This window comes from Mesocricetus auratus, unplaced genomic scaffold (genome assembly GCF_017639785.1).
Source record: "Mesocricetus auratus isolate SY011 unplaced genomic scaffold, BCM_Maur_2.0 Super-Scaffold_100022, whole genome shotgun sequence".
NCBI lineage: Eukaryota > Metazoa > Chordata > Mammalia > Rodentia > Cricetidae > Mesocricetus > Mesocricetus auratus.
Genome location: NW_024429203.1, coordinates 12539679 through 12683857, shown reverse-complemented (window position 1 = coordinate 12683857; position 144179 = coordinate 12539679). Strand labels below are relative to the sequence as shown.

At 40.5% G+C, this 144179-nt stretch overlaps 1 long non-coding RNA gene across 1 annotated transcript; it reads right to left on the bottom strand.

Annotated features, from left to right (window-relative positions):
* Positions 1-80997: 80997 nt before the first annotated feature.
* Positions 80998-142760, bottom strand: LOC121133555. Its single transcript, XR_005870438.1, has 6 exons — positions 131947-142760; positions 131174-131282; positions 130561-130696; positions 88508-88799; positions 83737-83826; positions 80998-82316 (listed from the first exon to the last, which is right to left on the bottom strand). It is a non-coding gene; the product is annotated as an uncharacterized LOC121133555 (long non-coding RNA).
* Positions 142761-144179: the final 1419 nt, after the last annotated feature.

Genomic DNA, 144179 nt, shown 5'->3' with positions numbered 1-144179 from the left:
TTTTGTCCTGGCTTATAGTAACAAGCATGGATTCTCTTCTGTCAATCAGATTCCAGGTCCACTTAGAAAGCTGTTAGTTGTATCAACAATACTTGTACTGCTAACGTACCAACAGGCACTGTTTACATGTCATTTGGGTATTGGGTCACAGCTGAAAGGTACTGTTGGTGACAGTTCTTTACCAGAAGTTCACACAGCACATTTTGGCACTATAAAAGCCAGCTAGCAAGGGGTTGGGACCTTCCATCTCAGTCCCAGTTGTATTTCCCCACATCCTTCAACTGAAGCACATCGTGTCTTCAGCAGCAATGTCTGATCATCTGCTTCTGACCTACAACCAACAGAATTATCAATAGCTTCTATTGGAGAGGGAGCTTCTAGGATTTCTCTGCCCAGTGACTAGAGGAAGTAGCCCATCCTTGGTACTGGAATTTTTATTTGGCTACCACACAGCTTCCAGGAGTAACTTTCCCCATCCGTTCAGGGTCCCTTCTGAATTGAAGTTGTTTAATTGTTGTTTAAGTGACCCATTTTTCCTGTCTCATTTAAACCAACATTAGTAGGGTTTTTTGACCAAATAGAAGTACCACTGGACTTGGCTATTCTCTGCCTACATCAGTGTTTGTGAAAGGAGTGCTGGCACTGACAGATAACACTGAGTGAAGTGCTACCCTTGGTGATAATTTCATATGTTTTTATTTGCAAGAGGCCTGTGGTAGTGTCCACACAGATGAAGGCATATTTGCACACCTCACTGACAGGATTGGGCCATAGATGTCTATTTGCTAGCCCTGCACAGGAAAAGTTAATTTCTGTATGTATTCCATCATAGTAGCTGTCCACCAAGGTCACAATCAGAAACATACTTTGTCTGACATGAATGGAGACTACTAGGATATACAAATATTTTATGGAATGCCAGTGCTTTAGCTGTTTCCCATTGTTGGCATCCCTGTGGAAACAATGCTACCCGATCTTGTAAAATGAGTATCCTACAGTTCCTCTCTCATAACCAATTCTCTCAGTAATGCTTGTCCTTCCTCCCTCATTGATCATCCAGTTCTTATATTTATGGAGACTTCAGACATCTATAACCAAGTTTACATCATAGCCCATATAAGGTGCTTCATCAAAGATTGATTTCCCTATTATTGCCTCAGGTGACTCAGCCTTTGTCATAGGGAGAGATAAGTCATGACACTACCTAGTTCCTTTCATAGATCTCAGAAAGACCCCATTCGCTCCCAATGTCCCACAGCCTCAGAAGTCAGGCTGACTTGTTCATTCACTGTTTGCTTAAAAGTCTTTCATGATTCACTCAGTTCAGGTGCTGAGTATTCCTGAGTTAACACAGTTCCTTGCACTGAGCTATTCTTAAGGCACTAACTTATGCTTTAGTCATAGATTTCCCTTCTCCATTCGAGGTTGGACCCAGGGGTATCTTTTATTGACTTCACCTTGCTCTCCTCTTCCTCATTATCTAACTCTTACTGTGGGTTCCAGGTTCTAGAAGGGCTCTCCAGCAGGGATCTAACTTGTCCCTTTTTATTCTTTCAGCCCTGAAGCAATAATAAGTAATGATCTGAAACTTCTCATCCTCTCTTTTATGGAATTCATCTGACACTTCAGAGGTTAACATGGAACATGCTAAGGGCAGATCCCAGTCTTGTTGCAATCCTTTAAGCAAGCAAGTTCTCTCCAGGCAGTCATGCTACTCTCAGCTGTGCTTTAATATTCATTGCAGTGACTACCCAATAACCATGATGGCTTGCCAACAGTCTCTTCTGAATTGTTCCACTCTCAAGGGTTGCAATGCTCTCTCTAATCCTTTGTTTTCAGGATATTCTCTCAGACATTTTCTGTGACCAGGTTTGAAACCCCATATCGAGTAAAGGATGATGGACACCCTGGAATTCCCCCATACAGATCTCCACTTATAGACAGATTGTCTTTAGTAGCATGGCCTGTCACCCACCATAGAGAGCATGTCTTACCACTGCAGTAAGAAGGTACATCATTCATCCCATGCCACATGGAAAAAACTGATCAGCCTTGATTGCATATCTCATCACCTATTACTGCCATCTCTCCCCAACTTATCTTTGGCTCTATCTGCCCCGTCCCCTGTTCAGAAACCAATAGTGTTGTATGGAGTCTTAGGAATATGGGGACAAACATCCACTCACCTAAGTTGGAGAGCTAACAACCAACAAAAGTAACAATTCTATCAGTTTTGTCTTGGAAGTATAGTGAAGGTTACTCACAGTATGGGTGAAGGATTACCTACCAAGGTATGATGTCTCAAAGACAGTTACATCACTGAAAAGGCCAGCCCTAACCTTAGTGATAAATAGAAAGTTGCTTCTTGGGAGCTCTCTACTTTGGGCAGCAGAAAGCAATTGGGGTGGGGAGGATAGGGGTGGCAAGTGTCTTGGGAATCTTGTAAGTTTCAGCCTTCCCAAACTTGTAGGTTGGGTTTACTTCCGGAGTTTCATGAGCCTCCCTCCTCCCTTCAGGAAGGAATGTTTCAATGTAGAGAAAACTGTTACACAATATAAGTGTCCTAGTTTCAATCTGCTGCAGTGACAAACACTGTGACCAAAGGCAATTTATGAAAAGCAAAGGTCCATTTCAGCTTTCAGGTTACGGTCCACTGTTGAGGGAAGTCAGGACAGAGTATCAGCAGGAACTTGAGGCAGAAACCACAGGGAAATGTTGCTTTCTGAATTGCCCAGGCTAATGTTTAACTATCTGCTTAGGGAATGATGCTACCCAGGGTTATCCGCTACAGGCATGTTCACAGGCCAACCAAACATGAACAGTTCTGCTGAAACTTCCTTCCCAAGGGACTCTAGACTGTGTCAGGCAGACAGTTACAGCTCACTAAGACAACATAGGAGTTATAAAACAAGTGTCTTAAACAAGATTTAGAACCATTTCTAAGATGTACTTCCTATTGATACTTCATACCTGCCCATTTGTGACACAAACTAAATAATGATGTCCTTCATACAATTCCCAAGTATTCATAAGTTAATGGTAATAGCTCTAATTCACAAAAGCAAGTGCTAAAGACAGGCAAGTCATGAAAGAATCAGGAAATGGTCTTTGCATAGTATAATATATCTGTAAAAGGAATGAAAGAATAAATGAATAGCAAAATTTGTGTTTACAATATCTTCAAAGGAAATCAAATGAAGAATGGTTTGATTTCTACAATGCTTGTATTTCAACATTATCCTTGACCTTAGACATTTTCATTGTGGTTTCTTGGGCGCTGTATCTCTTATCAAACCAGGCTGATGATGAAAAATATTTTGATGAAAATAAGTGAAAGGTATTGTATGTTTTATTATAATGAAGACAATGTAAATAATGGATAGGAATTAGAATTCTTACACTGTAACTGTTGACTGTATAGAGAATCCATTGAAACTTAGCCATTCATTTTTTATCATTATTTCTTTTTTGTTTTGCTTTGTTTTTCAGGATGGGGTTTCTCTATGTAACAGCCCTGGCTGTCCTCGAACTCACTCTGTAGACTTGGATGGCCTTGAACTCACAGAGATCTGCTTGCTTCTGCCTCCCAAGTGCTGTGATTAAAGGCGTGCACCACCACCACTAGGCTCCATTTTCTTTTTCTTTATAGAAAAATTTTAACCAATAAAATCGCAAAAAAATCTCTCAAATACGAATTCATGGTATTATGACATAACACATATATTGATATTCCTGTCTTATTAATATCAGACCAAAAAGCTAAAAACGATATTATAGTAAGACCAATATGTAAAACTCACCTCAATATGAGTGGCACAATCTCTAATTATAAAGATTCCCCAAACCATGATTTTAAATATTGCTCTTCATCAATCAGTCTACCACAGAGCAAGGACAAGCACAGTGCTGCCTGCCTGTTAATTACAGCACTTTTGAGGCAAAGGCAGGAGAAACATGAGCTTAAGTCCAGCCTGGGCTACACAGCAATATCCTATTTCAAAAAAAATTATCACGTAACTGATTTGCTACATACCCATTTCTATAATTTTTTTCTGTTCGTTGACTTTGTTTCTCAGTAAAATGAAATCCAACACTGGAAAATAAATCCAGTAAAGCAAATATGTGTTTTGGCTGACAAAACATTTTTATCATTTAAAACTGAAGCACAAAGAAAATAATCATAGTAGTTTAGCAATGGTGTTTTGGTATTACAGTGTTTTGGTGTCAGCGGAGGCTGGATAGACTTGAGGATATTATGTTACATTCATTATAGTTCTTAAGACTAAAAATAAAATAACTAGTGACACCATTTTTTCTTGTATCAACATTCAAAGCTCATGTGTAAGAAATGGCATGAGCTGATTTATGGAGCATTTACAAGGTGCCAGTCAAACTATATTTTTCTCATGTAATCATTTAACATTCCTGTAGAATAGGTAAATTGTTTATATTTTCATTTATATATGAGAAAATGACGTTTGAATAAGTGAAGTACAAATACTCAAGTTAAAAGTGTTGGGAGGGAGATAGGGAATTAGAGGCATGGGGGGCTTGGGGAGGTGTGGGGATTGGGGTGTGGAGATGCATTGGGGATGTGAGGGTGAGTTGAGTATTTATGTGGGTTGGGGTGTATATGGCTGGAGTGGGTGCATGGTTTGAGGTACGAGCATATTGGGGTGTTGGGAGTGTGGTGTTTTGTGCATGCTAAGCAGAGATGCTGGAAATTAAGCTTATGTGTGTATATGCGCTTAGAGTACAGTGACTTCTCCATTTTTCTCAATTGTACAAACTACATTTTTTAAGTAGGGAAGGTAGAACAAAAGGAAACCAAAGAGCTGGCATTATATATGGCAGGCACATGAGCATCTGCACTTAGGAAACAAACATGCATCATGGGGACGATGAGTTTCTTCATCTTTTGCTAGAAAAGCGAAAGGAAGTACATCTCTTGGAGGGCACAAGGCACCACCATCTGTACCATTTTCTGCCCCTTTCCCATCTCCACAGGTCCCTGTGTTTTCTAAAGGCAGAGTTGTGTTTCTTTATTTTTAAGATTTTATTTTGTGTGAGAGTATGTATACATGAGTGCAGGTGACTGTGAATGCCAGAAAGGGAAGTTGGAGTTGGATCCCCAGGAGCTGAGTGAATAGCTATGCATAGCCTGGCATGGGTGTTGGAACTTGAACTCTAACCCTTTCATTTGTTAGTTTGTTCTTTTTCCCACTTCCCCCCACTAGGTAATTAGACAATTCACAAGTCCATATACCGAGACTGTTGCCCCGCAAAGATAACAGCTTTTAAAAAGCATCAAGTGCTTATTATTTGTTGCTTCTGTGGGTCAGGGAGTGAGAACAGCTCTGCTGAAGGTATCTCCATCAGACTATATGGGTTGCAGTGACCTCGAGGTTTGCTCAGGGCTAGAGATCCCACTCTAAGATTTATTCACATTTTGTTCAGCTGTCTCTAGACCCTCTCCCTGTGGGTTTCTCCATTGGTTGTCTGTGTTTCTTCATAACAGGATAGCTGGCTTTCCCAAGGGGAAGGGAAAGGGAAGTAAGGGTCTGGGACAGAAGACATAGTCTCCTTAACTTAGTCTCAGAAGGTGACACGCCATTATTTCTGATCTGTGCTACTGATCATGCAACCTATCACTGGTAAATGTGGGAGTAAAACTACTGGGAGGTGGGGCATTATTGGCTTCCACCTTGGAGGACGGGTCCCATAAGGATGGACTGTAAAGAAAACAGGTTTATCATATTCACCACTCTAGCATCAGCTGTGCTCTGGTAAGGACACATCAATAACTGGTAGGAGTGTGGGTGAGAGGGTGAGATCACATTACCAGATGGAGAGCCAAGGGGCTAAGGTCCCACAGTATCTTCCTTCCAAGAGCAGCACCAGCAACTAGCCTAAGAAGATTCTAATGGTGTGTGTGTGTGTGTGTGTGTGCGTTGTGTGTGTGTGTGTCCTCTCCCATTTATTTGTATTATTTTATTTGTTTGTCTGTTTTTTACATCCCAACCACAGTTTCCCAACCTCCCTCTTCTACTCCCAGCTCCTCCCCCCTACCTACCTCTCCCACCATCAACTCTCCTGCATCAACTCTTCCTCCTTCTCTTTAGAAAAGGTCAGACCTCCTATGGATATTAACCAGCCATGGTATATCAAGTTGCAGTAAGACTAGGCCCCTTCTCTCTTATTAAGACCGGAAGAGGCAACCTGCAGCCTGGTAGGAGGAAAGTGTACCAAAAGCAGGCAATAGAATCAGAGACAACACCCTGCTCCCACTATTAGGAGTCCCACAAGAAAACCAATCCATACAACTGTAATATACTGCGGAATAATCCCTTTGCATTTGTATTTGCGTTTTGTGATTTGTCATTCACATTGGTTGAATAAAAAGCAAACTGACTGGTAGCTAGACAGGTGGGAAATCTAGATACAGAGGAGGCTGGGAAGGAGACCAGAGTCTGAGTAGTCACCAGCAGACACAGAGAAGAAAGTTGGGCATGCCATACTTGGAAAAGGTACCAATCCATGTGACAAAAGCATAGATAAGAAATATGGGTTAGTTTAAATGTAAGAGTTAGCTAGTAACAAGCCTGTGCTACTGACTGAGCCTTTATAATGAATATTAAGCCTCTATGTGGTTACTTTGGAATGACTTGTGAGACAGAAACTTCCCACTACAGTAACATATATGCATATCAGTCCCATGCAGGCACCCTGGTTGTAGGTACAGTCTCTGTGAGACTTTATGAGCCCATGTTGATTGATTCTGTGGGTTTTCTTGTGGTGTCCTTGACCCCTCTGGCTCCTACAATCTTTCCTCCTCTTCTGAAGGACTCCTGAGCTCTGCTTAATGCTTGGCTGTGGGTCTGCATCTGTTTCCATCAGTTGCTAGATGAAGCCTCTCTAATGACAATTGGGCTAGAATTAATCTATGAATATAGCAGAATATCATTAGGAATCACTTCATTGACAGTTAGTTCTTTTTACCAGTCCTGTTTGTTTCTATCCTAGATCTCTGGGTCCTGGCCAACACTTGGACTTAGACACAGAACCATCTCTCTAGCCTGTAGAGGCAGAATTCCTAAGGAGGCAGTGGTCAGTAAACTTACCATGTACATGTAATGGAATAGCTATAAATATAATTAATTGAGTTGCACACACATAGATTAAGGTCATAATTGTTCAGGAATATCTTTTTGTGTCCATAGTCACTAATCAAACAAACAACAATGAAAAAACAACAAAAAACAAATAAAAATGTATTCCTAGAGTTTTAGAAGAATTGAAAGCCAAAGTTAAGCAATTTCCTAACTGTTTGCATCCAGATAAGACAGGCAATGTAGGAAAAGCATCCAAATGCCCAAACATATGTACTAATGAAGAATTTCTTCACCCCAAATTCCTAACCCTCATTATTTCATAGGTAAGTAAGTCATTATACTTATTTGAACAAACCATTTCTAAGTTAGACTTGTGGATTCTGAGCTGCTCTAAAAGTCTGCCCAACATGCTGCAAAATAGAAAATAAAATTCAGCTTTCCAAAGAGGCAGCTTTTGCTGGATGTGTCCCAAATATAATATTTTAGTGTGTGAAAGATAGCCAACTGAAAATATGATGGAAAGCAACCAAGCAGAAAGGAAGCAAAGGAGACCTTCTGCTAACTGCATGGGCCACAGACATCATGTAGCTCCATTCCAATGATGCTACAGTTCCATCTACAAGACCCTAGTAGCATCATCCACTCAGGAGATCAGCTTTTACAGATATAGTGAAGACTGGTTTAAGATAACAGGTGTAGAATTCCAAGTACCTGGATTGCAGCCATCAATCAAAAAAATGTAGGATAATTCAAGATACAGATTGGAGACCTGCCCAGAGTCCAGGGCTCCGGTGACAGTTTGGCACATACATGCATTTTATGTGGTGGTCACATATGTCACTGACTCTCTACTCAGTCTGTAGTGTTTGTTTCCTAGAAATTGTCTGGTCACAAATAGAGAAACTCATCTTAAAATCTAGCTTGTTTTTATCCCATTGGATCTGAAGATGGAAATACTCATTCTCATAGTTGGGTAGAAGTCCTATATTGGTAAAATTCAAACCATGGCTCGGTCATTAAAAGCCAGGTAAATGAGTTACAAGATCTATTTCAGAATGAAAAATGACAGTTCCTTGTCCAGTTGTCATGGTAAAAGTTCCATAAGAGATACACACGCACACACACACATGCGCACGCGCGTGCACACACACACTATAATATAGATACACATTTATATATTTTTCTGTTTTCCTTGGTCTCTCTTGTCAGGGTGTTTTAGTTGCTATATAATGCCATTCTAACTTAAAACTATAAATTACTCACACAAACTTTCCCATTCATCTTTATAATACACAATACTGATTTTAATGAAATTTAAGAGCATTTAATGTGTATGCAGAAGCACCATTTTAGAATGTTTTATATTAACTTAATAGAATACCAGTCTTTAATTTTTAATGAGTGTTTATTTGGTTCATGATGCTGGAGGCTAGAAGTTCAAGCACATAGTGCCAGTATCTGGCCAGAGCTTTTGGGCTAAATATTATCTCACGGTAAAAATGCTGAAGGGCAAAGCTAGTGTGTCTGGAAGAGCTGACTTTAGAAACAAAGCCACTCCCATGGGAGAGTGCCCATACCATCAAGAATGGCTTTACTATCAAGGAAACCCACTGGTGAGTCAGCCAAGAGCCCTCATGATCAAAGCATCTCCCACTAAACCCTGCCTCCAAATACTGAACACTGGGAACTAATACTCAAGTAAATGAACATACAGGAGACACATACAAACCATGGTGATCAATGAGATAGATGATGAAAGTCTTATTCCTTAACGCACCATGCATACGAATTTTCATCTTCAGAATGGTGGTACAGAAGTAGCTAAGCTGTCTTGACTTCATTTCTCAGTAGTAAACAACTTCTCCACACTCTCTGTTTTTCCTTTACTAATGAGTGACTAAGCAGGGAAGAGGACAATGGCTTACTCAATTCTCTTACTTCTCATTAGTACAAACATGGGTAGCTGATGAGCCTGGTAAGTGAGTTGAGTAGATCCATTAGAGGATCTGGGCATTCTCTTTTCTTGGAATTCACTGCCATCCTTTGGATTGGGCACAAGTTCAGCTTTCACAGAATGTGAAGCCTCAGATGCCCACACTTAATCATAAATGTAGCGCAGTCACCCTGAACTTGTAGCCTTTACTGAACTCCTATTCATTGTGGATCTCTGGAGTTTTGTGTTTATGGGATGTCATTGATATTAAATATGAACTGAGCTGCAAATAACAGATATCTACATTGCCCTGTGTTGTGCAGCTCTACTCAGATGCCTCTGTATTTTCACTGGGCTTCAACTGCAAAGCAAAAATTCAAGGATAGAATGACTAAGAATTTTAAGATGACAAGACAGGACCATTGAACCAAATAAGCTGGTCATGCAAGAAAAAGGCCTTGTGCAATTTCACCAATGAAAACTAGCCCTAGACTTCCTGTCTCTGTGGATTCATATACTTTGCTAAACCTGTCTGTATTGCAGGTCTGTCTTCTTAAAATTAGGGAAAAAATCTTATCTATCTTTTAAGTTTTGGGTAAAAACAATGTTGTTAATGTGAAAAGTACTAGAAATTGTATGTGGTACACAGGAAAATAAAACTATAACTTTTATCATTATTTTATCATCAGTGTTAAGTTTTCTTGGTGGAGAAGTTCAATTTTTAAAACATGGTCCTAAAATAATAGTCAAGAATGATCTTTGAGTAACTTTTACCTATGTGCTTATGAAAATGTATATGCATGTGCATGAACCCACATAAATATATGTGTACAGATACGCATAACAATAATTATAGAAAAAAGAAGTTATGAATTTGAAAGAAAACAAGTAAAAATACTTAGAAGAATTTGGAGGAAAGAAAGGATGTAGGAAGTTATGCAATTACAACCTCAAAAAAATAAAAGAAGCCAGGAGTGGTGGTGCACACTTTTAATCCCAGCACTAGGGAAACAGAGACAGTCAGATCTCTGAGCCTGAGGCCAGCCTGCTCTACATAGCAAGTTCCAGGACAGTCAAAATTACAAAGAGAAACCTAGTCTCAGAAAACAAACAAAAAACAAAACACCCAATATAAACACACACACACACACACACACACACACACACACACACACACACACACACGTATATAATATATATACTCCCCAAGCATGTAATGCAAGCTCAGTGTTCTCACATCCCACCACAGGAATCCTGAAAAGCACTGTCCACCTTAGAACTCTAGTAATCTACTACTCTGTGTCTGCCTCCTCTTACTGACCAAGGAGGGAAACTCGAGCTGTTCAAAGGGGGAAAGAAGGGAAGGAAAGACTTGAAGAAGAAGAAGAAGAAAAAGAAGGGAAGGAGGGAGGGAGCGAGGCAGGATGGAGGAGCAGGAAGAGAGAAAGAAACAGAGAGAAAGAGAGAGAGAGAGAGAGAGAGAGAGAGAGAGAGAGAGAGAGAGAGAGAGAGAGAGAGAGAGAGAGAGAGAGAGAGAGAGAGAGGAATTTGTTCAGCTCTGGAAACCGTCAGTCCCCGATAAGCAGGTTGAAGAGGCAGAGTGAATTAGTGCTTGTTCCCAGGCTAGATGGGCTGAGGACATGTTATTGTCCAGACTGTGTTCTGGATCAGCTCCTCTCTCCCGACTGCAGAAGCTCCTTGGCATGTCTCAGCTCAGACAAAACCCTTATGGAAAGTAACATGAGGACTGTGCTGATTCCAGTGAGTTTGATTTATCAGGACTACTGGCATTTGCCAAAGCAAGTGGTCTGTTTCGATGAGATGTTTCCCAGGCAGAAGGAAAGAAAGAAAGAAATCATCTGGCTTGATCCTCCTGGCTCTTGGAAACTCTGAATATCATTGGTTCCCCCACAGCAGAGGGGCGGGGATGGAATTCCATCCACAGCAGGCTGCAAGTGTCTTACCTAAATCTCACCCCCAGCTCCCATCAGCTCTCAAGGACTTCTGTTTCTTTACACCAGTAATGTTAATAAACTCATATTCTACACTAACTTAAAAACGCTGGCTCCCTATCTCTCCTTGCCAAACTCTCCTCATCCTGTCCCCCTTTCCTCCCCATCGTCCAGTTCCAGGCCCACCCCAGCCCCCATCTGTTTTCTGTTAGGAATTCATTTTCAGAGTGCAGGCTGGTGGAATTTGGAGTTCAGACCCCCTCAAGTGATGAGAGTCCTGGGGCTGCTGAAGGTCCCTTCACTTGGTCCCTGCCACCTCCCCCTCCTTCCCCTCCCTATGCCCCATTCGCCCTTGTGCAATAACATGTTAGAGCCCACATCTGTTTCCAATTCCATGTTCATTTGAACTGCTCTGGGAAAATGGAAGTTCTCACTAAAGGCTGGGGTCTTAAAGCAACAGCATGAACTCAAATGACTTTATTTGACCAACAGGAGTATGTGTGTATATATATTTTTCTGATCTGGAGTCAATGAAGATCTCACCATTTATACAGGTTCATTTAATTGTGGACTTTTAATTCCTTGATTATTGGCCCTAATGGTCCTTTCTGGGAATTTTACCTGAATTCTAAGATCCTAATCACCAGAATGGGGGTTCCCAAGCTACTGCTTTAGTTGTCAGTTTACTGTCTGATTACAACTGTAGGTGTTTTCTTAATTAACACTGTAGGCTATCAGAAGGGATACCTCTGTTTATTGCCAAAATAAAGAATGTCTGCTAGCCTGTGCATGTCATCTTTCAGGAAAAGCAGTGGTCCTCAGTAGGAAGGAGACAGCTTATACTCAGCCAAAGAAAATGTGATGGACATAACTGCAAAGCTATTGCCTCAGGCTTCTAGGTTATGGTTAAAGGAATCCAAAAAGATTCACGATTCATAAGATCATAAAAAGAAACTCTAATGTCAGGCAGTTGCCATGACGTGATGGCTATTCTTCACTGATGCCTTGCCTGGATTTAGAAACACCATAGGCACATATCTGGGTATGTCTATTTGGCCCTCTCTCAAAAGGATTAACTTGGGGGATATGATCTACCCTGACTGTATGGGGCACTATTTCATGAGCTTGGGTCTAAGACTGAACACAAAGTGAAAGCCCTTGCACGGCTGGTGTTTATCACCGTGTGCCCTCTTCTAAACATCAAATGTAACAACCAAAAGACAGCTAACGCCTCTGTCATTTGCATACTTGCCCTGTCATGATGGATGGTACCCTCAAACTGTGAGTCAAAATGAACCCTGCCTTCCTTAATTGGCTTTTATCAAGAATTTTGTCACAGCAGTGAGAAAAGTGCCTTAAAAAGAACATTAATCCCAAGGAGTGGGGCTTTTGCACTGATAAACCTGGCCATATGGCTCATAATCTTTTGAAATTGGTTTTTGGAGGAATGTGAAAGAGTTGGGAGCTCTGGGATGCCCTACAGTTCTTTAAGTACAACTCAATAGGTCATTTGGGCAACATTGGAAGACCAGAATGTCACAAGACATATGAACTGTGTAGTTTCAGCTCTTGCAGTTTCAGAAAGGCTTGAGTAGTCCATCAAACTCTAGTCTAGAGTCTATACATATTATATTTCACCAAAGAGTCCAGCTTCCTTCTATTTATATCTTAGAACTTGATTGAGGCCACATTCAAAACAAATGGATTCCTTTGTGTGGCAGAAGGAATTCTTAGACAGGGCATTCAGACTGGGGCAGTGTTCTTATCTAGGTTTACAGTGAGAGTGAGCAACAATGAAAGTTAGCCGAAAACAACAGAAAAATGGAGAAACGAGCCATTTGGATAAGAAAGAAGCAGGAGCACATCAAAATGAGAGCTGTGAAAGCAGCGGTAACGTTCAAGAGATTAACACATTGAACAGAGCCTACACATGTCCTGGGCAGTGGGAAAGATTTTGACGGCAACACTCTAGCCATTAAAGCCTCCAAATTGTAAACAGACATTCATTCTAGAAGAGAGAACCTAAACTGAGAATGTCAGCACAGGTGTCCCCTAGTCTTGTGATAAAGAATTTTTACTAAGGATCAACCTTAAAGTTACACAGAGGCTACTGCAAATGTGGCTCAAGAGGACATCTCAATCTATAGGAACTTCACAGTGACACCCACATGGCATTTATTTTACAGGTATGAAAGATGAAAGGGGAAGTGAGTTGTGGTATCTTGCACCAAGGTTCTAAAAAGTCAAGGCAGCCAGGGTCACTTTTCTCTAAAGGACACCAAATGGGTATTACAGGAAGTTGGAAAGATGAAGACTACTTTGCAATGGACAATCTGTGATTTGGAAACACCAGGACCATGTGGCATCTGCTGAGAAAAGCCACATGGATTGGAGATAGTCAGAGAGGTCACATGTTCTATATGGGGGAGAGATGGATGGGTGAGGCTGCCTACAGCATATGATTCCATGGAAAGCCTCAAATGCCCAGAGGATAGACAGGAGAATACAAGATTTGGTGCTTGCCCTGTTAGATTTTAGTCTAGCTTTGACTCAACCTTTCCTTGATATGTTCCCATTCCTCCATTTTGTAATGAAAATATTCACTCTGCCATTACACATTGGAAGCATAGAACTGTATTTTGTATTTTCCAGGCACTCAGTTAAGAGATGATCTGGATCTCAAAAGGCTCTGCATTTACACATTTGAACAAGCTTAGAACTCTTCTATGGGGACTTTTATACTAAATTCACTTTTTATTATGAAATGAATACAAGAAATTTAGGAAACAATGTTATGCTTTAAAAATGACAACTTTGGGTATCAAGTTAGAGGTTGTAATTGTTATCTATTTGACTGGATTTAAAATCACCCTAGAAACACGAATTTTTGTGTGTCTTTTCACACCAGGAAGACTTAACTGAAGTAGAAAGATGTAGCTTGAATGAAAGCAGGCAGCACCATTCCATAGAACAGAGCCCAAAATAAATTTTTAAAAAGAAGAAGTGAGGAAGCTAATGAAATATCAGCATTTATTTTCCTCTGCTGCGTGGCTACGAGTGAAATGGATGACATAGTGTGTCATTACTAGGGCTCAAACTGTGCACCAATCTCTCTTGTTTGCTTGTGTTGCTTTTCCAGGAATTTTAGCAGAGCAATGTAAATACATGAAATACCTGAAGAGGCCACCAGAAGGCATCAGGTCTCTTGAAACTGGAGTTAAAGACATTCCTTAGATGCCCTGCCTGCTGGGAATCAAGCCTAGGTTTTCTGGAAGAGCAGCAAATGCTCTTAGCTGCTGAGCAATCTCATCTCCAGGCTCCAGCTACCTTTTTGATTCATCTTACTGTGGTTGACAGTTGATCAAGGAGGTAAAGGTTACAAAGGGTTTCAGATAACAAACAGAACACTGACTGTTCTATTATAGGGCCTGTTGGAGCTTGGGATATCTTATCCCAAAACTCATGCCTATAATAGAGCCAACAAAGATGTCGATTTTTTCTTCAGTAGTTTTTTATTGTTGTTTATTTTTATGTGTTTACCCTAGTGTATGTGTTTTGCAACACGTGCATGCAGTGCCCAGAGAGGCCGGAAGAGGACACCAGATCCTTTTGGACTGGAATTTCAGACAGTTGTTAACCACACTGGGAACTGAACCCCAGTCCTCTGCAAGAGTAGCCAGTGCTCTTAACCACTGGACTGTCTCTCCAACATACAGAAGTATCTCTTAACCAGGAAAACATGACCTTGAAGGAGGAATAGCTCTTTATCGAGCTTTTCTAAGGAAACCATTTCCATTTAATATATAATCTTTCTTTCTAGTGAGGGGGGAAAAAGGCTAAAAAGACAGATGAAAAGCAAAAAATATTTTGAAACAAGATTCATTAACTTTTCCACGCAAGGTAAGAAAAATAATTTCCTTAAGGAAAAAACACAAGGCGCCCACTACTGACTGTGAAAGGATTAGAGAAGTTGAAATGGATAGGGAAGACAGATTTTTGACATAATAAAGCACCAACATAATGCATGCGCTTTGAAAGAGAGTGGACCAAATGTTGAAATTATCACTTGGGTGATTTGCTTAATACAGTGAACTTGTGTTTCCCTATTTTATCCATGGAATATAGTATAGTATAGTTCCTTATCAAAACTGGCCATTATCCTCATGAATCTCTTTGTGTCATGGCCAGAACACGAGAATTGAAAAAAAAAAGTGCTACCTATCCTCATAGGATATCCTCAAGGCTCAGGAAAAAAGAGTGTGACCCTAGAATGAGGCCATGAAATTTTAGAGTCATGCTGTGTGTTGAACTGCAGCATTGGACCCCGATATCTTATTGTAAAGAGGTGTTAATGTCCACCCTATATAAGCTAGCATAAATTTCACAACATTCATGTAGCAATTCATTAGGGGTGAAGAATATAGGAGAAGTTTGAGCATTAGGTGCACTAGGCTGTCTTCAGCTACCCCCTAGACAAACACAGAGTGCTCAAATCTCCTGGAGTCAGCAACCCTGGACAGGTACATAGATAGGTATGAAGCTTTCATGGAAAGAGAATTGGAAGGCAGAGTGTTTTGCCAGTGGGTGGCTAATATAAAGATATGCCTCTGCTTTCCCAAAAAGCTCTAGTCCTTGAGGCCTCAGGGAAAGCAGGCTAACATCCCACTTTAACAGCTTGTGTCAGACGATGGCTGTCACAGACAAAGGAGCAAGAGAAATGTGTTTGCCTCCCTAGAAATACAAAATAATTGGTGAAGGGTTCTTCTAGGGTTACTTTGAATGTATAAACTGTTTATTTTTGTGGGACTGATTGGGAAGGCATGGAGAGGGCTAATGCACTTGGGTTCTGTGTTTATCCTTCTAAGAGTTCATGACTGATCAGGCATCCTCTTTCTGGATCAGACTTTATTCCCAAGTCTATTGCCAATGGCACAATATCATATCTTCTCACCCTGTTTCCCCCTTGTGAATCCAACGGGCACAAGTAGAAAACATCATTCTTGAATCCCAAGCCTGGAAAGAATGTCGAAGAGTACTCACAGACATGTCCCCAAAGACTCTCTTGTATTCACTCCTACTAATTGGTTAGGAGAGGCAGTGACTGTTTCCAATCAACGTTGCACTAAATTGAACCCATCCCCAAATTAGAACTTAACAAAGAGGTTTTTCTTTAAAAATGCATCTTGACAAATTAATATACCTATGGCCATAGATTCCTGTTCATTTTTTAAACAAAATTGTTCTGTAACATGCCGAATAATGCTGATAACAGTTAATATTGTATGCCATTGAAGCACCAGACATCACCTCTCAGTGATTTATTGGGATTTTTTTTTGCTAATTCTTGCAAGAAGTATCCACTGTGACTAGATATTCTCATCATCTCTAACAGAAGTAGGGGAAAGTTAAATATATTACCCAAGAGAAGTAACTGAGGCAGCTGAAATCCATAATGCAGAGCCTGAGACTGAATCATGTTCTGACTCTATGTGGAGTAGACATCACCCTTTCAGTTTGGCCACAGATGTCACCAATAGAGAAGTCTAAAAGATGAGAATACTGCAAACTTACGAGACCCAACTCATTTCCTGGGCTAAGGTCCCTCTTCTTTGGATTTGTTGACTCCCCAGAGGCAGGAGCTGTGCCCCAGATATGATATACCTATTATTTAGAGGGGTTTTGTTGTTGTTTTGGTTGTTGTTGTTGTTGTTGGTTTTTATTTCTTACTCATCAATACACTGCTGCTCCAATATTCTATTACTTGAATATTTATTATTATTATTCCCTGTGTGTGCATGTATGCATTATATGTATGAACATGTATGTGGGTATCTGTGTGAGTGTCTGCATGTGTGTGGGCACATATGTATATTTGTGTGCCCTTATGAAGAGGCCAGGTTAGTAGTTATAGGTTAATAATTAAGAGAGAGCTAGCCAGTAATAAGCCTAAGCCATTGGCCAGTTTATAATTAATATAAGTCAATGTGTTTATTTGGGGCCAAAGGGTTGCAGGACCAAGTTGGATGGAAACTCCATCTACACTCAGTCACTCTACACCTTGTATATTGAGACAGGGTTGCTCACTTGAACACAAACCTCAACAATTTGCTTATCTTGTGAACCAGCTTGTTCTGGAACTCCCCAGTTTCAGTCTCCCTGGCATGGGGATCACAAGAGGGCAACCAAACCTACCCAGCATTCATGTGGATGCTCAGGATCTGAACTCCAATCCTTCCAGCAGGCTCTTCACCTACTGAATTTTCTCCTTGGCCTCAAATACTTCTTTCTTCAGTATTTATTCCAGTCATGTGCCTTGAAATGAATTATTGATATCATACAAAAAGTCACTCAGCAAAAAGTACTAGGAATACTCGAGTCTTTAAATGGCATATTATACCAACTGTGACTTATCCCCTTTGAACCTTTTAAGGGATTATTCGCAAAAGTTCAAAAATGCATTCATAATTTTGTTTCACTGTTTCAGAAGCATGTATGAATTAAAATATCAATGCATCTCTTTCCTCATCAGAGCATATTATGGATTTTTTTGTTTTATTATCTAGAGTGGTACCTCTTACATCTGGAGTTGTCAGAATCCAAACCACATTGCCACTTGCATTCAGAGGTGTTTCTTAGACATCTTTCCCAAGATGGGACACCTTCATTCTGCCCTTACAGCTTCACATCATAGCATGTGTGACACAAATATGCTTTGTGACCCAGTAGCTCAAAGTCACATAAACGATTGTCACAGCATTTTAGAACCTTAAGAAAATAAAATTCTTTCCAGGTGTATATAGGCAATGTCCCTCTAAACAAGCATGTTCTATAGGCTTCATCCCTTGCCCTTGACAATACTAGACAGCCAATGGAACGTTTAATGGTTAGGCCTGGTGGGAGGCCCTCTGGTCAGTGGCTGGGACATACCCTCTAAAGGGATTAGTAGGAATATGGCCATTTCTCCTTCCTCACTACTGCTTTTATTCCTTAACTATAAGGTGAAATGGTTTTTGAGTTACTATCTCTCTGTAATTCAGTGTTGATACAGAACAACCAATGGGGTAAGAGAGACTGGGAGGAGTGGAAATCAATGCTGCACCCAAACTAACAAAACTGTAAGAAAAAATAACCTTTTAAATAAGTTTTGGTGTGTGTGTGTGTGTGAGAGAGAGGGGGGGGGACAGAGACAGAGACAGAGACAGAGAGACAGAGACAGAGACAGGGAGAGTCAAAGGACAACTCATGGGAGTTTGTTTTCTCTTTATACCATGTGGCCTCCAGGGTCATCAGACTTGACAGCAAGTACCTTATTCTGCATAGCCACTTCTCCAGCCTGCCTGTTTTCTCTCTGAGTTTATCATCTGATGTAGTTGTGAAAAGCAGCAGAATTCTGGCTATCACAGCTCTGGTGTTCAGTCTGTTGTGGCATAAACTATCTTATTTCTCCCAAGAGTACCTTATAAAATCTATTCCCCTCTCTCCCAAAACTATTCAGATTGGTGTCCACACAGACTGAAATGATTCTCAGAAAATACACAGAAGTAAATATTTATATCCTAAGATGTTTTGCAAGAGTAGTTGGTACTTTAGTAGAAGGAACACATTTACTGCTATAAAAAGACTTTAGATTATGGGAAATTGTTTCTGGTGTTTATGACCCAAAAATATGACAAAGTGGCCTGGAGGATATAGTGTTCTATATCTTTAAACATAAGAACATTATCATTCTTTGGACTCCAAGATAAGAGTGTCTCCAAACTCCAGAGAGTTCTGCTGTGATTCCTATAGATTCCAGCATGAACGATCACATTCCAGTCTCAGCTGGAGAGGAGTTGGGAAATGTAAGTGGATAGAGGAGCAATCAAAGGCATCTCCTGATTAAAGTGAATGCTGATTAGAGAGATCTAGAAAGTCAGATACTAACCGAGGAAGACTCCTCGGAGCTCTCTTGTTGATGTAGTTCTTTTTCCCCCCTCAGAGGCTACTTGGCCCTGGTGGGCATGCCAGAGCATGGCGACTCCTCTATTCCATTTGCTGGTGACAATTCCTTTATTCCATTTGCTGTGAGCACAACTCTCCATCTTTGACTGTCATTAATCGCAGACTGATTAAGTTTGTCACTTTTCCAAATTCATGTGACTTCCCACTGTGTTTTCAGTGAGAAGCTGGGCAATAGGAAGATGGCAGGTTCTGTGGGGCCAACTTCAGGATAGCACATCCTAGTGCAATTTCTGGGGAGTCTAGAAAACATGCTATGTCATCAAACAGCAGCTACCCTGTCAACCCTTTATATAAGAGACAGACACAGAGAGAGGAAAGGTCTTGACTTTTAAATAAATGGAGTCTCCATACCTCGAGAATGGATTAAACTCTAAGTGAATTCTCAGAAGCACACTTTATAACCACTTGTCTTGTCATGCTGACTCTAGATAAATGTCCCTCATCACATTCATGCATCCCAGCTTCTGTTAAAGGCAAGAACATGGAACCTAGAGGCACCATAGTTTAGACACTTTGACCACACACACACATACACACAAGTTTGTGTTTCAAGTTAAGAAAATCTTACCTAATGTGAAATGTAGTTATGAGGCTCAGCATTAAGTAAATAAAATGAAGTCTGAAAGATACTATAAAGCATAAATAAACCATAAAAGCAAACCCTGCAGGATGATAAGGAACCAAGCAGAAATTCCAGAAAATAAGATGATTGTGTCTGCAAAAGCCAATTAGCCAAAGGGATATAAAGTATTAAAAAAAATTAGGTAGTAAATATTAAGAAGCCCTTCATAATAGACTAGTGCAAGACAAAGAGAGTAAAAATAATACGTTGAGGAAGAACATAGGAAATGGGGAAGCTAGGGTGGGAGGCACTGGGTTGTCATCAGTGGGAAACTCACGGAGAAGATAAGACATGGGAGATGAAGAGCTCACAGTGTGAGAGAAATGTTCACAGTCAGTATGTCTGAATACCACCGCCCCGAGCCTCAAAAGCTTGAATCCTAATCAAGAGTAAAAATTAGTGTTCTTAAAGATATGTAAAAATCTCTACAAATATCCTAAGAAAAAAGGCAAGACTAGGATTCCAATGTGAATGTAACACAATAACTAGCCTCAGATTTACATGCACAGTTACTATCCAAGTTTGCTCTCTATCGCTATTCTAAACACCAGAAACAAACACAACTAGGAGAGGAAAGGGTTTCTGTTAGCTCATAGATTACAGCCATCATGAAGGGAAGTCAGGGCAGAAACATGGAGGCAGCAATTGAGAGCTTGGAGAAATGCTGCTCACTGGCTTGCTATTCATGGCTCATTCAGCTTGTGTTTGGTTGGTTGGTTGGTTGGTTGGTTGGTTGGTTTTTGTTTTTTTTATACAACCCAAGCAGGTCTACCAGATATGATGACATCATCCACATTGATAGATCCTATCACATCAATCATTAATCAAGAAAATGCCCCATACACTTGCTCATAGGCCAATCTTGTAGAGGCAATTTTGTCAGTTCCCTCTTTCCAGGCGAATCTAGCTTGTGTCTACTTGACAAAAACTAAATAGCATATATACTATTACTCAACTGTGAGAAGATCATGAACATTAATTTAAAAATAAATACCTTCCATTTCTGACTCTGTTGTGTAGTTTGGAACCCTTCCCTCTAGCAGGGTGCTTCATCCAGGCATAATGGGAGAGAAGGTGCCTAGTCTTACTGCAACTGGATATACCATGGCTGGCTAATATACATGAGAGGCCTGTCCTTTTCTGAAGAGAAAAGAGGAGGACTATATGTGTGGAGAGAGGAACTGGGAGGAGAGGAGAGGAGGGAGGGAGGGAGGGAGGGAAGGAGGGAGGGAGGGAGGGAGGGAGGGAGGGAGGAAAGGAGGGAGAGAGGGAGGAAGGAAGGGGGAGAGGGAGGGAGGGAGGGAGAGAAGGAGGGAGGGAGGAGAAACTGTGATCTAGTTGGAAAAACTTAATTTTTTAGTTAGAGAGGTACAGTTAATAATGAATTTAAAGGTTTTAAATGTACTGTGCATGGTAAAAATTTAAATACAGAAACTTAATAAAAAGAAAAAGAGTATGTTGCCAGGTGTGGTGGTCTGTGCCTGAAGAGGTCATAAGTCCAACTCCAGCCTGGGATACATAATAAGACCCTGACCCCAGCCCAAAAGAAACAGAAATAGAAATCAACGGGGAGGGGGAGAAGATAAAAGGGAGAGGGAGGAAAAAAGTGAATCTTGTCAATTTCAAAATTGTAGAGAATTTTAAAAATAAACAATAAAGGGCAAATGAAAGGATAAGGAGAATACTATAACTGTGATAAATCTAACCATGGCATTCACGAAAATTAATTCCACAAATCAATAACTTGATGGCACTGTAACACTCAGGAAACTTTTACAAAATTATAATATGCTAAAAGACTTCCTGTGTATTATTGTCAAACAGAACCATCATCTTGCCAATGATAAGTTGGTCCAAAACAGTGACCAACTGGGGTTGGGATGGGGAAAACACCAGAAGGCAGAAACTAAAAGGATGTCCAAATTCAGCCTTTGGAGTAGGTGTCTTCCCACTATTTCTTCTTAAATTTGAGGAAAGCTTCAGTCCACAAGCCAAGTCAGGAAGCTTTGCCATGCATCTACACAAAGAAACCTCTGCCGGGTTTCTGACTCAGTCAAAAACAAGAGCAAGTTATGAACAGGCAGAGGCACAGAAAAGCAAGGGAGAGTAGGCAAGAAAGATTCAGGTACAAATAACCCCAAATTCTGGACTATCACCCTGCCAAGACTCTGCTTGCCCCTGTGTGCATGTCTGAGACAGGCAGTAGAAAATGCAGCTGACCAGGCAAGAGCTCGAGTGACACACCCGCTCCTCCCCTGACGTGCATTTGACAGTCTAGTGAGTTAGTGGTTTGCTATGTAAAACACTTAAAATCTTCAAGGAAAAGAGGTTCTCATTATCTAGAGACTCTAAATATGAGGTGCGGAGTTCCTTTAGAATTAAGAAACACAGTCTGCAGCTGGAGAGATGACTCAACCTTTAAGAGCACTGACTGTTCTTCCAGAGGACCCGAGATCAACTACCAACACTCACATATCAGCTCACAACTGTTTGTAACTCCAGTTCCAGGGGACCCAACAGCCATGACAAACCACCAGTACACATTAAAAAATACAATATTCAAAATAAAAGGTTAATGGATGGTATGAAGCAAATAATGAAGACTGTCTGAAGAACAGAGAGGCTAGAAACCTGTAAGGCTATATTGAATATTCAAAATACAAATAATTGAAATCTAAAAGTGTGGAGGAAGGCAATGCTGCGGACACAAAATACAGGAACTAGTAGTTATGAAATTCATAGGTATGAAATTCTGAGATTCAAAGGATTAAGAAGTTCAGCCAACCCCAGCAAGACTCATCTGAAGATACTCATAATACAACACATCACACCCTAAAGCTACAATCCAAAGACAATGAAGATGCTTTGAAATTAGCCAAAGAAAAAATGTTATATTATATACAAAGGGAAAAATCCTGTTTGAATCCTAATCAGAAACAATGTTGGTAAGAAGTTTATATTTAAATAAATGTACTACATATTTTGCCCAACACTTTGGAGAGTCTAGGCTGTTACCCACATTTCCCCTCCTTTCTCCCTCTCCCCCTTCTCCCTTTCTCTCCCTGTCCCTCCCTCCTTCTCTCTATCTCATGGAAATCTAAACATCGTGATTTCCCATATTTTCAGTTCCGTCTTTTTAGCCCAATGAAAATACCTTTTAACAATGAGCCACTGAAGTTAAAATGATGTGCCACCAGGAGGCCACAGCTACATGATACAATAAAGAAACCTTGAAAGCCAATGAAAATCAACACAATGTGGATGTGTCAGTAGCGCATGTTCAAAGCCATGGACACTGCTCATCTGAACTACTTGGGTAAACATGTTAATTAACTGCTGAAGACTAGAAATGTTACATGAGGTTTCTAATGGGTGTCTCAGTAAAACGCAAGGCATTGTAAGGGAAAGCAGATCATTGGTTCTCTGGGATGCAGGTTGGGATGGCTATAAAATGAACAATTTTGATATTAAATATTCTGTCATTGCCATGCTCATTGTCTCATGGGTGTACATATGTATTTCAAAATTATTAAATGTCACGACTAAACCTTAAATATTTCAGGTTGTCTTCATTTTGTATGTGACTTAATGAATTCAAGAGTTGGCAAACACTCCCAAAATCATTTGACAAGACTAATTTTATGTTAAAAACAAAACAGATTAGGAATGGTATGAGGAGATCCAGGGCCATGGCTGGAATCCTTTGCTGGGGACAAATCTGGAGGACAGTCGACAGGACCTCCCTGCAAACAGATTTACAACCCTCTGCTGGCTCCAGGAGCAGGACAGACCCAGGTCCCCCACCTTACATGTGCTCCAGCTGGTCTGCTCTTGAAGTTTACTGAACAAGCAACTGTTTAGAGACAATTTAATTGCAATGAGCCCTCATAGCTAAGTGGTCTTTTATTAGCCCAAATGCCATTCCATAATCAGGAGGGGCCACCTTCCCCCGGCTGTCTTCCAGTACTTCTCTGTTACAATGAAATATGGCTTTAATAGAGTCACACCTGGAGAAATGTTCTCCCAGGCAGCAACATGGATACCCACCCTCCCCCCACTGGATGACTGGCTTTTGTTTCTTTATTCCTCCGGGCTGCACTTGGCAGCTTTTTGAATGATCAGATTGGTTTTAAAGTCAATAGAAACATAACATATAAAAAGCAAAATCATGCTTTGGAGCTGACTTCAGACATAATTTAAATAAAATATGGTGGTGGGTGTGGTGGGGGAATAGAACAAATAGACCATGAACACTAGTCTTAGAATTTCTTTCTTCAGTGTGTCCAGGGAAAATGCAGGATAAGCAGCTCCATCAAGTGCAGGTTTAATGTCTCTTGGGCTCCCTGAAGCATGGGAAAAGTCACAATGGGCCAAAGCATGCTGGTCTCAAATCTGTGGGAACTGCTTGGATAGCAAGTTACAAAAACTGCTAATAAAGTAAAAGAACCAACTGGACTTTGATTCCTAATACAAAGTCACTTCCGGGAGTGGAATACAAAACTCACTCGTTGCTCATAGCACAGATAAAATGACATACCATCCTCGGACAGCTGCCTCAGACACTCCAAAGTCTGCTGCCTTGGCACCAAGTCCAAACTACTTCAATCTCTCCTCTCTACCATGTTAACCACATCTGGTGCTATTAATAACTTTGGGAATCACATAGCTCTCATCTCTTCGGCTGCAAAGCCTGTGATCTTCATGTTCACCCTATGGCAGTGAATGGGTAGAAATACATTCCTCCTCCATTAGACTATCTTGACCAGAAGTCAGGAGCTATCTCCTATATCTCCAGCATCCCCTGTATGAAACAAGTCCACAGTATACCCTGAATTAACCCCTTTTTCTACCCTCCCCAGCTCCAAAGGATCAAACATCCTTTCACATTCTTGTATTCCTTGGGAGGCTGTGTCCATGTTCTCAGTCAAACATGGCATGTGGTTGCAAGATCTAAATCTCTCCCACACCCATTAAAGCACCAGATCTTCCTGGAGATCATTCCAATGTCCACAGGAAACCGGAATGTATCTTTAGGTTGTGTCTTCGGGCATTTAGCCTGTTGGCTTCTACTTTAAGCAGCTGGTGTTTCTAGAGCAGCAAAAAGCATGAAGGAACAAATGATGACTCATGAAATACAAATCCCTAATTGTGAAGAGGAAGAGAGTGGCGGGAGATGGGTGTTGAATATTTTTTAACACTCTTGCTTTGCGCATGAGTCTTTTCTCCCTTTCCCTCTCAGTCCTCCCCTGCCTTTGACTAATGCTGCCATTGGTTACCATAAGGTCTTTGGTAGCTAAAGTCTCCATTTCATTTGCAAGAGGCACTCACTTGCTCATGTACACTATTGCCAGTGCTTCATAATCAAGGCCTGGTCTTATTTAAGAGTATGAGAGTGAAAGGAGGCAGGGTTTATGGTTTTCCTAATGATATTCACGTGAGTTGCTGTGTTCCCATTAAAACAGGGCCTGGGCATGCTTAGATTTTTATAAGAAAGCATAATGGCCAGGCACTATGACTACATTAGGGTTCCTCATATGGCTCCCTGGAATTGAGCCAGTGTGGCAGGCACACAGTGGATAGTTTAGGTTTAACATGTGGACGTTCTCCTACTGTTTCTCCAATAAATAGGAAAGAGAAGTCAGTCTAAAATAAAACCAAAACTCAGATGCTCTGAGCTTATCTCAAATGTACAGAACATAGGGTGTGGATGGAAGAATTTTATAGTAAAAATTCCTGTAGGGTTGTGAAACTGTCTTTCCCAAAGATGGGAAAAATACATGGCCTCTATCGGGGCATGAAACTTCCAGAGGAATCAGTCCATAGCAGGGAATGCTCTGGAAACTGATCAATAACAAATGTGTTTATCACCGTCCATGCAGGCCCTGAACCTGGAGTCAGCTCATCCTCCTTTGAACAATGTGAAGAGGAAAACACCCACAGCCAAAGGAGCTCAGCAGAAAGCTGGCAAGACTTCTTCCAACTTGGTAATGTGGAGCCTTCCTGCTTGCCCCTCACTTCCCCTCTTTGGAAATGAAGACTCTAGTGATTGGTGTTGTCTGGCTTAGGAAAAGTTGAGGAAAATCCTGACTCCTCTTTTATCTGTCCCTTTTGTTTTCTAATTAGCTTACGAGTACCCACTCTCAGGAGTCATGTACAGACATTATAAAGGCAACACATGTAACAAGAAACAAAGGCTGAGCCTGGCAGTGGTGGCACACGCCTTTAATCCCAGCACTGGGGAGGCAGAGGTAGGCGGATCTCTGTGAGTTCGAGGCCAGGCTGGACCGACCACCTCCAAAACAATACAGAGAAACCCTGTCTCATAAAACTCATAAAACCAAAAAAAAAAAAAAAAAAACAAAGGCTGATGGGAAAGAACAAGGACTCCAAATAGCTGCAAAGGAGTCAGGAAGGTGTTCAAAGTTCTTTTCAAACAACTGCTACAACTTGGCTTTGTTGATTTTGTGCCCCCCAAAATCAAGCCCCCATCTAAATGATGCATTATATTTGAAAATTATCACTTTTCATTCTGTGAGATGTCCAGTCAGACCTGGAAGGCATCCATCTAAAGAGTGCTGCCAACACATACAAATAACAATCTACTACTAATTAAATCATAAATAGGTGTATAAAATATATAAATATGCAGGTTTGTGGATAGGTAGATGAACACAAGGAAAAATATTTTTGATGAGATAATAAAATAGTATCTTGTATTTTTCTTTATATCAGTAGATTTTCCACCTAAATTTTAAGTCATCTAAAAATATGTTATATGTAGCATTATATATAAGAACTTCATTACATATTCTAAATGTATAACCAATATTTCCAACATTATTTATTATAAACATATCAGTAATTTTAAGAGGCATAATTTATCACATGACTATTCTGAGTAGTTATAGATGTATTTTTAGGCTCTAATCTATTACATTAATTTATTTGCCTTTTGTAATGCCAAAATGTTTGTTTTAGACATTATTCTGGCTTGATCACTTGCTAGCTATAAAATAAGAAAGACCTTTCTCACTAGACTTTTAAAAATGCTTTTGGCAACTCTCCCATGTTCATTCTCCCATTTGACCTTTGAAATGCATTCATATGATTAGCCTCAATATCCACTCCCCAGAGGGAAAAATAATTGCCTTCCTGTTGGAATTGCATCCTATTTCCATATACACTCAGAAGGGCAGACAGAAAAACAGCTATGGAAGGATCAACATACACAGGAGTATTTAATCTCAGGCTTGCACATCAAAGGTCACCAGAATGCCAATGCATTTCAACCTGTAGGACAATCCAGTCATGTCACTTGGCAGGCAAAGATAGATTTGATGTCTCCATATGCAATATGGAAGACAGTTACCTGTGGGTTTTTCAGTAGGAAAGCATGTTGTGTGTCTAACAGAGTATGTGCTCAGCCGTATTTTTCCTCCTTCTAATAGTCAATTCTAAGTCATTTGCCCAACTCTCTTTATTCAGTCATGTCATTTAACAGCATTATAGGCATATTAGTGTAAATTTCTAGTGCTAGAACTGGTATAATGGGCAGAGGGTCACCAGAAAGTTTCAACCTCATCTCAAGGAGTTAAGAGTTAGTAGATAAATAAATATTTCTAATGATTACTTAACAAAATAATTAAGGAAGGTTTTTATGGTTTCACATATAGTGTTTTCAGGACTAAACTTTAAAGGTCGGGTATGCTAGTCTACACCTATTACGACACAACTTCGGAGACTGAGGCAGGAGTTTGAAGCAGACTGATCTACATAGTGAGTTCAAGACCAGCCTAGGCTATGTAGCAAATCCTTTTCAATACAAAACAAAGAGAATTGTGAATTAGTAAAGCCTTTTCTTCTTTGAAAGATACACCATGAAGGGGTTGTGTGTGTGTAGGCATGCACACATCTTTATGTGTGGTATGCACACACCTGTGTGAAGGAGTCCAGAGTCAGTGTTGAATGTCTCTCTCAGTCATTCTCCACCTTGTGCTTTGAGTTAGTATCTCTCTGAACCTGGAGCTCATCAATGCAGCTAGGCTGACTTTTCAGCCAGCTCCAGGGGTCTAAGACCCCCAGCTCTTTATATTGGTGTTAGGGATCTGAACCCAGATCCGCTAACTAAGAGGATCTAGTACAACAGGTGCTTCAGCAATGGAGCTGTCTCCTCAGTCTCTAAGAAGCATTTCCTTAAAAATGGCCTTTATATAAGACTCAGAATTCACAATCAAGAGAAAATACGTGAGCAGTTTTGTGGTTTCCTGTACTTAAAATTTAAGTTCCTGATCAACTCCTAGAGATAATGGAAATAAAATTGTTTTGCCCTGCTACCATGTATTTCCACAATACACCACTGCACAACCCTCTTCAGACATGGCTTCTGTTGAGGTTCATAAACCAGAACCCAAAGTCTCATGTAAGCACATAGTCGTGAGTTTCAAAACAATCATGAACATTCCTATATTGCACCAAGTGCCTCCTTATTTCCTCTCCAGCTCTATTCACTATTACAGGACATCACTTTTGTCCCCCAGGTTGTATCTGTGATACGTCTTCAGAATGAGTGGAATAATACTGCCAGGAGGTGTTGATAAAGGTTTGAAGACTCAAACTACTCAACATTCTCTACTTTAAATTGACTTTCCTACATAAATTGGGGCATGAAGTTTAGGTTTGTCTAAACTGAAGCTTTCCAGGCTACTGTGTTCTTAAGGAGCTTATATTAAAGGCCAGGAGCAGAAAGACACTGTCTTAGAAGGCCATATTTTTTTATCCTTTATGCTTTCATATATTCTGACCAAAAATGGGTCAGATGTCTGTAACATAGTACTTCTTTTATGGTAAATCTTTCAATGCTATAGAGTTGGAGAGCATCGCTTAAGTACAGAGTTAAGGAAAAAAGGTTTCAGTTTACTTATCTGCTTTGATGTCAGATAATAATGTAATAATAAATGTAAACCCAACAGCTTATCACACAAGGTTTATTATAGTTTCCAGTACTCATCCATTGTCACTTCTGGGTTTATTAATTGGTACCCCCTACTTATGTAACCGTTACTATTACTCTGCTGCAGGTATAATCATGCACTGCACAAAGACATTTCCATAGCAACAGATGCCATTTACTACTGTGATCCTGTGAAAGATAGAGGATCTACCTCTTCTGTGACACAGGACAAGTGTTAAGAAATTTTAAAGCACTATTAAAGTAATTATCAGTATCAATGATAAGCTTTATGTTCTTATTACAAGTACCTGTTCTGTTATTCATTTTCTTATAAATAAGCAAAGTCATGGCTGTGGTGATCCTTATATAAGCAAACCTACTATATAGTCTGTTATGTAAAAATTTGGATTATCCAATTATGTGTAGTAATATACTTGAAAATGATAATAAGTAACCATATGAGACTATACAATTTTCTTAGTATTTTTCATAACCATGCCTTTTTTCTAAACCAGTACTTACAGCCCCATCATTTCAGAGCCCACTACTTTGACCTTAGCCTATGTAGGTAAGTTTGTGGTTTTGTTGTGTATTTCAAACACCAGTTTCAGTGTTACTGATTTTTTTCTCTGGTTTTTATGTTTCCTTTCTCTATTTTTTTTGTCCTGATATGCAGGTTTCATTCTTTCTTTTATTATTTCCTTTCCTTCACTATTTTTGCTCTCTAATTAGATTACTCTTTTGTTAAATTTATAAGATGTAAAGTTAGACAATTGATTACAGATCTCTCCTCTTTTCTAAAATAGGCACTTATAGACTTAACTTTTCCTGTATATATTGCTTTAACACCCTGTAAATTGTGGTGTTCTGCTAATTCAGGCAATTATGTCATAATATATGAAGTAGGTATTTAAGCAGTAGACATTAATTTCTCATAATTTCAAAGGTTGAGCAATCCATACTCAGTTACAACCCATCAGTCCTATCCAGACAGTAGTGTGCTTATTATCCCTAACAAAATACTTGACCCATTATAACCAGTTAAGGATAGGGATGTTGAGTTGTTTATTTGTCTCTGAATGACCCCCCCTAACTATAAGAGCTAAAGCACTCGGCTTACAAAGAGGCAGTGGCTTAAGTTATTGACTTGCCTCTCCTAATGTAGATCCACTGGCTCATAAGCCACAGAAGGACATTCATGTCTTTAATATCCTCAGTGTACATGTCAGATGTGATTTTTCATTTCATGAACTGGCAGAGAAGAAAAGGTGAAATGCCTCCTACTTTCAACCATGTTCCCTAAGATTCAGCAATCGGAAGCTAGCACCACAGTTCAGAGTTGAATTTCTACTCTACCTGTCCACACGTTCTCTGACTAGGAAGCAGTTTAAGAGAACTTTACTTGGATGCAAATTAGCTAAGAGGGGTCTCTGCTGGAAAGGAAGAATCAGAAAGGAGGAGAGGGTGAGTAATCTTCATTCAAATATGACAGCCCTTTGCCTTTCTCAATATTTTTACATTTTTAGTACTTTTTTTCTGTTTATTTATCTTGCCCCCAAATCCAGTAACAGAGGCCTTCAATGTGTCTTATTGAAAATTTTCACTTTTCTTTGTAGTATGTGCCAGTGGATCTATTTATGTTGTCATGACAGAAGTCTTTCTCCTAATTTATCACTGAAGATAACTCATTGTTTTCATAGCTCTCATCATTGAATAACTTATTTGATGCTTATTATTATATGCAATAAAACTTCAAATTAAAAGAATCTCGGAAAATTTTACTCAGAGTCATGGGAAAATGATTATATCTATGAAATAAGAAAAGATAATTATAAAACAAGAACTATCCAAAACATTCAATTTACATAGTACAAATAATAATACTGTCCTGGAAATTGTCAAATAAAACTTTGGTGTCTGATTATTATATGATGCAAATGAAAAACAAGCTATTAATCCACAATACCTGATCTTCAAGCCATAAAATTTTTGAAGGAAAATTAAAATAGCATTGATTAATTATTAACCAATAAGTCTCTTTTGCTATAATTAAAGAAGACTCATTAAGTGATTAAAAGGTGAATCAGCTATCTTGCAACCATATTTTTAAATACTTAAACCAATTTACATGATTTAAAACTTTTCACTATACCATCAGTAAGAAGTTCTGAAGTCTAACAGAAAGATGAATTATCAATGAGAGTCATAAAATACAATCTTACATGATTACTCAGAAGCAGTGTAGAAAGCTGAGCTGCATGAGTACCATCTTCAAAATTCTGAGGAAACCAAAAATTATTCTGAAGTCCTATAACTATTGACTTAACATATTTAAAAGCAGAATAAGCAATATTTATATTGCCACTTAGGTATGTATACGATTATGAATATATAGCTTTTAACTTAAAAGCCTAGCTTTTAGTTCTATTTTTCTGCAAGAGTTATTGCAAATGAATCTAAAATGAGAGCCTGTAAATATTTTCACCTGCACAGATGTATAGTAAAATGAATTATTAGCATGAGGAAAATCCTATCAAAGAAAGGTACAAGGATGTAAAGGTGAAGTGGATCTCTCTCTCTCTCTCTCTCTCTCTCTCTCTCTCTCTCTGTCTGTCTGTCTGTCTGTCTTTCTCTGCAAGGTCAGTCTCACTATGTAGCCCAGGATGCTACTGGTGAGTCATTATATTCAGCCATCTTGACACTTAACCAGTGTTTGTTTCAGTTCTCAAATATGCCGAACATCTCGTCTCCATTGATTTAGATTTTGCATATATCTTGTAGCACTTTCTCCACTCTTCCATAAGCTTCAAGACTTTTTATTTAGTGACGCCTACTCATGCATATCTCTTAGCCTACTCTGTTCCTTTTCCTGAGATGTCTTTTACAATCTTCTGTAGCACCTTGCTGTTAAAACATGTCCATAGTTAACTATTGAGTGTAACTTGGTTGTTTGCATTTCCATTTTTATTATGTTATATATTATGAATATCATGCCATATATAACTATCATAATCATGACTCACTGTCTTCTTCAGTAAGTTCATATGTTCAAGAACATCTCTTTACACACTACACAGCACAGTATAGGAAATAATAAATCTCTAACACCCAAGTTTGCTGCCAACTGAAATAGTTTTAAAGAACAGTATTTGAAAGCGTTTACATAATATTTTAGTCACTTTTCTGTTGCTCTGATAAATAACATGACAAGAGTCATCTTAAAGAAGAGTTTATTCTGACTTACAGTTCCAGAAGTATATGTAATGGGTGGGGAAGGTACGACATGCTAGGAGCCGTGAGCTAGCTGGTCATGCTAGTTCCAGATAGGAGAAGAAAGAGAAAGCAGGAAGTAGGATGAGTCAATAAGCCATCACGTTCTCCCAGTGTCCCCCTCCCAATGTTCTTCTTCCTCCAACAAGGCTCTACCTCCCCAGACAGCATCACCAACTCAAGACCAAGTGATCAAATACAAGACCCTATCAGGACATCTGTCATTCAAGCCCTAACACTTAAAATGAGAGTGACCTCTACGCATTCCACTGAAAGGTTCAAAATTTATAAAAAAAAACCCACTATATTTTAAAGGGATCACAGACTAACAGAAATATTTGCATTCCAACAGGCCCTGGGTTGTTAGGAGTTAATGAGAAAGACCTGTACAATCACAGAGTTGACCTTTATATTAAGGTCCCCTGAAGAGATAAGCACATACAGGTAAACACCTCCTGGTGTCTGTTTTGTGAAAAGACACTTTCTTCCTAGACAGACAGCATCTTACTGAACGCTGGGCCACTCTGGGGCAGATTCATAAAGGCTGTCAACATAAACAACTGTTTGACTTGCTGTGGAAAGCCAAGCCACTCCAAAACAACCCCAAATGTTTGATTATAGAGAATGTTGTTTCCCGTCGTATTTCCTGTGTCATTCTTGTGCCCTGTCTCTTTTTGTTTTGTTACTACTGATATTTGCATGGAAACAGGATCTCAGTTGCTTGGAGATTCGATTCGTTACTTCTTCTTTTTCTTTGCTGAAAGAGACTTATTTCTTAAATGGGGAAGAAAGCTGCCTGATCTCTCTCCCATCTACAAGTTGATTTCACTTAAAATCTGAACATGAAGTCAGTTTCTGAAACAAATGACTCAACCACCTTATTGAGTTTCATCAGTAATCCGGGTCTCAGTGGGAAAAAGATGAAAAAGATCAGTGATTTTCGTCTCTGTCACTTTGTGATTATTCTAAACCTACTTAAGTTGGTGAATACCCCTGAAAATATACTTATCAAAGTATTTTTCAATTTTTATTTAGTATTATTACTGTGCGGGGGGGGCATATGTGCCATGGCACCTATGTAGACATCAGAGGACAATTCTGTGGAATTGGTTCTCTTCTTTCACCTTTATATAGATTCTGGGAATTGAACTCATGTCACCAGGCTTGTGCGGCAAGCATCTTTACTGCTGGCCCATTTTGCTATTCAGTGTTTTTAATAATTATAAATAACAATAATAATTGAGAAAAAATAAAAGAAAATGGATTCTATCAACAGGGACGGCTGAATATATCTCTGAATCGATGATACAGTTGCACAGTGGCATTACTATAGAGCTATAACTAGGACACGTGTCTATGTGTACTATAGTGAAAAAAAGATGCTCAAAATGCCTTCAAAATGGAAATACCAGAAATGTAGTTATATATGCATCTATATGGTGCAGCTTCGTGTGTGTGTGTGTGTGTGTGTGTGCGTGCGTGCGTTCGTGTGCATGCATTTAAAAGTGAATGATAGGAGGGACTGTGGAGAGGTCCATAGCCTTGACTTGTGTTTTTCTGTCCCATGGTTGGTATTTCCTTCCTCTAGTGAATATATAAGAGAAGCACAGACACCCATTGCAACCACATATGGGTTGCTCTTCCCTTTCTGTAGTAGCTGCATGACAGCAATTAGAATGTCAAATTAATGTCAGGATGTTGACAGCCTACAACAAGGGTCTCCAGAAGATTCCCACAGACTCTTCATTTTTTCTATCTGAGACATCTTCCAGAAATGAAAAACCAATATTAAATTTGTAACCTTTCCCTTATGGAGAAAATACTAAAAAGTCAATGAGTATTAGCCAGCACACAAAAGATGAAACCAGACTCTTGTCAGAGTCTTCACATACCCATAATCCCAATTGCACATACCTGTAATTCCAAAACTCTGCAGGCCAAGAGGATCCCAAACCTGCAGGCAGCCTGGGCTACATAGGAGATGCTCGTTCCAGAAAACAAAACCAAAAGAATAAGATAATTTAAATGTCTACATATGGCTATCATTTTCCTTTGTCATTTAAAAGAAATGATATTTTCAAACATCTTAGATGTATGTGAAAATCAACTCTTTACCACAGAAGGGCCATCCTCACAGAAAGAAAAAGAACCCAAACACCATGTTTTCTTGTCCTCCCTATATACACATTGAAGCCTACTCCTCAAGGTGCAAATATTAGGACATAGGTTTGGAGAGATATTAAGTCAGAATGGCGCCATCCTCATCATTGGAATTAGTAGCTTTATGAAACAGACCCAAGGAAGTTTTTTCATCCCCCTGACATATAATATAGATAGCATCATCTATGAGAACCAGTTCTCACCAAAATCTTCTCATACTTGATCTTTAACTCCCTAACCTCATAAAACTATGAATGCGTGCTGTTTCTCAAGAAATTTTTGTTACAACAGACCAGACTCATATTTAAGCAAACGCTTTCTAGTAAATGCCTCTGAATTCACTCAGCCTGGTATCTGTATTTACCAAGGTTGCTTTGCAGTTTGTCTTCCAAGGCCCCATACCCTACATGGGCTTCTTCAAGGTTCTAAGAAGGAACTACTTCTACTGACTACTGGAAAACTCTCTGGCTGTCTTTGTTTTTCCACGAAACAGGGAAGTGAAAACAATAGTCATTGTTCACAATTAATAGTTGCTTTGAGCTGTAAAGAATAAGGGTTACAACATTGAGCATTAGCCAAAGAGAAAGAAAACTTGGATGAAGAAACGTGGTGGCCATGAATAAAGGACTTTAGGCTGAGAATAAAGAGGAAGGATTACATTCTCAGCCAGCTCACCAACCTGACTGATCATGAACTAGCGGGTACTGTTGGGCATGCCTCACAGTTTTAGTGGAATTTAATTCCTGCAGATGTTTCATGATTTTCCTTAACTATCATATATCCCACATAGGCAATCTACACTCAGGGTACCCTCCTTAGTTAGGGTGTTGGTAGGGTTTAGCACATGACACCCCTCAAATACAAAAGGCCACCCTGATATTTGTGAAAACAGCAGACGATCCCTTTCACCTTTCCCTTGCCGTTCTACACAGAAGCAGCTAGTGATGTACTCATTCAATGGTTCCCTCCCTCTATCAAGAGGAAATGAGCATCCTTATCTCTGCAGACAGAAGGACACAGAGAAGAATCTGAACTAACAGGCTTTGCTAGTTCCCCTGTTCATTACCACTAGTCATATCCATTTGCACTCAGTTTCATAGCTCCACATCTCCACATACCTCATCAGACAGTACAAACTGCATAGGCTTCCCAGTTGCTTCATCTCCTCATTCCTGAAGCCCCCAGTGTCTAGAAAACTATAAAATGGTTTTGTCTGTTCCTATTATTGATCTTCCTTGTTACAGAGACATAAGTCCTAAACTTAACAATGAGAAAGAAAATTGCTTAACAGTTACAACTTCTAAAGTCACACCTCACATACACACACCCACACACTCATGGGTCTACATCCCCTATCAACCTCCTTGCCTTTTCTCTTCTTCAGATATATTCAGTCAATGATCTTCCAAGCCAACTCTACTAAACCAGGTCATGAGAAGATGTCTCCTAGCTTGGAGCAGAGTGACTTTTCTCTAAGGTTTATTTTTTGATTATATTAGTAACCTTTATGTATCTCAAACAAAAACCATGAACACAAATTTAGCAGTGGACTTGTGGTGGGGCAACACGTCAGTCGTGAGCAATTCTGCATCATATAACTAATATTTACCCTACTTTGGAGATTTGGACTATTAACGGAATTAAGAAATAGTATTTAAAGAAATCATCTAGAGTCAACAATGGAAATCACCAGGTGAGTCATCCTGGTGATTAATAAGGGACCTGTTGCTTCCACTGCAGCTATAAATAAGCCATTCAACAGGCAGTGAAGACTCTTTGGTGTGTATTAGACTACATAAATGAAAAGGTTACTCTTCTTCACTGCCTTGCCTTTCCTTTTTATTTCAGAAGCCCCCATCAGCATATTCATATGAGAACGCATCCGAGCTGACATGTGTTCAGCTTGCTCCCAGCTTCCTTTTTCTATGTCTGGTTTTCTTGGTCTATGTAACAAATTATACCCCCGCCCCCCCACACACACATCATTTTCTTCTCTCCTTGAAGAAATCCAAGAAAGAGGGGGGGTTACTGAAGGATTTTTCTTGGCAATTAGGTCTAAAATCTGGGTAGCAATTTGTAAGAGAACCAACTGTTTTTTACTCTGCTTTCCTCCTTGGGCCACCTTGAACAGAAACACCATTGATGTTTACAGGCATCTCACACATTTAAAGAGTTTTACTCCTTACTTCTAAGTTGCTGTGGTAGGCATGAGAGGAATTATGTGAGCACCAGGATTTAAATATATTAGTAGGTTCTGCTACGTAACTGTTCAGAGGTGTGTGTGTGTGTGTGTGTGTGTGTGTGTGTGTGTTCAACCCATGAGTTTTTGTTTGTCCTTGAGTTTCTGTTGAATGTAGTTTTCACACAGAACACCTCCATGATAACTCTGTTTGCAGCACAGAATAACTAACATATCCACTTCTTTTACTTTGAGCTTAACAGGAAAGGAAAGAAGGGAAGATTTTAGTTGTCTGATCACCAGGGAAGCTGAATTTAGGCTAGGAGTCTGTAAAGCAACAGGAATTGTCTCAAGCATGACTGACTACATTTTCATCAGAAAACATAGCAGTACACCACTAAGTTCTATTTAAGGTTTTACTGTCAACTCATGTTACATTTAAATTTTGAATGTTATGATACACTAAATGGCCTATGGGGTGATCAAACTCACCATGAAATCTCTCCAATAAGAAATGTTTCATATTCAGAAACGTGCATTATTATGTAAGTGCTACATTCAGGAAGTGGGTATCAGGAGATGGTGGAAATTATTCCTTCAGGGTGAGCTTTCTTAACCTCAAAATTGGAGTGAATTTGTGGCACTCTTACAAGTCTATTGTTTTGAACTGAGAATTTATTGAGGAAGCATGAAGATGTTGGGAACAGACCAAAATAAAAATAAATAAAAACTAGCCTGATTCATTGTTCTTTGAGTGAGCAAAGACAATAAACAACCCCAAACATAAATGTTTAAAAGCATTTTAAGATTTTCTAGACTTACGTTGATGTCATTTTTATGTGTTTTGCTTGCATGTGAATATATGAGCATCATATGTGCCCCTGGTACCAATCCAGGAGATAGTGTCAGATCTCCTGGAACTGCAGAAGTTCTGAGTTACCTGCCATGAGTTCTCGGAACCAAAACCCAGACCTTCTGTAAGAGTAGCAAGTGACTTGAACTGTTGAGCCATTTCTCCAGCCCATATTTCTAAATGTTTTTAAGTCTCTGTACTATTGTTTGTCTGAAACTATTCAGTCTGAGTATACTAAAGGAGCTGCAAGCATCCTCAGTGATTTTTGTTATAATGCAGTTAAGGGCATGACCTGGGGAAAGGTCATAGAGTTCAGTAGTGTTTGCTCTCCCTTCATACTCTTATCATCATGTGAGGTGTACAGAGCTGTACTTCAGAGTCATAAAGGCCAGTTAATAAGAAAAATCTTTGTTCTTTCAAATACTGTTGTAATACAAATAGAATCATATGCTAATATTCACTGGCATGAAAATGGCCATTTTCTTCACTCCCTTCTTTCTCTTCTAAGTCCCTGTCAAAAAATTTTTTAAAATAAATTTAGTGTCAAAGTCTGAATTTATTTATTTAATTTAAGAGAAAAATCTCAGAGTAATTGAAGGGAGGAGGGAGTCCTCAATTCATCTGTGCAAATCGCTCTGGAACACTGAAATTAAAAAAAAACGCACACCAGTTACTGAGGTGCAAAATTTTGGATGATGGCACACGAGGAACTACTAACAGAACACAGGTTACTGTCAGAGAAAACACAAGGGACTTAGGGCGCTTTATCTGAACAGAAATAGGAATGTGGACAATGGTGAGGGGAGAAATTCTGCACAGGATGTCTTCCTCCTCTTTCACATCTGGAAAATGGGTATCTCAACTGAAAAAGATGCTTCAACACTCAGTGGTACGGTTGAGGGATCTAAAGGGCAGCTAAGAAGGTGAAGAGCTTGTAGCCACTCAGTAAACTTCAGTGGCATTCAGTCTGGCCCAGAGGTAAGGGGCAAGGGGGCAAGGTGACATGTACTACATCACTTTGTTAAAAGCAGAGGGGGCATTAGGTTAGGACAAATATATATTCTATTTTTAGAAGAGGATGGGAAAAGAATGCCAAAAGCCATAAGTGGAACATGGATCACACAACACAAAAATCACAATCAGAAATGAATTTTGACCCCACTATTAGGGCTGTAAAAATCCAAGCTATTAAATAAACTTGAAGAGAAAAGGCTACCAGAAATCATTCTAACATTCTAATAAAACAAGCCCTGGCATGTTTGTTCACTTTACTCCTTACTATCCCAATGTGCACATTTGTCTCATTTGTCAAGGTAGACCAACATTTTCAAATACTGTTCTTTACTTGATCAGTTAATTAGTGTTGTGGGGGAAGCATTTAGATTGCATGAGCATAGTTTAAACTACTCCTCATACTCAGTCTTGTAGATATGTGCTCAACCATTTGACATAAAATTTTAAGTGTTCTTAAATTTTTAAATTACAAAAAAGATGGGAAATAGAAGTATTGAGAAAATGTTACTTGAACACTCAGAAGTACTTTAAAAGGTTTTGACTTAAGACATTGCCAGAGATGAAAAGGTTTTTCATAATGATAAAAGAATTCTCAAGCAAATTAGAATCACTGCACCTTTGAAATGAGATTCAAATAGCTAAGGAAACTTACCAACATTGCCAGGGGTTATTGGTTTGATCCATGTAACCACCAAACAACTCCAAAGACAAGTGACTAAGATGACTGGAAAAAATTCATAGGCAGGGGAAATAGAATAAGAACTTCAGAATAGACTCACATGTACATGATAAAGTACACATGACTAAGAGAACAGTCTAGATCAGAAAGAAAACCTTGTATAGTCCCATGGGTGGGGTCATAATAATGTTATTTTCTTCATATTTCTCATTACTTAACAGACTTTATTTGAGAATATTACCATAAAATATTTTTAGAAAAGTATCATAGATTATCTTTCTTATCACAGGGTAAGAGAGGATTTAAGACACATTTCATACAAATCTCAAAGGCAATATTAATAAATTTGAATACATTCAGAATTGAGAAAAATAAACAAAGCTATAAACACAGTGAAAAACAACGTGTGTATGTGAGTGTGTGCCTGTGTGTGAGGGTGCATGTGTGTGTGTATGTGTGCATGTGTGTGTGTTTGTGTGTGTACATATATGTATATACACATATGGACAAATTTTCTTTACTATCTTATTTGTATGTTCACTTGAAAGCATCGTTTTTTGCCTTTTGTCACATTGTTGTATTTGCTGTGAAGTTTTTAGAGCAGCATTTTTCTTTAGCTCTTTAAAGATATGTCTTTTGGCTTCTGTTGTTTCTGACAAGACCTTCACAACTTAGCAGTCATTTTGATATATTCCTGGAGGCAGTGAGTCTTTTTCTCTTTGATTCTTTTTTTTTTTTTTTTTGAGATTCTAGGGATCAAACCCAGGCTCTCCTCCCACCTAACAAGTATGTACGCTATCACCAACCAGCATTCCAAGCCGTTTCTCTGACTACTTTAAACTTGTATTGGCGTTCGGAGAAGCCAATCACAGAAGCGGGAGAGCTTGAGTTCAGATCCGCAGCAGCCAGGAGTGGAGGGGCACACCCTGTAATCCAGTGCCTGGGTAGATGTAGAGACAGGCGCGCGCCTGACACTTCCAGGCCAGTGAACCTCAAGTTCAATGAGAAATGCTGTGTGAACAGCAGTACAAGGCGAGGAGCAACAGAGGAAGACCTACAATGTCAGTCTCTGGCCTTCACATGCACACCTTCATGCACACACGCGTGAACACATTCGTCACACACAGTATTTTTCCTTGTCTCACATTCATTGATACACTTTTTTTCACCTAGACAATGTGCTCATTTTATTCTTGAAGTGACTACTATTTTAACTGTTAGCTAACAACATTGGAGTAGGTGAGAGGAATCTCAAATGTAAGCCTTCCTTGTGTGATGTTCTCTGCACTCTTCTGCTTTCACGAGTCCATTCCATCTTAATTGTTGCTTACTTACATGTATTTGGTTATTCGTCAGTGTTAGTAAATTTCCACTGTTTCTTCTGAAGAAGTTCTCCAGCATCACATCAAATCTTTTAAAACACATTATTTTTAACATTTAAAGCATTTGGCTGAATATCTTTAAATCAGTGCTACATTTACAAATGGATGTGTAGAGATTTGGTATATTTGAAATATTAAATCATCCCTTCTAGAAACAAGGCATACTACTTGATTGATTCGAGAGTGATATGTAGACTATCTGACAGAATTCTTGTGTGAATCCAGATCTCAATTCCATTTATCTATGAAGAGACATTAGATTTCAAGACACATGCATATGATGTAAAATGATGCCAAGAATTTCTTCCCATATTTTTCTTCTCTTCAGGAATTTTTTTCCTGTCTATAAGGTAGGCTAGTGCCATGGTAGCACAAAGCTTGTTGGAGTAATCAACCACTGTCTGATTTGATTTAAGGCCAACTCAGTGAGATGAAATATATACCGAATGCTACTTGTGAGATCAATAACATGGTACTAGATAGCCTAGGGACCTAGGAGAACACCGAATACAACTGTTCTAAAAGTATGTAGCAATAAAATGATTCCTAATGACATTCTGCTGTACTCATAGATCAGTGCCTTGCTCAGCCACCATCAGAGGAGCTTCCTCCTGAAGCAGACAGGAACAAACGCAGAGACCCACAGGCAGACATTAGGCAGAGACTGAGAGACATTGGAACATTCAGCCTTTAATGAGATGCTTCCATCAAATCCCTCCCCAGGGGAACCCCCAGGAAGAGGAGGCATAAGCAGTGTTAGAGTCAGAGCAAAGGGAAGCACCAAAGAAAAAAGGCCTTTTAAACACAACGGAATTGTCACACATATGAACTCAGGTAGCATGCACAGGGCCAGCAGAGATTTGTATCAGACGGCGTCTTAGACTGATAGAAGTGAACAAATGCCCCCATCGCTAACCCAGAAGTTATCTTCAGTTTATAACTACTTGTAAATGATAATTTGGTTTTCTGCAAGGGAGTCTCACCATGGAGACAAACTACTCTTGTCTTGGGGGTAGGTTGCATTCCCAAAAGAAAAGAACTCGGGGTGGGGCGGGCAGGGGGTATCTTTGGAGGTTTCTTGCCCCAGGGTTCTTTGTTTTATAAATTTTATCTTTTTATTTTTAATTTTTATTTTTATTCTTTTACCCTGCAGGTCCTTTGTATACATATTATGGATTCTGGTTTTGTGTTTTTATGGAATTCCTGAGTGTGCAAATGAGTATGTTTCTGTATCTATATAGTTTTCTGTGCCTTTTCTTAGGCTTTTTTCATTCTGTTGTTTTTTTGCTATTCCAAAGTATTTGTTTTGCTTTATCTTATTTGATTTTATTATCTTTTAGATGCATATTTTTTTCTAATGAGAGATAGAAAGAGAATGGAAGCAGATGGGATGAGAAGAGGGGGGTACTTGGAGGAATAGAGAGAGGGGAAACTATAATCAGAATATAGTGTATGAAAAAATATTTTAATAAAGATAAATATAAATAAATAAGTAGAACTGTTGCTAGAGTTTCTTTCCCACCAGGTGCCACCTATCTTCAGTCCCAAATAAGCACACACACACACACCACACATACACACACATATATGTATATATATATGTATATATATATTAATAAACTGTTGGATGATGGCTAGGGCTTCTTATTGACTAGCTCTCTCTTAATTATTTAACCCATTTCTAATTTTCTAAGTATTTCCACATGGTCTTATCTTATTGGAGAAGTGTCTGGGCCTGTTACTCCTTCCTCTGCTAAATGGCATCTCCTCATAGTACCTCGCCACCTACCTTTCCCAGAATTCCCTTTGTCTCTTAGTCTTTCCTATCTTCCTGACTTTGTTGGCCAGTGTCTTATTCATCAACCAATAAAAGAAACACATATACAGAAGGACATCCCCCATCATAAGAGACATTTTTGTCAGTTTATTAGAAAACACAAATGATATAATGTGTTGAGAAATAACTAGTACTAATAATGTGCCTAATAACAATTGCTTATAATTGAAAATGCTATGCTAATATGGAAAATAATAACTTTTCAGAGACAAATAATGTCTTCCTAATAGAATGAATCACTTTTTAAAAACTGTATGTGTATGAGTTTTGCCATTTGCATGCCTGGTAAATGAAGAGATCAGAACAGACTTCAGATTTTAGGAACTGGAGTGACAGATTGATGTAACAGGGTGCTGGGAACCAAATCTTGGTCCTCTGCAAGAGCAGCCAATGCTCTTAACGACTGAGCCACCCCACAGCCCCATAAGTTACCTTTTGAAAGAACCTTTATTTGAAATTCTCCACTTACTGAAAAAATTTCCCAGAGGCCATATCTTTTGAGGCATTTAAAATTTTCCCTGGGAAATAAGTCATTTTTTTAAACTTTTATGTTCAATAGTATTTTCTTCATGTTTGTTTTTTGTTGTTTATTTTTGATTTTTCGAGACAGGATTTCTCTGTATTGTTTTGGAAGCTGTCCTGGAACTCACTCTGTAGACCAGGCTGGCCTCGAACTCACAGAGATCCACCTGTCTCTGCCTCCCAAGTGCTGGGATTAAAGGCGTACACCACCAGCGTCCAGCTTGTTCATCTTTATTTTTACGGAGTCTTTCTTAAATTTATTGTGTGTGCACATGCACTTACACATGGATGCCTCAGTGCATTTGGGGAGATCAGAAGACAACTTGTAGGAATAGGTTCTTTCTTTCCATCAAATGGATTACAGGGATTGAACTCAGGTCATTAACCTTGGCAGCAATCACCACCACCCACAAAGCCAGATAACCAACCCTTGACTTTTATTTTTAACATGGACTTTTATTTACTAAGTAGAGAATTCTAGAAGTGCAAGTTTTCTGTTTTATTTGTATCCCCTCTTGGACCTTCAGATTGTACTTTATTGGCTTCTTCATTTTCCTTTTTCTTTGGCATGTTCCCTATTCTTACTGTTGTTTCATTGAACATGATAGCCATATTTATTTTGTTTCACCGTGAAATGTTGCCTTAGTCTTTGCTTTATAAAAGTTTTAACTGAGTATACAAATATAATGAATGGGATTCTAGGGCTTATGGAGCCAGGAGTTAGATACCAGTAGTCAGTTTTAGGAAACTCTTAGCTAGTAAGTATTTAGTCTTTTCCTCCCATGTCTGTATTCTCCACCAGGCATGCCAGCATTGTAAATCATCAGTTGTACATCTCCCATGTTTCTTTTGTTCTCTGTCCTATCTTACTGCAGGAATTCCAAATACATACTTGGAAATTTTCTGTCTTCTAATTCACAAATTTGTTATGCAATGTCATTTTCTATTGGACCAATCTATCAAGTCCTGAATTGTAGTTACTGTATCTTTCCGTCTAGAGTTTGCCTTAGGTCTTAATTCACAGATCCCAGCTCCCTGTTGAACTTCTCCACATTACACTCCATTTCTTTTCAGCAGACTGATCATAGCTACATCACAGTCTCCATCTGATAACTTGGACACCCAAGTCTCTTTTAGGGTCAACTTCAACTCTTCTTAATGGTATTACTTTCTCTAAAAGGGGTTTGTTTTGATTTTGTTCCAATTTCTTTGTTGTTATGTTTTGTTTTTTTCTGGTGAGTAGAGAGCAAACATATTATCTTAATCCTTTCATAATACTGACCAAATAAAGCTTGAGGCAGGCCGCTTAACTCGGCCAGGAATTCCCATTAAACTCACTGACAGTCTTTCTTAACATACAGACTGTTAGGTTTTTGGGCAGGCTTCACATTTTCTCACGGTCTCCTCCTCTGACAAATGTCTGCCTCCATGCTACCTCTTTTAGAGCAGTGGTTCTCAACCCTCCTAACGCTGCAGACCCTCATGTATGGTGACCCCCAACTGTAAAATCATTTTGGTTGCTACATCATAACTGTAATTTGCTACTATTATGAATAGTAATGCAAATATCTCTGTTTTCCACTTGTTGTAGTGACTGACTCCTATGGAAGGAATTTTTTTTACTCCCAAAGAGGTTGTTACCCACATGTAGAGAACTACTGCTTTCAAAGTTTGTGGCCTAGCTCTATAGTTTCTCATTGTATATCAAGATTCTGAGAATTTACTAGATGAGCTTATATATATTTACATATACATGTATAAGTGTGATATATATTTGATGCATACAAGTACAATTATCTATATATCTGTGTGTGTGGAATATATATGTATATATTCCAACTCAATCATTAAGTCAGATACTCTATTCTTTGTCCAAAGACAGTGATTTCTCAGCCCATTCCTATGCTGAAATCATAGATGATAAATGAACCTACTTTCAATTATGTTTTCATGAACTTTGCCCCAACACGTTTTTATGCCATAAGCATGTCTCTAGAACTCCCAAACATTTAAAAATACAACTAACTACTATATGACCCAGGTATTTCACTCCTAGGCATGCACCCAGAGAACTATTTACTGTAACATAGAGATACATGCTCCCCGTGTTTACTGTTGTTTTATTTGCTTTACCAAGGAAATGAAACAAACATATTCAACTGATGAATAGACAGAGAAAATCTTATACATATGGAAAATTGAATAGTAGTGAGCTACCAAAAAACCAAAATCACAAACTTTCCAAGAAAATGGATGGTCTTAGAATGTTAAGAATTTCCAGCAAAGTCACACAATCTTGGAAAGAAAAACAAAATTATGTATTTTCACACAAACATAGATCCCAGCTGTCACCATCTCCCTGTGTGTGTGTCTGTGTGTGTGTGTGTGTTTATGTAAACAATTGTATAACCTGTAAAAAGAAGTGTAATATCAGGCAAATATTATGGTATAAGGAAGGACTGAGTGGAGGTAATGGACATGTGTGTAGACAGAGTTTCTGTTCTGCCTTATGCTGCTACTGTTCAGTCCCCCAAAAAACACACAGAGGCTTATATTAATTATAAATTGTTTGACTAATAGCTCAAGCTCCTTAATGGCTAGCTATCTCTTAATTAGTACCCCATTTCTATAAATCTATGTATCTCTATGTGGTCTTGGCTTACTAGAGAACACCTGGTATCTTATCTTCCCATTAGCTACATGACGTCTCTCTCTTAACCTCTTTCTGTATCCTTTCCCCAGCTTTCTCCTCATCTGGTAACCCTGTCTATACTTCCTGCCTGAATACTTGACAATCAGTGTATCACTCATCAACTAATAAGAGAAACAAATATTAATAGCATACAGAAGGACATTCCCCTTCATCTCCTCTAACTTTAACATAGTAAAATTATATATAACAAAACATTTATCTAGCAAGAACTACAGTCAACATTATTTAGAACGTTAATATTGGTCAAAATTTAAAGAAAATATTTTATTATCTATTCCACCTTTGTGAGTCTGAAGTTTTCTATATAACTTATCTTCTATCATAACTAAGGAAAACCATAACTAAACTGTCTGTCCTGAACTTCATCCAAGGCCTCAGAAGATTATTACATAAACTCTAGAATTGACAGAGACATTTCAGTGCCTGGAAAGTCACCCAAACTTCATAATGCTGGGGCATCTTTATTCAGTATATAAACCATAGTGTCTGGCAGACATCTCAGTGAAGCAAGAAATTTGAAACTGTCCTGCTTGTATTGGCAGTTTGCCAGTCATTTTTCTCTGTATCCTGTAGAATGTCTGGCAGACTCTTCTATGAATCAGGAACCCTGAAGGACTGTCCCATCTTGTTTTGGCAAGTTCAGCAGTCATTTTTCCTGTGGGATCCTACATGTTTATAGAGCATACAGTCAAGCAGCCAGGCTGATGGGAGATGTCATTCTGTAAATATGTGTGTCTTATTGATTGATGAATAAAGCACTGTTGGCCAATAGGGAAGCAAGATAGGTGGGACTAGGAGTTGAGGAGGAAACAGAGGCACAGACAATCATGATGTAGGATGCAAAAGAAGTAAGAGGTCCAGACCCTTTCTCTGGTAAGAGAAAACCAAGTGTAAATACTTACATTAGCATTTATGGATCAATAATTAAGTTAGAGCTAGCAGATAAGAAATCATAGCAAACAGCCAACAGCTTCATAATTAATATAGCATCCTATGTGTTATTTGGAGAAGACTTGGCTCTGGGACCAGGCTGGTGGGAAGAATGCAAGTTACATCAGGCAAGATCAGTTTTTTGTCCAAATGACTAGTCTTGCCACATTAAAACAAACTCCATAACAAGTTTCTTCAGTGCCCCTCTTTCTGATATAATTGGTTTTATCAGGAACAGTTATGTCTCATTGCCATGAAAAAACCCTAATAAATCATTTTATTGGCATATTCTGTAGGCCTTTGAGATGTTTTGAAGAATGCCTATTCATTTGAAATACATCTCTATATGTCTAGAAAATCTATCTAAAATATCTGTAAGTTTTGTCTACTATAGATGACTATGTATAATCTGCATTTAATTATTCATTACATTTTAAGAAGAACTTTATAAACACAATACCTAAACAAGAGTATATATATATATATATATATATATATATATATATATATATATTGGTATTAAATTTGTACTAAAAAACCAAAATCCATACCAATGCAAAGTATTCATTTCTGTATCATATTCCCTTTTTTCCTTTAGAAAGAGAATGACTGTGGATATTAACCATTTATAGCTAACTCACTTAAATGAAAGCAAACATTTTTGAACAATATTTGGGAACGTGGGCATAGTCTTCTTCAAACTACTTCCTGCTGTTTGGGGGCACTGTCAATCCCAAGGGGATCCTGAGAAAACCCAGAAACCTGTCCAAATCATGGCTGTAGTCGTCGGAGGCTGCATAGTCTCAGCTGTTTTGAATGCTGGGCCTCCTGAGTCACTGCTTCAGGGCTTGTTCAAACCATATTAGTATGGAAGGAATCCACAGCTTTTCATCTTCTGTGGAAACAACAGCAGAACTTCTTTTCCAAAGCAACATGTCCTTAGACTTAAAATTTGAAGCCAAGGCATTTTCAAAATATATAGATTGGATTGATTCAGCAGCATTGATAGTCAAATGTCTTTTAGCAGCTGTTGCTCCTTCCTCAGCAATCAAACAATTCAAAGACAACATAATAGCATACAATAACCAGACTCTGTGTATTTTCCATCTTCACATGACTTTTTTATTGCTTTTTTTTTTACTTTTATTTTTTAATTTTTTGGTTTTTGAGGCAGAGTTTCTCTGTATAGTTTTGGTTGTCATGGAATTCACTCAGTAAACCAGAGTGGCCTTGAAATCACAGAGATCTGCTGGGATTAAAGGCCTGTGCCACCACACTCAGATATTCTGTTTCTTTTGTTAAGGGCTTTCTCTAACCTTTTTTCTTTTTTCTTCCAAGCCTATGTATATTTTTAAATGCACTACAAACTATTTAGAGGTTTTTTTTCTCTCTCTCTGAATCTGACTTTACTGTATATCTCTATTTTTTCTGATCATGCTTTACAGCATGGCTAAAATTAAAGCGGCAGCTGGCCCCACTCTATTCCTTAGCTTTCTGATAGTCTAGTTTCATGGCAGAATACTGGTGAGAGCCATGCTTATTGCCACAGCTCTGCAGAGTTTCAATGTCCATGCCACTACCGAGAAGGATGCAACTGGCTGCTCGTAAACACCGTTTAATTGTTTGGTAGCAAGGCCTCTTAAAAGTGTCCTGTGTTTTATGTCAATAGAGCTGAGTCAGGAAGCTTCTCCTGAAGGAGCCGTGCCTCTGCTTGACTCCTGCGAACAGAGCCACTTGAGAGTACAAGAACTTGTACTTGCCTCTGCTCATTTGTGTTTAGAATTCCTTTTTAAGCTTTTGTCAGATTTTATGTAGAAATTCTTGCATCATCTTGGGTTCCATTTGTCATGAAAGATGATAGAAGGCTAAATGTTTCTCCATTTTTAATTTTTTCCATGTATTTTTCATGTGTTGGTGCGGGATAAGTGCATAAATCTGTTTATAATGAAAATATAAACCCAATGTGAAACTTCTTAGCTTCAGAGTGAGTTATTCTAACTCTGTAGCTCATTGAGGTAGATAGACTTGGTCAGTTTCACTGTGTGATTTTTTTATTTAAAAATTTCTTAAAGTTTTAATATATTTTAAAAGATGAAAATTAAGAAAAAATAAAAATTGTTTTAGCGTATTGAATAAAATATAAAATTATATGCATTAATAACTATCATGCATTACTTCTTTTTATGCATCCATTAAGTAAGGCTTAGATCAAGTTACACATATTTATCTCCTGAAATTCTTATTATTCTGTCATGATAAAGGTATTCAGAATCTTTCTAACTTCTTTTTTTCTCTAATATATATTTTTTATTTAAATTAGAAACAAGTTTGCTTCACATGTCAATTCCAGCTCCCTCTGCCTCCCCTCCTCCCTTGTCCTTCCACAAGTTCCCCCAACGCCCCACCCAAGTCCCCACATCATTCCCCAGGGAGGGTGAAGCCCTTCATGTGGGATCTCCAGAGTCTCTCATTTCATCCAGGGCAGGACCTAGGCCCTCCCCCATGTGTCCAGGCTGAGAGAGCATCCCTCCATGTGAAATAGGCTCCCAAAGTTCATTGGTACGCTGTAGTAAATACTGATCTACTATCCAAGGCCCCAGAGATTGCTGAGGCCTCCTCACTGACATCACATTCAGGAGGTCTGGGTCAGTTCCATGCTGACCTCTCAGCCATCAGTATGGGGTCCAAGAGCTCCCCCTTATCAGGTCAGCTCTCTTTGTGGGTTTCACCAACACGGGCTTGACCCCTTTGCTCATCAATCCTCCCTCTCTGTTACTGGGTTGCAGGAGCTCAGTTCAGTGTTTAGCTATGGGATCTGCCTCTGCTTCCATCAGGCACTGGATGAAGGTTCTAGGATGGCATATAAGTTAGTGGTCAAACTCATTATCAGAGAGGGGCATTTAAGGTTGTCTCTCCACTATTGCTTAATTTTCCAGTTGCTGTCATCCTTTTAGATCTCTGGAAATAACGCTAGTGTTAGCTCTTTCCTCAAATCTATAATGACTCCCTCTATTATGGTATCTCTCATCCTGCTCTCCTGTATTCTTCCCTGACTCAACCTTCCTGCTCCCCCAGGTCCTCCTTTCCCTTGCTCTTCACACCCTCTGCCTCCTCCTTCTCCCCTCCCCCAATGCTCCAAAACTGCTCAGGAGGTCTTGCCTTATTGCCCTTCTCTAGGGTACCATGCATATCTCTCTTGGGGTCCTCCCTGTTTCCCAGACTCACTGGCAGTGGGATTATAGACTGGCACTCCCCTGATCCATATCTAAAATCCATATATGTGTGAGTACATACCATGTTTGTCTTTTTGTGACTGGTTTACCTCACTCAAAACGGATTCTTCTAGTACTATCCATTTTCCTGCAAATTTCAAGATTCCATTGTTTTTTTCCATTGTGTAGTACTCCATTGTGTAAATGAATCATATTTTCTCTATCCACTCTTCAGTTGTGGGGCACCTAGGTTGCTTCCCGGTTCTGGCTATTACAAATAATACTGCTATGAACATATTGGAACAGATTTCCTTGTTGTATGAATGTGCATCTTTTGGGTATATGCCTAAGAGTGGAATTGCTGGGTCTTGTGGTAGACTGATTCCCATTTTCCTGAGGAATCTTCATACTGATTTCCAAAGTAGCTGTGGGAGTTGGCACAAAGTGTTCCCCTTTCTCCTCATCCTCTCCAGCATAAACTGTCATCGGTGTTTTTGATTTTAGCCATTCTGACAGGAGTAAGATGATATCTTAGAGTTATCTTGATTCGCATTTCCCTAATGGCTAAGGATGTTGAACACTTTCTTAAGTGTCTCTCAGTTATTTTAGAGAGAGTCTTTCTAACTTCCTAAACTGCAAAGTACTCCACTGGTGCACTGTTGCACCAGAACTCAATACCCCATCTGAGTCTTTGTGCCCATTGATCAGTTTCCCCTGTTTTTTGCTACAGACTCTCCCATCCTCTCAAGACCACCATTCTACTCGCTCTGACCTTCTATGACAGCAACCATATATGAATGTGATCATGTGATACTTGCCTTCCTGTGTCTGGTGTTTGGCTCAGTTTACTTAACATGCTAATAACGATACACACGCATTTCATTTCTTTCTAATACCTAAAGCTCTTTGATAGTTTTATTTTAGATGTTATATTTCCTTTCCTCAGAGATACTCTTAATATTTTCCTAGTCCTTGGCATCCTCAAGTTTATTACAGTGTGTGATGATGGGGCTTCAATGTGCTTTGGTCCAAGGCTTCACCTTTTGGACCAATGGACTTGATCCTCCATTGATCAGGTATAAGAAATGGAACCTTCAAGATAAAAGGATTGCTAGGAGGTCAAGAGGTCAATTGATGGCTTGTCCTCAGAAGAGACCATAACACCCTAGTCTTTTCTTTGGCTTCTTGTATCTGGTGTAACTGCCCCTTATTACTTGCATCCCCAATGCTGATATCTGCCGTGAGATGACAGAGCCTGCAAGGTGCTATTTGGACCTTTAAGCTTCCAAAACTAAGAATATTTGAAAAGATCAGAGGGAAATATTATTTTATAAGCTCACTTTAAAACACACACACACAAATATATGTGTATATATATATATATATATATATATAGAGAGAGAGAGAGAGAGAGAGAGTTTAAGTGTCACATAGGTTATAATGCTTCCCCCAAATAGCCATAGACTATTTAACCAAAAACAGGCAGGCAAGAGAAACTTCCCTTTAAGTTGTTGGTCAGAAAGGTCCAGTAGACTTACAAAACAATATAGACAACTACCTGGGACTAGAGAAATCATAGTAGCAACATAAATACTCTCCTGAAACTCTCTTGCTTTCTCACACCGGATTCTATTTCCACCCACAGCTTAGTATAGGCAACCTTTCTCTACAGTAAGATTTCAGTCCAGTCTTAATTATGTCCCATTTCACTTTATTAGGAAATGAAGTATCTATTACTGGTGTTTCAAAAAGAACCATATTCAGAAGTGTTCCTATACATCTAAGACAGTGGCCTAGTCCATAGTTGTTTAGACCCCAGCCACCATTGGCTTACGATCATTCTTGCCTTAGATAAGCTACTCCAGCTTTCTTTATTATTATCATTTAATATAGAACAGCCTTTTTCTACTGTTAAAGTCTGTTTGCCATGTATTTAAATCTTCTAATTTGTAAATGTATCAGGCAATCTATGTCCTTAGACCAGAATCAGAGATGTCAATATCTAGTCAGTATAAAATCTTCAACAAAATTCCTAAGTTACTTAAAATTTCACAGGCAGAGAAAAATTTTCTATGTTAACTGTCTTCCAAAATATCTTGCCAAAACCATGTCCTTTCAGGTTATCATAGCTAAACCTTCTGAAAACTTACAATGTGGCAGGTACTGCACTGAAGTCTTTATGGTTCCATGCAGTCAACTGTATTCTCATTTATCTTTATAATAACACTATGATATAGGCTTTGTTATTACACTCCTTGTATATATGAAATTGGGTCCAAGAAGGCTGAAAAACTCCCCAAGTTTAAATAACTAATATTAGGCAATCATAAAATAATTCACATTCTAAAATTAAACTATCCTGAAGAATATGTTCCAAAATGCTTTTGTCTCCTCCAAGAATATTAGTTACTCTCAGCTTTCATCTTTGCTTATAATCCATCTATGCTCCCTATCCTAATCTCAAATGTCACATATTAGCAGTCCTCTCCTATTCTAGTTTCATTTCTGTCACTGTGATAAAACAAAAAGCAACATAGGAAAAGGTTTACTTCAGTTATGATTCTTTAACAGTCTGTCACCGAGGGAAGTCAAAGAGGAACTCAAGGCATATTGGCTTGCTATTCCACACACCTCTACTTCCGAAAGTGGAACTTACTTCACATCCAAAAGAGTTCAACAGAAATCATGAAATATGCTCCTTGACAGCTGGCTCACAGGCAAGCTATTTCTAAGCTAGCTATTTTATTACATTGAAAACCACCAGCCTAAGGTCACCCACAGTGACCTGAGAGCTCCTACATCAGTTAACAATCAAGATAATCCCCATTAGACATGTCCACAGGCCAGTCTAACCTAGAAAAATCCCTGCTTTTAAATGTCTTCTCAGATGACTCTAAGCTACATCAAGTTGATAGTCAAAGCTATTTAGGATTCTCTGTTATCTGATTTCCATAGTTCTATGGTCTTTTCACCATTGTGTTTCCATATGTACTTATAAGTTTGTTTTCATCTTCAGATTATTAATTCTTCTAATACAGACATCTTGTTTATCACCTTTGAGTGGCAGTGGTCTTAGCAGTCCATGGCACAGGATATTTAGTAAATCTTTAATGCATAAACTTGCACACTTACCTTGGTTGGTCATTTTCATAATTATATTGCCTTATTTTAGCTGCTTTGAAACAATTTTGTAAGTGAATATTAATAAATTACATTGCTTTATAGCTTAATAGAAGAAAGAAAACATGGAGTTTAGGAGTCGAATTGGGGTGGTCTTCATTTATGTTCACTTTTGCTAAATTCTGAGAAGCAATTGGGTTAAATTAAGATTTTATCATGATCCCATCAATAAAATATGAGATATAAATCACTTTTAATGGGTGGTACTTAGTCTCTGGTAGTCTCCAATAGATATATTCATAGCCCTGCACACTTGTTTTGTTTGTTTTAAATTCTTCTAGTAAACAGAATGATATAGCAGCAATGGGATGTCACTTCCATTGTTTGGTTATATGAAGACCATATTTTCACCTTAGTTTATTTTCTCTAAGTTGATGTTAAACTATGGCATCGACTGCAAGCCACCTAGAGGACTTCAGCGTTGTAGTTTTCAGGAGTCCTCACCTGTGTTGGGGTGGACTTTATGGGGGCTGTTTTCTCACTACTCCTGCTCCTTGGGAGGAGACCCTCCCCCATACTGCTATTAGTAACCCCAATTTAAAAAAACTAATTAGTTCACCAAAATTATACTTAGGTGCAATAGTAACTTTGGTCTGCTGTGGCCTCCTTTCTGGGATGAGTAGTTGTATGTGCTTTGTCTCCCCTGGGAAACGCTGTCATGTGACAATAATAATAAAACCTAGGAAAAGCTAGGCCTTTGGAAAATTGGCAAAATTGGAAGAAAAGTAAGTATAGATCTATGTCAATTTAGAGACATACTTACTATCATTACTTGTAATTCATTAGTGAGCGAGTTGTCACCTGTTAGTCATGTGTCTGAGAGAAAACAAGTTTCGAACACTTCACTCCCCAGGGTGTGAGGTTTAAATGCTCCCTGGAAGGATTGATCACCTCAAAGGGTTACCCAGGAGGTTATCTGAGGCTCTTGTTGCATCTCTTTCATTTTATTTCCACTTTTAAACTTGCATGAATACTTCTGATGATAATTACCAAATGTTGATATGTATGGAAAATCAGCATTCTACAAATAGCCGACTTGGACAGCTTTCATACACGTGTGGCTGTTTGAAATTCAGCACATTCCGTTAGAATCACATGTTTGCTTAGAGAAATATTAGCAAAAGGAACTGTGCTGTGAATACACACACAAATACACACACGTGCAGATGTAGAAACTGTAATATCTTTAGTTGAACACATGAAACTAAAACCTCAAGGTTGGACCTTAAGTGGACCATCTCTGCCAGCCCCTGGTCTTTGTAAGGTGTTGTATTAATGGGATAATTACACTTTCATCAATTGCAGTGCTATTGCTGCTACATATTTTTTAGATATTCCATGTTATGAGCATATTTAAATTGATTGTCAGAGTGCCATGGGACCTACTACAAAATAAGCATATTTAAATCCCAGTTTCAGCCTTCTCAAGACTATGTATGTATTATCTCCTTCCAGGAGGAATAGAAACTGTCCTTTTCCTAATTGTTCATCATACAACAGCCTTAACCATGCCATTAAGAAAACTAACTTAGTTCCTTGCAATTTCAGTTGCATCATTTTGTTTTTTTTTCAACTAATGGCATGTCTTCTCCTATGAGAGCCTCTGTTGTATTGAACAAGAAAGATATTCGCCACCAATACTGTAAACTGACATTTTGATACTTAAAGGTTTTTGTTTGTTGTTTTGTTTTGATTTGTTTTTTAGTTGGTTTTTTTATTGTTGTTGTTGTTTTCCTTTCTTTTCTTTTCCTTTAAAATCTCATAGGGTTTCTTCCATATTTTACACTTAAAACCCTCTTCAGAACCACAGATTGAGGTCTCCAATTGAACATAGCATGTATCTGGTTTTTTGTTTTTTGTTTTTATGGGTGTTCTGGGGATTGAACTTGGATCCTTGGGTTTGCAAGGCAGGTACTTTACAGATGTAGTCATTTCCCCAGCCCAATGCATATGTCTCTTTCCTGTGGCAGTGAAGGAAAAGCAACCCATGCTATCTGGAAAATCAACATCAGAATGCTGCATCTTAGAGGATTAAACTGTCATTTGATTTTTTTACAGGCAGTGGGGGTTGAGCATTCCAGTCTCCCCACCAGGGGTTGCTAGACATCAGATAAGCTCTGAAGGGAAATATGTGTAAGTGGTAAGTGAGAAGAGAGAGGAGGGCCATCAAAGAAGAGTGTTACTGTGGAAATGCAACCAGCCCTTCAGAAAAAAAACCCAACTTATAATGAACCATTGTGAGTTTAGCTGCAGCGTTTGTGAATGGAATGCTTTCTGTTGAATGAATGACTGATGCTCCATAATTCACAAAATCTGACTCAAAATGGGCTGGGAGATATGAGCATGTTTTAAGTGTGCCCTGCACTCATTTTCCCTCTTGTCACCCACAGTTGTTGTGGTTTTACTCTGTCACTTTAGACATTAGCAAGCCATGGCCAGAGGATAGGAGAAAGCCAGTCATTTGTAATCTAACCATATAATTGTCTGCCATCTCTTTTCCACACAGATAAGCTTTCAGATCGGAGGACTGAGGTCTCCAGACACCTGAAGACTCCTTCAGTTAGAGCTTCCTTTCCATCAGGGAAATCTAACGGCATTTGGTTTGAGATCCTCACTTTCAGAGATCTAGGAAAATCCATTCAGTGTTCTTTCTCGTTTTTGAAGCAGGCTCACCAAAATCATGGAAAAGTATGACAAAACAAACAGTGATTGCAGCTTTCAAAGACAGACGTGCTGCTTTGTGCTTCTCGCAGTGTGTGCCTGTGTTTCTTGCGTTTAGAAAGCCTCAGATTTTGTTTTCCTCACAATTGCAGGGACAAGTTCCTCCTCTTCATTTGTCCTCTACAAAGCCAGCAGAACTGCCGACCCTAATTCTGGAAGGAGATGCACAGTACACAGTGTTCCCTAGCAGTGTTCACGCAGATCGTGTTCAGGGAACAGACTTCACACAAACAAAGATATCCAGAAGTTACATTATGACCTCATTCTTGAGATAGACCTCTGTTTAATCACCGAATCTTCCAGGAATAGAAAAAAGATGCAAATAAATTGCTCTATCATTCTTAAATTAGAATTAAATCTTCATCTTCCCACGGCAGGAAGCAAAACTCGATTCTGCCACAAAAGAGAGAGTGGAGAGCAGAACTGAGGGGAGGGGAGAGGATAAATTGTTTCCTGGTCCCCAAGTCTAAGCCTGCATTTAGGCTTGTGTTCTTAATCGTGTCACTAGAGGGAGTCAAACCCAGGAATCTGCAAAAGATTCCAGAGCTGAACAACAAGGGTGGCTGTTTCACCTTTCTCTTTAAACAAATGCTCCTTAGCTCGGCTGCCCCAGAAAAACACCCATATCTGGTGCTTACTCTGAGGTTACTATTTCTAAAAATAGTTTCCTGAAAATCTCTCTAGTGGCTTGGGAAGCACGCAAGTGGGGTGTGGAGCCCAGGAGCGCACTGTTCTCCTGCCTCCATAGGAGCCTGCAGGCTAAGGGCCGGACAAGAATGCTAACCAAGAGCACCAAAAGTGGTTCTGCAGTGGACTGGGAGTGTGCACTGGGAGGCAAATAAGTCCTCAAGGAAACCGAAGGTTGGCTGTGAGCAAGGTGCCTCAGAAGTGAGCACCGCGAGGCAGGTGGCCATGATTCTAAGGCTGTTCTTAGCCTCCACTTGCCCACCACACACAGTCCATGGTGCTACAAAGGGACCTGTGTCTGCTGCAAATGAGTGGCCAATGTGAATGTAAATATAAGTGGTCAATGAGTGGGATTTTACCCACCTCTACTGATCTTCCATGAGTTCAGTGTTGCGAGAGGGGCATGGTGGTTGAAGAGAGTTCTAGGGTATAAGATGGGAGGAAGACAAAGAGTGGGAATTCTATCCATTGTCTTTCTCCCAGTTTCATCTCTCATCCAATTTCCAATTGCCGCTTACTTTTTGAGTCATTTTCATTTTTTCTTGGATTTATTGTAAACAAAAATCCCCTTAAGAACTTCTCTAGTGGAACTTCTGGCCCTCTGAGGGGTATTTTGAGCATTCTTTTTTGGACATCCCCAAACTGTAGAGAGCAGGGACCCAGCCTAGTCTCTACTTTTGCTGCCACCAGGTTGACTGACATTGAGGAATTAAGTTTAGTGTCCCTTAAAACCTTGAGGCCTCTAGGTTAGGGGATAGACATTTAAGTCCTGGGTACAGCAGTTACACAAATGAGGCCAGGTGCCTTCCTGACACACAGACACCAGGTCAGGCCCAGAGACACTCCGTCCTCCAGTCACCCTCCCAGAAAGATATTGGAGGACTAGGCTGGTCTGTTTTCCCGATGAATTCATGGGAAACTTTGGTCTGTGTAGATTCCAGGAAAGCCCACTTTCTGAACTTTGAGGGTTATTGCTAAAATGTATCATGACTGAGCCTTAATGTTAGGAATATCAGTCTTCACATTATACAACTTCTGGAGTTTGATGCTCACATGTAACTGATGGTAAACAATGCACTGAACTTCTCTGAGCCTCACGGGTGATTATTATTTATTATTATTATTAATTAATACAAACAAGACTATCAGAGGGAATAATCTCTTAGATCCTTTCTGATTAAAAGTTCCACAATTCCTGTCTCTGTCTAGAAAATGTTGATGATTTTTCTCCGTTCACCTAAAAGTCAAAAGAGAACAGTCTGGGGTAGAGTGTAAGCAACTCCAGGGTGCCTCACTGTATTGTGTAGGAGGAAGAAAATTTAAAAAGAAACAAGCTTCATTTATTCTGCTTGATATGGTTATCTCTAAGGCTGGTGCCCATGCATGCAAGACGAGGGTGCAGAGGGAGGGAGGGAACACATTTCCAAATGTCAATTGTTTAGCAAAGGCTTTGAACTCTGACAATTGAGGTTTCCGGTTGCTTTTGTCTCTACTTTCTTAAAAAGAGAGAAGAGGAGTAAGATGGAGAAAGGAGACTATGTTCCTACAATGAGACCATTACTGTGTACGTCTGGGGCAAAGATGTGGCCCATGATACCTACTTACTTGCAAGTAATCTGGGACTCTCCCCTTTCCTTTCACCATCTTTAAGAAAATCCCTGGTTATGAATTTGAACTGAAGCTAAACTTCAGAGTATGGCGATGCCCCATGTGGCTCTAACAGATGGCACACTTACTGAGAACTCTGCCAACATAAGACACAAGCATTCTGGAAACTTCCATCTTCAGGGACCATATACCTGTTTGAAGGAAATAAGACACATGAAGGAAATAAGGAGCAACAATACAATTTAATCATTCAAAAATGATGCATGGTAATAGTTTGTGGAAGTCAAGGCAAAAATTTTATGAAGGTCAATCAAACAGAGACGACAGAAAACACATCTTTAAGCTGGGCTCTAGGAAGACTCATCATCAGGGTAGGAATGAATCTTGAGTGTGTGAGTTGACACACACACACACACACATATCTGTGTAATTTTGGTAAAAGACATGGTGGGGGGTATCACTTTTGCTTCTACTAATCAAGTCCCACATCTTCATAGCACAAGCCTTATACTAGGCCCAGTACATTCTTACCCATAAGGCCTCTGAGATGGTAAATTAACTGCAAATGAGGGCTCCTTGTTTTGTAAGCCTGGGTATGTCAACGACAACTTTAAACAGTCAAGCACAGGTTACAAGTTCCGTATTAAACCAAGTACCACATGCCGTAAAGAAAAGTCGAGAGCACCATGTCTGGAGAAGTTTTAATCCTCCAGTCAAAGCCTGGAGTTATCCATCTTCGGACACCTAGCAAGCACACTCGGGATGTGACGACATAGGAAAAGAAGAGCTGGCGCTCACAGAGGACCTTTGGGATGGGACCCAGGCTGGGACGCACATGGCACAACGGAAGAAAGCTTGCTTGAAACTGAGGCACTGAAAGAGTTCTGCAAGGAAAGGCAAAAGTTGGGATCAGCGTGGGTCTGTTCACTGCTTGGGTCTGTGACACGACAGTTGAAGGAGGCTGACCCTCCCAGGCTGTGAGAGGGACGGAGGCTCCTAAGCATTTCCCTTGGAAATCACCTTTGAATAAGTGCCAGGCTCTTCCAGAGTCTGCCCTTCCGCTCCTGCGCACTGCAGAGGTTGAGAGGCGAAGCACGGGCCTGATGGAAAACGTAGACAAGACCACCTGCAGCCATTCTTTCTTTTAGGGCACGCACTCCTCCTCCGCCAACTGGACAACACCGCTGTGCTCCATCCTGTGCATTCACAAAGACACCTCCTTCCTGCAGGCAGGAGCAGAAATCACTGTCAGGAAGCGGGGCTTTCCAGTGCGGTGTGCCCTGCTGATTTACTCCACAGCTCCTCAGATACTCCCCGAACATGCAAGGGCAGAAACTGCAGAAAAATCCTACACTGGTCTGGCCAGGCTGATGGTACTGACAAACAATGTAAAATACTTGGGTCTTCCGTTTCTGTCCTTTACTTGGTCCCACATCATAACCTCCCCAGCTCCAGACAGGAAAAACACTAAATAAATTACTACCCAAGCAAAGGACAATGTGGCTTACGGAGGACACATTCGCTTTCTGGAGAGAGAATGGACCATAATGAAGGTGGAGTAGGGATAGTTGAGAGACCACAACTGCATTCAGAGAGATGGAATGACCTGGGACCGGGGCAGCTCAGAAAGCCCAGAAATGAGTTCTCCAACTTAGGGGGGTGGGCATAGAAAGTCAGTGCTGGGTATCTGCCTCCCTGGGGGAGCACGCAGCTCCCTGGGGGAGGGCAGCATGCTAGTCGATTCAAACTTGTCTTGTTCCTTTGTCTCCTACCCCATGCCCACCCTGTCTGCCCCTGGCTGTCCTCATCCTCGGGAGCCAGCTGCAGTGTGTAGGGGAACCAGGCCCTGTCACGGCTGTCTCTAGTGTGTTATTGTTAGTGTTACGTTACAAATCCCGTTTCCATGCCAGGGTCCCTGAGGGGTCATAACCAGAAGAGGCCATGACCCTGTCAATAAACAGAACCCCAATCGGTAATGTAACCAGTTTGCTTTCACTGGGCCTTTTCCACGGTGGATGGGTCAGATTGCTTTCCTAGGTAGAATCACTTCAGAAAGGGCTCTTGGAAGCACAAGAAAGTGGTTTCCATGCTGTGGCAGGAGGGAGTCAAGATGGGGGGTGTCTTGTCTCCCCAACGTTATCCAATTGACAGACCAGGGTGCCTTAGAGTATTGACTGCAGCCCAGTTTCTCTGTGTGCCGCCTGGCCAGGGTTCAGTTTCCTTGGAAGGCTGCCCGCTAAGAGGCCTGAGCTGGTGTGTCAGAGTGTGTGAGGCTGAGTGTGCACACATGGAGCGAAAGGAAGCAGAGCACGGTGGACGCTGGCAAGACACTGCTCTGGCAGACGTGGTTCACTGCGGCCCACTCACAATCGTTCTCTACAGTTTTTCTTTCCCACGCAGAGGCACATGATAGATGGAGGATGGAAGCAGGTAAAGGAAGGAAAAGGACAACCGGATCTATCTTACCCCAGTTCAGTTCCCAGTACCCATGTCAGATAACTCACAAGTGCCTATAACTCTAGTGTCTAGGAGTTTTGCACACACACACACACACACACACACACAGAGGATGGGGGATAATAAATACCTTTAAAAATAAATAAACAAACAAATAAATAAATAAACAAGGAGACAAACCTCGGTGAGACACACATTTGTTTGCAGTCACACGGTCACACACTAGTTCCTGGTCCTGTACACGGTGTCATAGAATGGAGAAAGAGGCCACCAACAAAACGTACAACAGAGCTAAAAGAGGAGAGAGGGAGCTGGGGGCTTGGCTCAGTCCTTAAAGAGCACTGGTTGCTCCTGCCAAGAACCTAGGTTCACTTCCTAATGCCCGTCTATACCCATGGCTCCCAACCATCCATAACTCCAGTTCCATGGTATCCAGCACCTTCTTCTGACCTCTGCAGGCACCAGGCAAGCACATGGTACACACACATACAGACAGGCAAAACCCTCAATACACATAAAATCAAACAAATAAAACTAAAACAAAAAGGTTTTAAGAGGAGAATGGATGCCCAAAGGTGAACTTCCTTCTCTATTCCAAGTCTGCCTGAAATCCCTAGAGTTGTAGAGCAAGGAGTATCTTTGGATAAGTCGGGTCAGTGACCTTAGGCCCGTGGTTCCCAGAAGGAAGCCCTGAGTGTGCAAATTTGTTCCCTGGCATATTCCCAGTATGCAGAACACTACCTGCCTAGAGTAAAAGCTCAACAGCTCTTTATGGAGTAAGCAGAGAGGACTTGGGGTCCACCCAGGCCAAGGCCTAAGATCAGAATAGGCTAAGGTGGAGATGGAGACAAGAAGGAATGTTTTTAAAACAGCCTCCAGCCCCAGCCACTAATCTTACGCTCATAATGTTTGGAAGTCACTGCGCAAATTACATTTTATAGATTTCTTTGAAAGAAGAGACCCTTGCCCAAAGTCACTCAGTTCTTTGATAGTACAGCTGGTATCAAATTCCAGTCACCTCTGTCCTTGTCTACATGGCATTCTCAAGTAACACTCCCCAAGGCTTCACTTGGATAGGAACAACTAGCCCAATCCTACCATAGCAATGCTGACAGTGTATACCATGTGCCAGGCTTGTACCCTTTACCACTGAACTATAATGGAAAGGCAGCCTTGTTTGTGCCAGCCACGGTTACAGCTTTCCTAGGCCCCATTTCACAGCCATCTGAAGCCAGAAAGGGGCAGCTCCTGCCATTGACCACAGGCTTTCTGAGTACAACCGCGCTGCACGTAAGGCCTGGGCATCCCACATGGGGAGTCCGAGCAGGGGGAAGACAAAGGTCCCAGAGAACAAGAGGTCCCTGCTCCAGCCTCAGGGGAGTCAGGAATGGCTGAACCGAGTCTCGTACACAGCTGCCCCCTGTGGTCTGACTTTCTGCAGGGAGGGAGGTGGGGCGCCTTTCATGTCCCTGGGTGTGCAGAAGGCTTGCGTGTGTTTGTTTAGAACAAAGCCTATACTTAACTGCTACAAGTGAAACAGATTTTATAAATAGATGTGAGCATGAATGATTTTTATGATTAGCTTGTTTTCAATCACCATGCTTGACCGGTGTCTGTGTTCAGCTAAGTAAATATTTCTATGGTGATAGTGTACACAATACAATGGCCATTATTTAATGTTAATACAAGTACCATATGGGAGGGCTTATCGTGCTAGAGCTCCACAGCATAATAAAAGCAGATAGGACTTGATAGGCAAGGGTGGGCCTTGTTGTGCAGCTAGTTTGATAAGACATCTGCTCTTGCAAATGTTGGTTGTGCAAGGATTGATGAAGGGATGAGTCCCCTGGGGGATCTTTGTGACCAGATCAGATGGCTGTGAGTTTCATTTTATTCACTTGGTGACCTTGGGTAAGTCTCTAGACTGATTGTTTAAACATCTATGCCTTCCTTTCCCAATCCATGGGCCTTTGCATGCCTCTCAGGGGACTAATGAAGATTAATCAACACCTGGCAGCAGCCCCAAGTGCTATATTTAGAACAAAGCAACAAGGAAGGGTGTTGCTGAAATAATGCCCCATATAGTTAAGCACTCCAGTGTATAAAAGGAAGAGAATCTACCGCAGTATTTTTTTTTCATTTATACTGGAAATTTGAGAAAATTGGAGGTTTCCTGAGATTAGTAAAAACAAACTTGTCAGAGAACAAAGCCTCTTAGGAAATGCACTAGGTTGCAAACATGGCCAGTCTCTATTCACTCATGAGGGACAGTTGTGATTATACAAAGCATGAAGCTGGAATTAGCCTTCTCCGCCACAGAGCAAATGAGGGTAGCAGAGCTCTCCATGCTGTGGACAGGGATATTTTACCATCTCAAAACCACTTTGCCTTTGCATTTTAACCTAATAACACTGTAGTACTCAGTGTGATAAGTTACCCAGAATCTGTTTAATCTATTGCCTGGTATCTTGTTCAAATAAAAATGTCTCATTCTAGACTTTAGTCTTTTGACGTTATATGTTTTAATGAAAATATCAGCCCCAAATCTCTTACTATCTGCTTTATGCTTTCTGCATAGTAAATGCTTCCACGATCATGATATCATCGGCCTCACAAACATGATAGGGGGAGCTATCAACTCCAAGGATGAGCAGACAGTCCTGAAGATATTCTTGTCCACTGGAGGACATGTTGCAGAGCTAAAATCCAATCCTGTGTCTTGAAGCCCAGTACTGATGAAGACTGTTCTTTTTGATGAAAAATAGCGACATGACCAGATCAAGGAACTTTCTGGCTTGCTGTAAGGAGCTCTGAATTAGGTCATAGTGTCTTTGCCTTCTGAAAATGTTCTTTGCCTTCTGAAAATGCTGGCCTCCAGAGAGCCCCCCTACATCTTGCTCTCCAGTCTGGCACTTAGTGGAATGAAAACAGAACCTTAACTTGTCTCCTTTACTATCAGGGAGGAAGCTAGGAAGAGGTGAGAAAACACAATGACTGACAAATGCTTACAAAGGAGATTTGAATTCCCAATGGTGTTAGCCAACACAAGGGGATTGTTTCCATGTGATTTACTAAGGTTACAGACAGACAATGTTGGGACAGTTTGTTGTTAAGGATATTTGGAATGGCCACTAAGCAACCGTTGGTTAATGTGGGCTGAGAAGGAAATTATGTGCATAGAAGTGGGTAGATGACTAAGTTGACCCATTGTTCTATCTCATGGTGTGGTTCAAATACACAGGTTTGCATGTTCCAGACAATGTTACAGGCCAGTATATGCTGAAGGCATCTCCCCTCATCCAGAGCCTGAGACAGAGAAATCACTGTATCTGATGCAATCAATCAGCTTTTATCGCCCAGGAGCAGGGAGTGGGGGTGGGGGTGGGGAGTGTTATGTGCACAAGTGTTTATATGCTTGTGGCCTATTCTTCAGCAACCAAGAGTGGGGGTAGGGTGGGAGGCTAACCAGAGTATTCATAGTGCAGGCTGAATAGTGTGAACTCTGTTGCTGATTTCAGCTCAGCTCTTTCTTGACCCAGCTGCCATACATGTTTCTTATTATTCTGTGGATTTGTTTTGCACTGATGGGTGGGAAAGGCTGGTGAAGCAATAATCGTGTAAGTGAAAGCAATGAGTCTCTGGTGTCCTCCACCAATTTCCCACAGTCTTTGCTAATGCCTAAGGGCCTTCAGGGCTTAGAATCATAGCTTTCAGTAAATACCCTTAAAGTTATACTCAACGAAGCAGTCCCTGGTCCTTCACCAAGCCATATAACCAAACAAGGATCAGAATGAGAAATTAGCTACAACAGGAGCAGATTATGAACGGAACAAGGGGCAGTGGGAGTCCCTTCACTTGCAAGTATTCACTGACTTCAATCTCACAATTCTGCTGGAAGACACTTGACAGAGGAAACCAGAACCCAGGTGGCTCAGGAGCATGACAAGGTCACACAGCTAATCCACAGGGGAGGTGGGACTGAGACCTAGACAGCAAGAGCTTCCCTAAGCTAAGTATGGAATCCAGGAATGGAAAGGGACCAGTTGTGAGTGTCTGACGGTCTCCAGGGATAGAGCATGAGGAAGGAGCTTATGGGAGGCAGTATGAGGATGACAGCAGATGGTAGGCCAGCCAAAGAGGCCAGCTGAAAGCCAGAAGTCACTATATGAAAAAGGTTTTGCATTTTGATATTTTTACCAAGATATTTCGGTCTCTTTTTCTTAAAATAATTTGTTCTTTTGAGGCTCTTTTTTTTTTTAATGAGCTCAAACATTTACTTAACTCGTTGGGATGTGAATATGCCTGGGGTGATACTGCTCTGACCTCATTCTAAATATTATGCAAAAAAATAACTGCTGTAGTGTTAACCAACTTTGAAGATATAATCAATTCCTTGCCCTAAATCTTTCTTGCTTTTCAATTGTGATGATTCTTAAACAACTAAGCAGGTACACAGCATAGAATTTCTTAGCTTCAGCCACATTTCCTCTTAAATTAAAAAAAGCAAGTTTCACGTGTCCATTGCTGACAGAGATTGCTGTGATCCTCCATGAGGGCAATACTGAGAGAAGCCTTAACAAGGATACTCAAGAGAAGTTCAACACAAGGAAGAATGAAAAAAGAAGGAAGGGAGGAAGGGAGGGAGGGAGGGGGGGAAGAAGTGAGTGAAGGAGGAAGGGAGGGAGGAGGGGAGAAGGAGAGGAGGAGGGGAGAAGTCGGGGAGAAGGAAGGAAGAGGAGAAGGAGGAGAAGAGAGACGGGAGAGATGGCTCAGCAGTTGAGAGTACTTAGGACTCTTTCCGAGCACCAGGGCTGAGTTGTCAGCACCCACATCCAGCAGCTCACAACAGTCTGCAACTCCAGTTTGAAGGAACCTATATGGGCTCTTCTGGTCTCTGCCAGCTCCTGTACACACTTGGTGAACAGCTTGTAAGCACAAACACATATACATATAAAACAAATAGTTTCTAAAAGAAAGGAAGGAAAATACAAAATCAGACACACACACAAACACACATCCGTGAAACCTGGAGTCAGTTTAAATACCTATTAGACCATGACATGTATGATACATGCATATATAATACCACCATGATTAACTATAGAATATTTAAATAATATACATATGTATCCTGCTATATATCCAGCATAATACAATGTGATCTTATTCTTGAAATGTAGTGGATGGATATGTGTATGAGCAGTGTGTACAGTGACTCATGAGGAGAACACAGGCTCCTGAAACATTACTTGACTGCATGACTAAGAGTCATATGTGTCTTCACTTGTGTGTACTATGCATACTTTTGATAATAAAATATGGAACAAATCCTCAAAGACTGATATTTTAGACACTTGCATTGGTGTGTCTCCATGGTGCAGAAGGGAAGCTGGGCCTACCTTACCATCCCAGCTGATTCTGAATGTTCGGGTTCTTGCCTGACTTAAGTAGCCATGTCTATCTGGATTAGGACTTTAGGAATATGGCTACCTACTAGACAGCCTGGTCTTTTATTTGCTTTTCAGTTACTGTGCATAATTTAATCTTATAAACCAATGTGATTATTAGCATTTATGCTTCCTTTTATGACTTTCAAGGTGTTTCTTGTCATTGATTAGCCTGCCTGAGCTCTGCAATATCAGTTCAATTCAGTGACTTAGAAGGGCACCTTTCTCTGAACTGAACTCCTGGAACCCAGTGACAGAGAGGGAGAAGCAATGAGCAAAGGAGTCAAAACCGTGCTGTGAAACCCACAAAGACAGCTAACCTGACAAGGGGGAGCTCTTGGACCCCAGACTGATGGCTGAGAAGCCAGCAGGGGACTGACCCAGACCCCCTGAATGTAGTGTCAGTGAGGAGGCCTCAGCAATCTCTGGGGCCTTGGGTAGTAGATCAGTGTTTACCATGGTGTACAAATGAACTTTTGGAGTCCATTCCACATGGAGGGATGCTCTCTCAGCCTGGACACATGGAGGAGGGCTGAGGCCCTGACCCAGATGAAATGACAGATTCTGAAGATCCCCCACATAGAGCTTCACCCTCCCTAGGGAATGGTGTGGTGATTGGGTGGGGGTCTATGAAGGCTGATGGATGGGCAAGGGAGAAAGGGTGGGAGAGGAAGCTGGGATTGACATGTGAAGCATTCATGTTTCTAATTTAAATACAAAATTATAATGGGGGAAAAGGGCACCTTTTTAGGGTGACTCACGCCAACAATTGTGTCTTGACTATTAACAGAAGGTGCAGAAGGTGATGTTATGTCTACAGAGATCTAAAAACAGGACAGCAGGCATTTCAGGTCCTGCCTCTGCCCCACACTGTAGACAATTTCTGACAAAACGCCTGTCTGCTTTACTCTTGACAAAGTTTTAAGTAAGAAGCAAGAGAGAGAGAGAAAAACCAAACAGACAGTATTGTATTAGGTTGAACTAGAACTCAGATCAATACTAAATATACAAATAGAAATGCTCAGAGAACAGGAGTGTGTATTTGTCTATAACCATGAATTCATAATCAACATTCAACCCACAGAAGCCTACTGAAGTCTACATCAAGCTACAGATTTTCTGCATTAAGAACAAGTAAATTCCAGATATTCTCTCTCTCTCTCTCTCTCTCTCTCTCTCTCTCTCTCTCTCTCTCTCTCTCTCTCTCTCTCTCTCTCTCTCTCTCTCTCTCTCTCTCTCTCTCTCAGCCACATTTAGAGTTGTAGACTTCATGTGGGGTGAGACTCTTAGACAGGGCCGGCACCACCTGCTGTGACAATTCTTGAGAAGACTAGAAAACCAGGTTAGTGTTTGTCACCAGTGTCTCTGTCTCTTACATGTGTGATGATGATCAGTATCTTGTTGCCCTGGAGACTGTCAGACCTGGCATCTCTGTTTATCTGCAGAACATTCTCGGTGGTTTCTAAAAACAGGTGTGGCCTGGTTGAACACAGCACAGCCACAACTTTTTTTTTAGAAGTTTAGAAGTTTCTTTGACTCTGGTGGCTTTTACCAACTTTCCAAATGTCACTCAATCTCCTTAAGGGGCTATTTGTCAGAGAGACTGGTAAAGGACTTACCTGGTTGTTTTGCTCGATGTTTTAAGAGATGCAATAGATAAAGCAAAAAGCTTTCTGAGGTCCAAACTGTATGGTGATAAGTGAATTGTGTTGTATATTGACAATGAGTTCTGGTCCCCTCACTGGTGGTGTGGCTTCTGAGGTAAACTGCATGAAGGAAGCCAGTTCTCAACAGGCAAACTCCAGTAGGCTACAGAGCCGAGGGTGGTGATACCATCAGTAGACTTACAGACAAAGCTTTCCTGGTACAAAGCTTCTGGCCCATAAAAGCCTCACAAGTCCCTTAACATTTGTGTAGATTAAGCAGCAAAATAAAACACACCCTATTATTCTCCAAATATCTCACCAACTGCCATCTATAGAAAATCCAGAAAATCGATAAATATGGAAGAGATAAAGGAACAGTTATTTCACTAAAGATGAGCAATTTTAAGGAAGTCTGAGCTTGGCCAGAAAATGCTGAGAATATAGCAAATGAATGAAGAAGTAACTCCAGTATTTCAGATTCCAGCTCAACTAGATGGACCAGCAGTTTGAGAGCAAAGAACTTGGTACCTTAGAGGCAAGTGATTTAACAGAGAGGTGTGGTTGCTTTATTCTGACAGTTAAAATGACAGACCAGGAGCCCAGGCATAGGACTGTTTGTCAAGCCTGCTGTGGAAGTGTTTTTGTACCAGGTGGAGATGGAATGAGACCTCTGAGGGCCTTCCCAAATGTAAGATGGTATCTGTCTAATTAATTGCCAGTCACACCCTTTGGATTCTCTTCTAGGTATAAATGAAATTTGGATTCCTTTCTCCCTAACCAGTACATCTTGAGATCAGCTGTCTGCAGGAACTCTGATGGAGGACAGATAAATCCCTATGTCTCCAATCTGACCCATCAGTGCCCCAGAGCCTTGGTTTAGGAGACAAGAAGCCTGTTGAAATTGCATGGTAGCTAATAGCTTGCGAAAGTGATCAGGTTCCCATTTGTACTCGTTTATTCAAAGGAAAAAATACTTTCATTTTCCCCTTGTGATTTGAGTTTCAGGATGGTTTGATAATTAATAATTTTTGGGGGGAGTGGGGTGAGGAGGGTATTATGTTTGATGTTCAGCCTGAAGTGAAAAATAGATCTTAGGAAACTCTTGGATGATCACTTTTTTTTTAAACATATGTCTTGGATGATCACTTCTTTTTTAACATGTATTTTTATGTATATGTGTGAGTATCTACATATATGTATGTGCATCCCATCATGCTAACTGTCCACAGAAGATGAAATTAGAGCCAGCTCCTCTGAAACTGGAGATATGGATGGTTGTGAACCAGCATGTGGGTGCTGGGAACAGAACCCAGGACTTCTATAAAAGAAGTGTTTCCACCACTTAGCCCTCCCCAGGCCCTTGGATGGCCAACTTATCTTGGTTCTGTCTTGTTGGTAAAAGTTAAAGTATACCACTTTGAGAACTCAATGGTAGGTACTTGCTCAGCATGAAGAAGCACCTGGGTTTGATTCCCAGTAAAATAATAAACAGATAATAAGTAGATAGATAGACAGACAGACAGATACATACATACATACATACATACATACATACATACATTTAGAAACCCTAGAAAGAATGCTCAGTCTGTTTAATATCAGACTGAGGTAGAGAGGTGGAGCCAGGAAGATCCTGAATTCACTAGCCAGCTGGTCTAGTAAGGTCACATTAGGAGACCCCACTTAATAATTAAAACAAACAAACAAAGCAGGGGGACAGTAACTAAAGAATAGCCCATGAGGTTGTCCCTTCTACAATGGATTGCCTCAAGCCCTGCCTCTTCTGTTCTGATGTGGAGTGAGCACCGTTTGTCAGGTTCAGTGAGATCCAATGGAGAACAGATGTGTGAAAGTATTCTAGATGCTTTAAAGCATTTTCACTATGTCTGCTGGAGTTACTCGATTCTTCTCGGCTTTGTGTTTAGTGATTATAAGTGAGAAAAGGTTCATTCTCCATTCACCGTGTTAGACTTGGCATAAGATGACCAAGTGGACAAGCATCAAAGCTAACAACTAAGGCATGAATAAGGACATTCTCATGGGATGGGACACTCAATCAAGGGCCATGCTTCAATTATTTATGCTGTTTAATTACAAGGACTTGACACCCATTGTTATTTTTTCTCTAAAGGGAGAATGTTCATAGAAGTCTATCCAACACCAAGCAACAAAAAAGTAACTCCCTGAGTACAAAACACAAAACATTTCACAGAATGAGGCACAGTGGAGCTTCTAACACATTTCTGGAAAACAAAACGTGTGACCACAGTATACTTGATACTTTGCTGTCTGACTTGAGCCTTTTCTGCACAGCGTTGAGTCTGTATTGTGTTTTTTAAGCAGAATCAAAGAAGGTAGAGGCAGCCACAAAACAGCACTCTGTTTTCAAAGGTGCCGTGAAAATGTTACACTTCTAAACTGTGGCAACAAGACACACCCTGAAGAAAGAGCTAGCATTTCGAATCTTCACAAGAAAAACAGAAACCAAGATAGCTTGTGATAGCTCATACACAGCAAGAAAAGGTTGTCCAGACCTTTAGAAGCCATGTTGAGATGCGCAGGTCTGTGCTTCATAACACAATATGGAGCTCCACAAACGGTCCTCCCAGCACCATCTACCCTTGGTACTTCCCACCCCAATGCTACTAGACATCAAATACGTCATCCAAAAACATCCTGTGGCCCATTGTCTTAGGACCCGGTTTTTTATCGGCTTCAGGTCATCTGGTCCATTATTGCCAATCCTGATGTTCAGGTCAGGTGTCTTCTTTCTGAACAGGAATGGAATTGCTGGGCATGCAGCCTTTGTGAAGAGGAGTGATTTCATGGCACAGGGGTCTCCCACAGAGGCAGAGAAGATTATGAGCTCCTGACACAACTCTGGAGAACACGCATCATGTGGGAAGCTGACAACATTGCCCGTGTGGATGCAGTACAGTGGGAAAATAATAGCGCTTACAATTTTGCAACTTCCTTAGTGGGAGACTCATTCATGTAAAGAGCCCAAAGCTTTGGTGCTGACACTTTCAGGCTCATTTCCAGAAGTACAGTGGACCTTGAAGGCTGTATGATCAGTCCATTGCAAACTGAACTTAATCAGGATATCTTGGCACACAATGATTCTCACCCCATTTTCCCACCCCGTCTCCCTTCCCTCCCCTCCCCTCCCCTCCTCTTCCCTCAACTTCCCTTTCCTTCTGTTCCCTCCCCTCTCCTCCCCTTCCCATGCCTCCTCTACTCCCTTCTCCTCTACTCTCCCTTTTCTTCTTTATTCTCTCCCCCTCTCTTGTTCCCCCTCTCCCTCTCTTTCTCTCTCTCCTTACCTTTCTCTCCACTTTATCATTTATACGAGATAAAAAATAAAAACATATGCTCCTGGGAGCACAGTCACTCTGGAAGGTAAGGCATGGCATATGTCATTTGCATCACGCTTTGGCTTAATGACAATGCTTTCTTCAACTTCCCTATAGCAGTTCAAGATAACTCTAGGACTCTGTAACAAAACCCTGTAATTCTTGTAATGTGGCACAATGTTGGTCACACTGTAATTGTACAGATTGTCACTCTGACCCAGCTAGCCAGTCAACTCATTGATAATGAAGGCATATGTATTAAATTCCTACTACTATGCCAAGTACTCTGGGGTGTGAAGAGAATTTAGTAACTAAGACAGATGCTCCAATAAGGCCAAGCGATAGCATCAAATCAGGCAAATGTCAAGTAATTAATCACAGTCATGTCACATATTTGGTGTATATTGATAAACAGATTATCAGAATTCAGAATAACATCATGCAAAAGAAGGGAGGTTAGAATTGACTTCATACTAAACCTCAATGATACTAGCTATTGAAGAATAATAGGTAAGGACTGAGACAGATCCCACATTCAGACAATTTTCAGTGTAACTGGACAGACAGAATACTATACAGAAAATAACATGAGAGGAGCTAAACTGATTATGAGCTCATATCACAGCAGGAACAGAGAGGAGGATTATGTGACATGGTAGAGGAATCAGCTGACCTGTGAACGGGCTGTCACACAGGTTAGCTTGGAGAGACGGGTAGAAGAAACAAGGGATTTGGGCTTTCAACAAATAGAATTCATCATCAAGGAAAGACAGCTGATAGTAGTTAAAAGCATTTTGCAAATCGCATCAACACAAATGACAGATGTTGATCAGATGTTCAATCTAGATGTCGGGTGTGGTTTCACACTTTAAGGTCCAAAGGGATGCTTTATTCAGCACTCTAACTGGGAACTCGGAACTCGGAACTAGTTCCTGGCACAGTCACCAAGTGTATGCTCATTAGTTAGATGGGTGAATGAGGATGTATAGAGACAGGCATTGGCAAGGAAAGGTATTTTAGACTTGGGCTGGTTTAGATCTGGGTGATGCCTCTGACATTCCACACTAAATAGCCCAAAGTGAGCTGGTGTCAAGTGCTCTGTCTCCTCTGGGTACTAAAGAATGCAGAGCCCAACAGTGTGAATTGTACATTAGAGCCATATGCTTGCCTATCGCCCTGGGCAGGTATAGAGTTAGGGCTCCTTCTCACAAAAGCCTAAAGCAGTAATTCTTGGCTTAAGAAGTCTATAAAATAAGAATGAACGAGGAAACTGGGTCCAGTGGGGAGTAATTACTTCTATGATCATTCACTACCAACACCCCATCCCTGTCCTTTTCGGGAGCCTGCTTACTCTGCTGCTCTTGTGGAAAAAAACACTCTGCATCACCTCCTACCCCTCAGCACTGGAGGCCAAGAAACCTACAGATCGAACCAACAGAGTGAAGTGCCTTAGTTTCAGTGAAGCCTCAAAGCAGTCAGTCACTTGCCTCTTTCCATAAGCTGTTTCTCTTTCCTTTAACTTGCCTCAACAAACCTTTGGGTATCTTTGGCTACCCAGAGAGCCTGAGGAAACGTGCACTTAGCTCTTTTCCCTTAGAAGGTAGAAGTTTTATTTGACCTCATCACTGTCACATGGGGCTTCTCAGGGGTGTGTGTGTGTGTGTGTGTGTATTTGCGCGTACACACACACATGCATATGCATGCACATGTGCATGTAAAATGAGTTATATGATACTTTGAAAGAACAACCTTTGACAAACTAGTGAGAGCTCTGGAAATGGGAAGGGGTGGAGTAAAGGAACCAGCAGAGTTCGTAATCTCTTTCTTTACCACAGCTGAACTCTGGATATTTGCCCCTGGGATCATTCATCTCTTCTGCACCTCTACACCCCCACTCCCACTGGAAAAATCAGCATAGTCCTAGTCCTCCACTATACAGAGCTATTCTCAGCAAGGCCTGGGAAAGAAAGCACAGATGTAAGGGAGAGTTCACAGGCACTCCCCACCTGAACAGTGTGACAACGGTGGTGGGAATATGGCCTTTCACTTGTTGGAGCTGTCTTCTGCCCTCTCTCGGACCAAGGACCAGGAAGAGACAATGGATCCCAATCTGAGGAAGAGGCTGGGATGGGACACAACTGTTACATAATACTGAGTATGCTCTACAGCTGCCGCCCACACCCCCCACCAGAAGGTCTGAACATTGAGTTGATTATCCCATCACAACAAGTGGCAGAGAATTAAACATGAGATACTCCTCAAATGTTGGAGGTGGAGCAAGGAGAGCTCTTGCTGGGGGGTATAGAAGATGATATCCATGGACACTCCTGTGGGAAGAAGAGTGCTCTGGCAAACATTTGCTTAATCTCCCTGTCTCCAGAGTGACTGATGAATGGTTAACCAAATGATTGTTTAACGACTGTTTACGAAAAGAAGATGGTAGGAGAAAATAGCTCCTCACGCCTCGCCTCAGAACAAGCACTTGGCTGTGGCCTTGGGACAGCTGCAAGGACTTTCTTGGAAACACTAAGCTTCAGTTTTCAGTCCACACTGTCTGGAGGGACCAGAAGTCCCTCCCTTTGCTAGATCTCATTGGTCTCCAGCATTTCCTATGATAGTGGCAGTTAATGAGCTGTGTAGTGGCCTATCTCCTCTCAGGAATTTTTCCTACAAGTTTTAATCATGTTAAACTAAATACACTTATTTTCTAGGACTAAGCTAAGCCCTCCCCAAGAAGGGTTTCTGCACTTCTACTTTCAATAGGTGTCTCACTGTTCCAGCTTCTTTTTAAGTAATCTGACCTGGTTGACTAGTTCTAGTGTTTGCCATTATCCCATTACCACATATCCCTAAGGGATTCCCTAATAATTCTTCCTTTTGGTATCCTGAAATGAGCATTCCATGAGTAACTTGCGCGCGTGTGCACTCGCGCACGTGCACACACACGCACACTCTCAAAAGTCAGTCTGGAGTCATGTTGCTTAAAAGATAGCTGGCCTAGAGGCACACACTGTATACATTCAACTAATGAAAATTAGCAAGAAGACAACACAGATGGAGTTCAAGACCCCTGGTGAGGAATGCTTGTCTTTATTCACTACAGAACATATGGGCATGCTTAGGGGGTGTGCTCAGCCACCTGCTCTCAGTATGAACTATTGCATTGTAGGTTTTAGAACAAGATGCCAACACGATGACCAATGAGCAAGACAACGTGCTAAGGTGGTCCTCATTTGAGGACCAATGTGGGAAGTGAAAAAGGCAGGAAACCGCCACAATGATTTAGCTACAAGACATACACATCACATGACATCTTTTCAGCAAGAAGACATTCACCAGGAGCCTCACAGGAGTATCTCACATGTGCTCACCGCTCAAAAGAGAATAACAGCAATCTAAGGTAAGGGGGCCCAGTATCACCTGAGCCTCTGTGTTACATTGCCAAAGTTCTAGTCACAATTCTGCCTCTTTGCCCTGATTTGAGGCAAGTCACTGGAAAGTTCTATGTCTTGGCTGAATTCTGTATACAAAAGTAATACTAATAGTACTTGTTTTAGGGAATGTTGTGAAGGTTATAGATAACATATTTATAATAGAGTTGCACCATTGTAATAATTCAATAAATTTTGGTCACCGCTGTTACATTAAATTGATCAACAAAGTTTCTTTTTCTTTTCTTTCTTTTTTTTTTTTTTTTGGTTTTTTCGAGACAGGATTTCTCTGTATTGTTTTGGAGGCTGTCGGTCCAGCCTGGCCTCGAACTCACAGAGATCTGCCTGCCTCTGCCTCCCGAGTGCTGGGATTAAAGGTGTGCGCCACCACCGCCCAGCCAAAGTTACTTATTTAAGAGGAATTCTTTACAATAAAGTTTCTATACCCAAGGACAGTGTTTATTTTCTGCTTTATTTTCAATCAACTTCAAGCTTCAAAAGAAGTCTTGATATGAAAATCTTTTAGCTCTGTTGTAAAGTGAAGCCTTCCTGCCAGCCTGGTTCCAGAGCCGCATCAGTCCCAAATAAACACACAGGAGGCTATATTAATTATGAAGCTGTTGGCCTTGCTTGTTTCTTACTGGCTAGCTCTGACTTAAGTAATTACCCCATAATTGTCAATCTAAGTATTCTTACTGGAGAAATTTCCGGGCTTCCTACCCCACGGTGTTACATCTTGACTCTCTGTGTTTCTCTCTCCCAGAGTCCTCCTGGACTCCTAGTCCCACCTATATTGATTCCCTATTGGCCAACAGTGCTTTATTGACATATACACAGGACTTCCCCAACATCTCTTCTTTTCTGTTTAAACAAAAAGAAAGGTCTTAACATTAACATAGTCAAATTATATATAACAGAACAGTTATCATGTAAGAACATAGTTACAATATTTTAGCAAGATTTAAAGAAAATATCATCCATCCCATTTTGTGAGTCCAAAGTTCTATATGTAGCTTATCTTTTATCATAACTAAGGAAAACTATAATTATAACTATCTGTCTTCAACTCCATCAAAGACCACAGAAGGATAATATATAAACACTAGGATTGACAGAGACATCTTGCTACCTGGACAGTCACCTAAAGTTCCTCTGTAACGTTGGGGCATCCATCTTCAGCCCATAGGCCACAGTGTATCCAGAAGACTTCTCAGCAAAGCAGGAAATTTCAAACTGTCCATCTGCATTGGCAGTCTGTCACTCATTTTTCTGTGTCCTCAGAAAGTCTCGTGGACTCTTCCATGAAGCAGGAACCCTGTAAGACTGAGTTTAGCAGTCACTTTCCTGTGGGTCCTGCATGTCCAGATTATACAACAACAGTCAAGCAGTACAGGCAAGAGCAGTTTCTTGCCCAAATGGCTAATCTTGCCATGTTGAAAGCAAACTCCATAACGAGTTTCTTCAATGCCCATCTTCCTCTCAGACGTAATTGGTGCTGCCAGGAACAGACATTTCTCATTGTCAAGAAAAACCCTAAACCATTTTAAATGCCATTTTCTGAAGGTCTTTGAAAGGTTTGAAGACTATCTCCCTATCTCAAATATATCTCTGTATATCTAGAAAACCTAACTTACCTAACTATAAGTTCTGACTATTATAAGTAACTATCTATAGTCTATATTTAATTATGTATTACATTTTAAAAGATCAGTATAAGCACAATACTTAATCAAGAGGAGAAATATACGCATCACAAAATTGACCTTGAATTTATATCAATAAATGAAAAACCATACCCATACCATAATCCCCCTTTTTACCATTAAAAAGAGATTGGCTGTGATCATTAGCCAATTATAAACAACCCCATTTAAATGAAAAGAAAGATTTATAAACAAGATGGGAATTGGGATGTCGCTCATTCCAAACTGCTTCGTGCTGGAAGGGGGCGCTGTTCACACCATGGGGATCATGACAAAACTCAGAAACCTGTATAAGTCCTTGGTTTCAGGGTCTGTAAGACTGCATCATCTTAGCTGTTTCAGTTGTTGGAACACCTGGTCCACTGCTTCCGGGGGTCTTGGTTCATCGAACCACAGAAGCCTGGAAGGAATCCTCAGCTTTTCATTTTCTGTAGAAACATAAACAAAAACTCCTTTGCCAAGTAACATATTCTTATACTTAAATTTTGAAGTCAAGGCATTTTCAAAAGATATAAGTTGAATTAATTCAGCTGCATTTACAATTTAGCAGTTGTTCCTTCCTGAGTAATCAAAAAACTGAAAAACACAATAGAGTACAGCATCCAGACTCTGTGTATTTTCCATCTTTACGTGGCTTATTTATTTATCTATTATTATTACTCTATTTCTTTTACTTTGATTTATTTATTTTTCTCTGAGACAGGGTTTCTCTTTGGAATCTGCCTGCCTCTGCCTCTGCCTCTGCAGCAAATCCTACCGGCTAGCGCCACCACAGCAGGCTTCTCTATTTATTTACCACTATGTCGTTTTTGGTTTTTTCTCTCTCAATCTCACCTATATTTTTAAACACACTGTAAACATTTAGAGGTTTTTCTTTATCCAAGTCTGACTTTACTGTAAATCTTTATGTTTCTCTGGCCACGTGTCTTATCTGTTAAAACCGAGGCTGTTTAAACTGCCGTTTTTCCAAGATGGCAGGCATAAGCATGATTCCAGCTCATTGCCTCAGTCTGTGCTTGGAGATGTGGTCACTGCCACTTCCAGCTGTACCTACACACCTTTCAATTATTAGCAGAGTCTCTTAAAACAACCTTGCTGGGTTTTGTTGTTGTTGTTGTTGTTTTTATGCTGAGTCAGGAAGCCTCACTTAAGCCAGCCGCATGAATCTCTGCTTGTTGCTAGCAAAACAGAGCCACCTGAGAAAATGCTGCTACCAAGTGTAAGCGTTTTGTCAGGATGGGTCAGGACAGGATGGAACAGGAGTGGGTCAGGTATTCTGGCACTCGGGAGTCACAGAATACTCAGTGTTACACAGCTCAGGTGGAAAGGTATCCTGGAGCTCGGGAGCCAAGGATACTGAGTGTTACACAGCTCAGATGTAAAGGTATCCTGGAGCTCGGGAGCCAAGGACCACCACAGGTTGCAGTAAGCTTGGCAGCTTACAGCCTTGCCTCAGAGAAAGGCTTCTCCGGTGTATCAGCTCCGCTCCGCTCTGCTCCGGCAGGACAGGGTCTTCCAGCTGGGGATGTTCGCCTAGTGTAGCAGTTTTGCTCCGCAGGAGGTTTCTCAGGAGAAGTTGCTACAGTTCAGCTCTGCTCCTGGAGAGCGGAGAGCAGAGAGCAGGGAGCCGGACTCCGCTCTGCCAAGGAAGGTTTCCCCGGCAAGTGTTACAGCGCTGCTCGCTCTGCTCTGCTCTGCTCTGCCCAGGGTCGCCTCTGCTTGCTCTGCTCTGCTCTGCCCAGGGTCGCCTCTGCTCTGTCGCCGCCGCAAAAGAAGATCTTCACCCGAAGCTCATCCAAAGGGGTTTATTGGAAGACAGCTGGACCAGCCAAGCTGAACATACACCTGGTTTATATAGGGATTGGGGAAGTTTTTCCAGAGTAGAGATTGGTCCGATTTCAGTGCTGAGCTCAGATTGGCTAGAGCTCTGCTCCGGGATTGGTTACTTTTTTACACAGGATTAGGGTCAGATTTGGCTCTGGTTTCAGGGCCAAAGTGTGTTTCTTTCTCTGGTCCTTTTTAGCCTTTTGGCTCCAATTTTAGGGCCAGGGTACATTTCTTTCACTGACTCTGATTCCAGGGACAAAGTGTGTTCCTTTGGCACTGGTTTTAGGGTCAGGGTACATTTCTTTGGTTGTGGTTGCAGGGCCAAAGTGTGTTTCTTTGGCTCTGCTCAGGGTGTGTTTCTTTGACTGGTCCCTTTTCCCTACACCAAGAACTCATGCTTCTCTCCGTTTTTTTGTTTCTAAAATTCCTTTAAAGCTTATGTCATTCTACGTGGAAATTCATGATCCCACTTTTGATCACCATTATGTAAAGGGAAGCCTTATCCTTGTCTTCTGCTTTGGTTTATCCCCACCAGTCACCTGGGCTCTGCCGAGCTGCAGTTCCCAAATAACACACAAGATGCCTTGAGAGAAGCCTGAGAACGTGTCCAAGGAATCCAGGAGGACTCTGGGTAGGAGAAACACAGGGAGTCGAGATGTAACGCCATGGGGTAGGAAGCCCGGAAAAAGAGACCAAGACTTCCATTGTTCAGTCTTTTATGCCTTCCCCCTTAACGCTCCCTAGCCAGGCCTACGTAGTATACGTCTTTACGTCCGTCCATATATGTCTTTAGTCATGCCTAAAGTGGGTGTGGTTAGCGGTGTGGTAAACCACTGCTCTTTTATTACCTCATCTGTATGCGCCTCTAGTAAGTCACATGGCGGCATTGTTTTCCTCCTACACTCTGTGTCCTTTATTCTATTGCTTCTGAAGAAGGGCTACATAAGTCCTTGTTGCGTTGCATTTCTCAGATGAGGTTACCTTAAACATGACCTACACATATACAACTTAAAAGGTATGTAATAGAACAGCTTCTGAAGAACCTTAACAGCTGATGACCAGTTTTGAGGATGGATCAGATTGGAATCATTTGTAAGTGAGAGCATTGGCTGATAACTGCCCCTGCCCTTTATTCACTTCCAAAGAATGTGTAGGAAGTTGTCCTAAACAGAGCAGGGTGGGCAATTCAATGCTAAGTATGGATTCTAAATAATCAGCACAGTATGAACCTACGCAGCTACCACTCCCCTCAACCTTATCTTCTGTGCTTTCTGACTAGACTCTCATTCCTTCTTTGTCTTATTAGCATCTGTAACTGCACATGACCTTCCTGTACAAGTCTCGCAAGGGCCTCTTTTCCCAGGGCTTGACTTTGAGATGAACATTCAGTCACTCCACTTGAGAACTGCAACCTAGATGATCTCATATCCTCTCACTACACAGAATCTGTAGTCTGAGATCATGGTATATACTCTATGGTTTTGAACTGAGAATTTCAAAACATGGCCATGAGTTTTCACTAATATTAGTATACAACTTAAACAAGCCTTGACTTCTCAGTGGGAAGATAATTGCTGATTATCCCTAGACCTGTATCTCTGCCTTAACCTCCTTTACTTCTCATTACCACTCCATGTTTTTATTTGACGTTTATCATTGTTTAATGTGTGAACCATTAAGTTTGTTTGCCCAGGTTATTGTCTGCCTTCCATGGTAGAATGGTAGCTCCATGGAGGAAGACATGTTGAACAGACATGAGTTCTATTCACAACACAAAACAAAATCTTACCAAGTTACCTTCTGCCTAGTCTCAAAGGTTTAAATGAAGCAAGTCAACTTCAATAGATTCCCACTTATCTTAGGATAAAAAACAAAATGACTAGTATGGCCTGCCAGTGCCTTTGGTCCCCACCCTAAGTCTCAATTTGGTTTTATGGGGTTGTCTCCACTCATACCAGAGAAATACAGTGTGCAGATGGAGCCTTTGCATAAATGGAAATGTTTTCTGCCTCCTTCAATGCTGACTTGGGAAAACACAGACAGCCCCTCAGTCCTGCTCAGTTTGGTTTGGACCATTTATTTATTCTATGTGTTTATAGGATGGCACTTCTCTAATTATACTCACTAGTCATTTCATAACAGGGATAGATTCCAAACATGGGAGTAGAAAAGTTTATAAAGAGTGCTTGCAAATCAAGTTGGCTATGGTATGTGACCTCATAGGTGCTGTCAGTTGCTGACCAAGATATCATTATGTATCACATCACAGTGTATATTTAATTTACAAATACTTAATCAGTGCTTATCCATTAAAGGCAAACCCCAGGAGCAAAGAGACTGCAAGGGTTTCACTAACCTTGGCACTCACCGTCCTTTGGCCCTTGTTGGCTTTATATTATAAAATGACAGATAACTTTGTGCATGCATTAATTTTCTTTAAAGTCAACACAACCCAAGGCCATAACTTTCATAAAATTTTACCAATATGAGAAAGGTCTTTAACCAAACCTCAGTTACATGTCCTAAAACTGGAGCTCCTGCCTTAACATATTTAATGTTCCTTTACTTCCTAATATATTTTTACTTAGCAGTCATCACTATTTACAAATACACTATTCAATGTGTTCCTCTGCATTATCTGTCTCTCATGGTAGCTCCATGGGGGAAGACATATGAGCTTTATTGTTCACAACCATACTCTCAATGTTTAGAACAACTGTCTGAGAAGACCAGGAAGTCAGTGAACATTTGTTATCAAATACAGTAGCTGAACTCAGCCCTTGTAGGCCCATCAACTGGGATGCTAATATCGTCTGAGCAAAGTCATATGAAAAATTAAGGCCTTTTTAATGTCATTTGATTTCTAAATCAGCAACTGGCCACATTCATTTATTAAACACTAAAATGTGGCTAGTACAAAAGATATACTATATACATATATATAATACATACTGGGTTTCAAAGAATTACTACTAAAAAGAATATGAGATATTTTATGAAATTTTTATAATGGTTGCACATTGAAATGACAATATTTATAGATACTAGGATAAATATAAATTATTGTAATTTATAATTAAATATTAACTTCTTAATAAAACTTCTTCCTAAGGCTACTAGGAACTTTTAAATTCTACATGCAATTTGTATTTCTACTAGAGACTGCTTGCTCAGAAATATAATTTTCTATTACTTGAAATCATTTCTTTAAGAAATGTTAGGCTACCAATCAAAACATAAAGACCTCAATTTTTAATCCTCTGAAAAATTACTCTTTCTTGCATATAAGGATGAGATTTTTAGAAAGTGATTTTCTTATGCATGAATGTTTTAATCTCTTTTTCAGACATAAAATAAATGTTGATTGCACACAGTTAACCCTAAGCTCAAGTAGTTGTAAAAAGACTATGTACTTCTCCATTCAGTAGCATAGAGTTGTTATTCTGGTTTCCCAAGTTTGAAATCACAGATTAGACTGACATGGTTTTTATTCAAATTTACATTATTCATTATGCTTAAAGTTGTATCCCTCCTGAAATAACCCATACGCTTTCTCCTCTCTCATTTTCCCCTCCCTCCCTCCCTCCCTGCCTCCTTCCCTCCCTTCCTCCCTCTCTCTCTCTCCCTTTCTTTCACTCTGTCCCTCTTTCTGTCTCTTTCTTCCTTCCTTCCTTTCTTTTTTTTTCATGGTACTAGTCATTGAGCCTAAAGCTTTGTGAATGTTAGGTAAGAATTTTACCATAGAGACATGTCCCTAGCCCTCTCTTAACATTTAATTTTGAGACTTGGTCTTATTTTGTTGCCTAAGCCGGTCTTGATGTAGTCTAGGCAGGCCTTGAACTTGCCATGCTCCCAAATCAGCCTCCAGATTAGCAAGAATGATAGACCTATGCTATCAGGCCTGGCTTCCATGTAGTTTCGTTAGAGGGACAATCTCCATCTTATGGTCTGAGAAAATAAGCATTTTCTGATGGGTTAATTATTTTAAAAAGTGGATCAAATCAGAGAGTTCCACCTGAACAGATTTATCCATGGCCGAGCATAAAGGAACATGTGAGGATTCAGTTGGTGTGGTCAGTAACACTGTATTCTTTCCCTATGTTTGAGGTGTTCATACTTAGGAGAAGGGAATTACACATGACAGGTAGCAGTTGATTTCAACATCATGCAATAAATTCTAATCCTCTGAAAAAGAGAAGTATTGGCGCAACTGTTGAACAAAAGAAAGGAAGATCTAGTTCTGTGTGTACTGTGGTGTGAGGTGTGTGTGTACACGCATGTGTGTGAATGTGTATGTGTGAGTATATGTGTCGGATGGTACAAAGGGAAAGATAATTGGGGAACTGCTGTTGTATCTCTAAGGATGATGTTACTGGTTGCCTAATAGATCTTTGTGTCTTATCACCATCTACAAAAGAAACACTGAGTCTGAAAGTGATCATTTCTCCCTTATCTAGACTTTCACTATAACTGTACACAGTCTGATTGTGCTAATAAGGTGTGATGACATCATAAAGATAAAAATCCATGATGAAGATTTTCTGTATTTCCTTCCTTTCTAAGAAACCCTCTGTCATCCAAAAGTAAAAATATTAAAATGAAAAAACTGAAGCCCCTTCCCCCACACACCCACCACCTTCTTGACTAAAATGACATGACTTATTCCACCTCTCCTTCCAGCCAGGCAATGACCTTGCTCACACATTGCTGGGGATTACAGCAAGAGCCAGGTGGCATCTAGAGAGGGTCTTCATGCTCCCTGCAGGGTTCTCTTGATACTCATCCTTGGAGGAGATGGAAGGCCTTCTAGCAAAATAAAAGAAGAAGACAGCCTTCTTAACCCCATGAAAAAAAAGTCCGAATTTTGTCATAGGTATATCTGGTATTAGAAACTTGTAGACATTTCTTCCGTCAGTAAGAAACTTCTGAGTCCTCCTACAGATGAGAAACAAAGGTAAACAGAGTAGGTAAATGGCTAGTGTTCAAGGAGGAGTAACAGTCTTGCTACTCCTGATGGTTTCATAATCATCAAGTAGATTATCAGAAAGCAACAGTCCTCCGCTTTACTTGAGCTAAGGTTTCAACTTATATTCTTGGCTTGTATCCAACATTTGATGAAGTAATAACTAGTAAATAAGAGCCGGAGACACAAATCAATGGATAAAGGCACCTGTCCCCAAGCCATGTAACGGAAAGACATAACTGACACCCTCATGTTGTCCTCTGACCTCCACACATGTGCATGCCTATGCACGCACACGCACACATGCATGTGCACACACATGTACACTTGTAATAAATACAATAAACTATTTAGGTATCTAACCATTAAACATTTAAGTAAATTTGCATCATATTTAAATATCATTTCATGCTTGCAAACACATTACATCTTAAAATCACCTCCTTGATTGAATAATAAATTCAGAAAATTCCCTTTAGTTTGGAATCTTACAAAATCGACAAAAAACATGTTTTTTAATCTGTTGAATAATCTATAACCACTCATTTCTGTAATTACCTTGATTGCTCAGAAACCTGGGCAGTGTTAATGTTCAACCACACTTAATTACATCAGCCTAGGTCTGTGCTCCACTATGAGAGTCTTTTCTCCCAGTCTTTATTATTGTGCTGTGCTTATATTAGTTAAAAATCGGGTAACTGTTTCAGTTAGCCTGCCCCACTGCTAGTCCCCAGCTGTTCCTGGCAGGACTGGAAAGAGCCTTCTAGGGAAAACCCAAAGACTTTCAGGAAGTGGTATGTGATGGTGTTCTATAGTAACTGATGAGTTTCTTTCTGAGTCAGGGCCACCACAAGGGGGTCCCCAGGAACTGACATGTCTCCGAGAAGACCTAGAGATGCTAGACTGAGGTCAGGACTGCCTCTCCTGTAGCTAAAGACCCTGGGAATTAAAAGAATCAAGATTTGACTAGATTTGAGCACAGGTCCTCTCCTCTCTCTGAATTCCTCTCATCTCCCTGCGATGCTTGCCTGGAGCATCTCAGGTTTGCTTTGCCCTGAGAATGGTGAATGGCAGGCCCTCATGCTGCACCCACTATCACAGAGGTGCCCCCAGCCACATTTCGCATCTGCTCCAAAAGCTTTCCTGCATGATAACTGAGCTGAAAGGTGTTTTTGGAGAATACCATATGCCTGGGGCAACAGTAGCCAACCCCTCTCCTGTACCTGAACAATTTTAACTCCTCCCTCCCACTGTCTGCCTACAGGCATTTCTCTAAGATACCTATGATGTCTTATAGGAACTTAATACAGCTGTAAAACAACCCTAGACCTCCTGATTTAATCAAACTCAAAAACAAAATAATGTAAAATTAAAATAAAAAGATGTGCTTACCCATACCCCCCACATTTCTTCTATAGGTGGTGTATAATTAAGGTATGGAATCAAATGATGGTCATGTGCATCTTCATGGTCCTGTAAAGCCTAAGAAATATATGGTTCTTAATAAAAATATGTTGAGTGCTAAGTAAAAAAAGGAAATCACGCAGTGTCTTAAACTATACTGTATTAGTGTTTTATTTGGGCAAGAAAAAAATCCAGGACATTAAATAATTGGCTTACCCACTATCACCCAAAGAAGTGCTTCCTCGGAAGAAACACACATCTTGCCTGGCAAGACAAAGTACAAATCTTCCAATCTGCACATAATGGTGCTATGAGATAGGTATTAGCTAGATGAACCAGCCCTGGGTTCTGGGACCTCAAAAGGGCCATGCTAAGTGACATAAGCCATACCTCAAAGGGCAAATACTCCATGATTCTTTTCAGATGAGGCATGAAGGTTAATTGAACATGTGCAGGAAGCTGCACGGAAAGGAAGAGTTGGGAGTTGGTATTTCACAAGTGCCGAGCTTCACTTTGGGGATATAAACAGTTCTGCAGATGGAGATGCTGGTGGATGCATTAAAGAGCACTTGCTGCTGCACAACGCTGAGCACCAAAGTTGGAATCCCAGAACCCAGATAACAGCGGTCAACAAGCAAAGGCCTGAGCATCTAGCCCCAAGGTATCTCTCACCTTCATCTGCCACTAGATGTGTATAGGCACGATTATTCACTCCCACACATGCACAAATATATGACTAAAACTCTTTAAAATTCAAGGTAAATGTATAATGGTAAAGGCTATTTACCAAATTCTTAGCATAATATTTGTAAACTCTTTTGAAAATTTGTCATATTTGTAAATTTTTTGAAAATTCAAAAATTATTTTCCCCAAGTTAAAAAGAGCAGATTTATTACACACACACACACACACACACACACACACACACACACACACACACACACCAGAGGAAGACACAGAGGCAGCAAACTACAAAGAGAGAACAAGAAAAAAAACACATTCCTGGATTTCACGCTAAACTTGATTGATTATGGGGCTTTAACAGGTGACCAAGAGGCCACATTTTAACAAGTCTAAAATTTAAGAACCATTAAAACAGTCCTAATTATTGTTTTTTAAATATCTTCCTACTTTGACCAGTGATGGAATAAAACCTAAGAAAGAATCCTGGGGCTATTTTCTTGTACAGATGTTTCCTGGTCACCATGCTCCTATCAGTTTTCTGAGCTCAGCATTGGCCACCAACATTGTACCTAACTCCAGAATGAATGGTGTTATAGGTAGCCATCTTTTCTTTTTCCTAAATCTCGTCTCTATCCCTACCTCTCTGCCTTGTAAAAGGGCATTAACCCCAGTGAAATTGAGTGTACTGATTGGGTCATGACCAGGCTTATTTCTCTCTCTTTCCCTGTCACTTCCAGTGACCCCCTTCAGCAAGGGTCAGAGCCAGATTTGAAACTGAATACAAGAACAAGAAGAAGGCAAGAGTGATAAGAGTGTCAAGCTATAAAACCTGCCCGTCCCAATGCTACACTCAATAAAAGAAAGGAAAGGGATGCAGGCCAAGTCATAGCTATGGCAGCCTAGGGGTTTGGAGACCAGCAAGCCTTGAAAACTCGGAGGGAGCAAAGCTCTTTGGTTTCCAGTGCTTCCCTTCTCCAGTTTCAAAATGACAGGCATGGAACAGAAGGTTTCTCAGGGCTTCCCCACCATTGACAGTCTGCAATTGCATAGAATAAAGCCACCTTGCCCTGAAGAGATCACCATTGTCACGAATGTGGCTTACAATTTTGTTAGCACGAAGTTTTTAAATAAGGGATCTAGCACCAGGTTGATTCAAGTAATGCTTCTGCAGGCAAGAAAAGTCATCGTCTCTTCCAACCCCTCCAAGACAAACAGGTACTGAGGCGGAAAAGGTACCAGTGTATCTGAGAAACTGCTAAGGGCCCCTATTCTGAAATGTGTGTATGAATGCTGTCTCTCTTATTGTTCGAGGTAGATTAAGGGAAAGGAAACCCTGATAAGGTTAAGTATTCAGAGATGTGAAAGGGTATGATCATGGACCCAGGCTCTCTTCTGCCTTTTCTCCCAAACAGCAATTTCTCACATGTGGGTCAAGCAAAACTTCCACTGGAAAACATGACATTAAATTAATTGGTCCAATCTTTACATTAGAAGACCCCAGAGTTTGGGACCAGCATACATCAGTCTCAAACCTGGAAGGTTGAGCAATAAATAAGATTCGGATTCAGTGGTAACAAAGTCCAGCATTGACTCAGCATCTTCAGCCAGACAAGAGAAAGGGCCAACTGCGATCTGACCCAGAGAAGTCAAAGAAGCACAGCAATGCACAGTTTCAGGATGAGGGGCTCCCTTTTGTCAGGATACTATGTGAACGAACCCCTTGAGCTAGGGTCTTTCTTAAGTTCTCCTTGCTGGCTCTGGAGAATAAGAAGCTTGAAAGCAATGCCATGAGCCAACTTGAATTTTGTCATTCCTCCTGCTGCCTTGCTCCCCTTTTTGATTTAGACAATCACTCTGCAAGGTTTTGAACACTAAATGTCATGCCTATTATCACGGTGACTGCTAAGTTTCTCTGGAAAGTCAAAAATGGCCAAGGAGTGTTTAAACAGTTGTTTATTCATAGGGTACTCTTGGGTTCACCATATTTCCCTCATTCTAAGAACTAAAGTAAAAAACAATTTAAAGCTCATATTGAGGCTAATAAATAGAGGCCAAGTCTGGTGAGATGTGCTGTGACTGAGGAATGTGAGAACTCAGCATGCTCTGGGAAAGCCTAAGCAGCCTCCAAAGGAAGAGAGTTCAACTCATAGTCTGGTAACATGGACAACCAGATACCCTAAGGTGGGCTGTGAGCTCTAGAGATGCTAAGAAAGCCTCTGCTTTGTGTTTCACTCTTCAGATATGATGGGGCAGCATAAATGTCAAATCTGGCTATGCTCCTGCATCAGCTCAATGCCTTGTCTTTCAAGACTCTGGGAAAACAACTCAAAGTCTTGAGTTCTCCATCTAAAAAACAAAGGTAGTAACAACTCCTTAACAGTGATGGGACCTGGATGGAATGATGCAAATATCCAATGAAATTGTTTCTATGGATCATCCTTTGCTTTTTGCTTACCCTTGGCAATTTCTGTTTCTCAGCTTTTTAAATTTTTTTTGGTTTTACGAGACAGGGTTTCTCTGTATTGTTTTGGAGGCTGTCCTGGAACTCACTCTGTAGACCAGGCAGGCCTCGAACTCACAGAGATCTGCCTGCCTCTGCCTCCCGAGTGCTGGGATTAAAGGCGTGCGCCACCACCGCCCGGCCCTTATCATCTTTCTATGAACAATTAAAATGAACTGCTGCAAGGTCTGAATAGCTGTCATTTAGAGAGTTCTAGAAAAAAATAATAAACCCCTTGCCATGGCAATTTTTCTTCTCATGGTTTCCTTGTTTACTTTGCTAAGTGTCCCTGATCCAGATAATTTTTTACTTCTCAACTCTGTTTCTTCCTTTGTTTAAAAACTTCTCAGTTTGCAGGGGAATGGTAAAGCATGCCTTTAACCCTAGCCCTCAGCAGGGAGATCAAGGATCTGTTAGAGGTCAGCCTGGTCCACAGAGTGAATTCCAGGATAGCCAGAGTTGTTACACAGAGAAACCTTGTTTTAAAAAAATCTCAGTTCAACTCGGTTCAAGTGATCATGACATTCCAGAAAAAGATCCCTAGCCACCCCCACACATGCTACACACATACACACACCACACATACACACATGCACACACACACACACACAGGCACACACAAACCACCACCACGAACACATACACCACATACACACACCACCCACCATTTCATACAACACACACACACACACACCATCACCACCACACACAACATCACATACCACACACACATTCACACACCATCAACACCACACACACATACCACACACACTATCACACACACACATACACCACACACACATACACCACACACATGCAACACACAGCATCACACACACACCACACACAGCATCACATACACATACCACACATACCATCACACATACCACACACACCACACACACACCGCACAATACTAACACCACCATGCACACATATACCATACACACACATACACCACACACATGCACACCACACACAGAGACACATCACACACAACATACCTACACTACACACACACCACACCACACCACACATACCACACACCATACACACACAACACCAACACACACATATATACCACATACACACATACACCACACACACATGCACACCACACACATAGACACACCACACCACACACACACACACACACACACACACACATACACACACAAGTGTTAAACTTGGGTATGTCAGTTAAATTTTGGAGTATGACTCGGGTGGTAAAGATTAGACTCAGATAATAGCCCTGTAATCCCTGCCCACAAATCAATTTCTAAATGCCACCCCAATCAATGGTTGCTTTTCTTTCTTTGAGTCATAAGGATTCATCAGATGACAAATTAAAGAGTGGAAAGGCCTATCATACATATTATCCCATTGACTGGGCCGTTTTGTCCGGAAGGTGACTTTGTATGATACCCCCACACCTCACACCCCCTTGGTGAGCTTAGAAACTGTGGTGGAACAATTCTCAGATGCAAAAACTGTCTGGAGGACATACGGGTCAGAACCTTGAAACAATCAGAACTGCCTGGGTGTAAATGCTCAGACTTCTAGGTCCTTCTTACCATAGTAAGGACTGTGGAACCACCAGGATAAAATCAGAGCACAGTGGTAGGATCCTAGCGAGTGAGGTTTTCTATGGCTGTGCTTATGTCTGGAATGTACTTCCAGATCACTCTGGAAATGCAGTAGGACATCTCTCCATCAGGCCAGCTGTCCTTGGAAGTAGGGTCTAGGAGAAGATGGCAGCACCAGTAAGCGCCTGTAGCAGATGAATGACAAGATAGGCTTCTGTCCACCACTGGAGCGGAATGTGTCAGGCCACTTGCAGCACTGCTGTTTGATCTTATCGGGGAGCTGTGGAGGTGAAGCGCATACGTCAAGGAGTTCGTGCCTGCTCATCGCTATTCATCATTGTGGTTGCCCCCAAGCAGACCCAGCAAAGTAACACTTGAAGCCATTTCTGCAGAGAATTGCAAAAACAGCAGAGGCTTGGAGCCAGTCAGTGGTTCCACTGCAGTTGAAGAAAACACCCACATAGTGGTGGAGGCAGCTGCAGGAACACCACAAAACAGAGCAACACACTAAGATACAAGCACACCCCCACAGCAGCTTAGACCAAATGTGCTGGAGCAAGGGCTCCCATGGCAGGAAAGAGGCAACGAATTCTTTCAAATGTTATGATTTATGTGTCAACACAAGTTCCTTAAAGAGGGCTGCCTTCTGCAGAAATCATCATGGTTATTTGTCACTTTGCGTAGGGTAGAAGGACTATAGGGACGCTGCAGACGGAACACCACTACCACCTTCTATGAAGAAAGCACTTTTGAGATGAAAAGGGGAAAGAAATCCCAACGCTCAGAGCTGGAAACTGACAGTTTCTACTTCAGAGAATTAAAAATGATTTTCCTCTAAGGAATCAAAGGAAGTCCAAATTAGGGCCCCGAAGGAGTCCATAAACACTATAAAATCTGAAGCAATGCCACCAGTGAGAAAGGACAATTGTTGATAATCATGATTATTTTTTTGCATACAAAATACTTCCTTTTCCCCTGGAAGTAGAAAGGCAAGTCTTGGGTTAATCAAGTACACATTAAAAATACCTAAGTAGATATTATAGTTCACACTGTGCAGCCAGCTATTTGGTAGAAGCACCCGGGAGCAAATGACATTACTGAGTATAGGAAACCAACATTAAAGAAATGGACATTGAAATACATAGGTCCAAACGGCAGCTGGTGTCCTGAAGAGACTGCTGTGAGCAATGTCTTCAGCCATGCTTTCAGTCAGTGGAGCCTGTCCATCTTACCTATACAATTTAGTCTTTTCAATAAACACCTCACATGGAACATGGTAGAGCAGTGTGCAAACAGTTGAAATATGATCCTTTCTAGAAGGCAAAACTTTTAAAGGAACTCAGAGCTGTTGACACATCCATAATAATATTTGAAAGCAGAAGTAAATGATTTATCACGAAGTCAATTTAATAGCTGCAATCCATTTTCTGGAATAGGATATGAATGAACCTCATGCTGTCTATTTCCTTCTGTGAGATCCCTTACAGTGAAGCCTGGCAGACACAAAAGCTATTGCCATTAACCTGGTGGGTTACATCCAGACACAGCATAGTTCCCAAATGTCATTATCTGGAAATCATGTAAAACAAAATGTGCTATAACAAATTCTTTTCCCAATGGTCTTCAGCAGGATCTGAGGTTTGTATCCTCTAAAACCCTTGCACATAAGGAAGATATGGGAAACTTTGGAATATATCTTGAATAATTAAGTCGTGAGGAAGTAATCAAACTGTACAAAATGTTCAAGAAGTAGTCTTAAATTCAATATATAATGAGCATTCATTGTCAAGCAGCTGTCTCTTAAGCCTTTAGAAAAAAATGCAAAAGAGTTTGAGAAACAAACAGCTCAATAGTTAAGACCATTTGCTGCCCTTGCAGAGGCCTGGAGTTCAGTTCTTAGCATCTTTGTAGGTGGCTCACAACTGCCTATAACTCAAGTTCTGGGCACTCGAATGCCCTCTTCTGGGGTCCATGAGGACTCAGACAAAATATGTTCATTCATACACACACATGCATGCATGTACGCACACACTATTTTCAGTCTTACAAAGAAAAGAAAGAGTGGTTTAAGAGTGGCAGATACATAGTCCTTCAGGCATGTCTGAGAGAGAGCAAACCAAACGGACATCAGTGGCACCAAGAATCTTAAACACTGCATTGGCTGTATCGGCGTTTTCATTGTGGTAGATGGATTATATGTAGATTGACATAAACCAATATGGCAGAGGTTTTTCTGGAACACAACAGGAACTCATCAATACTCTGAGGTTATCAAGATCTTTCATAGACCAGATTATCATTCTTTCTTCCCTTCCAACATACTGTCTTTTCCCTCTGTCCTCTGCCATCATCCATGAGCATGCTGGGCACGAATGTTGGCCCTTTCCACGTGACATCCATCCCCAAAATGAACCCTGACATCAGCAAGAAAATGATAAAACCCATTTAAAATTTCCACTCTAGGCTGGTAATTCTCTCTGCTCATATTGTGCTAGGCATACCAATTTAATTAGTAGACTTCCCTTTTTCATTTTAAGTGTTGCCTTCTAGGCAATACTCCTGAGCCTTCATACAAATTGAATTTCCAAACCTGAGCTTGAAGAAAGTACCTAGATTCCCCCACATTCAGAGCATGAAGAGAATCAACAGCCAGGATGAATGATGAGAGGAAGGCATATCCTGGTCACAGATATAGACCTGAGTCTGCTGTCAGGGCCATAATTCATGTGTCTTCCAGGGGAAAAAAAATAGGTTCATGCTACCAGTGCTTTTCTTTTATGTTTTCGGGAATTAAGCCTATCACTTTGCCTAATTCCCTGTAGAAAAGAGGCTTTCAGGGCCGGAGATGTAGCATTGTTGGCATGATCACTGGTGTGTGATAGCAACAGCAATACTCAGTGCTCCCTGATTGGAGTGGGGAGTTCCTGAGGACACAGGAAAGGGAAGGTTGACACATGCAAAAACAGGGACTGTTGTTCTTCATGACATCACTCTTTGATGTGACTCAGACATGCACAGTATGACAGAGAGAAGCTACCAGGGGCTGGAGACACTGAGTTCAACGCCAGATGCCCAGATGCCCTCTCAGGATGCCAGTTTGAGCATTTACCATGAGACACATTCACTGACCTCTTTCACTGTTCAGGAGAAAGCAAAAAAAAAAAAAGAGTGCAGATAAGAGAGGGTGGAGGAGACCTACGGTTCAAAATGAAGAGAGCCAGGCTCTACCTGGCTTTGCCGCCAGCAGGCTGTGGGGACTTGTACAAAATTGAACTGGCTCCCAGTTTCCTATTTAGAACCTGAAAGAAGCGGGTTCCAGGTGAGGCCAGGAGGTTTTAGGCCTCCGTGTGATCAGAAAACTTCCCATCTACTAATAAAACTTCATCTTTTCCAACCCTTTATTGCAAGCAATTGCCGAATTGATAATCTCTCAGCATGAGACATTTGGGGCATGGGATAATAGGAACTTCTCCACCAGCTGCCCCAAATGCATCCTGTTATTAATAACTTCTCCTTATGTAACCTTGGTGCCCACACTTTGTGAAATTCAACGGACGTGGTGATCAAGGGGGATGCAAATATGGTTCATTTCACTCAGAATCAGCTTGTCTGCTTGTGGCAAAGCAGCTTAAGAAAAACATCATAATTAAACAGCATGCCATCGTTTGTTTCTTTTATTTTTACCTTTGTGTGTGTGTGTATACATGTTTTGGGGTTTCTTTTGTCTTGTTTGGTTTGGTTTGGATTTTTGTTAATTGGTTTTGGTTTTGAGGCAGGGTGTCTTTACTGAACTTGACATTTAACAATTTGGTTAGACATATCTGCCAGTAAGCCCACAAGGGTGCAGCTGCCTCTTCCTGCTGCTCCCCCAAAACTGCTGGGATTGCTGCAATGTACCCCCAAGTTCATCTTTCTTTTGTGGATTCTGGTGGGTGGAATTCAGGTCCTTATTTTTGTACAACAAGCACTTTATCAACTGAGCCATCTCCCTAGTATCCATTATTTCTGTTTCTGAATGTAATAGCATAGCTGTTTAAACTTTGTCTACCCTAACTCATTTAACTTTCATACTAAAGCAATGATGGAAATTATTTCCTCAGAATTATGGGTAAATGGGTTGACCTTGAAATGTTTAAATCACCCCCTAAATGATATTCTTCTCATCTAGTCGAAACAGAATTTGAATCCCAGTGTGACTATTGGTATTCAACCTTAGATATCTGCCAGGGCTTGTATACGAAAATGCATCAATGAATCCTAAATACTAGTTTCAGGAACAGTTGCAGTGTACATACATAATGTTCATCTTAATCTTTGAGCCTGCAGAGAAGTCAGCAAACATTATCAACTTCCCACAGGGAAAGAGGCTCTGGTCTGCACCACGGAGTTGAGAGATAAAACTCTACAGAATGGCAGCAAAAACACAGATGAAGCACTTGGGCGAACTCGTGCAAGACATTTCTCCAATTAAGTTATCAAAGCAAAATTCCTGTTATTCCTTTTGGAACGCCTTCTACTTAGAAGGCAGATATGGACTGGAGGGCAGGCTAGTCCCTATTGTGGTTCTGCAGTCTTGCTTATGTTAGGTCAGCGTGTCCATTCTCCTATCTCCATAAAGACTGAGAACCATTTTTGGAATCTGGGCAGGAAATACACCCCCACCTTAAACTCATTGCTTTCTGGAGGAGGCAGGGGTGGGTGGTGAAGATGTTTCCTGCCATTCTGTGCAGAAGCGAGAGCCACTTAAGCCTTGTTTCATTATCAGTGGAGTGGTTGCCCCGTGGACCTCTGCCCCTTAGAGTGAACAAGCAGTTAGGACAGAGCTGTTAGCGTCACGCTGTAACAGTTGCAAGCAAGCAAACCTGTCACCTTCCTGTATTATCTACAAATGGTGTTTGTTTCCTTTGACGTGTATTCTTACTCTTGCGGTGGGAGGGATTTCTCGAAACACAATGCTGTTGAGTGCCCCAATTCCCTGCCCCCAGCCACCCTTTCTCTTTCCTTTTCAAGGCTCCAGAAATTGCTAAACGGCATATCCTGGACAACCAGCACTCTTCAGCTAAAAATATCAGAGGGTGTGCTTATCTCCAACGAGGCTTCCTCTCCAGAGCCTTCACAGACATTATCTCATTTATCCTTAAAAATACCCTGGGAGGTAGGAAGTGGGCAAAGAAAGGGATCTCAGAAAGGTAAGGGAGCTTTAAGACAAGGCCATTGGTGGAGGTTCTGTTCTGAAGCCCAGCAGAGCAGTTCAGGTGTGGAACTTGCAAGCTGTGGCATCCATTCACCAAGCATCCATGAGCTGACTCCAGAAACCTGGAGAGTCCTTATAAAGCAAATGCAAAACAAGATTCCTGGTATGAAGGAAAAGGCCAGGCTTACAGGGAATTGAACCCCCAAAGCTACTTCTTTGGGCTGATGATGATTTATTTATATTTTTAACAACCTGGATATCCTACAGTCCTTGATCATCTCTTCAAATTGCCCCATCCAGCTCTTTCCCTAACCTCATCTGCTACCATGTCTCACCTATACAGATAGGAACAACCAGCCTTCTATCTGATGCAGCAGAACTGATTACATAACCACTCCCTTCTAAAAGGTACATGTACTTCAAAAACCGATTCCATAATAAACAGAATGCATTGTCTTTGTCATTCTATACATTGTCTTATATTCCTTTTCTCATGACTCGGTCCCCCGCCCAATCCTGGCAATCATGGCAGCTTCCAGGCCCTCTTAGGTACATATTCAAGGGCCCTTGAATTAAATATTTTCTGGATGCCCCCTGTCATTTATTCTTCACCACCTATACTCATGGAGACTGAACTGCACAGCGTGGACTGACTGGTACCCTCCCTCCTCTCTGGCTGCTAGCCTATTTAACAGGTATAAGAGGAGACAAGAGAGAGAATGCTTGTTGTGAATTTTACCTTATTCCTGTCAGTAGAATATCCATGGCCTGCTTGAGTCCTGGATAGAAGACCAGTTCCATCAAGCATTCCTTCAGGCATGGCTCTTTGTCTGGGTTTTAGTAGGAGTCACTTCCTGATGGCCACTAGCCTCGAAGTTTTAAAGGATCCTGTTGTTGGTGTTGCCAAGTCTTTCACAGCTCCCTTTGTATTTATTAAAGCCCACCACACATCCTGTAAATAGTCCCTATATTAAACTTGTCCCACCATCCAGATAGAATGAATCCCATTTGTCCTTGTTTGATTTTTTGGTCTTGTGATAACACCATGTACCTTTGGAAAGGAAGGGTTCATTCCATCTTTACAGGTTACAGTCCATCAGTGAGAGAAGCTTGAGCAGAAATGTGGAAGTACATAAAATTACAGAAGCCATAAAAGAATGCTGTTTACTGACTTTTTCTCTTGTTCTTGTTCAGCTACTTTTCTAATATAGCCCAGGCCCACCTGCCTAGGTATGGTACCACCCACAGTGGGCTGGGCTCTCCTTCATCAATTAACTATCAAGAGAATCCTCCACAGGCATGCCCATAGGCCAACTGGATAAAGACAGTTCTTCAATTGGGATTTCCTCTTCCCTGGTGTGACAGGTTGAAAAATAAGATTAGCTTTTACACTGTATCTTTTATTAAGGGCACCCAAACTGATATAGTTACTGACTTCTATCTTTTCCCTCCATTTATTTAGCTTTATTTTATTTGTATGAATGTTTTCATATATGTCAGGTACCCATGGAGGTCAGAAGACATCGGATTATTGGGAACTAGTTACAGATGGTTGTGAGCCACCATATGGGTGCTGGGAACTGAAGCTGGGTCATCTGCAGGAGCCCCAAGTGTTCTTACCACTGAGCCACCTCCTCAGACCCTTCATCCTTTCAAACAATATTTGAATTTTAAGTCCTCAATACATGTGACCTCCATTACTAAGTTACTTCCAAATACCTCACCCTGTAGTCTCCTAGCCATTGTTCATGTTGTCAGCATGCCCTGTCTAAAATGTCTAAAGCATCAATCTTGCATAAATCCATTCAAGTTCCCAGAGACCATCAGCACATTGTTGACTGGTATGCCTGGGTCTGTCTGTCTTTTTGGATTAAGTCTTTTATCTCTGCTTCCAGGATATCCTCAATAAATATTTATTACATGAGTGAATATTGAATAGGACTTTTGATCTTTAAGCAAACACAACTATTTGCTTTCACAATGTTCTTTTCAGTTAAGGTGTAGAGTGGGATTACTCTAAAGGAGTTCTCCTGAGGAAGCTATGGGAATGCAAACACTCAGTTCAATGCAGGGCCATTTAACTTGGGAACAGCTGTTGTCTTCACTCAGCATGACAACTGAGATTTTAAAAAAGCTGAGCCTCACACAGTTCTTGGGTTCAGTTCCTGATTTCTCCACTAGTCCTGGCACTGTGATTCTGAGTAACTTACTTCACTATGCCTCAGTTTACTCATCCATAAAATGTGGAAAATAAAAGCATGTAAGTCATGAGTTCACAACTCCCAACATGGTGACTCTTTATAGCTTGGTAGCTTATCCTTTAATCAAATAGCTCTCTATTTATAATTTTTGTGATATCAAGAAATATGACAAAGTCTATCATTTGAGCCCATGAGTTCTCACATGGAGTTTCCAGAGCCTCTAGAAGATACCTTGAAGGACTATTAAGTACATTCTCCTTTTTTCCCCTTCAATGGTTTGTCAAAAGCCAGGAGATAATAGATAGATAATAGAAAATAGAGTTACACAGATGAATGCATAGATGATAGGATAGATAGATGATAGATAGATAGATAGAACCCCAAGATTATAATGTAGCTGGAGGAGCCCCATGGCCTCATGTTATCATACATCTACTTATTGGGTATCTGCTGGGTATTGTTTATATAAAATTCCATGAATGTAAAAAAAAACCCTCAAGAGATATGACTATTCCCCATATCTTTTTCTTTTTCCTTTTTGAAGACTCTTGTGTGTAGCAGGCTTTCTTGGACCACCAGTCCCCAAATCATGGCATGGAGACTTATTAATTATGAATGCTCAGCCTTAGCTTAGGCTTGTTTCTAGGTAGCTATTTTTCATTAAATTAATCCACTTCTATCAATGTATGTGGTTCCCCAAGGCTCCTTTACCTCATCTATGTACTGTGTACCCTTCTTTCCTACTTCCTCTATGTCTGGCTGACTGGCCTCCTGCTGGCTGGGCCCTGCCTTACTGACTGACTCCCACTTTTTCTCTGCCTGTTAGCCCTGCCATTACCTCTTCTGCTTAGCTATTGGCCATTCAGCGTTTTATTAGACCAATCAGGCAGGCAAGGTGAAACAACAACACCTCTTTATATAGTTAAACAAATACTATTCCATAACACCATGTCTTCATTTTTTCCAGGGGTATAATAGACAGATCTCAATTTGAAATTTCAACATTATACTTACCAAAATTTTTGATTAGTTATTAAAATATGATTTTTATATTTTTATTTTATATTTTATACTAATAAAATCAAGAAAAACTAATTTTGCAACATGTAGTGAAAAATGCTCAAAAACATTTTATATTATTTTTAATCTTTTTTATTTTTATGTATTTTTTAGTTGAGGAGATATTCTCTATACAGTTTTATATTTTGCATTTTTCATATTGTCAAATAATAGTCACTGATCCAAATTATACATTAAAAGTAAGTTTAGTGTCATTTAGTTAATTTAATCAGCCACATCATAACATTTATTATTTGCAGTAAGTTAATTAAACATCTTCCATTATTACAATATAGATTAAGTCCACTTTTACAATTATTTCTATAAAAATAAAACAATTTTGGGGGGTTTTGTTCACGTTTTTATGAAATTCCCAATGTAAAATTCTTAGGTTAAAGCGTAGAAATATTTAAGACTTCAAAAGTAACCTGACAAAAATTATTTGTTAGAAAACGTATTTTTTTACCAACTACATCAAAATTTGAATTGAGGTAGAGCCAAGTTTTAAATTAATTGAAATTAAAATTGGTATCTTGTAAAGTTTTCTCTCTCTCTCTCTCTCTCTCTCTTTCGAGATAGGGTTTCTCTGTATTGTTTTGGAGGCAGATCAACCTGCCTCTGCCTCCTGAGTGCTGGAATTAAAGGTCTGTGCCACCAACACTCGGCTATAAAATTTTCTCTTAATACACAAGTATTAAAATATGTTCCTGCATTGCTGAACAAATGAAAGAAATCTAAGAAATATATCATTATGTGATTTTATATAGTGAGTAGCTTCCACTACTCACGTGGTATAACCTAATACATACCTATAGATATGGTGCACTCATACATATGCTCATGCAACACACACACACATACACACACACACACACACACACACACACACACACACACACACCCTTGTTGCCACCAAAACTATGATAAATAAATAACAAAACATTATGTCAAACATAAGAGAAAATTACGGCATAAAAACTTGGTATAAATCCAAATGTATAAAGGCTGCTGCGGCAGCAGAAACAGCACACTGTTTGACAATAAACGTTTTAGTACAGAAGCAGAAGAACACACCAAGTCCTATCACTTTGGAGACATCCATGGTGCAGTTGATTGAATGAATGGTTTTTAAACACTTGGTCCCGAGTTGGTGCTGCTGTTTGAAGAAGTTGCAGAACCTTTGTGGGATGGAGCCTTGATGGAGAAAGTACATCATGGGGATAGGCTTTGGGTGTTTATAGCTTCATCCTGCTTTCAGCGAACAACCTCTGCTTCATGTTTGCGATTGGAAATGTGGTCTTTCATCTTCCTGCTCCATGACCCGCCCATCATTATAGACTTTCCTTCTGAAACTGTGAGCCCAAATAAACCCTATCTTCTGTAAGCTGCCTTGGTCATGCTATTTTATCACAGCAACAGAAAAGTAACCAATGCACACGGTAAAGATATCCTTAAGTTCTTGCCAAACATGAGTGCCCAAGGTCATAACTCCCAGCTGGCTCCTTGAAGAGACTAAAGTGCCTTTTCCTAGTCAGTCACTCTCTGTATACTAAGTAAGGTCCAATTACATAGGCTCGCAAGACATGTAATGGATTAAAGTAAATATACTTATTTTCTCTCACATATGATTTTTTGCTAAAGAACAATTTTTTGTCCCCATAAAGAAGTCTTCCTTACAGAGATTCAGGAGTGCAAACACCCAGGTGCAGTGTGTCACCTTTCTAGTTGTGTAGACCTGTTTTCAGAGTCATTCTGACAACTGAGAATCCACAGTAAGAAGTGGGGCATGTGGTCTGCCTTAGGAAAGCTTGCAGTTTAGAGGAATGAATAACCATGAGGTGATTAATTCATGAAATATTTTAAAAGGGCATAGAGCGTATGGTATGTATACATAACATCCAAGCTGATAGTGCACATTTCCTCCACAGATCTATTCACATGTAGCCAGTGTCTTTGTGATGGAAATCCATTCCACTTCATAAATATCTGGAAGGATTTAACATGGTTTTTGATGATAGCTTTTCCCCTTTATCTTTCTTTGATTTCACTACTATCACACATGCTCCAGGGACAAGCATAACATATGCCTACTTCTTTAACTCAGCTTGCTTGTCAAGATAAAATATGAACATCCAATATTCAGCAGACATGGGCTGCCTGGGCAAAGATGAAAAGGAAGAAGAGGATCTTGTGTGGAATCTCACTGTTCCCAGAAGCCTGCCATTCCATGGCTACTCATGTGCTGAGTGGAAATTAAGCCTAAAAGGTTGTAGTAGTATATTAATAGAAATAACTAAGGAATCGCCACAGAAAGCTTTGCAAATAGCCACTTGCTCACCTAGATAACTAACATGAAATAGTTCAAGCTGGACAAGTAATGAATCATCTCACCTCGATATATTGCCTCTTCTGTACTCTTTTAATGTGTCTTAGCTTATCTACAACGTTACATTAATGACCTAATGACAGGCACACAGGAATGACGTCGTTTTCTGTTTATTCCCATCCATTCACTAAATGGATCCAGGGAGATCACACCAAGCTGGGCATTGGCCCCTTACCCTTATCCCTGCAGATGCTCTGTCTTGCTTCCTTTGTGAACACAAAGCAATGTGGCCCAACAGCCCATTCTCCCAGTGGGATGGAATAGTATCTTCTGAACACCGGACTAGCTTCCGCCAAGTGAGCAACAGAGAGACCTTTGCCACGTAGAAGCCAGGGAGAGGTTCTTGAAAGAACAATGCACATACAATAAACTATTTACACACCCCACCGTCTTCTGTTGTGGCTACTGAGTCACCTGGTAACTTGCATTGTTTAATTTGCAACCCCCAGACCTCCCTCAGCAACCCCCACAACTCCCTGCTCAGTTATTGTCACTGATAGAATCATCGCAGCCTTCTCTACCAGCACCCCCCCACGCCCACTGCCTGCCATCATCATTTCCCCTATTGTTTGCCAGGCTGGCCCTGACCCCTGTATTTATAAAGGCCATTTCCCTCTGCATCATTGTGTGCTCCGTAGCTGTCAGCTCCCCACATTTCCTGACAATGGGGTGTGGGGGGAGCAACAACTCAAGTCCAGCTCCCAACTTCCTCCGTGTCCTGTTTACCACACTGCAAGCGTCTCTCCAGTCGCTCTTCAAGCCGAATCCACCAGCTCTGATTTACCCCATCAATTGCTACAGTGATAGCCAGCATGGCCTAGTCTAGTGATCTGGCTACACTCAAACAAACCACAGAACAAAGGGCTTCCATGTGATCGGGAGACTCCCAAAGGGTGGTTGACTGCTTGGAGTGACTATTGGGGTTTGAAGTTAAAGCCAAGGACACTGGGCTTAGAGAGACACACTCCCTCCTTTCTTTGGTTCTCAGTATGCAGACGGTCTGTTAATTGCAATTTCTATGTCACCCCTAGGAGTCACAGAGTTTGACAGCTGGGAGTGTGCACCCTCAGAACAATCATAATAAAGAAAAGCCTGGTGGGCAGATATCTGCTTTCACAGCATAGCATTTGTGTGCTTCCTAAAATGGCTCATTTTTCCTTCCACCTCTGACTTGCTCTCCAGAGAAGGTCACCTCCTGTGGGAGCTTGGTGCCTTAGCTCGCACACACTGGTGAATGGAGAGCAGCAGCAGCTTTGTGCATCTGCTTCTGTCATCTCTCACTGCTTCTGGGCTAAACTTCTGGGACATTCCTTCCACTTCCACACACAAGAGGCTAAGCATGAAGCACAGAGTGATGGAGAAACTTGCTCAAAGTCGTGAGCCTGCCGTAAAAGTTGTTCCTGACAATGCTGGAATTGTAACTTTGACAATGCTGGAATTGTAACTTTATCGTTTCCTCTTCCTTCAGTTTCCATCATCTCCTATTCTCTCAGTCCATACTTTATTTTTCCCTACCACTCTTTCATCCATCATTCACTTTCCTAGACAAGGCGGGATACAGCTATCAAGAGCATGTACCCCGTTTGGAAGGGTACATTGCTAACCCTTAAGACTCACATTTGGTAAGGAATTCTTCAAGGTTCCATCTACCTAGTATAGTATAGTCCTTGCCATATCAGGTACCAGCCCAGGGGGTTGTCTGTGAGGTTCAGTTGTCTCACTAGGGAACTCTGGCGGTTCTGTGTTGTTTGTTATTGCAGTCTTGCTCTGTTCTGCATAGGGAACAGAAGCAGAAAAAGATCAGGAGTCCTTAGTACATCAGTCAGCACTACCCTCATGCTTTGGTTTTGCTTTGGCTGACCCGCACTTTTTCCTAGCATCTGGGTATCAATGACCAGGCCCCCCATACTCTGAGAGCAACTGGGCCCTCTCTCTGTCTCAGTCCTTGGGCTCAAAAGCAGAGTAGGCTATGTGCTTGGCCTAAGTTGTATGTTCCTCCCAGTGTGACAGTCTCCTTCCTTACCCCCTCACCCAGCAAGCATCCTGTTTAGTGCCCCTGCTGCTCCAGACTGCAGAGTTCCCAGCAGGTGATGGGCCAGAACCAAGACCAGTGACAGGGTGAGTAATGCACAGGGTGGCCAGCAGGTCAAAGGTCAGCTGCTCCAAGGATTGCATCTCTTTAGATGATGAGGCCGGGTAACTGTGATCACCTTGTGGAGTCAGTTCCCAGAGCAGATGGGCAAGATAAAGCACATTAGCAAAACGTGCCCTGTTTGATTATATGACACAGGGGGTGAAAGCTTGCCTTAAGGACCTAAACTCTCCCTTAAGGCTACCCCTGCTAAATGATCATCCTTATCAGCTCATAGGCATCAAATAACTCTAGGATATACCTAAGGGGACCAGGAAAAAAAGTCCTTTCATAAATATGGAGACAGGGTGACATGTCTTTCATTACCTGGCATGGCTGGCATTAAAATGTTTTTGCATTATGATGCTAATAGATATGAAATTGTAAGAATGGCAAACTCAGAGGGTGTATGCTAAGAATCAACAGGCATAAAAGACAGAGGTAATAGCCTGTCAAAGAGGCATGAAGAAGAGGGTCTAAAGTGTTAATAAATCCATAAATGTGCAGAGCGCCTGGAGTAGGAGGTGAGCTTACCTTTTGGGATAAGATCTAGATCAGAGTGTGCTAGAGAGCTGCTCTAGAGATCAATACCCCAATCCAGATGATACTGAACCCACAAAGGGTCCAAAGGACCCAATAAAGGCAATGGTGAAGAAGACCTTTGAATCTCAAGTAGGAGAGAATTGAAGGGAGATAAAGATAGTGGCAGGATAGTACCAAGATGGATGCTTCCATCACTTTGTATCCAGTGGACATCAGAAAATGAATCTGACACTGTATGCAATATACACCAACATTCATGACAGTGAGTACTACTAATGAGTAGCTTCTAGTCTTGGCCATTCATTGGTCCATACTATAGTCACAGTGGTCTATAAGGCTTCCACAGTCCCAGTGGTAAAGTGAGTGCTATTCCATATAGATAACAAATACATCAGACAATCTCAAGGACTGTAAATGCTGTATACTGTCTATTTCCCAAGATTAGTTTCCCATGACTACATAAGAAGTAAAGGAAAGACCCAAGACTTGACTTCAGAACTGAGTCCTCAGAGCCTGAACTTAGATGTGTCAAAAAGGAAGTGATAGAGAAAATTATGGGACTGGATTCTAGAGAATCTTGACGTTAAAAATCTACAAAAGGCGTTTAATAGTCAAACGTTGGCTATGGACCACTAATTGTGTACACTATAGAAAGATTATCACTCTTCCATAATCCTGGGATTATTGAATTACCTGCTGTGCATTCATCCACTACTCACTCAATTTACAACTCATAAGTATTCACTATCCCCTACATAGGCAATATATTTTCACAAATGAAAATAAACACACAGCTCCTACATTTAATCTAGTCTTTGAACAGTGAGAACCTAGATGGATGAACAAAAGTGAAGTGGAAGTGTCCTTTGTGAATGCCTGCCTATGTCAGATGCGCACTTCGATACCACATGGGAGCAAAGAGCAGAGGACACGATGCTCCCCTCATCTGTAGGCGGCTTTGACAGAGGATGAACTCCGTCAGCACAAGTGAGTCTGAGAGGCTTCAGATTGTGTAAAGACACAAGAGCAGGAAAGCACGTGGGACCTGGGGAGCTGCAGACATTCACACTCTACAAAAACACAATTAGGGAGTGGTGGTCTATGACTATAATGCCAGCAGAAGCAGAGGCAGGTGGGTCTCTGTGAGTCTGAGTCATCCTGGTCTATAGTCACTTTCAGGCAGCCAAGGCTACCTAGTGAATCCTTGCTTAAAACAAAACAAAATAACAGAGATTTTATAAAATTTATGAAAATTCTAGGGACCGGAATTACTATCTACATGTATATATACATACATACATATATAATATATACTTACATAGAGAGGAAGATTATATAATATATACATTATACATATATTATATACATATATGTACTATATATATATATATATATATATATATAGAGAGAGAGAGAGAGAGAGAGAGAGATTGATATCTACCTACCTACCTTTGGGATGAAAAGTCTCCTAACCTAAGCACCATGTATACAAAGCCCAGAGGAAATTTTACACAGGATTTTAGTGTACTTGCTTACTTATTTATTTGGTGGCCCTGGAGATTGAACTTGAGGCTTTGAGCATGCTAAGCATAGCCTCTCGCACTAACCTAGACACCCAGCCCCCAGAGCAACTATATTTTGACAAGAATTTACCACAAGAGACCCCTTTGCCTGTGGCATCCTATAGCTAGCTACTCAGAGAGTTTTTAATGGGAACCTTACTGATTGATTCGTGGGTTTTGGATGCAATGTGCAACTGTACCTGACATCCAAATGTCATACATGAGGAAAGTGAAAGGCAACTGATCTGATTTATCTGAGATTTTACTTTTCAGACGAAACCAGCCAACTATGGTTAACACAGCACAGAGCTCACAGGCTAATCCTTAGACATTTCCTGAAAATCTGCCGCAGAAAGTCCCAACCGTTCTTATGGAGGTTAATTTTTATTCTTTCATAGATAAATCTAATTTGGAGAGACAGTCTACAATCTCAAACAAAGCCAAAAGTAACACATACTGGGAAACATTGTGCAAATCAAACAATTTTGGTCAACAGATGAACAATAATGGTGATGGGAATTTTACTGAGTTTTCTTGGGGTCAAGTATTGATCAAACTGACCTTTCTTCTTTAAAAGTTCTATGTGGCAAAATTTTGTTGCTACTTTTTTATGAGGAGACAAAAATTTGAGAGGTAAAGACTGTGCCTCTAAGTCATATGAAGAATCTGAAATACAACTTAGAACAAAATCCAGACTATGTTTCCAAACATTTTATAATTCTACTGAGTTCTAGTAGGAGATCCAATTTTTAATCCTTCTCAAGAGTATAGGTACCCTAACTGTTAGAGACCCTTCACTATGATATATTAAAAAGTGCTATTTCACCCATGCGTTACATAAATATTGTTCACAGAAAAACTTTGCAAAGGCTCAGCCACTGAAGCCATGCAAAGGTGCTTAACTTCACTAACCACTAGGAAACATAGTATTGACACACAGTGTAATATTACCTCCCTGTAAAGACAGCTCATACAGAAAAAGACTAGAGATGTAAGAGATGACAAATGTTGTTGAAGATTCAGAGGGAAGTCTACATTATCAGAGGGAATGAAGTCTGATATAGACATTGTAGAAGTCAAGATTAACTTTTCCTTAAAAATAAATGAAGAGCTGTATGCTGCCCAACCAGCTCATCTCTGGTTGCACATCTAAAGGAAAACAAACCAGAATCTCAAGGAGACATCTGAATCTCTATGTTCACTTCAGCATTGTTCACAATAGGAAGAAATATAAACAACCCAAATGCTTGTCAGATAACAATTTATAGTCCTAGCTACTTGACCGTCTAAGGCAAGAGGAACATGTGAACCCATAAATACACACACACACACACACACACAATGGGAGGGATGATAGAGAAGCTCCTCAGCATGTTAAAAAAAAGGCATACTAATTTTCAACAAACAAGATGAAACAAGGATGTCATGATTACAGACAGAGCATTGCTGTATGATTTCATTTACAGGTAAAAAATAGAAAAAGATTAATTTATGGAAAAACAAGTAAAATGAGAATGGTGCCTGCCAATTTCTGAGGGGAAATCAGAACTGGAAAGACATTGATCAAAGGGTATAAACTTCCAGCTATAAAATGAATGAGATTAATCAGACCTAGAGCATGGTGACTAACATACTGTACTGTAGTATTGAAGATGATTGAGACTTGATCTCTACAAATACACAAAAATAAAGACAGGCATGCAAGATGATAGGTTAATTAGGCGGCTATGCTAATTATTTCAGAATATATACGCATAGCAGCACATCAAAGTCTGCACAGTAAATGTGCTCAACACATATCAGTCAATTATACTGTTGTGCCCAAATTCTGAACCCCAAAATCACCAAGAGTCCCATTTCGATGCAAAAGCAAAGAGTCTTTTATTGTAGTTGTTTAACAAGCTAACCCCATTAGCTCAGGCCTTTCATCCATTCATCATGGCAGATGGCCAGAGAAAGACCCCAAGAAACCTTGAGGTGGGGATCTTGAAGGGTAGCGTAAGGGGAGTGTCTAGGGGTATGAAGCAGTCTCAGGATTGGTGCACTTCCATGTTGGACAACCTGCCCTGTGTTGATTAGTCAACTGGTTGTCATGGCCCATAGGCCCTCCCAGGGCGGTTGCTATGCTCTGCACATCACTGTTGTGCACTTAGCCATAAAGCACACCCAGAGCCGTAAAACACAGCCCTGCCAGCTAACTTCTGATTGGTTCCTTGCCACGACGAGGGCATCTGACTGCCTAGTGACCAGGACAGGAGTGGCAAGGTCATGCGAGCACATGTTAGCCTGTCATGGCTACTAAAACAGGAGAGGGGGGAGCTGGTCACTTCAATACTAATAAATCTGGAAAAAATATAATTTCAGTGCTGAATCACTATGGGCTACTTGAATAATGACAAATTAAATATTGATTAAATTTTGAGATGAGCCAATTTTTCTAGTCTCTAATATTATCTTAGGACTTTGACAATCGTAGACCACAGGGGTACCATGCCTAACTTGCCCATTTCTTTTTCCCTAACACAGTGTCCTAGGAAGATTTATAAATTCACAATTGGATAAGTACACAGTCTTCCAAAGTGGAAACAGTGCTTTTAAAGGCAGCATTTAGTCTCATTATTTAAAAGCCTCCAAATCCATACAGTTGATAGTGTACACACTGAGGACAGTGGCCAAGTGCCTAGTGAGCATCTTCGCAGAATTCCTTGGACCTTGTGGCCTGCAACACTGCCCAACGCCTTCCTTTGATTAACTGGTTAATGCTAAAACCACTTCAAAACCAGACTGGATCCACCTATACTGTGGAATTATTCATGATGAACCCAGACACATATCATCCAGCTCACTCTTCCCTTTGAAGATGTCTACATTTTCTTCCCATATGGATTTTTAGGAGCATGGCAGCCCTTACCGAGAATTCATTTATTTTACTTTTGAAAACAAAGAGGTTTCCCCCAAGCACTGGGAAGAATGTGAGGTGGGAAAGAGGTTCCTGGAAAAGAAGCAAAAGTCCAGACAGCTGAGTTCTGTTCTTTCAACCTGAGGCTGCCTCCCTGAGTCTAAGGCTGTAGGTCCTCCAGCAGGGATCAATGGGTGCATTTCCATATCAAAGGAACAAGCTGCAAAGGTCCCCAGGGAGAAAAGATCTAAGAAAGTGAAGTTGAGAGGCTTGGCATATGTTTAGAAATAACTTTGGGAGGACATGGGAGAGCAGAAAGGTTGAGCCAAGGTAAGAATAGAAGAGAAAAGGTTGGGAGATACCATAAAAGAGGGAGCCATTATAAGTTGGAGGAGAGATCTGGCACTAGTGAGATCTTCACAGATCTACAAGAATGACACCAACTGGCATTAAGGCTACCTTAAATGCCCTCCCAAGATAATGAGAATGATGATGACTTTATATGCCATCCTAGAACTCTTGTCCAGTGGCTGATGGAGGAAGAGGCAGACACTCACAGCTGTGAACCTAATTAAACTCCTGGAACCCAGTTGCAAAGAGGAGTGATGACCAAAGGAATCAAGATCAGGCTGGCAAAACCCGCAGAGGCAGCTGACCTAAACAAGGAGGAACACATGGACCCCAGACTGATGACTGAAGGGCCAGCATGGGACTGATCCAGACACCCTCCCACCGAGCCTGGGTGACAGAGAGGATGCCTTGGCAATCTGTGGAACCTTGGAGAGGGGAGCAGTATTTATTCCTGGCATACAGAGGGATTCTGGGAACCCATACCACATGGAGGGATGCTCTCTCAGCCTGGACACATGGGGAAGAACCTGGGCCCTTCCCAGGATGAAAATCCCTCAGTGAAGCCCTTGCCCTCCCTGGGGAGCAGAGGGGGCATGGAGTGGGGATGAGGGGTTGGGAGGATTGGGATGGAGGGGAGGAGGGGAGGGAGAGGGAACTGAGTGACATGTGTAAAAAGTTAAATTAAAAAATATGAAAAATAAAATTAAATTATAAAAAAGAAATAACTTTAAGATCTTCTGGCAGGTCAGACCTCACTGTTCTTATCCCCAGCCATGTACTGTCCCATTCATCACTCACTCCTGTAGGTAGTATATTTCATTCTTTCCCTTAAATGGGCCCACCACTCCCTGTGTGTGCTCGGGGCATGGTTACGGTTCTTGGTGGTAGCATTGTGAGCTCATGGTGGTAGTGTGTGTGCGTGTGAAAAGCATCTGGGAAGATAGTTTTGTTCCATTGTCCATTCCCCAAAAGAAACCAGCTGTTTTTTGGGCTCCCAGAGGAGGAGGAGGACAACTGGTCTCCGTGGTACACACGCATGGGAAACGTGGTCTAAACAGACAGGACCTACCTCCAGAACTTATGACCCTACAAAAGACTTTCCTTCCCTTCATGCAAGCTGACCCTGAAGACTCCAGGAATCACAAAGGCTGATGGACTGGGCAGGAAACCCTGATTGTGAAGAAGCAAGGCGGGCCCATTTTGACAGGGAAGGTGTTCTGAGTGCTCACATGTGGGATGAGTGAGCCAGACTTAGCCTCAGAGGCAGGCCAAATACAACCAACAGCTTTGCCTTGTGGGAGACACAACAATGTACTGCTCAATCGAGCTGCATGGGTGGAGCACACCACCAGCTTCAGGAAGTCCCATGTCCAAAGCTATTCATTAGCTGGAGTTGAGCAAATAATTTGCTTTCAGTTTGCCCCATAACCTCTCTAGGCTGAGAGCCCAGCCAGAAGCTCCAGGAGGGACCTTCAGAGGTACTCTGGCAGCTCAAACATTGTCATAGCAACAAAAGGCTTTATTTATTGTGCTGACAAGAACAAAACAACAGCCAGCTGCCTTTTAGACAATAGGGTCACGTCATTGGAACTCTCTGTGCCTCAGATGACAAACCCATTCCCAGTTCTCTTCCTTCAGCCTCTCCACACAGCCTTGTGGAGAAGGTGGCCCTGCAGGTTGCCCAGGGCAGCCCTTCTGATGTGAGACTGTAGTACATGAGCTGTCCTGGCAGATGTTTCCTGGACTGAGCCCAGCCAAGCTGAAGCACAGGGTTGACAATGGGAGATGAGGAGGAGCAGTAGGCAGCCTGAGCTCAGCTTTCATAGCCTTCTGGTAGAATGAAGAAAGTCAGGCACAGTGAAGGAGGTTCTTTGAAACACAGATCCTAAAAATGGTTGTTGTTCTAGTTTGGGAAAGAACTTAGAGATTACAAAGGACAGTGAACATTAGAGATCATAGTGTTGATGACTGGGAGAAACTGAGAAAAACTAAGTATGACATATCCTGGATATCTTTGGTCTACCACTCAGGACCCAAACTGATGACCTGGCTACCCAGAGGGCTTCTTTCAGTTACTTCTGTCTGTGCGCAACTCTCCCCCATATATTAATTGCAACAGCCGTAATCAGAAGGGTTACAAGCACTTACCAGGCCTCTACCCTGGGTCAGGCATTATTCCAATCAATCTGTATGTTAATGGAATCACTCCTCAGAAAGAGTCCAGGAAGGACTTTTACAATCTTTATTTCCTGAGTGATGGTAGGAAGTAAAGGACATTAATTAAAGCAAAGCCTGTATTTAAACTCCCAATGTTTGGACTCAGGAGTTACTTATTTTCTTATTACAATTCACTTATCTACCATTAATCAATCAATTGATTAATAATTTTCCTTAAATTGAAAAAATGTTCTGGCAAGTCCTTGAGATATGAGAAGAACCCTAGATCACCTGAAATATGAACTCAAGGTCCTTACAAGCTTCAAGTAAATACAATGTTCCCTGTGGGAAAAACAAGCTCATATTGTAAGTAATAGGTGCTGTATAAGGTCTGTCATGGGTTTCTGTGAAAACCTTGACACTTCAGTTATAGTTTAGGAGAAATAAAACCAAAGAAGCATTGCCAACATGAGCACGCTTCAACATAGTTCAACTTATTTACAGAGAGAGATTTCAAGGACTGGTGATTGTGACTTTTGTATAAATGAAGCCATGGAAGATATGAATATTAAGTGGTAGATCAGGACCATAACATGAAGATTATTTAGTTTAGAGTTAACCTGAAGATAAGAGACTCACCAGAGGTATTTCAGTAAAAGAACAACACAGGAAATCGGTCTGTGATGCATGCTAAGGTTACCAGGAAAGGGAGAGAAGAAATAGAGCCCGTAGGTGACAATCACAGAACAGACAAGAGACAATGAGCTCAACTACAAGCTATACCACTGCTGTGGAGAACTCATGCAGACATATGGCAGTTGCTGATATATGAACAGTTACGACATTCTATATAAATCTACAGAGGAAATGGGCCAGCAAGGGCCGGGAAAGATGAAAACCATGATGGGAATCTAGCTGGGAGAAGGTTAGGAAGACTTACATGGATAGTTAGTTCCAAGTCTACACTTGAGCTCTGTGTAAAGCAGAGCACTGAAAACTTTAGTCTTTAAGGATTTCCAAATGCCACACAGAAGATTTAAGACTCAACTGTCCAATGGTGACTGTTACAGTGGGGTATGGAGGCAGAAATGACATGAAAGAATTTGCATTCTGGTTTTATTATAAAAGGAATAGGATGTGGACACAGAGCTCCCTGAAGGTACCACATATCTCTGACTTACACACAATGCCTTGGAACACAGTCTGGTCCAGAATGGGAACACAATAAATACTTGTAGAAGGAATAAAACCTTGTATATTCAGGGAAAATTAGAAAGAAACAATTGGCTTACCACAACTCTAAATTCTACCTTGTACAATATACAAGGGATAGACTGTACAAATACGTTTTTCTCAAGGATTGTGGGAGGTGTATCAAAAGTAGAATTGAATCCTCCCATTTGATGACACTTTTGACATTCATGATCATAGAAACTTCCAGGTCCCACAGATACAAAAGTGAATGCTAATTGAATTCATGTATTTTTATACCCTGGCAAGTCTCATGTCTAAAATGTCATGTCTCTGAAAACAGTGAACAATGGTCCAGTGAGATATCTCAGCGGATAAGGTGTCTACCACCAAGCCATGTAACATAAGTATAACCCTGGAGACTCTGCAGTAAAAGGAGAGAAATGATTCTTGCAAGCTCATCTCTGACTTCCACCTACAGGCAACTGCCTACCCATTCATGTATGTTAACACATAGGTAACAAACAATAAATACAAACATAATTTATTAAGTTTAAAGTGGACACTTTGACCTCTTCATCCTATTTATAAATGGGGACAGAAGTGTCATTTCCAACTTTTCAAGGAAATATTTTCTTTATTATTTTAGGACAGTCTCTCACTATGCAACCCTAGATGACCTAACACCCACGATATAGGGAAAAAGTTGCCCTCAAGTCACAAAGATCTTCATGCTTCTGTCTCCTGCATGCTAAAATGAAAGAAAAAGCATAGACCATTATGCCCAGATCAATGAAACATCTTTGGAGACTCTTGGCCAGGAAATATTAGATGCTGTAATAAACAACAAAGCAATTGTAAGAATATATGTTTAATGTTATAAAAACAACTCTTCTTTTTTATCTCAGAAATCATCTTGGAGAGTTTCTTGGAATTGCTACAAATGAGAGAGGGAGGGGTCCCAAGTGATGTTCCACATTGACTTTCCCAAGTGATAGTGACTAAGTGTGAATTCAGTGCACACATCTGATACAGGCCACTGTTCACCCCTGGCCAAGAGCAGACACTGGGCAGTGGAACAATTCCCCTTTCAGTTTTCAGGTCAACTCTGTAAGATCTATGTGGGGCAACACGATGAGTGTGCAGTGGTTTAGTGCTAGTGGGTTCTGTGTAGATCGAAGGACCGCTGAAGAGATAAACAAAGAGACAAATAGGGTGTTGCCACAGATACCTGCATTTGTTTCTTCTCATCAAAACGATGCACCACATACGGGCTCTTTTGATCTCTCACTGGTCCATTTCAAAGTCTGGCTTGCACCATTACCTAGTTCTCAAACCAGGATTCTGAAAATTCATTTTTTTAAAGAAATTCAGTTTGGTATTTTATTTTGTCTTTGTATGTTCCATTACCCTGCTTAATATATGATGAAACCATCTCCCCTCAGACTTACCTAATCGGGGAAATGTTGAAATTTACTGTTTCTGGGGTTATAGTGCTCAGATATAGATTAGTTTCTTTGGTTTTAGTGTTCAAACCCAAAGTGAGATCAAAGGCCGTAACTAAGACCACGTAGCAGTGGAGAATCCATGACAGGAAGTGTAATCTATGACCATCATATACTGGTAGCTTAGACTGCTTAAAAAAATCACCTCATTACCTTATTCTCCTCAGCCTGGATAAGTCACAGAATTAAAGAGTAAGAAATGACAAGAAGTCTAAAAACAAGGAATTAGCATTATTGTATTTTCACAATTGCAGATGGGAAGGGCAAGAAGAGGATTCAGAAATGTACCCCCAGTCTACAAATCTATTTCATGAATAATAATCTCTAGCACTCATAACCATACTTCTTTTCTACTAGATGCAACAAACTCCTCAAACCAGCAACACAGATTCATCCTGAAATTGTTTGACCCTGGTTGGCAGTCCTCATATCTAATCAACTTCATCAAAGTGTTCATATGAAAATGAGTGTAACCAAATGGAAACTCTGACACTGATGATTTTTTATATATATTTAGGTTATGGATACAATTATGTGGTCAAAAACAAGTAATGATAAATTACAACTAAAGAATCATTTTCACTAAAGATGGCCATGCCTATTGATAAAGAAAACTAAATCTGTTTATCTAGGTGATTAGAAGTTATTTTCACTTGCATTTTATGTTGAAGACTCAGATTCAAGCCAGAGTTGAGAGTGAAAATCCTTATAATTAACCACACAAGTTTGAGCTCCAATTCAATTTATCCAAAGTCAAGAAAACCTCAAGATCCTGAATAATTCTCCAAGGTTGGAGGATATAAGAATATACAGACCATAATTTATGTTCCTCTGCAGCATATCCCCAGATCTACACTGATATCCAATCTTAAGTTGCTTCTAAGGTAGGAGGCACCAATATCTTGAGAGAATTACTTAACTGATCCATCATCAACTTGTAGTCATAGAATGAATGATTATGCTCCCCTGCCCAAAAGAACTCTAATAAACAATAACTTTGGAGTTGTGAGTTAGAGAGCTTCAATTTGACAGCCAAACCGCCAACAAGAACCATGTTATTCAAGCTGAAGCAGGTTCTAGTGTCATAGAACTTCCAGTCTTTATAAATCAATGGTTTTTCTCTGACAAAAACAAGTCATGTTGCTGTCTTAGAATTCTTAATGTGAGGACAATCCCTCATGGACAGTTCTTTAATTAGAAAATTATGGCTAAATGTGATAGCACTCATGTAACTATACATCTGCATCTACATGGAAACTCTAGAGTCAAAATCCACGAAGCAGGCTCACCTCAATACATGTTGCCTCCATTCAATTAACAAAGTAGGGTTAGGAAACCTACCTGCTAATTTTGAATTGTAAGAAAGAACACAACTAAATATCACCTTAGGGGTATAAGGGGAAGAGGGTGTTAAAATCAATGAGTGTATCACTTGCCTACCTAAAGAACAGAGCACTGGTACAATCTCACACACAGGTGTGTTAACAAGAGCTGGAATCCTTCCCTGGAGTATGCACAAACCCTTCATCAAATCTGAAGGACACTCAAACAGCCTTCATTCTAAATCATACAGGGTTGGGATCCCAGCTTTGACAACATCTTACATTATTTCTCTTCCCTATTCACTTTTTGCTATAGATGGATAGATAGATGATATATAGATAAGATAGATAGACAGACACACAGACAGACAGATAGATAAGAATTGAACTACTTGACTTTCAACTCCTTGCCTCTTCTCCAAGATCTTCCTATGACTCATCCATCATTGGGAGGTCCTGACTGAATGTAAGTGGCATCAACATTTCCTCTTTATTTATTTATATTTTTAATTAATTCACTGACGTTTTGTCAAAGTCAAGGCACCAAAAGTGTGGAAACCTGACCTGGACTGTTCTTCCTGATTATTGGTCATCACTTGCTTTCTATATCTGCAATGCTAGCTATGAGTTGTAAATGAGAAGAAGACACATTTCCAAGCTAATAGTGAACATAGATGAACCTCTTGGAAATAAGTGATTTAACACATTATGTTCTAAAAATGCTGATCACTGTCCCACATCTATGTATCTTGACTCATAATAACTTCTGACCTGTTATTCCAAACTGCTTTGTTAAAAAATACTTTGCATTTTTTCAGGCAAGTTCCCACTATGCAACCCAAAATGACCTGTGCTTCACAAACCTCTACCTCATCCTCCCAAGTGCTGGGATCACAGGTGTGTGCCAGCATGCCTGGAAATTCTGCACTTATAACTGACTAGAACCCTTTATAGACTATTCTCTGAAAATACTTAATTTGATATTCACAGAAACCCAACTGAGATGCAAGGCCAGCCAGAAAATGAGACATGAAGTTCAGACTTGATGCTATATTGTGGTTAATCCACATAGGGCCAACTAAAAACTTAGCAGAATTTTCACAGATCAAATATAAATAATCAACCATTAATGCCTTACAAGACATCCACTATGTGATTTTTCTTTCTTTTTTTGTTTTTTGAGACAGGGTACTGTTTTGGAGGCTGTCCTGGAACTTGCTCTGTAGGCCAGGCTGGCCTCAAACTCACAGAGATCCACCTGCCTCTGCCTCCCAAGTGCTGGGATTAAAGGCATGCGTCACCAATGCCTGGCTTGTGATTTATCTTGACATTTATCATCAAATACCTACAATAATTTTTTCTCGCAGGCATTGCCATTTAACAGGGGGCAAAAAGTAAGGCTCAGTTAAGCCACATGCATGAAGTCACATAGCTAATGAGTGACCAGAGTGAAACTCAAACATAGGTTTTTCAGATTGCAAAGTCCAAACTCTTCCAATAGCTAACGAGGAGATTCTATGATTCCACATGAACAACCCTGGATCCAGGTTATATCAAGCAATTCAACTTCCCAGAGGCAGTAATTCTGAATAATTAGCCTGACATTGTAACATCAGGAGAGTCTGAAAGGGTAGAGTTGGAAGAACAAACTGATTCAGAAATAGCATCATCAACTACTTTGAAGAGTAAGATGCTGGTACATGTAAAAGTCCTGTCACAAGCATGCATAAAGAGGATAGCTAACTAGTGGACAATGATTGGTGTCCTTTCACAAATGTATGGCACAATCCAGTACACCACCAAACTCCTCAACAAAGTGGTACTAGCCAGTTATGTTTTGGAGAGTTCTATGCATGAGTCTATAATTTTCCTAACCATAATGGCCAATGTGATTCAGTTTTGCTGAAGGAAGAAACGAACCCTCAGAAACTCAGTAGCAAAACAACGAAGTGTGTTGGGTTGTGCAAGCTCTGCTAAGGGTCCAGTCGCTCCAGGACAAATTCTTCTGAGAAGGAGTTCAGGCTACTATCTATTTCTCCAGTGATATTCTATAACAGACCTAGCCTCCAAGTTGCCAGAGCAAATAAACAAGTCATGGTGCCAAGTTATACCTCTGCAGAACTTCAGCCTAGAAAGATGAATACTACTCCTTTACATCCCCAATTAGTAAAAGGCCTGTCACACATCCTTCTAAGCACAAGGTGCCATAAAAACTAATGGGTATCAGACAAGATGTAAATATCTTTTCTACAATGTTTTTTAAAGGATAATTTTCCATTATCAATACATCATGAAAATGGATATTTTGTGTTTTTTTCAGGGTCATTCTGTGCCCACATCCATCCTAATTTATGCCCTCTGAAGCAGAACCTGGACTTCCTATGCCCTGAACTTCCTTCTTGTCCCTCTTCTGTTTCTGAGAGGAGAACCAGTAGAGGAGAATATCCAAATCAAGATAATGGTTCCAGTTTATTCCTGTTATCACCACGAATGAGTCCAGGACTCCTCCATTGTTCACTTCTATTCTGTCTGTGTGGGTTCTCAAATTTCATCACTTCGGGGACTCCAGCAACCTACTCTTAAAATGATGGAAGTGCCACACCACTTCTTGTGATTTCCCTCAGCTTTACCCACATCTTTGCAAATAGCTCAACCAAACCCTTCTTGGATTACCCTTCCAAAGCACTGGGTGTCCTCCTGTGATCCTGATCTACACGAATGACACTGTAAATCTTCATGGAAGATTACAAGGAAAGGAGTTCACTCAGATGCCCAACTTAATACTCCACCGATTAAGTCAGAAATCTATCAATTTTTAGAAAGCCTACCTTTCATAACCCCGATTCCTGTATCAAGTAGTGTCCTCAAGTAATGATGTCTCACTCCCAATGCACTGTCACCCACCTTCCGTGTCCCAGGGTGTTCAAATACATATAGTTTATTGCCTAAATCAGGCAATTTTATATATGAACTTAGCCACACTCGTCCATTCATATATGGATGCTTGACTAGTTTTATACTAAACAGCAAAGATGATTGGTAAAGACAGAGATCCCATGACCTAAAATTTAAAATTTTGATTATTTGAACCTTCTCAGGAGAAGTGTATTGCAATATAGCCATGCCACTGGATCACCCAAAACTGTCAAATGTCATATTAGTTAAGGCCAAGACTGATGACTGCCTCTGGTACTACAGCTGTCCATGAAGCATCAGTTCTGACATGGACTATAATCCTACCCTTCCCATAAAACTTTTCCAATGTTTCTATTCAACTTTTTCATTAATGTAGCCCTAATTAACATTTCCTTTCCCATGCCTTACAATAGATTTATTTGTGTCTGTTTCTCTATATTAAAATTGAAAGAAATCTGCAGACAAGTATTACACTTTATGTAGCTTTAGATTTTCTTTGATACATGCAAAGTGCCTAGCATACCATGGAATGAGTAAATGTCTACAGCACTAGGAATCATCACTCACTGTTGTAATAAGGAAATAGCACGATCATGGGGACTTTAAAAAACATAATTGTATAGAAATCTGAGAGGAATAGGAAAGGGTTAAAAATCATCATTCTTAAGACAGTGTTTTCTGCCCAGGACAGATCACCAGCTTTTCCCATTGATAGAAGGAAGGCAACAGGAACCCAAGTGAAACAGCTTGTATCAATTTCAGACTCACGCCTTGACACAAAGGAGCTGCGAAGGAGCTGTGTGAACCAGAATTAGCCAGCTAAATACCAGTAGGTGGCTTTGTGGGAAGCCTCAACCTCCTTTAGTATATATCACTTTAAAACAATTCTAGTCCCACAATTGACAGCACTAATATCTGCCTTTCATAAACATTTCCTATGTTTTATGATATATGTTCAGATCTCATTCTTTTACATCTCAGATTGGTTTTGAGTTTAAGCACAGTTTTCCTTATTATTGAAAAGTAAATAGAAAGACTGAAAAATACGTACTCAGCAGTGCTGCCATTAAAGGAGATGAACAGAAGGGGAGAAAAGGGGCAGAGGGAAGCCATCAGTAACCAGTATGTGAAAGCCAAATCTGGAAAGCACTTTGCTCTAGCCCTGGAGGGGATTCTTGAACTAGAATTAAGCAACAAAGTAATAACTGCTTTGAGGAGCTGTGAGCCTATGTCTAGTCATAAATGCCCTAACCAGAATGGTACACAGAGTGGGGCAAGAGGGGAGTAGAGGACCTCTATAATCCCTAATAAACTATTATTCTAGGCAATTTCTCCCAGAAAACTCAGCGATGTTTTATTTGCAAGTCATTTAGTCCTTGTCAAATGTGCTCTCTGCCATGTGAAAATGAATGGTCTTGGATGTATTCTAACAAATCTGGGTTTATGAGAAAGGACAACTAGGTCTAGACTGCAGACAGGTTTGTTCTGGGAACTTCCAAGTTCTGCAATAGAACACTAGGATTTTCTAGGTAGCTGTCTTGTCATTGCTAAGAATTATGAGAAATCTGCATGGTAGGCAGAACAGAGGCCCCTCACACCTTAACCTGTTTCTCTCAGGACAGCATGCCTCGAAAGGCTGGCTGTTCATCAAGGGCAGTGATTAACATTAGCTAAATCTTCTCTTTGTAGATACCGGGCAGGACTCTGTCCAGCCGTACCAGATTGTCAACAATATTTGTGGAGGAGCTAGAATTTTATGCTGAATGGGACCTTAGAGACCCCTCAGAAGTCTCCTTACTATATGATAAACTGAGATTTGGAGATCTGAAATAACTTCAGAAAAGTCATTCAGCTGGTCAGTAAAGAACTGGGACACTGGTTCACTGTGACCTAAACCCTAAACAGCAGTCACCTCTTTGCTGTGGCCCTGACTCTACCATTACAAGTGCAGTCTCCTAAACTTAGTGACTGAGTGCCCTCTCCAACTGTGGGGAATGTATTCTAAGACCCCGCAAGAAAAATGACATTTCAGACAATCAGGAACCTGGAAAGTAACATTTTACATGTAAATGTTTATTCATTATCCACAATAAGATTAAAAACAATGACTAATAATGAAATCACACATTTATATGAATGTACTGCAACAAAAGTTATTTTAAAAATAAGTACTATTACTTTTCAAAACTTTTTCCCTTTAATGCTTTCAAATCATGATTGACTACAGGTATCTGAAATCCTAGGAAGTAACAGCACAGAGGAAGGGAAACTGTTGCTTGGGTGTGTGAATGGGGAAGAAGTTTCCTGTTAGGAGACACTGACTATAAACTCTTCTCCAACTCAGTCTGTGGCCACAGTACCTCTTCCTGGATCCATTTAAATAACATTTAATTACACAGACTTCACTTGACTCCCTCATCCGTGGGCTCATATTTATTTCATGGTTGACTTATTTGGTCTACTAACTTCTAGGGACTTGATGAGGTGATGACACTTCCTGTTCCCTTCGGTCTCTCAACTTGTTTAGAGGATTCGTTCAGATCACATCCCAAGCCATGGAGGCCAAGAAAACATATTTTGAACCAAGCTGACAAGGGAGGTAGAGGGAAATGTCAGGAAGAATTAGCCAGGCTTCAGCTTATCCTTCCCTGTCACCCTCTTCTCTGTGTCACACTAAGCCTTCAGCCACCAAAGAATGAATCCAGTGTCATTCTGGTACCCAACACGTTCTACCCACACAGAAGCAAGGCCTAGAATGGTGTCATAAAGCTGCAATGTATTCATTTATTCAGCTATATGTTAAGTTCCCATCCAAAGGCCACAGCCCCAATCCCTTGTTTCAGCTGTTTTCTGGTTTGCTTGCCTATTATCTCCATGCCCTGTTGTAACTGCACTCCAAACCCACTCTCATCTCCTAGCCCAGAAAGCAGATGTGAATGATCACTTGAATTTGTCAACAACAGCTCTGTGGGCAGAGCCTAAAGCTCCAAATAAATTCATCCAATAGAAATGGGGGTTATCTAGGAGCTCATGAGGTCCCCACTCATGCTAAGGTTCCACCCCGTCTTCCCTTTGCCTGGAAAACCAAAGTTATAGGACAATTAGCTAGTTCAAAACCCTCTCCTCGAGAACATGTTTAATCCAAGGACCCATGAAGCAGCAGCTATCTGTAGCAGCAGGAGTCTAGAAACATCTGGGATGCATCCCAAGCTGCCAATCTTTCTAACTTATTAATAACAGAAAGGGATGACCAAAAACTGCATAAAAGGTTATCAGCAGCTCTTCTTTCCTCTCGAGCATCTTTGCAATGGCCTTGATTGATGCCAGATTGCCTGGCAAGGAACACAGCAGCTATTTTTAGTTTGCTTTCTATCTGAAGGACTTTTATTTCTGCTTGTGAATCTTTATAAATATTTAAAAGAAGGAAAAGTCATGAATGGAAGAACATGTGGCCTCATGGATACCCATCAAATATGTCTTTAGGAATTATCTGTGTGTGTGTGTGTGTGTGTGTGTGTGTGTGTGTGTGTGTGTGTGTGTAGCTGGGGTGTTGTCTGGGGTTATAGGACTGCATTTCATGAACAGAGAAACATGCAAAGCCTCAGAGAGTATTTCCAGCCCTAAAAGAAACAAAGGCTACAAACTCAAACTTTTTTCTCCAACTGTCTTTCCACATCCAGCCTCTTTTCTCCACACACAGAGTATCCAGGCTTTCCTCCTATCTCCTGAGAAGTGGGAATACTAAGTGGAGGAGAGGGATGCAAATCTTAGGTCTTCAAATGATTGATTACTCTCTTTAATCAGAGACAAGAAGGCATTTGCCTCCTCTTAGAATGCCTGTATATAACAAAGGTAGGACTAATCCCAAATTTGCATGTGTTCTTGGATAGGCTCCTTCTTCATTTTTATGAGCTTTGCCCAAAGTTCTTCCTTCATTTCAGAAGAATCTGAAATGTCTTCTCTTTTGTTTTCTCATATAGCACATTAAAAAGTCAATTCTGCAAGCGTTTCCTGAGTGTCTGCTACCCAAAATGCCAATCCTGGCCTGTGGAAGGAAAGGGGATGTAGAAAGGATTGCAATCTGTGATAGGAGAGTGGACAATATTCTCTCTGAATCTCTTGGCACTACTTCAAAAGTTTGAAATTCTTTTCCAGTGAGAAGAGTTTTCTGTCCTGTTCCAGCCTTTGGAAAAAGAACCTTGATGAATTTGGGTTTTAATTGAGACGTTATCCACCTTATCCATCTCAGCAAAACTGCTAACTACATACCCCACACAGCTGTGCACAAACCTCTGCGATAATTCAAATGCTGTTTACTGAGCAACTGTTAAGCTTGGTCTTGAGAATACGTCCAAAGGACCACAGCCAGGGTGCCTGCTATTGCAGAATTTACAATCCAGCTAGGAACTATCGGCAAAGAAAAGGTATTTGTCAACCTAATAGGCGTACTAGGATGCCAAATCCTGGAATCACAAAAGAGAAATTCTAGTCACCTAGCAACTTTATTTCCTTCCATAGATTTCAGCATGCCTCTGCAAGAGACTACAAATACGTTTTCTAAAGTTGCCTCAAGTAGCTGATACCCTTCTGGAAAAGCTCTCCTGACCTACCATCTCTAAACTATGTCCACTTCAATCTTTCTGGAAAATATGAAGACTCAGCTTCCATCTCTCAGATCCTTTTCTTCCTTCCATGTCTGTACATTTGTTCCTTTAGGGTACCCATCTAGCAGACATGTTCAGCTGAGGGGTTGCTGGTGGGACCTTATGTCCCCTGACAAAGCTCAATTTCTGTCTAGACTCCAACCTCATGGTCTTGGCTCTCACTCTCAGTTCATGTAAAGAAAGTCACAAGAATGCTGAAGCAAGGGTGTCAGCTGGGTCCTAGGGTTAAAGGGAGGTGTGGCTTCGATGCTTCAATGGAATTGATGTAAATCACCATGGCTTCTGTACAACATTCTGCTCACATGGACAGGATGCCACACATTCTCTGTGAGTTTAAAGTACTGAGGGGACAGTGAAAGAGACAGGAGTATTTGAAAGTTCCCAAGTCTTCTCTAAAGTACACTAAACACTGTGTTCCCCTGAATATCTGCCCCTCTGCTTTTTTCTTACTCATCAACATATACAGCTCCAGTAATGCTTTGGGGTTCTTCAAATTATTTCAACTCCTTCAGTATGTCAAATTCCACAATTTCTGTCCAAATTGCTCTTACACATCTTTAGGGATTCTTCCCTCATCACCATCCAACATAAGAACAGATCATTTCTCAGCGACCTTCCCCCTATAGTGTCTGCACTTTGACCAATACAAACTCATTTTTAAAACAGATATTGCTCCGACAGCCTCCAAAACAATACAGAGAAACCTTGTCTCGTAAAAACCAAAAAAAAAACAGATATTGCTGAGCACCCACCATAGTGTGGGGTCCTGAGATGGGATCTTAGTAGACCTGTCTCCTCCACTGGTAGGAAAGATTTGAGAGCAGAAGCCATGTATTTCATGTTAAAAGACTAAGCACCGAGTTTTCCTAGTATATCATGATGCCATGCTATGATATTAGTATTATTATTATTATTGGTTTCACTTGGGATCTGCTAGACCTTTCTGCCTTTGTTAAAGTTACTCTGCTGAAGTTACAGGCATGAACAACCAAATTCGGCTTTGAATTACTTTTTGAACCATCTGATGGACCTAAGTTAACAAAGAGAAGAACTGAATCTTGGAAAGTTGGTTCTGTGAACAAGATAGAAGCAAATTTGATTTAATGAGTCCATTGAAGCATCATAATTTCTTTCCAGAGCAGAAGTCTCAACTTTAGGACAACCAAACTTTGTGTCTAAGTTTCCCTAAGGAATCCCAGACAGGGATATGATCTATTCCATGGGCCCTGCCCTCTCTCCCCTTTTGGCCTCTTGATTCTTAGCATTGCAGAAATATTACTCCCTGAAATAGACTGACCTTTCGGGAAGTAACCAAAAATCATGCATTCCAGCTGAGGACAATGAACTTGATGTTTTTTTTTTATTTTGTTTTAAGTGTTAAGTTTCTGTTCCAACACAATGAATTTGTTGGCTACTCCTATGCTCTCTCAATTTTCAGATAAACAAAAACATTATTCTCAAACACTGCTTGAATAAAAACATTTCATGGTTTTTTTTCCTTTCTACCTTACTCAAATGTTAGTGAAGCCTTGAGAAGCATGCAGCTAAGAACCACCCAAATACTATAATCCTTATTTTAGAATCATGACACAGTGACTCTGTCATCAAAGACATGTTTTGAAGTAAGTACACTTGCTAAAAATTAAATTATCTATGAAGATAAATGAATAAAAGTGCCCTTTGCTTTTGAATTAGAATCATTGCTTTCTCCCAGGTAACAAGTGTCTCACTGTTTACTGAATGAAGTGGTTGTTTTATAAAAGCACTGCAAGAAAGTAGGGGGTACTAGTTGTTAACTGTCTCCTTATCTACATCTCATGAATGCAGAATACTGTTTGGAAACAGTGTTGAAAATTCCCACAATATGGCAGAGGCTTCCTGGCTGCCATCAGATCTTGGTTTAGTGGGTAGACAAGTCAAGATTTAAACTATACAGCAGCCCTTAACACAAAATTTATCTACTGCACTCTGTATACAGGTCACTGTTCTAAGCACTTGGCAGGACTTACATTATTTAACCTTCATAGTAGTCTATGATGTAAGCTCCACCAGGGTAAACAAACAACCAAAGAGCACGGTATACAAACAGATGAGAACATTGCTGGGAATCTTATAACAGAACAAAACTCCCTAGTAATTTGATAGTAGAGTTTATGCCCTTACTACTCTCTCTGCCCAGTCAGGCTTTCCTTCTCCTTTCAGTATTCTCATGTGGAGAAGAGGTAGATGCATACTTGGTTGGCTTGTTGGGGAAGGTTAGAAACACCTGTCTAGTTCCTAGTAAATTTTCTCGTACTCAGAAATGCTTCAGATTTGTGGATTTCATGTATGACATCCAGGATATGCCAGTACATGATCTCTTATCCACACACACAAAGAAGACGACGTGTTAGTTTCATATAAAGAGCTATCCTCCTAAAATAACATACAAAGTTCTCCCTCTGTCTCTCTGTACAAATGTGTGTGCACTCATCATCTACGGCTTTTAAGAATGTCCATGATCTCCCAAAGCCATCACTATTAGATCATTTTGAAAGGAATCATATGTTCCCTGAATTATGGTCAATCATAACTGTCCAATTAATTGGACTGAGAGGCATGTAGGAGGTTAGTACAGCACACATCTGGGAGTGTCTGTGAGGATGTTTGCAGAGACAGCATCATGGGTACTCTGGTTTAATGGCTGATTTAGTCCACCTTTAGCCTCTGAATCTGAAGAGCCCATGGGAAGGTGATGGGACTTTGGAAGATGTGTTCTGATTCAGCAATGTATATTACTGGGGGTTTGTCCTTGGAGATTACATCTTACTTCATCCCCTTCCTGTGACAGTTCCATCCCATTTCCTGGCACCATGATATGAATTAGCTCCTCTGCAAAGTCCTCCCAACCGTGGTGGGTGGAAACCACTGAAACAATGAAAAAAAAAAGACTTCCTCCATTAAGTTGTTTACTTTGGGCATTTTATCACAATACCAAATCCAAGGAACACATTCTGGCTCTATTTTTTAAAAATTTTGTTCTCTCTCTCTCTCTCTCTCTCTCTCTCTCTCTCTCTCTCTCTCTCTCTCTCTCTCTCTCTCTCTCTCTCTCTCTGTGTGTGTGTGTGTGTGTGTGTACATACATGGGAACATGATATGTACATGTATGCATGCAAGGATACCACAGTGCACACATGGAGATTAAAGAACAACTTGCAGGAGTTGGCTCTCTCCTTAAACCAAGCATCAGTCAAACTCAAGTTATCAGGCTTGGCAGCAAAGACCTTAATTCACTGATGCACCTCATCAGGCACTGATCAATACTTTTAAATAGAAACTCTTTTAGTATTTTCTGGTCCACATCCATAGTACAGATGCATTTGCCAGCCAGAGTTACTGTTAACTTTTAGGCACGTTTTCCTCCAATGTGATGGTATAGTAGAGACCAGAAAGTTGAAAAGAATGATCCCTGTAACATGGCCTTCCTTCATCAGCAATCTGGGTTGGGGGTTGGAGAGCAGAGCTCATCATACATGTGAGCATGTGTGTTTACATGGGCCCTCAGGGTAAGTCATTTCTTCGAGAAGGCCGAAAAACCTATCCTGCATTAGCTGCCCTCCACTTGTCAGAAAGCAATTCATGTGTCCATCCTCTTTCCTAATTAATCTCTCTAGCCAACAGTGCGATCCCACAAGCCACTGTGAGCCTGGGGACATTTGGCAGCCATGTGAGATGCTTTGAATCCCTGTGTCACTTGCCTTGTCTGTGGCCAGAGCTAATGCCAGGCCAGCCCCAAGGAGACAGGCCTGTGCCAGACTGCTGGGAAGAGGGTACTGGAGAATGAGGCTGGAGGATGAGGCCGGCGGATGCTGGCTCACATACCAGCGCAGCATGAAAGGCTGTGCCTGGTGCTCTACCTTCACACCATCAAACTACAGCACAGGCGTCAGAGGCTGACTTGTGGGGGTTTGCTGAGAAGTTCGGAGTAGCCCGGTGCTATTTTTAGTGAGGAGGTTGGTGGTGTGATTCAGGGGGCCTTGGTTAATAAGTCACCTAGTCCCCGGGTTGAAGAGTAAACAGTGACATAAACAGTGTGGAACTGTCATCACACGCCGCCTCCACACTTGTCTTCTCACCTTTCCTCATCTATTTCTGCTTCCCTGTCACCACCTCTGCCACTTCCTTCAGCTGGTGCTGTCAGAAAATCAGCTGAGTTTAATGCGTTCGGTGAAAAGAATGAGATGTCCCTGGCCAAAAGAAGCTACGGCGTTTCTAGAATAACTATCCAGCGGCCCTAGAAAAGCTCTAAGGAAACATTCAATAAGTGATCCCCTAAACATTGTCACTGTCACGCACTCCATTCAGGCACTTCTGCTTCCATAGCTCATGCTACTCAAAACTAAAATTCTAAGCATTCGCATTTATATAACTCTGTTTGTTACAGTCTCTTGGGTTACTGGATTCATCTATAAAACCAGCAAAGGACCCAAAGTGATAACTGTATTCTAAAATGGCATAAAGGGTGGAATGTTTCAGGCCTCTGTTCTTATTTTCTAATTGAGGATCCAGCAGGATTTTTTTTAAATATTTGATTTCCCACATTGCTTCTTTAATCTTATTGCCAGATACCTCTCATCCATAGAGATGGAATTCATAGGGACATTTCTGTTCAAGTGTATCAGGCTCATTGGCAACCTTAAGCCCCATACCCTCTGCTTTCCCCTTTTCCACTCTCCATCAATCTTCTTTCAAGATGACTAAATGATCTTGGACTTTCATATCCTAGGTATACATGTGATTTCATTTATACATTACATATAGTATACAACATAAGCTCTACATAAGAAAGAAAACCTCTGATATTTGTCTTTCTGGACTTGGCTATTGTTTAATAACATGATCTCCAGTTCTTGTTATCTTCCTGCATGCAGACAGGGCAATTCCATTCTTTTGGGTGAATAAAACTCTTGTGTGTTGATAGATTCCTAGGTTGATTCCATAAATTGAACAATGACTGATGAACAACACTGTAAACATGGTGTACAGGTGTCTCTGCAGTATGCTGACTTAGATTCCCTCAGCTATAGTCCTAGTTGTAGTATATATGCGTCACATATATACTTTACATATATAAATATATAAACTAAAATATACTTTGTATTTTAGTTTTTTGAATAACCTCTGTGGTAGTTTCCATAGTGGTATACCAGTTCACATTCCCAGTAAATATGGTTCCACTTTGCTAATATTTTTTTCCACTTTGCTAATATTTCTATCAACATTTGTTGTTATATTTTTCACTCTCAGCAACTGGATTCTAGAAGTTCTCCTCAGTGTTTAGCTGTGGGTGTTTGCTTCTACTTCCTTTTTTTTTTTTTTTTTTTTTTTTTTTGGTTTTTCGAGACAGGGTTTCTCCGTATTGTTTTGGAGGCTATCGGTCCAGCCCAGCCTCGAACTCATGCTTCTACTTCCATCAGCTACTTGATAAAGGTTCTAGGATGGCATATAAGGTAGTCATTGAACTCATTATCAGAGAAGGGCATTTAAGGTAGCCTCTCTGCTATTTTTTGTAAATAAAATACTTTATTTTTGGTAGTATTAGAACATGTTTTTTTCTGGAACCTATAGAAAATAAAGTCATTAATTTTACTGGCAATTTTTCCATTAATTTGAATTTTAACTACTTAAGTATAAACCATCTTATCTGAATTCATTCTTACTTAAAATCATATGATTACTACCAAGTTTGACACTGTAAAAATATACACAGTAATCTCAGCTCAATTTACATAAGTAATAATTTCTTTAAGAATGAAATTACATAAATGCTAATAAATGCATTCAATAACAATTCAGCTCACAAAGATTTTATATAGTCATTTAAAAATAAAATACTTTTACAGAAATCATAAGCTATCTATAGCAATTATTAAACTTTTAGAATGAAAATATAAAGCTTTATACAGTGAAGAATTAGATATAACTAACATTTTCCTTTACCAAATTCTTTAGTGTCATTCCAGAAGTCCACAGAATCTGTCCCCTAGTTAAATGCTGTGCTTGATTATCAGCTAAAACTAATTGATAAATGTGGCATAAAACGTGTAGGCTCCTAAGATGTAGCTTTCTGAAGCAGAGGACATTTTTTATATATGTCCTATTTTACGTGTGCACATGGCAGTGAACCACCTTCTGGGTGGGGCACATGTTCTGTACTTTGCTGACGGTGGAAATGAATTCACAACGATTCAGTCACAACTCTTGCCAAGATCCACTGACAAGCTGTCCAGCATCAGGATTGCTGCTTATATACATGTTTTAGGAAAAAACTAACTACAATACTTGGGTTTGAACATTTTTCACTGGTTTAGTATTATAACCAATTAGAGTTTTATACCTATAGTAATTGTTCTGAGTATACAATCTATGAAGAAAAATATTGAGGTGAGTTCGAATGGGTATACTTTGCCTGTAAACAACCCAGTTCTTTGGCATGAGTTCTGAGAGTGTAAGATACAAGGGTACAAAAGATTTCAGCTCTGTAGGGCTATTCCATGTGTTATCAGTTAGCCTGGCAATAACATGATCACCTTTGAAAGACTCTCACAAGGTTAAAAGCCATTAAAAGAAATGCATACGAAGATAAAAATATTAACATGTTTATGGAAAATAAATGCACTTAGATACACATTACTAAATAGTCACCAAAATAACTAGGATATGAGAATCACTTAGCTTACTGTCACTGCGTACAAATGAACTTTGGGAGCCCATTCTACATGGAGGGACACTCTCTCAGCCTGGACACAGGGGGAAGGGCCTAGGTCCTTCCCTGGACTAAAGGACAGACTCTGAAGATCCCCCAAGGAGGGCCTCACTCTCCCTGGGGAATGATGTGGAGATTGGGCTGGGGGGGGCTGGTGGAGGGACAAGGGAGTAGGGATGAGAGAGGGAGCTGGGATTGACATTTGAAGCATGCATGTTTCTAATTTAAATAAAGACATAAAAAATAAATAAAAGGAAAAAATAAAGTCTATTTATAAACAACAACAATAACAACAAAAAGATGGGACAGTCCTTCATGGATGTTCAGCAGGACACAGAATAAAATGGCTGACAAACTAGCAATACAGGAAGGACAGTTTCAAATTTTCTGCTTCACTGAGAAGTTTGCCAGACACTCTAGGCCTGAAGGCTGAAGATGGATGCCCCAACATTACAGAAGAACTTTGGGTGACTGTCCAGGCAGTGAGATGTCTCTGTCAGTTCTAGAGTTTACATATTATCCTCCTGGGGTCTTTGATGGTTGAAGACAGATGGTTATGGTTATGGTTTTCATTAGTTATGATAAAAGATAAGCTGCATATAAGACTTTAGACTTACAAAGATAGAAGGTAGAATATTTTCTTTAAATTTTGCTAAATGTTAATGGAGTCAATATTAATGGTAGTCCTTGATTGATAACTGTTTTGTCATATATAATTTTGCTATGTTAAAGTTAAAAACTTTCATTTATTTAGACAGAAAAGAGGAGATGATGGGAGATTTCCTTCTGCATATATGTTTCTCTTATTGGTTGATGAATAAAACACTGACTGCCCAGTAGCCAGGCAGGAAGCTAGGTGGGGATACAAAAGCAGGGGATGTCTGGGGAGAGGAAGGCAGAGAGAGGCTACAAGGAGACTCTGTGTAGCCCACAGAGGAATATGCTAGATTATGGGTAATCCATAACTTTGTGGCAATACATAAATTAATAGAAATGGGGTAATAGTTAACACAGAGCTAGCCAATAAGAGGCCTGAGCCATCGGTCAAACTTTTTATACATAATATAAGTCATTGTGTGTTTATTTGGGGCAAAGTAACTGTAGGACCAGGTGGGAAAGAAACCTCCAACTTCACTGAAATGGTTGTCAAAGTTTAAATTTGACACTAACTATCAACAACTAATTAAAATCCGTTCTTGAAAGTATTTTTGACATTGAGCCTCTCTGCTATTGCTTAGATTGTTAGTTGGGATCATCCTTGTAGATCTCTGGAAATTTCCCTAGTGCCAGATTTCTCTTTAAAACTATAGTGGTTCCCTCTATTATAGTATCTGTTTTATTGCTCTTCTCTATTCTTCCCCCGACTTAATCTTCCTGCTCCTTCCTGTCCTCCTCTCCCCTCCTCTTGAGAGAAGCTAGGAAACAAGGAGGACCTTAAGGGAGACATGCATGGTCCCCCAGAGAAGGGGAAAGGGACAAAATCTCCTGAGCTAATTGGGAGCATGGGGGGAGGGGAGAGAGAGTTAGGATTGTGTGCTCAGTTAGTGGTCAGCTAGAGTTAGACCCAAATTGATCTCATGTTCAATTATATATATATAAGTATTGGTAGAACAATTCACTGTACATTTAACATAGTATAAATGCTGGAAGTGTAGTGGATGGGTGTATGTATACTGTGACCTCTGATCACAATAGAGAGTGAATGGACCTTGTGCTTCTAAGCACCCTGGACAGTTCCTTTGCATGCCTTTCTACACCCTGACTCTGCCCGTTGGGATCAATGGCTAGACCTTCAGCTACTAGGGTCTTAAATTCACATGTCAGAAGGAACCTCAGTTCTCACCTAACAAAAGTACTTCTTTCTATCTATCTTTCTTTATTCCTTCCTTCCTTCCTTCCAAGAAGTGAAAGGTCTGAGGTCTTGGAGTGAATAACTATCCCAAACCACTTTCTCCTGCAGGATAAAAATACTCAGGTCTTCTAGGTGCAGTTGTGAAGGTTGACTCAACTACTCTTAGTACTCACTTTTATAATAAGAGATTTCAATAAAGTTGTGAGTCATTACCAGCTTTTTTCTTCCTGTGTTCCTCTTCTTCAAAATGTAAGGAAAAACTCTAAAAGGGACATGTTATCCATGTCCAGGTTGGGTGAAATTACTTCTTTATTATTTTGTTGTTTTTCTCATGCCCAGATGAGAATGTTTGGTATATAAAGATGTCAGAGAACCAGTGACTCCAAAGAGCAATCCCATCATGCAAAGGGAGTGGGTAAGATCGTGGCTACAGTCTCCCTAAAGCATTATCTTGGGAGAGTCTTGGGTTAAGTCAGAGAAAACTCTGCCAATAATTCATGTGCTTAACTTTAAGTATTTGTAATGAAATGTGCAAGAATTTCAGTTCAGATATCTTGAAAGGTTCTGCCTTTTGCTTTCCATTCAAATTACTTTATTTGACAAATGTTTTTATAAGGCCAAACTCTTCAGCTAACATATTTCTACTTGGAATGTTAAAGTGTTTCACAAACCACAATTGTTCCAAAATTGTCAGTTATCTCAATTCTATTTCATTCTGGCAGGAAATATAAATAGATTCAACTAAAAGTAGATGATGTTCAAGGCCCAGGATTTGATCCTCAGAACAGCAAATAAAATAAAAATAAATGTAGGATGAAAGTTTCATCAAAAGAATCTTACCAGGTGGATGAGTCCAAGGGTCCAATGTCTTCTGGACACAACAGGGCTGATGCCCATATTAACTCACAAGAGACTGTGACAGTACACACAAATCCTATAAAGGTTCAAGCCAGACTAAACCCCAACAGTAAGAAGGGGAATGGGACACAAAGTCCCATCCCTAAGCACAAACAAAACAAAACAAAAAAACTATTTCCAGCTGATGACTACTGGGAGAGGGAAAATTGGTTTTCTTCAACTGTGTGGTGCTAGGTTTATCAACAGCACTCCAGAGCAGGCCTCATGCACAGGAGTAGTTAACCAACACAGAAAGAATTGTGTGCATGTGTGTCATTTAGGTTTTTGTTTTGTTTTGTTTTGAGAAGAGATTGTGTTCACTTTTGTTCTGAGAAAAAGAACATGAAATTGAGGGGGAGGGAAGAGGGTCTAGGAGGACATAGGGGAGAGAAAAGAATATTATCAAGGTATATTTTATGAAAATTAAAATAAATAATTTTTAATGTAATTCATAAAACAATCTTACCACATGTTAGTGTGTTTCAAGCTTCACTGAGTTTCAGAATGAAAGGTCTCTATTTTAGCTCCTGGTCTCCAGTGAGCAGGTATCTCTGTTTTCTATCCCAGATGAGTTCTTCTCCTCAGTTTAAATTCAAGAGCTCCTGTAGTCAGTTGAAGAGAACAAGGAGGGATCGTATGAGTAAGGGTAAGGGGTCAGCATACATGATTGGCAAAACCACAGAGACAACTGACCCAAGCTAATGGGAGCTCGTGGGACAGCTGGGGAACATGCATGGGGCAGAACTAAGCCCTCTGAATGTGGGTGGCAGTTATGTGGCTCTGTCTGTTGGGGAGGTGCTAGCAGTGGGCTGAGGACTTATCCCAGGGGCATGAACTGACTGTTTTGAGTCCATTCCCTGTGGTGGTATACCTTGCTCAGTCTTGATACAGGGGCAGGGTTCGTTCTGCCTCAACTTGGTATGTCAGACTTTGTTGAGCCCCCAAGGAGGCCACATTATTTTTAGGGAGTAGACGGAGAGTGGGGAAGAGGAAGGGGGCAAGAGAAGGGAGGAAGGGGGAACTTGGGTTGGTATATAAAATGAAAAAAATTAATTAAAAAAAGATTTTTTTCTACTTACAATTACTATCTCCTCATGACTGTAATTTTCTAAATTCTCTGAAGGATTTAATGTGCTAGAATTCCAATCATCAAAAACTAGTGAAAGTTTCTCAGATGATCTCAACTAACTGCAATTGAAAAAAGAACTTACAAGTAAATTTCATAGGGCATTTAGATCAATTTATGTGAAGTTTTAACATTTGCAAAATTCAATTGATGAATCAAAGCATAGATAACCCTCATTTATTGCCATGTTATAGTTAGAATCAGGTTTGTTGTTTCAGCTAAATCTACTTTAAAAATTATAAATGTCGTCCTCAGTAAAATTTTTATTAAATAGGGTATGGTGTGTTTGTTTAATTGGAAAATTTTAAATAACGAATTTCTCAGTTGAGTTCCATATGGGTTTTAATCTACCAATGTCTTCACTTATTAAGAGATGTTTACACTATGATATACATGTAACTGTCCATTTATATAATTATTTTTGAAGCATTTAATTTTGTTTAACATGTAGAGCATTTTTAACTGCTTATGTATTACTCAAAAAGTAAAAAAAAAACTTCATTTAGTTTTGAATGGGTGTGCTTTCAAAGCTTTACTTGATTCTGTGAATGGAGGAAAAAACTAAACATTTTGGGTGCTATTTTTATGGGCTTTCCATTTAAAACATCTGAATAAGACTCTTTCAACCAGGGTTCTCTAAAGGAAATTTAGTTTCAACACTCAAAGCCACCCACTGTATGTGATAAACCTGTCTCCTTTCCGTCAAAAACAGTGTTAATTGGGTACCGTCTATGGGAGGATTGAGAGAATAGCCTCTCCAGTTTCTTTTTTGTCTTCTGTCTTTCAGCTGAGAAACCTGGATATACTAATATGAAACTAGCAGTTTTCACTGTGAGTGACTATTTCCTTCTACAAAGGGAGCCAGCACAAAAGCAGGCATTGTTTCTGGTTTTGCGTTAAGTCCAGGAGAAAATCTGGAATGAAAAAGACAAACCATCTCAAAGAACAATCATTTTTAATTCCCCAGAAAGTCACACTCCCAACAGATCCTAAGTCGTTGCCCTTGAGAACTACCTTCTTAAAGTAACTGTTTATTTTCCAGTACATGCTGATGCTTCTTAAGCAGGCATATGGAGCTTTGCATGCTCTCGTGACCACATGATAGCACTGCAGTCTCTAGGGCGTGTGGTCACTGGGAACAAGCATTTGACCTAGGAAGCACACATCGCTAACTTGCTTGAGTATGAAAATAATACTATTTACGATTTATTCAAGGTGCCTGCATTCACTTGGAACTTATCTCTGCCAAAGGGGATTATCACTCCCTTCAAAGTGTCATGCCACAATAACACAATGACTGTGGATTTAGACTTATAGCAAGTAACAAAATCATCATGCAGAGCATTCTTCCTTCCCACTTCTTCCTCTAGACAATTCAGTTCAGCTATTTCCTGCACAGTTGACCACTTTTGATACTAATACTCCTGATTTAACACTAGAAGACTGCTGCCATCTCTCTGGAATGACCACACCCACATCAAGGACAAGTCACAACAGGCTGGTGAATCAACTGCTCCCAGTGGCACCAACTCCAATATCTTTCCTAGTTTCAAGTCTCCAAAGAATTGGTTCTCCCACACTTCTTATATCTGAACATGCTAATGAGTTTGATATGGAAAGAGTGACTTACCTACACATTAAGCTGAGATCTCTGTTGACTTCAGGTGAGACACACAGATCAGAGGAGATCCCAGCAAAGGCTGGAGAAAATACAGACGAGGCCCCCTGGGTAGCAGGCTGAGTCTGGACACTGTAGCAAGCAAACTGAGGCACATTGAGCAGCCCTCTCCACGCATTTCAGTACGCGATCCCCTCACACAAACTGAGGCTCAAGAAACATTGTGGAAGGAAACAGAAAGGATATAAGAGCTGGAGGATGGAGAAGAATATAAAAGACTGTTTGCCGGGCCTACCACAACTGTTGGAATTACTGCTGTGGTTACTGCTCAAGACCTGCACAAAACCGAGCCAGTCAAACTTCCAGAGTGGGTGGAAGAACTCATGATGTCTCACCAAAAAAGGAGGAGGAAGAGGAGCTATTGGAGTTTAGTGTTACTGAGGAGAGGAGAATGGTTTTTCTTTGGGGGCGGGACCACTAGCAGGTTGTCAACGCTCTAACGGGTAGCCCCATACTCACACACATACAGACAATACTAATTGAATTTGATGGGGTCTTTAAAAGAAGATGGGATGAAGTTTGAAGGGAGATGTGTTGTGGCTATGACAATATTTCAATTCATACTTGTTATGAAATTCTCAAAGAAGAAATGTTTCAAGTGTTTATTGAACATTATAATGGTCTGTTCGATAAGGTATGGTGGTTTTGCAAGACTGTCAGAAAGTCTGCATCTGTAGTCCTAGCCTTCTGCTTTCTTCCACCGTTCAGAAGCCATCATGTTGAAGCCAGAGAGTAAAAGAATTTTTGGAAGAACAATAAACATAAAACATTAATACAATATACACATTTCAGAAGAGAGCTCAGAACACAGAGGACGGAGAGTGGTAAAAGTCACCTAAAACTTTCTGTCCCATGTTCCTAGATTCTTATTAAATGGATTTGAAGTAAGATTTTCCCCTGAAATCTTCTCAAGCTGGAGGTGGGATATAGAAACCGAAAAGAAACCAGAGGCTCATAGAGGATGCCAGTAATTTGTCTGGCACTTCACAAAGTGAGAAAGAGAATTGAAAACTGAATGGGACTGATTAGAGGAGAGAAGAAAGAAAAGCAAGACCAGATTCTCCTGGAAGAGTGGGCCTTGCCCTGAGGTGTACCAGTCACGCACTTAAAACTCTTTAACAGCCAAACCCTGTTTGACACATGCTAACTCCCCAGCTGGATATGATTTTCAATCCTCCTCTTAATTTTTCTCAGGTGCTGAACTTGGTAAGCCTCAGCTACATGAAGCACATATTACAGTGGAAACTCTCGCTCCATGCCATAACCAGGCTTCATTGCAACAATGACTTAGATAGGAAATGATCTTTTTAATTTGGAATGGCAGTCCACATGGGGGATTGGGAAAAAGGAGTTCTGATCTCAGACCTACCGTTCCTGATAGCCCCGTTACAGCTAGCTCTAGCAACAGATGGATCACTACCCTTAGATGAAGGGGAAGCTTGGGCCAATTAAAGTTCTACTGATATATCTGTTATACTTTCCTTAAACTAGGATAATGCAAAAAATTAACAGACAGTTTCTATTCCAATACCTGTTTTTGTAGGTAGCTCTCATGGAAGGGAAAGGGAGGCAGAATCCTGGGAATCTTTGGTTAACGTGGGAGTCACTGGTTGCAACATCAGCAGATCAGCAGAGGCAGAACAAAACCTAGACTAGGGAAGGGGAGAATCTGCCTGGGAACTGTGCAAAAGGAGTCGTGTTTAGAGGGTTTATTTTTGCTTCTTGCTAAGGTCTATGGGACTGAAATTCAGCCTCTATTGCTTTTTTTCAATCCTCCTGCTGCTTTTTGCTTGTTCGGAACTATGTGTTTGGGAGATATTTAGACTCCAAAGAGAAAAATAAACAAACAGAAGAGTAAAGTTTCATGTCTGGATTTTTAACAAATATTTTTGGGAATTATGTATCTGAATGACTTCAAAGTCCATGTTAATCCCTCTGTTGGTATTTCATTGGGGATTGTAAATCTGACTTACTCGATCTAAATGAACTCACATTTACTATGTTTATGTATCTAATTCAATATGCTGGGAGTAAAGCATCCTTGCCGATAAGAGTGAAGGAAATGTATTTCCATGGATGTCTTTCAGGGTAGCACTGTCCTTGAAGGCTTCTTTGGAGCAGGGGTAAGGGAGAAGAGGAAGGGTTCCCCTTGCCCTTATGTTGTCTATTGTTTGCTTGTTGCCAACCAGACACACCAACGGCGGTTAAGCTGTTAGTCTGATTTGATTAGAAGAACGAAGTGACCATAGGCTGACTACCCAATCCTTCTGTTGAAGATGAGGAGGCTAGAACACCAAGAGGGTGGGAGTCACTGGAAGTCATACAGTCAGATACCAGCCGTCATGCAGCCTCGCTTACGGAGGGTAGATTAAGGAGTCGTTACTCCCTCCCTTTCCCCCTAAGAGTCCTCCATGTACAAAAATTTCTTCTTTTTCTCCACAGGTCAGAGCATTCAGAAGTAGGACAAGATCCTTGTATTAGTAAAATCCCTGTAAGATTCAAGAAACCCACTTTCCCACTGGTGTGCCTGCTGTCTTATAGCCACCTTTTTAAAGTTCAAAATGCTCTGAAACTCAGATATTTTTAATGACTAACTAAACTTCTTTGGCAACAAAACCTGATATAGATTTATACAGGTTTACTTATAGCCTTTAGTTAAAGTTCTGTTCACTATGACTATTTAGCTATAGTCCTAATGATTATGACTATTAATCAAATATAGATACTTTTATCTAAAGGATATGTCTCTAGATCCTGACAGGTTATGATATAATAACATAAAACTTATACTATAAACTTATACTATATTTTAAGATTCACAATATCCCTAGTTACAAAAGACATCTGGCAACTTTGGATTTTGAAAGAAAACTGTGGATACATATATATGTATATATGTAAACTTATGTGCTTTCAGAACCTTGAAAAAAGTCAAAGCATGATTTGTAATACTGAAGTGAGATGAAGGAACTTGAGTCTGAGTCCTTCAGAAAGGTGGACAGTCCACTTTAAGTGGTAGTGTCCCGTATATATACAGATAGCAAGGTCTTGCATTAACAACGAAAACAAAACAACACAATAACAAAAACACCTCTCCACTTTCTCAAGGAAATTTCAGGACCGTACTTTCCAAGAGCTAAAGAGGCCCCTAGCCTAGATCAGAAGGAAATCCTGTTCTGGGCCACACCCACAAAAACTCAAGAACTGCTGGAACCCACCAAAGGCAGCAGAGATAACAATCTTCCTAGTGAAACACCCATGGAAAACTACATAGGGATGGAAAACAGAACTGTGCTCAAAAACCATTTGCAAAATTTCTATACACTATACCATGTTCTGGAAAGTCAGCTGTATTCATTGATCTAGAAAATGCTTTGGAAAACAAGAAAGGTAAGATTTTTATTCACTTTTCCAAAGTCTATCATAACACCTCCAGGTTCATTTCATTTCCACTGAATGAGAACACAGCTTGCTAACAGGGACCACTGCTAGCCACCTGGGTGGTCCTCTGTATTCCCAAGTTGGATGACAGAGAAGAGTGTTTTGGAATCTAGATCATGGAAGAAAGACAACAGGGCAGCAAGTAAAGAAGATTGATGGGGGTTACAGGGAGATGGTTTGGGAATTTCAGGTTCATCCACTTATGACTGCCTTCAAATGCTTCACCTGCTATCTTAAGACATTCCTCTTATAGCTAGTGACTGAAGAAAAAAGGTCCTTTGAGTAAATTTTTCTGGTTTATGTATTTTAGCTGAACATGATTATTGAAGTTGTGATAGAATACACACGACATTTATTTACCAACTTAACCCATTTTAAATGTACAGTTCCAAGACATTAGATGCTCTCACGTTGCTGTGCCATTGTCACCACACAAAACATCTAATCCTCCTAAGCTGAGCCTCTGAACCAATTACACAGCTCCACATTTCCTCCTTGCATTTCCCTGGGAAACTGCCATTCCATTTTCTCCTTCTGCGAATCTGACTTCTCCAGTGGAATCATATTGGGCTTCTTCTTTAGTGACTGGCATATTTACTTGACATAATGTCTTCAAGGTGCATCCACAGTCAACCGTGTGCCAGTTTCCTTCCTTTTTAAGGTTAAGTAATATTTTATTGTGTGTGGACTACATTTTACTTGTACATTTATGGTTCAATGAGTGTTTGGGTTGCCTCAACTTTTCAGGTACCATGAACAACACTGCTATTAAGGCTATTAACATAGGTGCAAATGACAGTCCCACTTTTCATTCTTTGGTCTCCATACTTAGAAGTAGATACCTGGATGCTCTAGCCATTCTAGATTTTTTGCTTTGTTTTGAGTAACCACCATTCTGTCTTCCACATCTGATCCTCCATTTCTCTTTGCTGCCAACAGGGCCTGGTGGCTTCAATGTCTCTAAATCCTCAATAATATTTGTTGCTCCTCTTCTACAGAACTTCTATAGAGACATGTCCATAATCGCACTTGACTCATTTTGTATCTAAGCTGCTCGATTCTGATGTTGTTGAGTTGTAGGATATAACAAATTAGACTAATTTAAGCATGTTGCTTCTTCCTAAATGCTCAAGGGTTCCATTTTTTATAATAACACCTGCCTATGGACCATGTGTAAGAGTACTATGCAACTTTTCCTAGGCAGCACAATAGAGCCAACCCCATTGATGGAGGTGTGGTTGAGCCAGCCCTGAAATTGTGAGCATGGGAGAGCTATCCTCATTATTCACCTCTCTTGAGGTGGCATGGGCTGGGGAGAGATACCCCCCTCAACACGAAGGCAGATGGGATAGCTAGCCCTGAGTTGGTAAGAACAGGAGAATTGCCCCATCCATCATCAGCTGCATCACTGAGTAGAGCGGCCCCTACACCTCCCTTGGGCAACACAGTAGAGCTGGCCCTGAAAGTGTAGTTGTGGGAGAACTATCCTGAGAGTGGAGGACTGGGCCTGCCCCTTGCTCATCACTGCAAGGGGTGAACTAGCCAGGGCAAGGCTGTGAAGCCCACCCTGGTGAAGAAGACAGGGGAGCACTGGTAGGCTCAACTGCAAGTACCCAGTCCCAGAAACAGGGCTATGTGTTGGCCCACTCCAACATCCACCCCACCTATGACCTGCTGGAGCATGAGGAGGGGTGTCAGTCCTGTGGACCCAGGGCTGCAGGGTTTTCCCGACACAGAGCAGCAATGGGTTCTCCAGGAAGATCCCAGGAGGACCCAGCATGAATAGTGCAGCAGAGACCAGGAGCTTAGAACCAGACCAGTGTTTCTTCTTGATAAATGCCTGCATGTAAAAGTATGTGAATAAAGGGATTTACTGCGTGTTTCACATGCTTCATTATGTTACACTGCAGCTTCCATGATCGGATTCCCCCTTCTTCCTGTTTCTTTATATTTCCCCTCTTTTTCTCTTAAATTTCATTTTGTTTTATTTTGGGATACAGAGGAAGATAGGTGGGATTGGGAGGCATAATGTGAAAGACAGGAAGAATAAATTTTAAAATTTTAAAAACACTACTTATGGGAGCTGACAATTCATTCATTGATATCTGTGGTCTAGCTATATGTATTTATTAGCACAGGTGTACCCCCCATTAAACTAGAGGTTTCAATCAGTTATTCAACAAATACTTATTTGGAACTATGTATGATAATGATCTTGAGTACTGAGGGATGTACTGTAATGAGGAAAGCTTTATTTAGAATTGAGGTCCTGCATTGGGATGTGTGGGGAGATAGGAAAGGGGGAAGTTGTTATTTCAGAATCACAGGGTTCTGTGGGAAGAGAATTTCAGGAAGCGTTACTAGGAAGCAAGAAGACCCGAGGCAAAAGACTGCTTTGCATCTTCAATAAGCAATCAAGACTAGCTCGGCTGAGCTACCTCTGTGTGACAGATTGTGCTACAGACATTGTCTGAGTAGGTAGATCATAGAAAGGCAGGAAAGATTGCTTCTGGAGAGCAAGAAAAATAATAGAGTGCTTTAGGCAAGAGCAACATGGTCATATTTAAGTTTTTATAAGATTACTTTTACTGGAGGAGTGCCCCAGTCCAGTAAAAATATCACTATGCTAACAACTACCCGGTAAACCTGTAATTGTTTCTAACTTTTCCAGTGGCCTCTAAGTTTTTAGACCCTAAATCTACTTACTATTCCCAAATTCTACTACTGAACAGTTAAATGGATTTAACCATACTTTGAGGATAAATGGTCTTCACAACTTTGTGGGATATTTAACATAGTCTGAGTAACAAGTGATGATGTGTTCCAAGCTAACATGGTTGACACTGAAACTAAGTCTGTCCAGAGTAAGGTGTCCCTAACCCATGTGGAGTCAGACTTTTGGCATATTACTCAATAAGTTGGTATTTAGTGCTTACAGAGTTCCAGGTACTGGGCTGGACTACACCTCAATAGGGAAGAAAAGCAGCGATTTCTACACTTCCATGGAGCTCACATCGTACACATTGTAGTTTCTACCCTTTAGAGTTTTACAAAGCAATACTTTCTCTAAAGCAAAGTAGATATATTCTAAGCAGCATAAAGAGGAAAAGTAAAGTATCTTCTCTAATGGAAGCAGAGAAATCAAGGAAAATCTGTTCTTTCCTAGTAGTAAATGTGCTCACGTTTCCCAAGTCTGGTGCTCAGAAAACTCCAATCCAAGATATTGAGACACACCCAGAGGGCAGGGCCTGGCAGACATCTCCAGTACATGCTCTCAGCTCCCCTCTTAACTTTCACTAATGACACAATCCTGTTACTTTCAGGGATAGGGATTCTTGCCATTCAACCCATCCTCAACCATCAATACTCTTTGATTTGAGATCCTGCTCATCTACCCGTCAGTCCTGGCTGCCCTGCCAGAAAACAGTAGGCTGACTTAGACCACTGAGATTCATTTTCTCATGGTTCTGAAGAACAGACCAAGATCAATCTACCAGTAAATGCAGTTGGAGTAACAGCTGTCTTTGGGGCTGGGTAAAAGGCCAACTTCCTTCTCATTAGTCCTCCAAGACAGGAGGAAGGGAGTGAGTGTTCTTAGTCTTTACTCATAAGGATGTTAATCCTGTTAGTGAGTCTCTACTTTCAGGTCATCATTCAGTCTTAATTGCTTCCTTTGGGGTCTTGTCTTCAACTGCCAGTGCACCAGAATTAGGGCTCCAACATCATCACATTGCATCATGCTTTCTGGCAGAACGGGAGTTAGTCTGAAACTCCTCTGGTGAGCAAATCTGTTCCCAAACTCAACAATACTGAAAATTATCCCCATAGTCTAGGAATCTATCATATACAAGATTACTTCCTAATTAGCATCAGCACCAACCTGAAAGAGGGAATCAGATCCTAGGTTTTCATTAGAACCGTCCATGACTTGGTAATGTAGTGGAGCAGATGAACACAAAACGCAGTGTCACCTAAGGAATGAACTGTCATTCTCTCTCCAGCCTTCCCACAATGTGATGCATTAGCAGGAAGGAACACGAACACCTTCCTGTGAAGAAGCACTCTAACACAATGGCAATACAAAGTCCTCCATCCAGTACCCCTGGCCATTGCTCTGTTCTTCTGAAGAAAGCAGCAAAGGGAGGCAAGCCAACCTGGCATGCAGGAGCCAGCTTCTCGCTCCTGCCTGATGCCTGGGACAGCATAGGGCCAGAATGCATCTCCCTTGTGAGCCAGGAGGGTAATGCAGCCATTTATGAATAGAAGGTGGAGATTAGGATTGTTGAAAGGGGAAGGGTTTTATGCTCTGCTTTTGATCCCTGTCTGGCACTCTCCAGAACTGCCATGTGCCCCACACCTGATAAATACTGGTTTATAAACGGCAAGAAGAGAATTGAAACTCGTAAATCTATCTCCACCACCATGGCCTTTTTATGGATCTAAAGGATAATTAAAACCATGCTCTTGCTTTGCAAATGAAGCCTCCTCTTTCCATCAGTCCATTTCCAATGAACTTGAGGGCAGTGTCAGTGCAGAGGGCAGGCCTTAGGGTGATGTTATCCAGGCTGTCTTGGAGCAGCCTAAGGCATCGAGGGTCTAGGGTATATGGGCACCACCCAGGGTTGCTGCCATGAACCGGACCTCTACACAGCTCTGCTAAATGCTTTGAACTCAGTTAATGCACAGTGCTAATGAGGCACTGGACAAGATTTAGTTCTTTCCAGAGGAAAAGCCCACAACCCGTATTTGGTGACCATAATTTGTTGCCCCAAACTTCAGCAACTGCTTTTCAGTTGTTCACAGTCAGAGTGACCCAAGAAGAGTATGAATGCCAGAAATAAAGGTACAAAATATTTTATAGCTCTTTAAATGAGCGCTCATACAGGCTCTGCATCTATCTGGGAAAATGCTTGTAATACAATTGTATGTAGGAAATGGATGCTACAAAATGTGACTACATCAAGATGACAGAAGGTAAACATGAATCATGTTAGTGATATATTTCTAATTACTGAGTAGTTTATAAGCACATGGTTGAGATAAGGAATAATGAAAAGGCCTTGCAGTGATAAGCTCCCACCCCTACCGTTTCCCAAAGCAAACACCACTCTTTGGGGTATTTATCTAGGCATATTATGCTTTGTAGCCTATCCATCTCTTAATTTGTTCACTTGATACACTACTTTTGTAAACTCTGTATGATGGATTAAGACTTAGGTCATATGGCCTCATCCTAAATCCAGTGTCTTAGTACTAAAAATGATGTCCTTCATTCTTAGTTTTTAGTCATTATTTGTTATTGCTATTATTACAGTTTGTACATATTACATTTTTCTATCATCCAAAGACAATGCCTTTGATCCCTCGGTTGGTTACCGTGAAAGATCAGTATAGCACCAGACAAGTGTATGTCCTTCCCCCTACCTTCTACATACATCCCAGTGTAGTACATAGACCCTTCCTCACTGTCAAAATTGATGGCCGTTATAACTGATCCAATAGCCAGCTTTCACCTTTGAGTTGAATCTAAAAATTGAAAGGTAACTAAGAATATCTATTATTGTACACAATGGAATTGATCAGAATTTTCATGATTACAGCTCTTTCTTACAATTCTCTATATCTCTCCAAATTTCATTCCTTTTAAGTCATGCTTTGCTTTGTGTATGGCAAAGTGAATTGTGAATTAAGTAAAACAATGATTTGATATAGTTTTAAAGAGATAGAAAAAAACAGAAAAAATTTCAGGTAACAAAACCCCTCCCCCTAGGGAAAAAATGTAACCTCTTTTTTTTCTAAGTGGGTTAAAACCACATATGTGTTGAGCAACCAGTCATGTCTAGTCACTATTGTGCTAATAATCCATGGGATTAAAAAGAAAGTCCACCTTTCATAACTACTGTTCCTAAGAATAACATGTGTGGGTTCTTTTTGAATGCAATTTTAATTCAAATAATCCACGTAGGTGAGGTGGGACAACTACTGGAGAGGGGGAAGCTTTATGTACAGCTCACAGCTCACGGCTCTTTAAAATTACACACTACTCTTCCTCATTAACTAATATTACCTGCCCTTCATCTCCCTTCTACATATTTGAACTTCACCTACATATACACCTCTTCACATATTACATGTTCTAGGCTAGGACCTGGATGTGAGGAAGACCAGTGGTATTTTTCTTAGGTAACATTTGCATTCTTCTGGATATGTCATTTGAGTTACAAGTTTCTGCCTTGTGTTAGAAGACATTCTATCCAACACAGGTACTTCCTCAAGAACCTCCCCAAATGGATGAGTATGAAAGGAAAATTTCAAGCCCTTAAAAGTGTATGAGAGACACATGTACCCAAATCTCTCTCTCTGTCTCTCTGTCTCTCTGTCTCTCTGTCTCTCTGTCTCTCTCTCTCTCTCTTTCTCTCTCTCTCTCTCTCACACACACACACACACACTGAAAAAACAAAACAAAACCAACCAACAAACCAAAATCCTTTGACAAAACAATTCAATGTAGGGTGAATCCATGAGAGTCTGATAAAGGGTCTCAGTAATTTATTTAGGCATAAAATAGGGGTAAGCACTAACACAGAACAAGATAGACACCATTGCTGTTCAAGCTCCCTTCATCAAGCTGTTCTGTCCTGAGGTGAAGAGCAAGCTGCTTAACCTGTTCCGACCACCCAAGAGATCCTTCCCCTACAGTTTATCATGCCATGGGTAATTGGCATGATATTCCAATAGTTGTCCTATCCTGGAAAGTCTAAGTCTTATACTTAATATGTCCTAGATAAGATACAAGAGGATTGTAACTGTAACTATCTAATCTTCAACCCAATGAAAGACCTGAGAAGGAAAATAATATTAACTGAGTAAGAGGAAGTGCAAGCAGATGACTTCCAAAAGATGCAAGAAATGACAGAAACAGCTAGCTGCCTAGACAGTCACCCAATGTTTCTCTGTAGCATCGGGGCATCCAACATTGGCTATAGGCCTTAGATTATCTGACAAACCATTTTTAGAAGCAGGAAATTTGAAAGACTATCATACCCTGTATTGGCTAGGCTAAGCAGTCACTTTTCCTTGCATCCTGCTTGTTCAGATTAGACAAAGTGCTTATTGTCAGCAGTAGAGGCAATGGCAGTTTTTTGACAGATAGGACAGTTTTGCCAAGAAGAAAACTATATATATATATTCAAAATGAATTACTATTAGGGGGTGAGACAGGGTTTCTCAGTGGCTTTGAAGGCTGTCCTGGAACTAGCTCTTGTAGACCAGGCTGGTCTCAAATTCACAGAGATCCGCCTGCCTCTGCCTCCCAAGTTCAGGGATTAAAGGCGTGCATCACCACCACACAGCCAAAATAAATTTTTAGAATCATTTTCTAACATATATTTAAGCTACATGAATCTCAGTTTTCTCAAAACTAGAACAAAGATAAAGAATAATATTAACTTTCTCAAAATATCATGATGTGTATTTATTAAGATACTTCATGTCGAAACGAAGGCAAAAACAAGCAAACAAAAAAATCTACTGTGAGTCAGGTTCTATGGCAAAAATCAGCTACTGGGGAAAGTGAGATGGTAAAAACATCACTTGACCTTAAGCCTTCCAGACAAGACTGGACAATACAGTGAGACTCTGTCTCAATCAATAAATAATCTTTAAAGCATGATGTTGCACTCTGCAATCCCAGACTTGGAGACTGAAGTGGGAGGACTGTGAGTTTGAGACTAGTTATTCTAGCCTATATAATAAAACTGTCTAAGAACTGTTTCATTTTGCATTTCTTCTTTCTTTTACCCATAACTAGCCTTTCCTTCAAGGAATCCCTGCTGTAACT